The sequence below is a fragment of the Rosa rugosa genome, chromosome 2 (assembly GCF_958449725.1).
Source record: "Rosa rugosa chromosome 2, drRosRugo1.1, whole genome shotgun sequence".
NCBI classification, from domain to species: Eukaryota; Viridiplantae; Streptophyta; class Magnoliopsida; order Rosales; family Rosaceae; genus Rosa; species Rosa rugosa.
Genome location: NC_084821.1, coordinates 34,390,375 through 34,534,553, shown reverse-complemented (window position 1 = coordinate 34,534,553; position 144,179 = coordinate 34,390,375). Strand labels below are relative to the sequence as shown.

Here is a 144,179-nt window from a genome sequence, read left to right as displayed (position 1 = left end):
ATTGGAGGGCAAGGGCGGCGTTGGAAGCGAGGGAGTGAGCGTGGAAGTGAGGAAGGCGGCGTTGGAAGCGAGGGAGTGAGCCCGGAAGAAGGAAGAAGAAAGAGATAAAAACGAAGGAAAAAAAAATAACCGAAAAAATGAAGGAAAAAAAAATAACATAAAAAAAATTTATTAAAAAAAAAAAGAACCGAGGACATAATGGACATTTTGGTGTCAAAAATTGACGTCGTGTACTGATAGTGGGTCGAGTTTCAGATTTCGTGTACCGAAATGTTTGGTTTGGAACTTTATGTATAAGAATTATTAGTGGCCTTTACTTGGTGTACTGTTTGCGAAATTTTCCCTAATTCCCTATCAAATTTCATTGAAACCCACTTGATTAGCTATTATGTGCATTGGTGCTGAGTGAAGTGAAACAAGAACAGAAGGAAGAAAGAGAGAGAGTCCATGAATGATGTCATCTAGCATATTGAAACAGACTCATCAGTTCCCAGTATATTAGTCTGCATATACCCAATATTTCTAGCAACTTTTCTCTTGTTTAGTCTTAACCTGGGGACAGATTCGTAAAGAACAAAGGGGAGAGAGAGAGTGAGAGAGAGAGAGCTAGAGAGGCGTGAAGGAAGAGATGAATAGCGAGAGAAGAAAAAGAGAAGAAGACAAGTTAAAGCTTGTTTTAGACCGTTGGATTCATTATATCCACGTGTCATTGTCTAGTTAAAAGCTTAGGTAGCTCAGGTGATTAATTAAGTTGCTCAGGAGAGGATCCTCTCCCTTGTTTTAGATGTAGTAACTACTTCACGTACAACTTGTATTACTATTTTTTGAACTAATTTACGAATGTTACCACAATGTGTTATCATATAGGTAAACCATTATATTTTACTAAAACCACGTATGTCTTCATTGGTGTAATGAAGTTCTCCATTGCATAACTAAAGTAATATATTGTGTAATTTCCATCGTCAAAGTCGTAATTACTTTCAGTTGACATAATTTACTACAAACTACAACAATTGATGTAAAAACGATAATTTTTGTTCTAATTGTAGTAATTACTCCACCTACAACCTATGTACTAGTTTATGAACAATTTAACATGTGTGACAACCAATTTGTTGTCGGAGTGGTAAATCTTTATGTTTTTATCATTAATGAAATGATTACTTCAATGACCATGTATTTTACCACAATCCATGTCAATTGATGTAAAAACGGTATTTTTTGTTCTATTTGTAGTAATTACTCCACCTAAACTAATGTACTATTTTATGGACAATTTAACAAGTGTGACAACAAATTTGTTGTCAAAGTGGTAAATCTTTATGTTGTTATCATTAATGAAATGATCACTACAATGACTACACATTTTACCACAACCCCTGACAATTAATGTAGAAGTGCTAAATTTTTTCTGTTTGTAGTAATTACTTCAAAAACTACATCATTTACAAGATTATCAACCATTTTACAATTCCGACAACATTTGTGCTGTGAACATGATAAAATTAATATTATACCAAAAGATATGTAAGTACTCACCGCTTAGTTAGCTAAAGAAAAAGGAACGCGCCTCACGCGCGAGAAAGAAGAGGAAAGTGTGAGCTCGATCTCTCCCGGCCGAACGCCGGTGGTGCTCTTGCCGCTGCGTTCCGGTCCGGGAGAGGATGTTGGTTTGGGAGTTCAGTGGGGCTAAGGAGTTGAAGGGCGGTACAGGGTGGAAGGAGGCTGTTTCGATCTGGGTTCGGGTAGAGCTGGGTTCGATCTGGGTTTGGGGTTGGACGGGGGTCTGCAGGTGTGATTCCGTGTTGTTTCTGGGGCAGTTGGAGTGGCTCTGGGACACGGATGGCCGGCGGCGAACCGTGAAGGCTCTGCGGCAACTGGGGGCTGGGGGACGGTCGCTGAGATCTCGATCTGGTCTGCTCTGGATCGGGTTTCGGGCACCAATCGGGTTGAAGAAGGGCCTGCACAGTGTCGTGGTGATGCGGCGGTGCAGGGTTGCTGGGCGGCGGCGTCGTGCTACTTGGGGGCGGTCTGGTGCCGGCGGTTGCAGATCGATGCTTGCTTGGTGGGCTTCTGCTTTGGGCCTTTGGGAGAGATGGTGGATGGGCCGGGCTTCGGCTGTTTGGCTTTGCTGCTGTTTTTTATTTTATGCTTGTTTGTTTGTTCTTTTTTCAGTTGTTGCCTTGTTGGTAATAACCTCCAACCGTGTTCCGGTAGGAGGCAGTGGCCTGTGTGCCAGTCTTTGCACCTTGTGTGCCTACTTTGCTCTAGGTAGGCGGCGAGTTCCTTGCACTTGCAAATGGTCGCTGCCTCTTAGTAGCAGAGGGAATTTAAGTGTCACTGGATGTAGTGTCCGGTGGCATCATAATGGGAAAGCTGTGCATATGGTAGTTATGCTTTGCTGCAGTCGGGTTGCAGATCAAGTTATCTTTCCGTTGTGTCACCGCTGCGTTAATGCAGTTAAAGCAAATAGAGTCGCCAGTAGAGCGCTCTTTGCTAGTTGGTGCTTTGTTGAGTACAAGCATTTAGTAGAAAATCAGGATAGTATTTCAGGATGTTCTACTTATTGTAATCAGGGGTTTATGCTCAATGTCCCCCCTTGTATTCGACAGTTTCTTTAATTAAGGCTATCAAGGCTTGAGGGCTGCCGCACCGCCCTTTTCTCAAAAAAAAAAAAAAAGATATGTAAGTACTCAGTATTGTTAGGAGGTTCTCCATTTGATAATCAATGTTTTCCATTTGTAAAATGTTGTCCAACTATGATATTTACATCTTTGACCACTCAACTACAATAACCAAAATAAGTGTGATCATAAGTCGTAATTTTAGTTCTACTAGGTGTAAGTTATTATTTTGATAATATTTGTTATATGTTTCTGAACAATATTACATATCAAGATAGAATGTGTTGTTAATATGGTAAATTTTATTTTTAAAAATGACACATGTCAACATTTAAGTATGTAACCTGTTAACCAGTTCAATAGGTTTCCACTGCGTTAATTTATTAATATTAATAATAATAATAATAATATATAAAGGTATGATATACATCAAGGTACCCTAGACAACCTCTGTAGAGCTACATACCATCTTATCTGAAGTTAGCCTCTGATATTGATCGAAGTAACTGAGCAAGTTTTCATTAATCTTCAAGGTCGACTTAGCAAAACACCACGAAATGACCTGCATGTAACTTGTGTTTTTGTCTCTATAAATACAGTGTTGTTACATAAACTCTTTTCAATATCTAGTTTAATGTCAAAGCGTATACCAACTAAATAAACTATCTAGCATCCAGCTGGAAGAACTACTGCTCTATATGAATGGAATTACCTTACAGTTTTCATGCACTAAATAGATTCTTAAACCTTCTGGACAGTATTCCTTACCATGGCACCCGACTACTGTAAAAGAACATACAAAAGGAAAAACCTAATAGCCTATCCTTCTAGACATGGTTGCAGTACTTCTTGTACGTATGTCCACATTACATATGCTCTCCAACCATTGCCTTTATGGCTCGTCTTGTACGTGATGATATTCTTATACTCTTACAGCATAGAATTTCTCGCATATCCCTCCCAAGTGCTATAACATGTGAAGAGCTTTCATCCGATCCAAAAGGGAAAAGAGGAAAAATTAACAAAATAAAAATACGTACAGGGATGTTAAGAAGAAAAAAAAATGTCACCCTACAATTAATCAGAAAGCAAAAGAGGGTAGTCGATTCAATTCCTTGCTGATAGGACAGCGTATAGTCTGGATTGAGATATATAGAGTTTTGGAATTTGAAGCACAGCACCAGCATTTTCTTGTAATATTCTACGGATTGAATAGGTTCTGTAATATTTCATCGACTCTAGATATATAAAACAAAATCAGAAAATTAAGAAATTAAACTAAAAGATCTAGATGCCTGAACGCACACTTGTAAACCAGGCAACCAAGAAACACACCCAAGAATATACCAAGATTCTGCAAAGCAAAAGCTAGCTGGCCACCATCAATTTCAATACCCTAGCTCATTAAGATAGTGGTGTTGTGGTACAGTAGAGTGGTTTTAGAGGCAAAAAGGGCTTTGGACCACGCACAAAACCCTAGCTCAAGCCAAGAAACCTAGCGACGTGTCGCCATACCCATTTTGCCAAGTGGCGCAGTCTCATTGGCAAACTCGGCTTCCCAATCCTGAAATACAAATGGAAAGGAGGATCAAGAGGGAGAGGGAATTCTTCCAAACATATTCTAACATTTTGCCACTCTCTTTATTTTTCTTTCACTTTCTTTGCTTTGTTTTTGCTTTGCTTTGCTTTCAGCAGTAGTACTCTTTGTTTCTGTGCCACCAGATAGACCATCCAATGAGTGCAATAATTAATGGGAGGGGAAGATCTCTTCTGATGAAGAATATCAAATGTGGTGTGGGAATTGAAAGCTCCTTTGTTCATAAAGCAACACTTTGTTGCCCCGCGGGCGGGGGGGGGGAGGGCGAATATCTCCCTTTTTCCAATATTCAAACCTTTTTCCCCAATCACAGTCTCTTTATCTGGTAAAATAGAGCAATTATTTCTGGGAAAGTTTATCGTCGAGCCTAGAAAAAGTTTATATAAAATTTAAAAAGGGGAATAAATAGGACCAGAAGGAATGAAAGGTGGTACTATTTCTTCTGATTTGTGCTCTGCTGACGTCCTTTGATTGATCTCTCAAACTAAACCTTTGTTTATGAATATCAACTTTTTCTTGCAATTTGCGCATATATAGGCACGTACCAACTGACTTGATCGAGCTAGAGTACACTGCACTTTGCTTGCTTGCAACAAAGCTACCCAATTTACGTAGTCTACGGTTGGTTAGATATATATATTCAACAGTTTTGTAAGAAGGGTCCTTGGCCCAAAGGTTTGGTTCCACTCTCAACTTATCAACAATATTTTAGGGTTGAGGGTGGACATTTAATAACAATTTTTTATGTCACTGATAAGAAAAGAAAGAGAACCTAATTACTTAGTTTGTATGTTATATTGTCATCTGACAATTCATTGACTAAAGAAGTTTGTTGTTAACATTTGTTATTGTCACATATGCAATGTGTCAATGTTAAGAAGAAGAAGAAGAAGAAGAAGAAGAAAAAGGAATATGTGATCAACTATCCCAGCACAATGTAATCTAATCCTTGAAAGATCGAATAGGGAATTTCCTCTGATTTCTTTTTTGTTAGCAAACGCTGTAAAAACCCATCATAAATGAAAAGACTTAAAAGTGTATTGTTTCTTGGTACATCAATTACTAAACGGAGATGTCTTCATTCCATGTAAGATTTTGGCATATATCTCAATTTGATCAAAACTTAACAAATTACGCTAATCAACCATAACATTAATAGTACTTGAAGGATCTAAGCAATTAGTTCATAGATAATGGACAGTGTGGAATCCTAAAATTTTTTGGGTGAGATCCACTGAAAATGGCTAACTATATGACAGCAGATCGAGATTCCAAGTTTCCAACTTATTGAAAATGAAAGAAACTAGTTAACGACTAAAATCACATTTTAACATCAACTCATAGTTAGTAATATTCAGGACAAGAATTAAATGTCAAAAATACGCACGTGAATAATTCAGTAATTTTTAGTGAAAAATACTTTAAAAAATTCAGTCATAAATTTAAAAAATAAAAAATTATAAAACTCGATACTTATGTCTTTAAAAAGACATGTAATGAAAAATACAGATCAATAGATGTCATTACTAGTACTTATATGTAGTTAATATGACTTCTAAAACATAAAATTTGAAGAAAAAAATCAAGGTGAACCATAATTTTTTTTCAAAATATTACCATTTCGATTTACAAAACTTCAACAAGTGTAAATAATAATTTTTTAAATTTTTATGACTATTAATCGGGTAATCTTTAATTTTAAAATTCAAAATTAATCTTAAACATGTTTTTTATTAAGAACACTAAAATAATTTAAAAAATTTAAATATTTTATAATTTGATTTTTTTTTTCAATTGAAAAATTCAAAAAATAAGTATAATTCGGAATAACTTCAAAAAAAGGCGATTTTTTTTTTAATCTTTGAGAATAATTCAGAAAATGGTTTTTTTTTTATAAAAAAAATCATTAATTTATCAATTATTCACGAATTGACTAACTAGACATCAACCCAAACTATAAAGCATTTTGTTACCATATATTCCTTTCAAAAAAAAAAAACAGTAATATTAGTTAGATTTATTAATAGCCAATAATATTTAATGATGTAAGAGTATTGTCCATTATATGCACTGGTTCGTGTCAAAGCTAGAACAAGGGAGAATCAAGAAGAGAACCATATGCTCTAGCTTCACTAGCTACACCCCACTTACTACGTACCGATCTTTCTCCCGGAACGCTCGGTCTCCCTTTATATGACATTTGTTTATTACGTAAAGCACGAGTAGTCGCCTCATACCAAAAGTTTCTTCCACCATATTACGTGGCAAGTTCATATTGGTTTAATTTGCCTCTTATGCAGCTCGCCACTTGCATTTTCCCTTTTCTTTCATCCTCCAAAAAACAAATTATTCATTCGTAACGAATTTTCATTTACAATTTAAGAGATGTTTAAGGAGAACTGAATTGAGAGAGAATTGAGTCGTGTTTTCATTGATAATAGGGGCCTCTTTATATAGAGGATTACAAGGCATAAAATCAAAGTAGTACAAGGAAAGATAATCGTACAATTAATCGGATATCTATAAATATCTCCGAGAATATCTCTAATTCAAAACTCTATTACAACTAGGTCAAGTAACCTAGAGTTTGGGCCAGACACATATTCTGGATTTACTTGAACACTCCTCCTTGTGTCGCCCAAATGTGGTGCTCCTCTCGTTGCCTCATTAAAAACATTGTCGAGTAACAAAAACCATGTAGGACAAAAATAACCTCGGTCGAAGGGGACAAAGAGCACAACACACCTTTTATGTTTCGAGACCATACATGTAGGCATCTCCCCCTGATGTCTGCATCCCTCCCTGATGTCTGCATCCCCCCCTGATGACAACGATCATGGGAGTTCGGATAACTTCCGCAAACGATGCTACCAACATGTTTCTCGAAAGTGCAATTTAGGCAATGATTTAGTGAGCAAGTTTACCACACTGTCCTCAGATCGAACCTAGTTCACTTTGATCTTGAGGAGAGTCTATTGTTGCTGATTATGCTTGGTGTTGTCGCTTTTAATGTAGCCTTGCTTCACTTATTAAAGATAAGCAGCATTATCCTAAATGCTCGTAGGCTCATCTGTGGTAGACTTCAAACCACAATTGTTCGAACATGCGTAATTATGGATCCAATCCATAAACATTCACAAACTACTTCGTGAAGAGCAATAATCTCTGCATGGTTCAAAGATATAGCGACTAGGGTCTGTTCTGTAGACCTCCAAGATATCACGGTCTTTACCCATGGTGAACACTTAACCACTTTGGGAATGACCTTTGTATGCGTCAGAGAGATACCCAATATCAGCAAAACCTTCCAAAACACATGTCGTTTTGGGATGGGGATAGTGGACGCAGGCCAGTGTTGGTGGCGTTCCTGGTGTGTGATGGGTCCGAATCCATCATCTCTCTGTAGGGATAGAACAAGCCTATATCAATCGTACATCTCAAGTACCGAAAGATATCTTTTACACCAATCCAATGGTATCGCGCGTTGGCGCAAAGCTATATCTAGCTAACAAGTTCATTGCAAATGAGATGTCTGGTCTTGTGCATTGAGCTAAGTACAATAATGCGCCTATTGTACTTAAGTAAGGCACTTCTGCCTTTAGCACGTCTTCGTCGCCATCCTTTGGACGAAGAGGATCATTTTCAGGATCAAGACTATGGACGATCATGGGGGTGCTTGAAGGCTTGACCTTGTCAAAATGCCTAAGCATCTATCAACACGATGTTCAAATTCCAAATTGAGACATAATCGTGTTCTCCCAAAATCCTTCACCTCAAACTCGGATTTCAAGTGTTCAGCGGTTTCCCTTAACTCTTTAAGGGCTTCCAATGAAGATCATGTCCAACATGAACCGCGATAGAATCCAAAACTTGTTATGGAAACGCGCGAGCATATCCTTTCCATTTAGGCCAAATTTCTCTACGTTGGCATTCATTCATCAACGGAGTGTGGTTCGATATCACCGGACTCAACAAACTTATGCGCAACGAAATGCGTGACTACATCATCAATTATGATGGAGTTTCTATCCCACATCTTATGTACACTAGTGTAATTTTCAAAGAGCTCTATATTCTCAGGAATAGGTTCTGATGTTGAGGTGTCCCCCAACGGTAACCTTAATCCAGAAGATTCTCATGAGACTGATTTTGAGTGTCGATGATCAAAGGATTGGGTTGTGCCAAGGTATCCTTCGAACCCACGGGCCTCCCACGCATCCCAGCTGGGGCCATGGCCTATAACGCCAGAGTGCCACTTTCTTTGGCGTTGGCGCATGCCTACCTCCGTGTAGGGTGGCGCTACGTCCTCTCGTAGGGACGTCCTTCCTTGCAGGCATATTTGCAGCAGATGTGTGATCTCGTCACTTTAATAGGGATCGAGATGAGACATAGAGGGGACAGACCACGAGAATTCCTGTCGTTCCTGCTGAACATCTTGTGTTCTTATCTCCCCCTAACGACGGGAAGACTGTCTCATCAAAGTGACAATCTGCAAGACATGCGGTAAAAATATCGCCTAGCAAGGGCAATAAGTGGCGGACAATTGTTGGAGTCTCAAATCCAACTAAGTTGCCCATTCATCTGTAAGGACCTATCATAGTGCGCTGTGGCGGCGCAATTGGCACATAAATGGCTCACTCAAATGTGCGTAAGTACAAAATACTTGTACCCAGTCACTAGTTGTAATGCAGAGATACATTGAGTGGCGGTAAGTCGTAGACTAATTAGGATAGCTGCATGCGATATTGCATCACCCCAAGCGGATATAAGGAGATTGGTGAGCATTACTAATGTCTGGACTACCATCGTAGTCGCTTCCGCGAGACCATTTAGGTGTGTATATGGGAATATGATGTCCAACATCAATTCCATTGCTATAACTATCGAAAGTCTTCGATGTAAACTCTCTAGCATTGTTAAGTCCAATTAACTTAATAGAATGATCCGAGGAGTGAGCCTGTTGTCATATGATATGTGCTAAGAGTGTAGCATAAAGAGCATTACAAGTGGACAATGGCACAACATGTGACCAACGTGCTTGCTTGTCAACCAACATCATGAGATATTTAAACGTCCACAAGTTGGTTGAACTAGTCCACAGAATCCCCACGGACTCTATGTAAGAACAAAATTAGTATTTTCATATCCTTTGCATAGGATGGTCTCAGTCCTAATTTCCCTAAGGAACAGGCTTCGTAAACGAGCGAGAGGCTTTAGAAGCAACCAATCAGGATTTTGATTGGACCTGACCATCTGAAACGCTATTTGAAGCAAAGTTAGTGATTGCAGCATCACCTAGGGCACCATCACCATGGTGGACGCCATCCATGACGTCACGGATAGGGTGGTGGACGGCAGCGGTGCCAGAGGCAGCGGCGGCGGTCACACTTAGGTCCAGGAATCAAGTTTTGATTCATGCTTCATTTCGCTCGAGAGAAAGGATGTCCATGTGAAGTCTTTAGAAGACGGATCATCATATCATGACTAGGATAACCAATCCTGTCGTGACAAAGCCAATATGTGTCGAAATCCAAGAGATCTGCTCTTATAACTTTATTAGATTTAATAGCTCGAATAGTGACATATAGTCCACTAGAGAGACACATAAACTTCTCTAAGATGCGCCTTTGTTCGCAATCGTTAGAGGTATTGCAAAGGAACTCATTTCCGTTCTCTACATGCGGTTTCTCATGGAATCCGTTGGCTATTCATAGGTGCGATTTGCCCTAGGAGCGTAGAGAGTTTTTGTGATAATAATCAAGGCGTCATTTGGCAAGGGGAACTTGGGCTATTCCATGTCCTTGAATTAATACTGATGGCCCAGCCATCGTAGTTACAAAGTAATATGTTCATAATCAAAATGGAGTCATAATGAAAAGAACTTGAAATTTTATTCATAAGCCAACGGAGTACATCATTGTCTCTTAACCATTATGAGAATCTAATCCAAATGCTAGCTAATGCAAAACAAAGGTAGTCGTTTGACTTCTTTCGGTAACCCCAAAATAAATATGACCAGGTGAGTAGAGAGATGTCGGTGGAGCAAAGCTCGCTTAAGTACCACTTATCTCAAAACCTTCCTAGACATCATACTCATTTTGGATGAGCATATGTGAAGAAAAACTAAACCAATGGCATTTACTACAAAGTATATGGAAATTGCCTATTACATCTCTTGGAAAAATAAAGACTGAAACATAATTAGCGATCTATTGATCCCAGCTAGATTTGTAGTCTTCAACCATTCACTCTAGATCATCTTCTTGATCTTCTTGTTCCACATAGTGAGCTTCTCGTGCTTCATAATATGCTTTGTAGACGGTGACAATTTCTTCAAGAGGTCTACAAATGTTTGCCCAATGACCGGATACTCCACATCGAGAACATTCATCTCTTTGCTCAGACTCTATTGATTGAGGCGCTTTAAAAGCATCATTTAGATGGCTCTTAGTGTTGGTGGCGCCACCAACATGGCCAGAGGCGTTGCCTCCCTCTCTCTTTCCACATTGACCTCTTCGGTTCTGTATTCCCCTTTCCACATTGACCTCTTCGGTTCTGTATTCACCTATTTTGGCAGTTACCTTCCCAAGTAGAGCAATTATATGGACCGGGACGTCCAGAAGTATCCTTAAGATTAGGGTTTCACTCTTGGCGCCCTCTCTTAGGGGCGTGACTATAATTGGATTCCAGAATATGTTATGTTCCCACGGATCTCAAATTATAGTTCTTCACAAGGATGTTGTCATGCTTTTCAGCGACATTCATAGCTCCAATGAACTCATGAAACCTTGTAATCTGTCCTGCAGTAACATCGATGCGATATTTCTTAGCAACCATCAATGCAGAGACTGGGAAGGTAGATAGAGTCTTCTCAATCAACATCGCATCTGTGGTCTCTTTACCACAGAATTCCATTAAGGATTTAAGGCGAAGTGCTTCCGAGTTGTAGTCAAGAACTGATTTGAAATCACAGAAGCGGAGGCTATGCCATCTCACTTATAGGTCAGGAAGCAGGGAGTCACGGACGTTGCCAAATCTTTCTTCGAGTGAGACCCACAACCTTCTGGGGTCTTCTTCATTCATATACACATACTGGAGCGAATCATCCATATGACGAGTCATTAGGATGATGGCTTTCGCCTTATTTGCCTCTAAGGCTGCTCTATTTTGCTTCCAAAGCTTGAGCTTGCGCAACAATTAGCACGTCCTGGCTAGGCTCGAGAATCGTATCCAGGATTCCATCGGACTTGAGATGCTGGCGGACATCACGAACCCACCTATGATATCCAGAGCCAGTTGTTGCCAATGGAGCAAAGTCCAATTTGTTCAGGTTACTCATCCTGAAAGAGAACAAGAAAAAGGGTTAGTTTTGGAGCTGAAAAAGCTACCACGAAAACATATAAAATTTCTGAGCGTAATCGCTTCCAAGAAATTCAATTCCAAGAGGTATTGGATTAGATCGAAACAATGACGTAAGTGGTTGTTAATGTCTAAGATTTAGCGGTAGCTGAACCTTGGTCAACGCTAGTTCGAGGGGCGAACCGCTACTTGTGATATCCTTGTTGCCTCCGCTATCTGTCAAATGAAATACAAAGGGCATCAGAGGGAGACCGTGGTTGGCGGTCTTCTCTTCTCAGATGCCTAAGTCAGTCAATGTATTTGTGTTGACAGAATAACGTTAGGTAAGTAGTAAATGCGTAATTAGTGAGGAGAGAGGAGTGGACCTTTTATAGGTGGGGAAGAGACTGATTTTTTCCTTGTTTTCGATGTGGGACTGATATGTTTCAGTCCCCAACTTCTAATGCTTTAGCGAGGTGATCTAGGCGCGGCGCGAGGCGGCTCATCAGCGGTGATCTCAGGATGAACCGGAGCTCAGGTGATAGCCTGTTTGGCTGCGTTTCCGTAGGTCACACCCTCGATAGTTGCTGGTGCTGCTGGCGGCAGTATGAGCGTGGCTCATTGTAACTAATTATGCTTAGGCAAATGCTCATGTAAGTATAAGTCCCCCAAGTCCCCAGTCAAGGAGGGCAATCTTGGTTGGGGAGTTGCCTAGCGGTTTGAAACGTTACTTCTGCTAGTCTTGCGAAAGCATAATTAGCGTCAGTACATTGTCAACCATGGATTTGTTCTGATCAAACGCTTTATACCCTTTCGGGTGGGCCCCTGCTAGAACCTCCAGGGAGTCCCCCACTCCCTGGCTAAGATAGACCTCCGTTTGGCCGGTATATTGTTTGTTGAGGGGAGCTGCATTGAGCAGCGGGTGCTGGGTAGCAAGCCCAATCTTTGATACCCGAGTGACGGGGGTCAACGTGCCTGATCAGGGCCGTCAAAGACTGTGTTAACATGTCCCCTTACTTTTCCCGGAGGAACAGAGCTTGACTGCAACGCCGCGTTGCGGTCGTTGTCGTTTATGAGGCGTTCCCTCTAGAGAAGCCGGTGGCGGAAGTCTCTCCGCTGAGAGGTAGCGATAAGAAGCACCGCTAGCGCAGTGTGGCTTAGTGGGGACCTTCTCGCTTGTAAGATGACTGTGAGAAGTTCCGCAAGCGGTGTTTCACTTAGCAGAGACTATCTTGCTTGCAAGATGAAGGTGAGAAATTCCGCTAGCAGTGTTGCGTTTAGCGGAGCCTGTCTCGCTTGCAAGATGAAGGTGAGAAGTTCAGCTAACGGTGTTGACTTAGCGGAGACTGTCTCACTTGCAAGATGAAGGTGAGAGGTTCCGCTAGCGGTGTTACGCTTAGCGGAGACAGTCTTGCTTACCAGATGAAGGTGAGAAGTGCTGCTAGAGGTGTTGCGCTTAGCGGAGACTGTCTCGCTTGCAAGATGAAGGTGAGAAGTTCCGCTAGCGGTGTTTCGCTTAGCGGAGACTGTCTCGCTTGTAAGATGAAGGTGTGAAGTTCCGCTAGCGGTGTTGCGCTTAGCGGAGACTGTCTCGCTTGTCGATTGATATGCTTGCTTCTGTCAGTTGAATGGGGTAGACGTTTCGTCTGACAACGCCCTACGCGTGTTGGCTACTTATTGAGTTGGCGTGTGGGTGTACGTCTTCTCAGCACGCCCGTCGCTTCGCCATTAATGCGAGTAAATATCGTTTTTGTAACCGAGGCGACGCCTTGGTTAATCCGGATAGTGGGTGCGATCGTGGGGCACGTGTACGGTTCTCGTGCGATGTCATTTTTCAGCGGACGGCCAAGATCCGTCTGATGTTGACATAAAAGAGGGGGAACTTAGAGGGATTTAGTACTTTCTCTAAACTTCAAACCTGCGTCGTCTTCAAGCCTTGTTCTGTGAGAGTTTGGAGGAGTCGGTTTCTGCAAGTGAAGAGTGAGAGTGTTGACTTTGGAGGAGAGAGACCATCCCAGAGGCAGAGGCGAGCATTTGCAAGCACATACACTTCACGTAATTCAGGTTGGTGATTTGGCCTTCCTGTTTCACCGTTTGTTTGTTTGTTGTTTCTAGATACTTTTGTTTCTGAATGCATTCTTGCCTTTTGTGACAATGTGTTTGAAGGTCTAGAAAGGTTTGTGGGCTGGTGTTGGCGTTTTTGGCAGAGGGTTGAAGGTTGTGAGTTTGCTAGATGGTCGAATCTAGGTTTGGAGGGATATATGCTGTTTTTGTTTTGGTGTTTTCTGGGTTTTCTTTGAACTTATGTTTGTGGTGTTCTTGGATAGAATCTGACATAGATGTAGTTTAGATCCATTTGGAACTAACTGATTTGGGATTTAGGGTGTTTGTGAAGGCTAACGTCATAGAGATCTCGAGCAGTGAGGATTCCAAGTCTGACGTGTCGCTCAGCGGTTCAGATAGGTATTTATTGACTCGTTACGTCCGTCTGCCCCTGCAGGAACCTCACTGTCTGACCCGCTAGATATCGAACCGCTTCGTACCATATACCCGACAATGGCTGGAGATGCACACAACGGTGGGGGACGAGTGGAAACCGCTCTGTTGGCTGGGGAAGACATCGCCGCCAGCCAACGACGAGAAGAGCGGTTGGCCAGTCATGGTGCCGCCAGCGGTTCACACAGGGAGAGTGGTAATGTCGTCGACGATAGCGCTGTTGTGTCGACATGGAAGTTGTCAGATGGGACGCCGGTGGATGAAGCGGGCGGCTCGATGTCACAAGAGGCGATCAATAAGATGAAGCGAGTGTTTAAGCTTCCCGGGGTGGCGAAGCTAAGGTCATCGCTGAGGAACGAGCCAGCATCGTCTCTGCCGGCGAGGTATGCGGCTGTCCATGAGGCAGTGCTTCACTAGAGGGTTCGGTTCCCGCTGTTGCCGAACCTCCAAATACTTCTGTGCGAATTTGATCTCGCTTTTGGACAAATCTATCCCAACATGTGGAAGCTCCTAATGGAATTGAATGCATTTTGGAGGATGTCCGGCTATGAAGGTCCGACCGTGGCCGAGGTTCTGTACTTCTACGAGTTAGTGTACGTGAAGAGGAAGGGGTGCAGCAGCCAAGTGAACCTGAGCCTGCTTACTGGGGCACCGCGGTTAGTTGAGAATCCTTCGGACTCCATGTGCCCCTGGCGGGCAAACTACTGTGTCGTGACCGAGGGTTAGGTGTACAACGCGGCCTGAACAAAGAGGAGCCAACCCATAGGATTAAGTCCAAGTTTCAACCTATCCGAGGTTGCCGCTGATTGTTTGTTTGTTTGTTTTTTTTGTTTTTTTTTGTTTGCGTTGCTTCACTTCCGCTATATCCGAAACTAACAGTTCCCCCCCATCTTGGTGTGTGTAGCGGGGTTGGGTTTTGTGCTAACGCCGGAGGAGGAGTGCCGCGTGGCTAGGATAACCGGTTGCTGGAGAATCGTAACCTTCTCAACCTGCGGCTACTGGCTGGGTGGGAGTTGTTAGAGTCGCTGAACTTGACTCGGGTTCCAGGTAGTTACCGCTGAGCATACTTTGTTGTTTTTATACTTTGCTTATTTTTCTGCGTGTCGTTGTGGCCTTGTTGGTTTAACATGATGCTGGCTTTGTAGATCCCGTTCCTGGCAATAAATTGAGTAGAGCGGCCTTCGACAAAGCGATGGACAACGCCGGTCTTGACAACTACTTAGAGGGCATGTTCGTGGCGGCCCTGAAGGCGAAGAAGACCATTGTAGACCCCAAGACGAAGGAGGTCCACCCTTCCGAGCAAGAGGTTGTCTTGGAGATGCCTCACCACTTTCATCTCCCTCTCGAGGGGCAAACAGCTGTTCGTCCGATGGCTGCCCGAGTGGAGTACCCCGTGGTCGAGGCTCGGAGAGGCCTGCCGACACGCGCCGCGTGGTGCAAAAGGAAAAGGCCGCACCGCAGAAAGATTTTGGCGGTGGTGAGGCCGTTACCATAGCGGGCCTGGAGCTGGATACCTCCGTGAGACCAACTGCCGCTGATGCTGCCCCGGGCGCCGCCCTTCAGCGGAAAAGGCAGCAGAATGATGGCGAGGAGGGTGATGATAGGGCGGACCACATTCTGCTTGCCGTGCACTAGCAACAAAAGAAGGCGCGGAAGGATGGCAAGGTGGTCGTTGCCAATGCCGGCGGGGAGGTGCCATCTGGTGTTCTGGATTCTTTCGCCTCTTAGGCCGAATTCCTCACCAACAGCGAGCGGGAGCTGCTCTTCAGCATATGTGAGAGGTTGGGGTTCGGGGGCATGGACGGCACCGTGAGGGACACGCCACTCCAACAGTCGCCCTTCAGTTCGACCTTCGGCCACCTTACCGTTAGCCTTAATGAGTTGTTCTTGGCGGTCTCCAAGCCGTCTACCGGGCGAAGTGGACAGCCTGCGGTAGGAGCTGTAGGACGTGAAAAGGCGTCTCCGGGACTGTGAGCAGCAACTCTCCAAGGCGGAGGTCAACTTGGTGGATGCGCGAGGCAAGCTGGAGGTTGCAGTCGATCGGGACATGCAGCACAATGCCGAGGTGGTGAAGCTACAAGAAGAGATTGCCCGCATCTGTGAACAGTTGGAGGCCAAGGCGAAGAGGCTGGATATTGTATAGCAGGAGGTCGCCGCTCGATCAAAAGAGGTCAAGCGCTTGCAGCGTCTGGCCGAAGGCTGGGAGGCGGAGAAGGAGAACTTGGCTGCTGCGGCTGTTGAGGCTTTCAAGCAGTCGAAAGAGTATAAGGAGGAGCTGACGAAGGCCGGCATAGCTGGTGCTACCGCTAACTTCCAGAAGCTGGATGCCAAGGGGGTGATCAACTGGGAGAAGGCTGCCCAGATGCAAGCGAAGCAGAATCAGCCGCGGACCACTGAAGGTGGACTTGACTAGTCGCAGCCTGAAGGCGTGAGGTCTGGAAGCGATGAGTCCCTCCAGCGAACGGGAGAAGGATCTCAGTAGTCGCCAATGCCGACGGCCTCCGACGCCTCTCATGCTCGATTTATGGCAGCCAACACCCGCGACGATGGGACGATGATTATCCCCAGTCATACCGCCCCCGGAACCGACCAGACAAGTCACTCTGTGGCGTAGCCCGAGCAAGTGGGCGGTGATGGTGCTGCAGCCCCTAAAGGAGGATCGCAAGAGGCCTAGGTTTCCATTTTCGTATCGCCGCTAAGTCAACTTATGATTTGTAATAAACCAACGAGCTTTCAATGAAGTAATGTTATTTCTTACTTTGAATTTTTCTAAGTGTGGGATTGCCGCTGGCAAATACTTGTGTTGTTTGATTGTTAGTATACCGCTAGAGCCTGACTTACGCTTTTGTTTATCAATGAAACATTAAGGGAATTGAAATTGTTCTAAGTGCACGATGTAGCAGATGTGGTCCACTTAACGTTGTTGGCGTTGCCAGTTAACTGTTTGTGCTATGTAGAACAATGGTTTGAATAATTCCTCATTTCATTGATAGCTGAGAGATCAGCGTTTACAAAATAGGGAGAGTACCCGTGGGGTAGCTTCCCTTAGCTAAATATTGTACAAAAATTTAGCTAAATCAAGATGCTCGTGGGTCGTCGGTATAACTACATGTAATAATACCGGAGGTGTTCGGTATTCCAAGGGTGGGTTGTTGTGACACCATCCCTATTCGTTAAGTAGAAAGTGCTTAGGCTGACGACTTCTACAATTTGGTATGGTCCTTCCCAAGTGGGGCGGAGCTCGGTTGGCAATGGAATAACTTCCATCATTACCCAGTCCCTGAGTTGGAGGTTCCGGGCTTTGACTCTGGCATTGTTGAAACATGATACCCGCTGCTTGTTTTGCAAATTGGGCAAGTGGGCCCTGTGGCGTTTTTCCTCGAGGAGATCCTTGTCGAGGCTGATGCCTTCGTCGTTGGTCTCAGAGCAGTAGCCCTCGACCCTAGCTGTAGGTTGGGTGACCTCGATGGGCAGGACGGCTTCGGTTCCGAACATCATGCAAAACGGTGTTTCACCGTTGGCGGCCGTTGGGGTTGTCTTGATGGCCCAAAGAACTTCCGTAAGCTTTTCCGCCCATAAACCCTTGGCGTCATCGAGTTTCTTGATTATCTTGTTTGCCGCTTCAACCTGCCCATTGGTTTGGGGGTGCGCCACAGATGCAAAGCGCATCGTAGTGCCTAGATTAGCGATGAAAGATATGATCTCCTTGTTGTTGAATTGTGCTCCGTTGTCTGTGATGATGGTATGGGGGACGCCGTATCGGCAATAGATGTTCTTCCAGAACAAGTGGGTTACCTTGGCGGTAGTGATTGCCGTCAGCGGTTCCGCTTCTAACCATTTGCTGTTGTAATCGATGGCGACGATGATGTACTTGAACTAGCCCCTAGCGGTTGGTAACTTGCCAACTAGGTCGAGGCCCCAAGTGGAGTGAATCCATGGGCCAATGATTATCGAGAGAGGCTCTGCCGGGGCGTGAGGGAGGTCAGCGTATTGCTGACACTTGTGGCAGGACTTGGAGACTTCTCTGGCGTCGTCGCTGCGCGTGGGCCAAAAGTACCCTTACCGCATGGTGTGATTTGCCAGAGATCTGTCACCTGAGTGATTTCCACATTCTCCGGCATGTATCATTACTAGAACGACCTTTCCCTCTTCTAGGGTCAGGCATCGGAGGTTGGGATGGGTGAAACCCTGGCGGTAAAGCTTTCCATTCTGTATGTTATAGCGGGTTGCTCTCCGCTTAAGTTGCCTCGCTTCGACCTTGTCGATTGGCAGCTTTCCATTGCGCTTGTATTCGATTATTTCATCCACCCAGCAGGGATTTACCTCAATGTTGAATATTTCCGCTAGGGTTTTGGTGATGCTTAGCCTGTCAAGGCATTCCACCCTTGTGTCCGCCGGGCTCTGGTGTGGTTGGGGATTTGTGTGATGGTGTGGAATTTGAATTTCCTGAGGAGAGTTTTGACGTTTCCCAAGTACGCCGCTAACTGTTTGTCTTTTGCCTGGAAACTGTCATTGACTTGGTTGACAACTAGTTGGGAGTCGCTGAATATGTTGACATTGTCAGTGCCAGAGTTGATGGCGAGGAGCAAGCCTGCAATGAGTGCTTCATACTCCGCCATGTTGTTTGAGGCTGTGAAGTTGAATTTCAGTGCGTACTCCACGTTCAGTCCCCCTGGCCCCGTTAAGATAACTCCTACACCACAGGCTTTGGCATAGGCTGAGCCGTCCATATGGAGGTTCCATTTTGACTGCTGTGTGGGTGTTGGCTGCTCAGCGGTTGTCATGGCTGTGTTGCCTTCTTTTGTCCCTGAACTGGGTTCCTCCTTACGTTCAGTGAGCTCAGCGATGAAGTCTGCTACCCACTTGCTGAACTGGCCTTTCATAGCGGTTCGTGGTTTGTATTCGATGTCGAACTCGCTGAGCTCGATAGCCCACTTGCTGAGGGGTCCGGTGTGTTCGGGGTTTTACATTACCTGCTTCAGTGATTGATTCGTGAGGGCATGGATTGTATGGGCCTGGAAATATTGGCAGAGACGTCTAGCGGCGAAGATGAGTGCGAGAGCAAGCTATTCCAGGGGGGTGTCTCTGGTCTCAGCGCCGTTCATCCCTCTACCGGCATAGAATAGTGGGAGCTCGTCCTGTCCCTCTCTTCGTACTATGGCGCAACTTACCGCTGATGGGGATACCGCTAGATATATGTAGAGTATCTCACCTTGTACGGGAATGGAAAAAAGTGGGATTGCCGCTAAATATTCCTTCAAACTCTAGAATGCCGCCTCACAGTCCGGGGTCCAGTCAATTTCCTTCTTGTGGGTCCTCTTCATGGCTTTGACGAATGGGAGACACATGTCGGTGAGTTTGGAGATGAATCGAGAAAGGGCGGTTAGCTTGCCCTAAAGGCTTTGAACGTGCACCTTCCACACCGGAGATTTCATGTTGAGGATGGCTTGCACCTTGTCAAGGTTAGCCTCTATGCCTCGTTCGCTAACGATGTAGCCCAAAAATTTGCTAGCGGTGACACCGAAAAAACATTTCTCGAGGTTGAGGCGCATATAGTAGGCCAGGAGAATAGCGAATATGATGTCGAGGTTTGCCACGTGTCCGCTGGCCTTGATGCTCTTGACTAGCATGTCGTCCACGTAGACTTCTATTATTTTGCCAAGGTGTTCCGCGAACATGGCACTCATCAACCGCTGGTATGTTGCTCCGGCGTTCTTCAGTCCGAAAGGCATGACATTGTAGCAGTATAGGCCTTTGTCAGTTGTGAAGGAGGTGCATTCCTGGTCGCCGGGGTGCATCTTGATTTGGTTGTATCCGGAGAAAGCGTCCATCATACTGAGCAGCTCGTGTCCCGCTGTTGCGTCGACCAGCTGGTCAATGCGGGGTAGTGGGAAACTATCCTTGGGGCATGCCTTGTTAAGACCTTTGAAGTCCACACACATTCGCCACTTTTCTCTAGGCTTCTTCACCATGACCAAGTTGGAAATCCATTGGGGATAATTGACTTGGCAGATGAACCCAATGCCTTGTAGCTTTGCGACCTCTTCCCCTATTGTACGGTATCTTTCCTCGTCAAAGGCCCTTCACTTCTGTTTTATTAGATAGAAAGATGGTTTGATGCTTAACTTGTGCGTGATTATTTCAGGGGAGATGCCTGGCATGTCGGCATAGGACCATGGGAACACAGCGGCGTTGTCTCGTAGAAATTGTGTGAGTTCCGCTGCTATCTCGGGGGCGAGCTGAGCGCCGATGTGGACCGTCCGCTCATGGTGTTCGTCAGAGATGCTGATGACTTGTAAGGATGTTTCTGGGTTGACAGGTTCCTTTTTCACATACTTCTCTTCGCTGTCTCTAGGGTCTTCGATTGCATCCGTCAGCGGCACATGGTTTTCCACCGTTAGGATCTCATGGCGGCCTGTTGACCGTGCCACAATTGTTGAGTAGCATTCCCGCGCTAGCTGCTGGCTTCCTTTCACACAGCCCGTGCCGTTGGGTGTACGGAACTTCATGAGAAGCATATATCTGACAATGATGCACTTCATCTTGTTGAGTGTTGGTCGGCCGATGATGGCATTGTAGGAACTGAAGTAATCGACGACTATAAATTCTGTATGTACCTCTGCCGTGCATGGGCTAACGTCGATGGCCAGGCGCATGTAGTCAGAACCCAGTGGTTGTGTGACGTCACCGGAGAAGCTGAGCAACGGCTCTTGATCCTGAAGTAGCTTTCTGTTCCACTGGAGTTGGTTGTAGTAGCCATTGAAGATGACATTGACAGCGGATCCGCTGTCAACGAGGACCCTTCCCACTGACCATTTGTCGAGTATGGCATCGATCAGGAATGGATCGTCGCGGGGGAGATGTACTCCACATTCTTCCTCCTCAGAGAAGGTTATGGGTTCCCACCCAGACCTGGGTAGTTTAACGGACCTTTCATAGTGGATGTTGCAAACTTCTTTGGGGTGATTGGCGCATGCATAACGCTTTCTTTCCCTATGAGACATGTTGGTGATAGGAGCACCACCGTCGATGGTGTTGATGTGGCGCATGGGCTCGATATTGGCGACCACTAGCGGTGGCTGTCGCACCTTGAATTGTTCCAGCTTGCCATCACGATACAAAGTCTCGATCGCCGTTTTAATAGTGTTGCAACTGTTGGTGTTGTGACCGCTGTCCTCGTGGTATTTGCACCACTTGCCGGTGTTCCTCGGTTTGCGCACTCTTGGGTATTTTCTTGGTGGTGGTGGTGGGATTTGGTCCTTGCAATGATCGTATATCTCTTCATACTAGGCCGTGAGGACTGTGAACACTGCATACAGCTGGGATGATTCTGCCAGCTTGCTACGGTTATCCCCGTGGGATAAGCAGTTGCTCTTGTTGTGGTAATGCTGGTCCTTTTACCGCTTGCTTTGGTAGTTGTTTTGCTGCCACTCTCTCTTTTTGTCTGTCGGCGGTGTGGCAGGGGTTTTGTTAGTGGTGTCCTGCTGGTTGGAAGAATGCTGAGTGGACTTCGTTGGTGTTGGCGGAGGTGGTGGGGTTTCTCCATATGTGATGAACTCTGCCTACGCGTGGAGGACGGCCTCGCTCATGATGTGGTCATACGCGGCGTTTGGATAATTGTAATTGAGATGATAGAGATATGGTCCCTTTAGGAGTCCTTGTTTAAAGGCTGCCAATGACATTGTTTTATCCAGATCGTGACACCGAGATGCCGCTGCTTTCCACCTAGTGACAAATGCCTTCAACGTTTCCTCTGCGCCCTGCTTGACGCTGAACAATTGGCTTGGGTTGTGATGTCCGGCGGCCAACAGGATGAACCGTGACCGGAAAGCGTTTGATAGTGCATGGAATGAGTCGATGGATCCCGGTGGGCACTCGAAGAATCAGCTCATTGCCTCATTATCTAACGTCTCACTGAATAAGTGACCGAGGGTGGCATCATCGAATCCCTTGTTGTTAGTGACTTTCTTGAAGGTGTCCATATGGACGAAGGGTCCATCAGGCGGCTGTACTATGGCATCTTTGCCATTTTTGAATGTGCTAGCCTGACGACCTACAGGATCCTGGCGGTGAATGGTCCTGGTCTTGACTCGAAAAGCGGATTTTGAACAGGCGTTGGGGCGCCTGTCTCGGCCCGGATCAGTCTCTGCTCCAGTTGCTGCATCCTTTCCAAGATTAGGGCGGTTGCGTCTCCAGCGGGTCCTGCCTGGAGGTTCCGTTGAGCTAACTCCCACCTGGGGGCAGGCGGATTTCCCTCAGTTCTTGCCCTGGTTGCGGAGCGGTTGGTGCGCGGTTGTGATTCCGATTCTTGTTCCATCATCAATCGTGGTGGAGGTGGTGGACCCATTCCCAACAGCTCGAGTGGGTTCAGCGAGACTTGCAACTGTATGACTGGTGCGGGTATTAATCTTCCGCCACTGGGTCGACTACGTCTAGTACTCTGTGATTGCTCGCTCTGCGCTGGGTTAGCGTTTGCTTCCAGCGCCTTCTTCAGTTTGTCGAATTTTGACATCGGCGTGGCCACTTGCTTCTAGGCCTCGGCCTTTTCCCTGCGCTGCTGCTCACGCTCCCTGTTTTCCTTGTGAAGGTTCGCCAGTGCCAGCTCATACATAGCGGTGAGGTCCTGGCCTGGTGGGCGGCGACTGCTACCTGACCGAGCCTCTGCTGTAGTTTCAGTTTGTGGGATCTGGGGGGTGTCCTGGGGTTCCATGCTGGGATTGATCGGAGTGTTGAATAGTGTGCGGTTAACATTAGCCGCAGGGTTAACGTTAGTCGCGGGGTTGGTGGGTTGGGGGTGGACGGACTGGTCCGCTTGCTCTTCGGCGATTCCCCCATTACCGTTAGTCATGGTGATTGTTGTGGTGGGATGACCTTTTGCTCAAGGATTCCCACAGACGGCGCCAATGTTAATGTCTAAGATTCAGCGGTAGCTGAACCTTGGTCAACGCTGGTTCGAGGGGCGAACTGATACTTGTGATATCCTAGTTGCCTCCGCTATCTGTTAAATGAAATACAAAGGGCGTCAGAGGGAGACCGCGGTTGGCGGTCTTCTCTTCTTCGATGCCTAAGTCAGTCAATGTATCTGTGTTGACAGAATAATGTTAGGTAAGTAGTAAATGCGTAATTAATGAGGAGAGAGGAGTGGACCTTTTATAGATGGGGAAGAGACTGATCTCTTCCTTGTTTTCGATGTGGGACTGATATGTTTCAGTCCCCAGCTTCTGATGCTTCAGCTAGGTGATCTTAGCGCAACCCGTGGAGGCGCGTCAGCGGTGATCTCGGGATGAACCGGAGCTCAGGTGATAGCCTGTTTGGCTGTATTTTCGTAGGTCACACCCTCGATAGTTGTTGGTGCCGCTGGCGGCAGTATGAGAGTTGCTCATTGTAGCTAATTATGCTTAGGCAAATGCTCATGTAAGTACCGTGGTCGATCATAAATTCTCTACAAACTCTAAGTTTGGAGATCTCAACAAGCTCCAAGCTTGGAGTGAGCACGAACCCCCATATTTCGGCTTAATTAGGTCTCCCCTATGATGAAGAAAGGGGGGTAGAAGAAGGGAGGTTGCAAGTCCCGAGAAAAAGAAGAGAAAAACAATAAAATCTTCGAAAACGAGAACTAAATGAACCTTTAAAACATACCTTGAAAAGTATGTGGGGTCTGTGCTGATGTGGTTGTGGGGTCCGCTGCTGACGTGGCAGTGGGTCCCTTTGCTGACGTGTCGGTGCTGACGTGGTAGTGGGTCCCGGTGATGACGCGTCAGTGGGCTTCTGGGCTTGGGCTTCTGGGGTGCCTTCTTTTCCTTTTTTTTTTCTGCAGGCCGGTTCAGCAGCTTTTAGACCGGTTTTTAGAGTTCTGTTTCCGGTTCCTGGATCCTGGGATCGAGACACTGCTGGTGGCAAAATTTGGTAGCAATCGGAGGTCCGGAAGGTGGTGAACCAGTGCAGGGATCCCTTTTTTTCTTCTTGGAAGGCTGGTTCGATACTTTCGGTGGCCTGTTCGGTGATTTTCCAGCCGGTTCTGGTGGTTCCGCAGCCGGTTCTGGAATCCTGGGATTGAGGGCTTCAATATATGCAGCGGTGGTGGCTAAGGTTTGAAGGCTACGAATTTAGGGTTTTAGGGTTAGGGCTTTGTGCTGATAACGTGTTTAAGGAAAACTGAATTGGGAGAGAATTGAGTCGTGCTTTCGTTGATAATAGGGGCCTCTTTATATAGAGGATTACAAGGCATAGAATCAAAGTAGTACAAGGAAAAATATAATCGTACAATTAATCAGATATCTATGAATATCTCCGAGAATATCTCTAATTCAAAACCCTATTACAACTAGGTCAAGTAACCTAGAGTTTTGGCCAGACACATATTCTGGATTTACTTGAACAAGAGATAAATAAATTGTTCCAGCATCGATCAATTAAAGATATTAGGATGATGTGTTGTAATAACTTTATTACTTTAGTGTAAAAGTAAAATGGGAATTGGTCTACTCATTTCATATGATAGTCCCTTTATATTGGGAGAGAATTACAATGGAAATATCAATTACAATAATGACAGTAAATGCTGATTGAGCTGTAATCGCTAATTCCTTAATTCCCTCTTCATCAGTTATTTTGACGAAGGCACATAATGTGTTTTTCCTTTAACATTCCCCCTTGTGCCAAGTCAAAGACAAAATGGTGCATGAATCATTGAATTGTTGCCTCAATAAAAACATTGCCAAGTAAAAACAAAAACCATGTGGGAAAGAAAAAAAAAAGGGTCTTTCTAAATGTACCCAGCAAATTTCTATATAGACCTAGCAAGTTTTTTACACCCAGCAAAATGATAGAATTTCTAATTACACCCAGTAACTTTTCCAATAATACCCTTATTATTAATTAAACCTAGCAAAACTCACTCCCAGCAAATCTCACGCCCAAAACCTACACCCAGCAATCTCCTCCCTGAATTCGTTGTGGTCTGCACCCTTGACCCACTTTGATCTCCATCCATGATACTCTTTTGCTCTAAAACCTCTTAGCAGCTGGTTTATTTTTCTAAAATTTCCTAAATCTTTTCCCAAAAAGTTAGTTTCCTTTTGGTCAAAGAAAGACGGAGAATTACGTAAGTTATCTTTAAGAGCTTGGAATGTGGCTTAAATTTTAAGTTCATATCATATTTATGTTGGAAGATAATTGCAACCGATTTTACATGCGTCAATCTAATGGTAAGAATGTTGGAAGATAATTGCAACTGTAAGCATCTTTCTTGCTTGCAAAATACAATATACACGGCGCCCTCTAACTGATGTACTTGATGAGTTATCTGATACGGTTCACAAATCGGATGTTTGAACCAACAGCACCCAAATCTAAAATTTTTCTTGATATAAGTTTTGCTGGGTTAATTAAAAAGGGTATTATTGGGTGTACTTAGAACTTTAATAATTTTGCTGGGTGTAAAAAGTTTGCTGGGTGTATTTAGATATTTGCCGGGTACATTTAGAAAGACCTAAAAAAAACACCTTGGTCAAAGGAAAAGAGCACAACGCACCTATTACATTTGATGGTCACATGTGTGTGTTAGACTCCCCTTGATGTCCTGATCCTTACATTAGTCAAGGGAGCTTGGAAAGTCTTTGCAATCCTATGTTTTTCACATGTCTCTCAAATATGGCCTTAGGCAATGATTTGGTAAATAAATCTCTGCCACATTCTCCTCAGACCTTACTTGATTCACTTGAATCTTGAGGAGAGCCTGTTGTTGCTGATTGTAGAAAAACTTTGGCGATATGTGTTTTGTATTGTCACCCTTGATATAACCTAGCTTCATCTGTTCGATGTACGCTGCATTATCTTCATAAATGCAAGTAGGCTCTTCAGTGGTAGAACTCAAACCACTAGTCTCTCGAATATGTGTAATGATAGCTCTTAATCATATACACTCATGAACCGCCTCATATAGAGCAATGATCTCAGAGTGGTTCGAGGAGGTAGCCACAAGGGCTTGCTTGGTTGATCTCGAAGATATCGTCGTGTTGCCAATGGTAAATACATAACTAGTTTGGGAACGACCTTTGCGTCAGAGAGGTACCCAACATCAGCAAAACCAACCAAAACATTATTTGGGGTTTCGGTGTAGTGAGTGGCACTTTCGCCATCAACATTTCCTTTGAGGATTGCAATTCCATCTGCGGCGCCTCTTGTCTCTCTATAGGGAAAGAACAGTCCCAAGTCAATGGTTCCTTTTAGGTATCGGAAAATGTTCTTGATACCATTCTAGTGACACTGCGTTGGTGCTGAGCTAAATCTAGCTAACAAGTTCACTGAGAATGCAATGTCTGGTCAAGTGCATTGAGCTAAGTACAATAATGCTCCTATTGCACTTAGATAGGGAATTTCATCTCCCAACACCTCTTCTTCATCTTCCTTTGGACGAAATGGATCTTTCTTTGCATCCAAACTTCGACCGATCATGGGAGTACTAGCCGGATGCACTTTGTCCATGTTAAATCGCCTGAGCATCTTTTGGACATACCCAGACTGGTGGATTAGTTTCTCTAAGAGTATGAATATTGAGAGTTTTATGCTCTTTCATAAAAGTACATGAGTTTATGAGTTCTTAGGTTTTCAATACCTTATTTTATTAATGGTATTAGCTAGAGCTGTGTCCTTTGTGTTATGTATTTATAACAATCGGATCATGTGAGATCTCATGTATTGACTCTTTCCATTGTACTCTAGAGGGAATGGATCATTGTGTGTACTTTCACTCCTATTGTTTATCAATAAGACACTAGTGTCATCTTTCCTTTAAAAAAAAAAATGATAGTGAAATATAAATTATTAGGATGAGCGAATCGTCCATTTGTTTAACCTAGATGATTAAAAGATCTCCAATTTAATTAGTACTTTTGTTGAAATGCTCTTCTTCTTCTTTTTTTCTGGTGTCATGATCATCATCATATGTCATTCAGAATACTCAGGCCAAAACGGCACATTACATACGCTTCCACTGTTAGAGCGACATGTAAAGTAGAAAAGAAAAATAGTTGTATGTAGAATACTACCATCCATTTGACATCAAACCTCACTTATTTAAGCTAGCCTATTAACAATGAAAATCCCATAACAAATAGACAAAATAAAGAAAAAACTTATTAAAATTTTCTCCTTGCCCTTAATATTAGGGTCATGAGACTTTGTTGGATAGGTCAACTTCAATGGCTCCATAAACTTTGTTGAAATGCTGTTAGAATTATATTTTGAAGATTATAAATATAATGTGAGTATGTTGATCACAACCAGATAAAAATCCTAAAATTATGCACTCTATCTTCATTTATAATTTATCGGTCACTTTGACATACAATTCTGTGATTTGATAACTAAGAAATATATTTCTAGAAATTACGCATGTATTGATACAATATCTACTTAAATACTTTCTTTTATATATAAAAAAATATTCATAATGTAGCCTCATCTATTTATATTCTTTGAGGGTGGCATCGTATATAGCTAGGTATAAAAAGTTTGCTAGCTACTTGTGATAGTGTGGATGATTCTTTAGTGCTCGTATGAAAAGCCACTCACTTGTTTGTCTACTTTTAGTAAAGACACGTACTCACAGATCGTTGTCAATTTCCGTTAGCAACTTTGGTTTGCTATTTTCGGTTAATAAGTAATCTTCTTAATTAAATTTAAAATTGGCATTTCATAAAATGGGGGGTTGAACATTGAGAGTTTACGATCAATATGTAACAATGCTGGTTCTCATATCCTGTAAAAGGGAAGGTTCTTTAATTCCTTCATTACTTGTTTCGTCTTTTCTAAATTAAGTATCTAATTTTGCTTTTCTTTTTGTTTGTTTCTTTTTTGGGTTGGTCATGAAGTAATTAATTAAGTAGAGTCTTTAAAGCCTTAATTTTGTATAAATTCCCAGTCCTCAGACACTACTATGTTCTATACGGGAGTAAAATACTTTTGTCATACTATATTTATACTAAGCTCTCACCCTCCTTGACCCCCTTTAGGTTCAATTTTTGGGTGCTAATGTCTCATCATCTCTCCTACGATTTATGGTACTTCTTAGACTCATATTGAATGAATCTCTCTAAAATATTTTATCATGTCGCACAATTAAATGAACGATGTTTTCATTTTCTTTTTATGTGATGACTCAACAATAGTGTCACAAATTAATCACATTAATTATTCTTCGGACGTGCTCCTACAAGACTTCCATGCAAGATCCATATTTCTTCTCATGCATGCGGAACTGGAGGAATTGGAATGCGAATTGAATGATTTGAATCCCCCTTCTTCACACTCAGAGATCACAAGACCACCTAGTATTTGCGAACCAGAGGAGAATTAGATTCATAAAATCCTTTCATGAAGCCTTCTTTGGAGAGAGAAGACGTCCAACCGCATAGTGCTTGTTAATTGTAACTTCATCGGATAGTCCCAGAAAGGTTGTACAGCATACAGACATTACAACATGAAGTTTTTTGTTTTTTTTTGGTCTATCATTACAACATGAAGTTGATAAGAAATGTATAAGCCGTTAGTCTAGAAACCCTAGAAGAGAGAGGGGTCGAAGCCATTGTATGTCGTAATTATCATAAACTAATTAATTAGACATTTAATATGAAAAACAAAAAAAACAAAAAATTGATGAAATGCTTCTGAATATTTTAAAGCTTGAGCCAAGTGCGCTTAGCTCTTAATTCCATTGTTTTAAACTTTTAATAAGGTCTCTATTTTAATGAAAAGAGAGCAACTCTAATGAGAAAACCTAATGGAGATATAAGAAAACCTAATGAGAGTTGCAATTGTCAATTAGGAAGTTAATGATGCATCATAACGTACAATGCCTTTATTCCTACACACTAGCTAGGATTATATCTAATTCCAGAATCACAGCAGCTCATTGGCATGGTTTGTTTAATTTATGTGAAGGTATCAAATTAAGCAACTACGTACAAATTAAATGGCATGTATGTGCGCCATATACCCAATTAATATCATTCTAACGACCATTGACACAAACCGAATAGTTCATTGGGTTTGATGTGTCTAGGTCAAACACTAATGGGGATATATATAAGAAAACCTAATGAGAGTTGCAATTGTCAATTAGCAAATTAATGATGATTCACAACGGACAATGCCTTTATTCCTACACTAGGAGTAGATCATAGCATGACCTTTGGAACCCGTTTGATAACCAAAAAAAAAAATTAGAATCGTTTAATAGCTTTAAAGTGCGAATCGCAATAATCCCAGCTCAAGTCGTGGCTCCGGCCCCTTCTGCTAAGGTTAAGCGTTAATCGGTGAGTCCTAAATGAACAATAGTAAATCTATTCGGGATTGCCCTTGTTTGTCAAGTTTTGCTAACTCTCATCTATGCATACTCCGGGATCGGAGGGTCTTGTTTATTAGGTCGTATATTCAAGAACCTCGCACCTACTTCATAGAGTTTAAAGGGGAGAGGTGTAGTGGAGTCTTTGGAGGTTGTTGCTCCGAGTGCCACCAATAAATACATACGTTTTTGTCGAGCTAGAAGCATCGATTTTTTTTTCCAAATTTGGCATGACATGATTACGGATTGGAAGAGAATGCGGAGTTACTATACGAGCTCTTAATTATGCAAATTAAGCTACCCATTCTATTACTATTTTCTAGCGTACATTTTTGCATGATATACATACAACTTACTTTATCATCAACCTTAATTATACGATAATGTGAACACACACATTAGTTAAACTAAATGTAAAGATCAAACAACGGAAAGTAGAATTCCGATTCCATGAATTATCCTAATATATGTTGATGAGTCAATTCCGAATCGATCGACCCAGGTGAAGTGCGCTAAGTGTACGTTCGATTATAAAAATGACATTTTTTATGGTGAAACAAAAAGTTGTTGTTCGAAATACATATGCTCTGTAATTTATAAACCATAGTTTATTGTTAATGTATAAACCATAGTTTATTGTTAATGTTAATTAGTTTTTTATTAGCTCGTGAGCCGACCACGCAATTAAATAGGCAGTTGACTTCGTTGATTAGAAGATATCTTTAGTTATAGTAGTGGAGGTAATCCGTATGTAATTGACTGCAGAATTATGATTTTCAGTACATATATATAATACATATAGATATAATTAGTTGTTTGTGGAATATGAGAAACCAAAACCAAATATTTATTATCTAAAAAAAAACAAATTAAACCTAGCCGCAAGAGTTAGGGTGGTGAAGGCAAACTAGGGTTTCCTCTATTGCTTTATGAATCATTCTCATTTGTTATCATGGCGGAAGAGATGGTGGCTCGTCTTTCGATAGTATTGGCACTGACAGAGTAAGCAGTTGTCGAGTTCAGAACTTTGGGATCGGTGACAGTTGCAGATGAAGGCTTTTATCTGGTAGGAAAGATGATAACTCAGAAGCAGGTGGATGAGAGGGCCTTCCGGGGACAATGGTAGTGATCTGGGGACTAATGATCTCGACCTAGGATGATGGGAGGTTTCTGTTCAAGTTCAAGATGAATGAGAACTACACTGCACTAGTGTTTGAATGGGGGACCTTGGCATTACAGTGGAAGGATGTTAATTCTGGGGGAGTACGATGGGCTTCGTGACATTACCAGAGTTTTTTTACATTCACTTGAAACTTGGGTGGCTGTCAAAGGCTTCCCTCCACGTCTGCACACGGAGGAAACCATTATTTTGCTGGTGTTTCACCTGTATCAAGAGATGTTCGGTCCAGCTAAATCACAGGGTGTCTCAACCTGCCACTATCGCTATCAGTCTCGGTTATTTGTAAACAAACGATCAGAGAGAAGTCCGGGTGTGCCGGCTTTCAATGCTCCGATGCCTAAGTCAGTATTGTTATAAGATAATGATAATGGAAAGCGATAGTAAACAGTTACCTCTTTTGGTCGTTGGAAATGACCTTCATGTAATGGATTTGTAGGAGCTTGGTTTAGTTTCGTTCGGTGTGGGACGTTTGAGCTCCCGATACCGCCTCAAGGGGTATCAGGATCCTTGGCTGAGAGCTCTTTCATTACCTTGTGATGGTTAGATGAGCCTTGTGCTTCCGATACTTGTGCCTGGGAGGTATATGCATACCAACAGCTGGGATCTTTGATCGGTAAGTTGCTACAGGCGGATCCTTTCCCTTTGAATTGAGGATTGGCTGAGTAACAATTTAGGGCTTCGATCGATGTTTGGTGTCGATAATGGAGCAATTGGAGCTTTTGATTCAAGGAAGGCGTGAAGGTTCTAGTTCATCTTTATTATGAAAAGTTCAAGGGGCTTTGTAGGGCGTGTGAGTTATTTACGCATGGGGCAGAGGTATGTGACTAGTTCTTGGCACACCAGACGGCAAAACTTGTGGCGGCTGAGAGTTTGGTTTCAGTGCTGATGCCGACAATGATTAATACTGGGGTCGAGGCTAGAAATGGTGCGGCAAAGGCTGTAAGTTTAGTTGCAGTGCAGCCGACCAGGGTTTCATAGACACATGAGGCTAGGCTTTCAACCCCTAGCGCGATGGTGAGTCTGGCAATGGAACTTAGGGTTCCTGCATCAGCGTTGATGAGTTTACTCTTGGCTGTAGACCTGAATTCAATTCGAGGGTGGGAATTTGCAGTGGGCAATGCATTGCCCGTGGAGGTTGTGAAACTGGTGGTGGTGGTGGAGCATCCAGAGGAGGTGTTGCGTCTTCCGAGGGTTCGGAGAAAGGCCCAGGTTACCCTAACTAGGGTAGGGAAGAAATCTAAACTCTCTGGGGTGGCTGACTTTGCACCATTGAATGCTGAACTTTAATCTGCCTAACAAGTGTGGTGTGGTGTACATCTCATCCAAGAAAATGGGTCATCCAAAAGGAAGCAAGAATACTTCGAAGCTAGTCTCTGGGGTGCCTAACCCTAAGAAGAAGTAATTTCCAAAGAAAGGAGCAAACACGGTGATGGAGGAAGCAGAAGTAGAAGACGGGGGAACTTATGAGGCAATGGAGGGTGCAGTTGTTATGGAGTTTGTGGAAGATGATTGAGGAAACTTCTATGTTGAAGAATGATGGGGATGGTGCCACTCTGTTTCTTGAGATGGCACCAAGCTCAGGTTAGGCTTGAGGAATGTCGCCAGGGATCCCACAAAGCCTATGCTATTTTATTTTCTCGTATGTAGTGTAGGGTAGTTTATGGATGTGCTTAACTGTTTCCTCAAAAATGTTGAATTACTTAGGTAATGACTTTATCTAACAGCCCTGCATGAGCGGATAATTATGTGTACTTTTGCTTAACTATAATTGAGTTGACATTTTGATTACACGTATTTCTATGCGCGTAATTGCACTCTAAATACTAGAATTAAGCTAATCTTTAAGTCAATTATTATATAATTAATCTATTTTTATTTATTTGTAGGTAATAAGCGGAGTTGCGGAAATTGAGAGAAAATGACGCAATATGGGAGCAAAGTAGAATTTTTGACAAAATCAATGTCTTAATTAAGTAATTAAGTTTTGATTAATTACTTAATTAAAAGTGTTGCTTAATTGGTTAATTGTTTAATTGCTGGTCACTTGGTGCCTCAGTGCCTCAGTGGTCTGTTGGCTTTGCTTTAATTGAAAAGGCTAGCTACGAGGTCAACTAGCATCAACAGCTACAAGCCCTCACGTGACTTCCCTCACCAAACTATTTTCCCTTTTTCTAGCCGTAGGATTATCTCTTCTTTGAATCACAACCATCCATCCTTCATCCTCTTCTTTTGAGACCAGCCACATACACACACACACGCGCAGACCATTCCTTTTCTTGGGGAGAAGAAACAGCGCAGTGCACCACACCAAAAATAGGGGCAACCCTTTGGGCTGCTCTGTTCTCCCACCCTCTTCCTTCATTTTCCATTTTGTTTTAGTTTCACTTTAGGAAATTGAAGAATTACTCACCCAAAACTTCAAGGATTCATCAAAGGTTTCTCCTCTACAAGATTCAAGACTTGGGTAATTGTGGGAGTTATAATTCAAGGATAGTCATGTTAGTTTTCTAGCTAATTGTGGCTACCCTTGTTTTCTCCTACACTTCTCTTCTCTTTTGTATTTGAATTTTGTAATTTTGATGTCTATGATTATGAGTTGTGAGTAATTTCCTTGTTAGGGGTTAGGGTTGTGTGCCCTAACCCAAATTTTGTGTAAAAGATGTTTAATTTAATGTAATGATGCAATTTTCATATGATGGATGCTTATATCAATTATTGTTAGGTTGAAATGCATGTCTAAGAGCCTAGTCAACTCTAGGGTGTGTATTTTGAGCATGTCTAGGACGGAGTCAGAGGCTTGGCCCCCTCTAATTCCTAAGCTAGAAACCTTCAATTTCGTATTCGAGGGGTGATAAGCATGGTGATTTACATCCGTTGCGTGATTACTCGGGCGGGTCGCTTAGTAGTCTAATTCCTCAATTTCTAGGCCTCTTGATGTGAATTAGGGACCCTTGAACTGGCTCTAATTCATGTCAAGTGAGTTCCTACGACCCTTGAACTGGAGTAGGAATACCATGAAAGGGAATTTCGGTCCTTGAGCCTTGAACCGCTTTGGATACGATTACCGTCAAAGTAGGAGATTTGCATCTGCATTAGATTAGCTTCCGCCATATGAGATTTGGTGAAGGAACCTCCCTAACATCCGGCATTCTCATTTTGATTGTTTACATTTCATTTTTATTTTTATTGCTTTACATTTCATTACTTTTTGTTAAGTTAGAATCAACCCCCAGACATTAAACTCTTCCACTCATTTGTGCATATCCACCACTAAGCTCTTAATTTTGATTAGGCTTTGGTGAAAATCAAAACTGAGCATTACTAAGGCTTGGTGCCTTAGAGTAGAATTTTTGTTTATTTTGTTCTTCTTTTGCATGCTAAATGACTTTAGTTCCGACTACCCAAGGATTGTGAGTTAGCCACTAATCCCCGTTGCACGATAATTTTGGGCTTAATACTCCTCTATCTTGACATGATTCGTACGCTTGCGAGAGTTTATGATTCAAGTCACATTTCTCAAAAAAAAAAAAAAAAAAAAAAATATATATATATATATATATATATATATATATATATATATATATAGTCCGGCTACACTAAGGACGTCCTTACCTAGCCTTAGGTACGGATTTCCGGTTTTCACCCACTTTCCGATTACATTTTCACATCTTAACCGTTCAGTTTTTAGGTCCTAATGTATAGATCACCTCTGCAAAATTTCAGCCAATTTGGTGATCGTTAAGGCATCAAAAACTGCAATTTACCATTATAAATACGAACGGTTCCGGTTCGACAGATTCGGTCCGTTCGTATAAACTGCAGTTTTGGACGCCTTAACGATCACCAATTTGGCTGAAATTTTGCAGAGGTGATCTATACATTAGGACCTAAAAACTGAACGGTTAAGATGTGAAAATGTGATCGAAAAGTGGGTGAAAACACCAAATCCGTACCTAAACCTTAGGTAAGGACATCCTTACCTGAGAAAAATCCTATATATATATATATATATGCTTGTTTTGCTATTTATTAAAGCTAGTCTAACGATTGTCTTCACCTGCTCAGTAACGCAATAAAGAAATTATGCACAATCACTCTTGGATCTACATTCAACGTTGAAAAATAAAATAAATAAAACTTAAAATAATTGTTTCCACCATTGGATCTAAATTCAACGGTGACTGAGCATAATTTTCTTGCTCAGTAACTAAGCAAGTGAATATTACTGTAAAACCTAATTACTAGCAGTTATTCCATTCTATTCGTGGGTTAAAGAGTCGACCAAGTTTGAGTTTAATTTACTAATATATGTGGGGTTTGCACATAAGAGAGAACTATTGATTATTGATAAGAGATTTGTTTTTAAGACAAAATGTCAATATTCTAAAAATACGAAATTATAAATTAGGACTCATTCCACGAAGTTTCAAAATAAAGAACAAGTACTTCACCAGATCTGACTGATTATAGCTCAGTAAACAAGAAACAAATACATTTCTCGAGATACTATAGTAAAAGAATTTCAATATTATATACTTTCTTGCATTAGTTCAATATATTTTAGTTATATTTAAATTTATATTATTTATTAAATGAAGAAATAAATAGTTTAAACGTCTATATAAATTACATACCTTCTTATCTTATCTTATATATATACTAGTCTTGCCCACATATGCTATGCCTATGTGAAACAGATTTTTCGTTTTAAATTTTCTTTTTGTAATATTTATGTCTTGATAATTATTGAAGTTAGATAAATATGGGGAGTTATCTGCAGATGAAGGTAGTGGGAAGTTATCTGCATAATAGAGTAGTGGGAAGTTATCCACGTACAAAATGGGTTAGTGGGAACCTATTTTTTTCTTTTAAAAACTGATAATCAGTTTTTTATTATTTACTATAATACCCTTTAAATATTAGAAATTATTTAAAAATAATATATGGTATGGGGGTCTTCGTGTCTTTTCACGTCCACTTTGACTAACAAAGTGGGTTCTCTTAATAATAGTATATATATATATATATACAGATTTTATCCAGAGCGGAGCTCTGCTTTGAAATTAACGTGTGAAGTTCGAGTTTTGGGTCACTTTTCGGTCGCACATCCACATCTCGACCGTTCAGTTTTTAGGTACTAGTGTATAGATCATCTCTGCAAATTTTCAGCAAAATTGATGATCGTTAAGGTATCTAACTCGCTTAAACCAATGGACGGACGGAATCTGTCAACTTGAACCGTACTAGCTTTAAGGCAGTTATCAATGCCTTAACGATCATCATTTTGGCTGAAAATTTGCATCTATACACTAGTACCTAAAAACTGAACGGTCGAGATGTGGATATGCAATCGAAGAGTGACAAAAAACTCGAACTTCACACGTTAATTTTCAAAGCGGAGCTCCGCTCTGGATAGGATCTAATATATATATATATATATCTGTCAACCTGAACCGTACTAGCTTTAAAACAGTTATCAATGCCTTAACGATCATCAATTTGGCTGAAAATTTGCAGAGATTATTTATACAGTAGTACCTAAAAATTGAACGGTCGAGATGTGGATATGTGATCGAAAAGTGACCCAAAACTCGAACTTCACACGTTAATTTTCAAGCGGAGCTCCGCTCTGGATGAGATCTGTATATATATATATATATATATATATATATATATATATATATATATATATATATATATATATATACAGTCCAGTCCGGCTACGGTACGGATTTTCCGTTTTCCCCCACTTTTCGATCACATTTTCACATCTTAACCGTTCAGTTTTTAGGTCCTAATGTATAGATCATCTCTACAAAATTTCAGCCAATTTGGTGATCGTTAAGGCATCCAAAACTGCAAATTACAACAATGTACACGAACGGTTCCGGTTCGACAGATTCGGTTCGTTCGTATAAATAGCAGTATTGGATGCCTTAACGATCACCAAATTGGCTAAAATTTTGCAGAGATGATCTAGACATTAGGACCTAAAAACTAAACGGTTAAGATCAAAATATGTGATCGGAAAGTGGGTGAAAACCGGAAATCCGTACTTAAAATTTCAGTACGGACGTCCGCACCTGAGAAAAATCCTATATATATACATATATATATATATATATATATATATATATATATATATATATATGTATATATATATATAACTTTGCTCAGGTGCGGATATCCGCACCTAAGAAAAAAGGTACGGATTTCCAGTTTTGACCCACTTTTCAATCATATTTTCATATCTTAACCGTTCTGTTTTTAGGTCCTAATGTCTAGATCACCTCTGTAAAATTTCAGCCAAATTGGTGATCATTAAGGCATCAAAAACTGCAATTTACACGAACGAACCGAATCTGCCGAACCGGAACCGTTCGTGTACATTGTTGTAAATTGCAGTTTTGGATGCCTTAACGATCACCAATTTGGCTGAAATTTTGCAGAAGTGATCTATACATTAGGATCTAAAAACTGAACGGTTAAGATGTGAAAATATGATCGAAAAGTGGGTCAAAACCTAAAATCCGTACCTAAGAAAAACTGCGGACGTCCGCAGTGGAGAAGCGCTGTATATATATATATATATATATATATATATATATATATATATATATATATATATATATATATATATATATATATAATTAAGTCAATTCTTGAGAGAATATAGCTTAAGAGAAAAAAATGGCTCTCAAACTCTCACTCTCTCTGTGGGGGTTTCAATGGCTTGCAAACCCTAGCCGCCATGGCCTGGGACTCCATCACCGGCAGACGTCGGCACTAAGCAGACAATCATCATCTGCCCTTCGCTACCTTAGCACACTAATCCAATGTCTCTCTGCAACAAAGGATCCATCAATCTTCCCCTTCAATGCATCGCACCGTGCCGAACTCTAAGAGGATAACGAGGTCACTGTTGCCGGCCTCTCAAGGTGGCTATCGAGGAGGGAATCAGGTTGGATGCAACCACGGATGGGGCCTTTGATGGCTTCTGACAATCGCAGATCAGCGAAGTAAGGGTGGATCCGGATTTTCTTTTATACTGGATGGAAGCAGAGGAAGAGGATCCGATATGAGGGTATGGGTGGCATCATGCATCAAATTGGCCGTATGGCGGTGAGCAAAGCGCTCCGATATGCAGGATTGACGAAAAAAAGTTTAGTGTCAGGCTCTGTGGCTGCGGAAGCAGGGAGAGCTGTGGCTCATCGAATTCATGCAATGGTGGGTGATTTAGAATGGAAGCCGGCGAATAGATTGACTGTATTTGGAGCGGCAGCAATTGGCAGTCAGAAACCAATGGCGGACGCAGTCCTGGTGGCAGCAGAGATCGTGGTAGGCGAGGATGTGGGGCTGCCCTCTCCTGAGGGGGTGTCCAAAGAAATTGGGTGGCGCCATTCATGATGGAGGCCCAAACCGGTTTTGGTGCCTAACTCATTTTCGTACCTTAGCTGGTCTTGGACTATTCAGGGCCCTAGGGCTGCAGCAATTGGATTTTGGAATTGGACCGCTCCTGCAATGTGGACACCTATGAATGTTGTCGGGCCTTGCATGGGCTCCTTCTTGGACCAAACTAGTGAGTTATAACTCCATGGGTTTTCGCATTTGGGATCCAGGAGGATTGCCTCAGCTAATTGTCATATTGTTCTTTATGTTTTGGGGTGTGTCTATGTACTATGTTTATTCTCATAGTTTTATAGGCTCGCTCTTAATAAGTGTGCACTGGTTGTCTGATGAGTGGTGCTAGCATACCACGTCCTAAACTTGCCCTTGAGTTTGGCAAGCGAATGTATGTATCCGTGTCATTCTGACTTGAGATGAATGAATTACTTGGTTTAAAAAAAAAAAAAAAATTCTTGAGAGAATGGTTAAATTTTTGAACTACCATATATGCCCTCACATAATATAGATATTAATAAACAAATTATTTCTATATAGGATAAGATAGTCAATAGACTATATCATATTTGAAAAATTGCAATACCTCCCATGAAAAAAGAAGAAACTTCCCCAAAATGAGAAGAGAAATTGCTGTAACTTTTTAAATTGACATGTGCGGAACACATATTAAAGGGCTAGTAATGACTTAAAAGGACTGTTTTAAATTAACAAAAATAATAGAGAACTTTTTTTTTTTTTTTTGAAACCCAAGGGGGACGTCAATGCATTGAATGTAAATGTAGGTAACATTACAAAATGACTCACCGGATCTCCCGGCTACGACAGAATTGAGCCATGAATAGAAACCCTAAAGTAAAACCCTAGAGATTCTAACATAATGTTACCTTAGAGTGAAGCTCTAAGTAACCAGTGACCAGTAACCTGACGCTACCAGAGAATGCCCCGAACACAGTCAAAGGCATACTCCAATATATTGAGAGCCCAATACACTTAGTCCCCAATCCACTTGGATCCCAAATACGGGCCCAAAAGCGAGCGGGCCTAACCAACACAGCCCACCCCGAACCACCAGGCCCTAGAGCAGCCCATGACACCAGAAAGTCGGACCAAGCCCAAGCCCCTGAAGGAATACTCAGGGCACCCAGACCACCATCCCTACGCCGCCACACTAAGTCAGGCCACCGTCGGAGTACACCATCTCCATCACCCGCCGCGGCTTTCGTCCTCACCGGGTGATTGTCGCTTCCTAGAACTCGGAGCCACCACCAGCCCACGAAGATCGCCGATCTTGGAACCAATCGAGGAATACCATGAGGCCAGACAACCCAAAGCACTGCCGCCGCCATAGACCGGTGAGGACGAAAGCCACCACTTGCTAGAACCCGGATCCCATGTTTGGTTTGGGTCCACCAGACCACGGCGCCGTCCATCACCATCGCTGCGACAGAGACAAGCACCAGCACGGGCAAAACCCGAAAGGGGTAAATCCCGTCGCCAAGCCGACGAGATTATGGTGCAGCAACCAGAAGGTTGAAAAGGGGAGATCCACGAATCCACAGGGCTCGCCAGCCAGAGACCACGAACGCCAGCGTCGCAGGCTAAGGAAATCGGACGGCAAAACCCTAGGGTTAGCCGCCGCAGAGAGGAGAGAGCGAGAGCTCCCATCCGTTAATTTTATAAATACTTAATTCCACAACTTTACAAAAGAGACACATAAATATTGGTGCTTAAAATAATAGAGAAACTTCATCTCGCTCTCTATATTTAGGAGCGAGATAGCTAAAATTTAAAATAGAGAGACACTTAGGAGTCTGGTGCAAATGCTAAAATTGATAAAAAGCTAAACATGCTCTCCAAAATAGCTAAAGAGCCAAAATAGAGTCTGCTAAGTATGCTCGGACCTAAGAATATCTTAGGATTATTTTTACTACTCTCGGACCTCCCCCAACATTTCCTTAAAAAAAACTTGGCATCATTCATAACCAGCCAATAGCTAGGGAGATCAGGGCTTGAGCTTTTTCTTTTTTTTTTTGAGACAAAATTTATTGATTCCCCTTATTTGTTACTCAATACATGTACATGTGCAGAGAGTTGAGTAAGATAAGCAACTACATATACTGATCCGGCCAAGGTGATGCTGATTGAAAATACCTAGAAAGGGTTAGATATAGACCTCCAAAATAATGCATCATATAATTAGCTCTCAAATACGTGTGTACCTTCTGTATGCGATCCATAGCCAATCAAATTCTCCAATTCAAGTGTCATTTTCTTTTCACCTTATCTATCTACTCAAACATTTTGGTATATACGTATAATTAGTTAATTGATATTGGTATTTTCTATAAGAATATTAATTTTTTGGATATACTCTTGGAGCATCCACCACTCCACTCCAGCAATAATACAGCCACTTCTGTGGTGTCGTCTTGTTACTTTCTTTTCTCAATTTTAGTCGTTTTTGGTTTGTTTGTATATGCATCAGAAGATCGAATACGCACTCAATATCTTCCCTTACTATATAATTTAAGCAACAAAGGAAGAAGAAGAAATTTGTCCTTCCGAGTTCCAACCAAAGAAAAAAACATTGCTACAATTTTCTTAATTATTTGAGTTAGATCCTCTTCTGTACATAATTTAAATTTTGATTTCTTATGAATAAATTAATACCCTATATTCATCGTTTAGGCTTTTATATTCTCCAAACATACGTCATAATTCCAAAATTCAAAGTATTAATGAACTTGACATATTTGCCACTCCACTTTAACATTTCTACTCCACACACACACACACACACATATATATATATATATATATATATGGGTCAGGATCAAGGGACACATTCTTTGACACATTTTTTTACATTCTTTTTTAGCCTTTAGATCTCACTACATCCAATGGTTCTTATAGCTCCAATAAATGATGTGGCAATAATGTAAAAATATAAATATATAATCTTCCCTAAAATACAAAAATCAAGAATCATAAAAATAAATAAACATAAAACCACACAACCCCGATACCTACCAGCCCATCCTAAATTACAGAACAAGTGGATAATTATTAGGAGCTTTGTTCTTCTTATCAACCATGAAAATACCAGCGAGAAGAGAGAATTGCAGTTGTAATTAAGCTCAAGATTAGATTGGTGTTCTGAAAAAAGGAGATAAAATAATAGAGTTGAAGAGGTGAATAAATATGGCCATGGCATGGAGACGAGTAGATTGACCACCCTTTTTTCCTGGAATATAAGTCCTGCAAATTTAAGAGAAACAATAGGCTTCTTCTTCATCATCTTTTACTTCCTTTCTCTTTTTCCTCCGCTCCCATAATAACCAGATTGCTTCTGATGTTCAAAACCAATGCTCAATATCTGAGCCAAAGAGGTTGACTCCTCCATCTGTATCATCAATCAATGACTCTTCTTAACATTCCTCCCTGCTTCCTCTGAACTTGATCTCATCTAACCCAAAATTTTGTAAATATAGGGGGGAAGAGTTATTTTATTTTTTAGTCTTGTAATTTTAATAAAAAGAATTTATTTATATTTCAATTATCCCATCATTAATGGAGCTATGAGAATCATTTGATGTTATATATATATCATAACTAGCTAGGGTACTAAAAAGCACGATAAACGGGTGAAAAAATTTTATCGCTCAGTCAAATGCAACCACACTATATTGTCCCTCATAAATTTTTAAAAAGCCTGATATGCAGGGATTGGATATATGATGATCCGCCTACGAAAAATAGAAGGTGATGCATCGCTCATTCAAATGCAACCACACTATATTGTCCTCCATAAATTTTTAAAAAGCCTGATATGCAGGGATTGGATATATGATGATCCGCCTACGAAAAATGCAACCACACTATATTGTCCTCCATAAATCTAAAAAGCCTGATATGCGCATGTCCTCCATAAATTTCTAAAAAGCCTGATATGCAGGGATTGGATATATGATGATCCGCCTATGAAAAATGGAAGGTGATGGCACAAGGATATGAATATTAGGGTTTGAAGTCTAGGGTTTGGAAAGCTAGGAAGGCTAGGAGCACTTTTAGAGCTTGAAATTTGTTCAACTCTAAATAAACTTTTCTTAACATTTCTGTCCAGGTATATATATATATATATTTTTCATGCTACAAATCTCTCTGCTGAGTTTAATCAGTAGGGTTCTGTATTTTCTCTTTCTAACCAGAAATTAGGAAAGACATATTCTTTAATTTTATCTACTCATGCAGCTTAAGTAAGTCATTTAAGACCTCTCACATTTAGATAATGACAAACATTCCATTTGACCGAAAGGAACCACATTTTAAATATATATACACATATATATAGAAAGGTTATTATACTATACTGACCTACCTATGAATTTATATACTATATATTATATAGGTTGGGTGAAAGTTGACCACGTAGGGCTAGCTCAATTTTTAAAAGAAAATCCAGGGAAGCATTCTAAAACACAGCTGACTAGCTAGATCCAGAGTCCCGTAGATAAGCTTTGTAGGTTTGAGTGGTATTGCTTTATAGGCAGACAAGGCGCATCCATGGTTCATCTTTGCCTTCCTCGGTTTGTGGCAAAAGCATAAATCATATATCAATTCGTTCATTGATTTTTCTATGGCTACCTCCCTCTCACTCTCCTCCTGTTTTAATTCTCTCTCTCTCTCTCAGTATGTATTTTTTCTTGGTAGTATTATCCAGTACCTCAACATCACTAACTTTTTTAAGTATATGTGAGTATTGGCATCTTCTCTCCATCCATATATTATACATACAGACATATATATAAATTATCAATTATTCTTGCTGGTGCTACTGCTACGTATGCAAAAGGAGGTCCAAAAATCCAGTTGGCCGGGTGACGGCTTCAACTGTTTCCACATACAATTATTCTTTGTAATTATTCTAAATATTTATAAAGAAGAATTATGATGTGGGATTCTCTCCTTTTAATTTCTTTTCTTTGTGTGTGAGGTTTTTGGCCGCCCAATCATGTATGCCCTATCTGAAAGTGATTCCATTGCTTCTTCCTTAAGCCAATATTTTTGTTGCGCGCCTTGACTCTAATTGGTAATTTGGGTTTATAATGCATGGTAGCTAGCAATGCCTTTTTGGATTTTTGGCTCTGAGTGGGACTGCGGTGGGAGATCACTCAGAATTCTTGTCGTGATCGATCATGACCGCTCTTATTCTTAATTCTTACTTTTAAAAACGTTTGCATGTGTTCAACTTATTATGCATGCATAATGCATTTGTAGTAATTATTTATGATTTTGATCTAATACATATATGATATAATAAATCTAAAGTTTAACTTTCGATTCACATGCATTTAGGGCTCCTTACAGATCTGACGTGGTGTGGAATCAGAGTGCATATGGCCGGGGTAAACTTTTCAGAGAAAATATAATCTGTAAAGGAGATCTTGCACAGAAATTCAATAAGGGGAGATTGGACAACAAAAGGGCATCCAATCTGAAGATAGATTTCATCAGTCCATCATATATATATTGGCATTTCCAGGACTCGACTAGGGCACCCTTTTTATGGCTACGACAGCAGCAGCGGGGTGCATACCAGCTTTCTCGAATTCCTATAAATATGTAATACGTAATGTGCATGGATGACATGCCTCTGATTATAACTGATCAGTTGAGGATTAAGTTAATTGGTAATGGCCCATTATCGTTCCCCTACATCACACCCCACTGTCGGCATGTATTTGCAGCAAGCTAGGGCAAAAAAGGATCACAAGTTTTATGTTTTAGGAAAATGATTTGCGGCCTCAATCTTAGGTGTCATTCCTTGTCATCTGTATACATCACCTATTTGTCAAATCATTCCATGTAATTCTTGAGAAAAATATCATCTTATCCTTCCAAAAGTATTTTGGCTTCTTCTAAAAAGAAACAAAATTTGGCTTTCTTTCATTTTTTTTCTTTTCATTACACTCATCAACAATTTATTTTTCGTTAATCAAGAATAGAAAAAATTTCATGTAATTTAGTCAATAGACTTGCATGTACATTCGATTAATAGATTTGCAGAACACATGTATATGAATTCAACCTTTATTGGGTTCCTACAAATTTTGAAAATATAATGTGAAAAATGCTTATTCATATGATTGTATATATTCTTTTGTTCATTGTTTTCTCCTTATGTAGCTAGGGTTTAAACGTTAGATCTGAATTTATTATTTTTTGTTTGTTTTTCTCTTATATTTAGATGGACTAAATTCAGTTTGCCCCCTACAACTTTAGGGCAAACATTAGTTTGGTCCCTGACCTTTTTTTTTAATCATGATCGTCCTTGTACTTTTAATTTTCATCACTCTCGTTCAAATTTCAAAATTACCTCTAAAGATGACGTCAGAAGCTGAGCTGGCCCCGACATGAGGGCCCACTTTTCAGATTTTGAACCCCAAACAAGGGTAAAATTGTCATTTTCAATTTAATCTAATTTTTTTTTCTATTTTTTTTCTAATTTTTTTTCTTCCTTTCTTCTCTGTATTTTCTCTTTCTTCTGTTTCACTTATCCCAAGCCTAAAACCGAAGAGATGATCTCTCATTCCTCCTTCCTCTGCATTTGAACTCCTCCCTCACCGCCCTCTTACTCTCCTTCTTCGCCGGCTTCCTTGCCCTCGAAAATCCGGCCAGCACCTCCGATCATTCCGAGACCACCAGCCTCATACCAGAACCAGCCCGCGCCGCTGACGAGCCAAACTGGAAACGCTGTTGACATCGACCTCCTGAGTCGCCTGCATAAGCTCGCGTGCTTCACTGCTTCCAACCATATTTTGACCTCATCATCACTCACTCCGGCACGCTCCACGGCAACCGGACTCAGATCTGCAGCACACCTTTTCGCGTCCACACCGACTTCTGGCATTCAACTCAGAAGCGTCGACCGCCAAGCTAGATCCGCTCGTCGCTGCACCCCACCGAGATTGTCGTCGAGGAACAGAGCTTGACCAGGCCGCCAAGACTGACGGCGATGACCCAGAAAACTTCCGGCATTTTTCAGTTGGGCCATTGACCCAAACTGTGGCTTTCTCTCCTTGACGGCGGTGCGTGAGGTTGGGGTTTGGGGGAGAGAGGCGGAGATGACGGTTAGAGTTACTGAGAGCTTGAGGAAATCGAAATTGGGCTTCTTGGTTTATCGTTTTCTTCATTATTGGAACTGGTTGAGACGTGGAAGGAAATGGAGGAAGGGATTCTGGATTTGGGCGGGGTTTTGGGTTTGGGGGTAGGGATGAAGAATCGAAGATGAATAAGAGCCCAGAAGGCATTGGCATGCCATTAGAGGTTTGTATATTAAGAAAGCTCGATTCTGCTTCATTTGACAAGCGAAGATGTGGTTGATGGGCAGTGAGGGAGTGTGTGAGTTTTGAGATGAAGCTTCCGTTTTGAGCTTTGGTTTTGCTGAGCTCACTTCTCTGAGAAGTGTGGTGGCCTGAATCTCAGGCTTGACGGAGGACCGAGGAGGAAGATTGAGAAGTTGTTGGATCGATTTGGTTTTAGGTTTTGGATAAGTGAAGCAGAAGAGGGAGAAAATACATAGAAAAAAGAAATTAGTAATTAGATTAAATTCTAATAAAAGAAAAAAGAAATTAGATTAAATTAAAAATGACCATTTTACCCTTCTTTGGAGTTCAAAATCTGAAAAGTGGGCCCCCATGTCGGGGCCAGCTCAGCTTCTGACGTCATCTTTGGAGGTAATTTTGAAATTTGAACGAGAGTGATGAAAATTAAAAGTACAAGGACGAACATGATTAAAAAAAAGGTCAGGGACCAAACTGATGTTTGCCCTAAAGTTGGAGGGGGGCAAACTGAATTTAGTCCTATTTAGATTGTAGATGTTAATTAAATTTTTTTTTTTTAATAGGATTGGATATTATTAGAAATCAAAGCCATGAAAACAGGCCAGAGTCTAACAAGTACTTACACAAGAAACCTGGTACAAACACCAGATATCCTATCTAAGCCTATACTAAACTCATTAAAGTCTAAAGGGACGCTCGCTGGAGAGCAAGACTAGCTAAGCAACAATAACTCGCTTCCTAAGGAAAAATCAATCATCTAGCCTAATCTGCCAACACTCAATTGTGGTACAAACTAAATACTAGAAACATCTTAGAAAAGCTCATAGAGAAAATTCCTACTTTAAAAGACTTGCATCCAGATGTCTAGGCACCATAGAGATCTAGGAAAGCACCATCTCCTTCCCCTTAGGGATGGAGGTAGTACCATCTTCAGTCCCCTCAGTAGCTAACAACCTCGGCAACAGGTTGGTCTTCTTGCTCTCTGAAATCTGCTGACTCAAGTTGAGCTCTCGCCTAATGACCCAAGCCCAAACCCGAGCTAAGTAAATAGAAGCCCAATCACGCTGCAAGGCCATCGTCGCCGCCGCCTGCCACAGATCATCTGGCGGCTTGCCTTTCCACCACACCATCTCTCCTCGATCAGTGACTACCAAAACTAGGCAAATCGTCACTATCTTTCTTTGACAAGCCTTATAGGGACAAAACTCGATAGAATATCGGCTGGTACAGTCCGACCTCAACTCTACTGCAGCCCAACAACGTCGTCACCCCACTAAGATCAAAGGCAACCCTGACAGATATGCTTTGTCTCAATCGGAATCGTAATCGGTCAATGACAGTCCAGCCTCTCCCTCACCTTGTGTTGCCTCGACGCACGACAAAGATCCCAACAAAGCGAGAAGAAAACCAATAGAACTCTACTGCCAAATCGGAGAAATCCCGACACCCACCACCACTGCTCGATGATGATAGCCTAACACCCACAACGAGAAGCCGCGGTGTTGCTAGTTTAGACGGAGATCGGAGAAAACCCAAAGAGGGTTGTCTGCCGCCGCTCTAGGCGCTCTAGGGTTTCCCTGCTTGGTAACACTCTAATGTTCTTTTTGATATATCTATTGTCAAATGTAGATGTTAATTAATGGCTGCTAATTAACGTGGAATTTTTTCTTACCTCTTAATTTTGACATGAGTATTTCCCAAATTCGATTTATTAATGCTATTTTTTTTTTTTATGAAATTAATCAATATTTGGAAAGAAAAGTTAACGTCTATTTCTTGACACATAATTCAATATATTAATGCCATTTGGAAAGAAAAATTAAAGGAAAACATTTAATTAAATGAAGAAAAATATTGGTCAAAGAATCCGTAGATATATCTCTTAAATTAATACATAATTAATAGCTGATATTTTTTTCGTCACCTAATTAAATTAATTAATGTAATTGATTCACCCCCTAACATCTAAAAGGAAATGTAAAAGGGTAAATTTGGTGTTGCAATAGTATGATGTGACAAGATATATTATGTGGAGTTGAAAATAAAATTTGTATTTACTTACATGGCGTGACACCTAGGATTTGAGGCCACAAATCTTAGGCCTCATTGAGGCCCCATATCATTTACTTTGAATTTTTAACATTTCAACATACATAAACTTCCCTTTACTTCATTCTCAAAAAAAAAAACTTCCCTTTACTTGGAAATTTTTCAAAACGTTATGAATTACCAGTCTATCACTTATACATTTTTTAATTTGAAAGAGTATCTCCAAAAGTTTAAGCTATTTTTTAGCTAAATTATCTAAAAGTTAAAGCAATGTTAGCTAAACTTCAAAAAAAATAAAAATAAAAAAATAAAAAAGCTAAACATGGTGTATTTAGTTTTTTATTATTTTCTCTCTCCTTTCTAGCTAATTTAGCTAGAGATTATAGCAAAAGCCAAATTTGACTCTGCTCGAGTGCTAAAGTATCTCAAATTAGTAAAAAAAATTTGTTAAAATAGCTACACTTCTAGATGGGCACAGAAAACTCCAACGATAGCAATCCATAGAACACTTTTTTATTTATTTGAAGAATAGATAATTTCATTACTTATCGATGGCCAGAAGACACGTACATCAAATGTTGTCTTATATCAAAATCATATTTGGCACAAGCCGCCAAGCAAAATGACAGGTAACCCTCATTGCTAACAAAATGCGCTCACTTATTTGAGCCTAAAAACCAAAAGGACCCAAACCTTCAAAACCTAACTCTCCTTCATTGTAAAACTAGTCGCCTAGAGACCTCAATTGGTGCACAACTAGAGAAACCAAGAATTAAGCCGATAAAGACCAAGCCCAAATGATAGGCAAAGAACTAAGACAAAAAAAACTAGACCGAATAATGCACACAGGTGCATCGAACAGGGGAAAATCCACCTAGACAAAATTAGCTAAAAACTAAACTAAAGACTTGCAAGAAGCATAGCAAACGACCATGGCCCATGGCCCAAAATCATAACCCAACCCATCAAGGAGATCCACTGGCCCCAAACCAAGAGACCACCACCATAGATCTGCGGTGCAACCATCCAAGACTGCCGCCCCGCTCTGAAGACCGACGACGACTCCCTTCCACAACCATAAAACTCAGAAGACAAGGTCAATGAACCAGAAAAGGAAACACCGTGCCCATCCCTGATCAGAGACCGTTGCCTCTGTGCACGATGCAACTGCATCAATTCTAGCAGAAAGACGTCTCCACCCGCCCAGCCAACCGGCCACCAACACTCACCAATCAGCAAACAGAGTCCAGCCACCAGTCTCCTAGTCCTTCGACCTGTCGATCACCCACCACTGCACAAAACCAGATCAGAAATAGTAAGAAGCCCTCACCGTCCATCCGAAAGCCAGTCATGATCTCGTCCCACGCCCATCGAACCCGCTGCTCATCTCGCAAGGTAGATCGGTCCGTCCGACAACGACAGCTCGAAAGCGCTGCTAGGAGGAAACTAGGGTTGGTCGCTTGCGGCTCTTTGCTCTCGATTCTCTAGGATAAGTTTTTTTCGTATTCCTTGGACATCTGTTTCATTATGAAATCCATATAACATAAGCAGACCTTCTGTATTAAAAAATTTAATATAGTTCTATAGTAATGGTGGAGAAGTGGGAATACATCTCTCTAAAGTACATAGAGATATTTTCATTATTAAGAACTTATTAAGTTACTGTTTAAGGAAAACTGAATTGGGAGAGAATTGAGTTGTGCTTTCATTGATAATAGGGGCCTCTTTATATAGAGGATTACAAGACATAGAATCAGAGTTGTACAAGGAAAGATAATCGTACAATTAATCGGATATCTATGAATATCTCTAATTCAAACCCTATTACAACTAGGTCAAGTAACCTAGAGTTTGGGCCAGACACATATTCTGGATTTACTTGAACACTCCCCCTTGTGTCGCCCAAACGTGGTGCTCCTCTCGTTGTCTCATTAAAAACCTTGTCGAGTAACAAAAACCTTGTGGGACAAAAATAACCTCTGTCGAAGGGGAAAAAGAGCACAACACATCCTTCACGTTTAGAGACCATACATGTAGACATCTCCCCGAGATGTCTGCATCTCCCCCTGATGACAACGGTCATGGGAGTTCGGATAACTACCTCAAACGATGCTTCCAACATGTTTCTCGAAAGTGGAATTTAGGCAATGACTTAGTGAGCAAGTCTGCCACACTGTCCTCAGATTGAACCTAGTTCACTTTGATCTTGAGGAGAGACTATTGTTGCTGATTATGCTTGGTGTTGTCGCTTTTGATGTAGCCTTGCTTCATTTGTTCAAAACAAGCAGCATTATCCTATACGCTCGTAGGCTTATCTGTGGTAGACTTCAAACCACAATTGTTCGAACATGCGTAACTATGGGGATCAATCCATATACATTCACGAACCAATTCGTGAAGAGTAACAATCTCTGCATTGTTCGAAGATATAGCGACTAGGGTCTATTCTGTAGACCTCCAAGATATCACGGTCTTACCCATGGTGAACACTTAAGCAGTTTGGGAATGACTTTTGTGTGGGTCAAAGAGATACCCAACATTAGCAAGACCTTCCAAAACACATGTCGTTTTGGGATGGGGATAAAGGACGCAGGCCAGTGTTGGCGGCGTTCCTGGTATGTGATGGGTCCGAATCCATCATCTCTCTGTAGGGATAGAACAAGCCCATATCAATCGTACATCTCAAGTACCGAAAGATATCTTATACACCAATCCAATGGCGTCGCATTGGCGCAGAGCTATAACTAGCTAACAAGTTCACTGCAAATGAGATGTCCAGTCTTGTGCATTGAGCTAAGTACAATAATGCGCCTATTGTACTTAAGTAAGGCACTTCTGCCTCTAGCACATCTTCGTTATCATCCTTCGGACGAAGATGATCCTTTTCAGGATCAAGACTATAGACGATCATGGGGGTGCTTGAAGGCTTGACCTTGTCAAAATGCCTAAGCATCTATCAACACGATGCTCAAGTTCCAAACCGAGACATAATGGTGTTCTCCCAAAATCCTTCATCTCAAACTCGGATTTCAAGTGTTCAGCGGTTTCCCTTAACTCTTTAAGGGCTTCCAGTAAAGATCATGTCCAACATGAACCCCAATAGAATCCGAAACTTGTTATGGAAACGAGCGGGCATATCCCTTCCCAATCAAGTAATCACTTTAGTGAGCGTTTCAATCTTATTGTAAATGCACTCCGTGGTCTACAACCACTTGACTTGGGTAAATGAAGTTCACCATAAACCTTCATGTATATTCTGTATCTAGATCCCCATAGAGATACATAGTGACCACATTCATAAGCTGCATGATCAGTTATTCGGAAACTACTAAACTGACAGGGTAGTAGAGTGCAGTGACATCTATTACGAGAGAATATGTTTCATCGTAGTCAATTCCAGGGCGTTTTATGATAAGCCTTGCGTCATAAGGCAAGATTGCCATCTCTTTTTCTCATCACGCTTTCTAACGAAGACCCATTTGTCAATAGGTTTTATGTCAGGAGGTGTTGGCATCACTGGCTCAAAAACCTTCCTCTTCGTTAGAGAATCCAACTTAACCTGGATCACATCTTTCCATTAAGGCCAAATTTCTCTACGTTGGTATTTATTCATCAACGGAGCATGGTTCGATATCATCGGACTCAACAAACTCATGCGCAACAAAATGCGCAACTACATCATCAATTATGATGGAGTTTCTATCCCACGTCTCATGTACACTAGTGTAATTTTCATAGAGCTCTATATTCTCAGGAATAGGTTTTGACATTGAGGCGTCCCCCAACGATAACCATAATCTAGAAGATTCTCATGAGACGGATTTTGAGTGTCGATGATCCAAGGATTGGTTTGTGCCAAAGTATCCTTCGAACCCACGGGCCTCCCATGCATCCTAGCTGGGGTCATGGCCCATAACGCCAGAGTGCCACTCTCTTTGGCGTTGGCGCCATGCCTACCTCCGTGTAGGGTGGTGCTACGTTCTCTCGTAGGGACGTCCTTCCTTGCAAGCATTTTTGCAGCAGATGTGTGATCTCGTCACTTTAACAGGGATCGAGATGAGACATAGTGGGGACAGGCCACGACAATTTATGTCGTTCCTGCTGAACATCCGTGTTCTTATCTCCCCCTAACGACGGGAAGACTGTCTCATCAAAGTGACAACCCACAAATCTAGCGGTGAGGAGATCGGCTTGTAAGGGCATTAAATGGCGGACGATTGTTGGAGTCTCAAATCCAACGTAGTTGCCCATTCGTCTGTAAGGACCCATCATAGAGCGTTGTGGCGGCGCAATTGGCACATAAATTGCACACTCAAATATGCGTAAGTACGATACTTGTATCCCAGTCACTAGCTGTAACGCAGAGATAGATTGAGTGGCGATGGGTCGTAGACAAATTAGCATAGCTGCATGCGATATTGCATCACCCCAAGCAGATATAAGGAGATTGGTTCGCATTACCAATGTCCTGACTACCATCGTAGTCGTTTCTACGAGACCATTTGGGTGTGTACATGGGAATATGATGTCCAATATCAGTCCCAGTGATATGCAATAACCATCGAAAGTCTTCGATATAAACTCTCTAGCAATGTCAAATCCAATTGACTGAATATGATGATCTGGGGAGTGAGCCCATTGTCATATGATATGTGCTAGGAGTGTAGTATTATGTGCTAAGAGTGTAGTATACGTAGCATTACAAGTGGACAATGGTACAACACGTGACCATCGTGTTTACTTGTCAACCAACATCATGAGATATTTAAACGTCCGCAGGTTGGTTGAATCAGTCCACAAAATCCCCATGGATTCTATTAGGGGTGGGCGTCCGGACCCGAAAGACCGAGGAACCGACCCGAACCGAGGAAAAAAGCCCGATTCGGTTCGGTTTTAGAATTGAAATTTTCGGTTCGGTCTAAAGCCCGACCCGAATTCATGTAATCGGTTCGGTCTCGGGTTTCATATTTTCAGGGCCCGAAAGCCCGAACCGACCCGACTGTAGCAGTTGCCACATGTCAGTCCATGATTGGGTGTTATAATAATAAATTAAATATTAAAAAAAAAAAAACCCTAAATTGTTCGATACCATCTGTTTGCTTGTCGACCTCAGCCTCCCTCTCTTTGCTTGTCGACCTCAGCCTCCCTCTCTCAGTCTAAGCCCCAAATTTCAGAAATTGATAAACCCAGATCTGATAGGCCTTCACTGAAATCTGAAATCTCCCTTTCACTCTCTCAGTCTCTCCTCCCTCACCCTTCAATTTCTGCTTAAATCGAAACAAAACACGATCCGTGCACTGGAGAAGACGGGGCTCTACGTCGGAGCTTGAAGGTGGTGGAGTTGGGTTCTCCGGGGCGGTGAGGCAGCGGCGAGCCCCGAGACCGGTTTCCCAGCTTCAAGCTCTCAACTTTACCCAGGTACACCATTTCCCTCATCGCTGTAATTTCAGACATTATCTTATCGGAGACGCCAGATCCGCATGGCAGCGACGGCTTCGGCGCCGCCGTGGAGCCCGGAAGACGACCTCCTCCTCAAGAACGCCATCGAGGTATTCATCTTCTGCAATTTTCCGATTGAGTTGGTTATCATTTGGATGCAATTTGCGTTTGTGTTTTTGAATATTAGTGGATTTTGATTTAGTGTTCAAATTTGCTTTTGTGCTTGTGAACTTGAAACGATTGCAGGGAGGTGCTTCTCTGGAAGCGCTTGCCAGAGGAGCGGTCAGATTCTCCCGCAAATTCACGGTGGGAGATTTGTGTCGTTTTTCAGCTCAAGATCATGTACATGCCTAGTCCAAGCGGCAACTTCAGTCCACGTTTTGTATTCTGGACTCTTGAGTTTGTTTGTAAACTGTAAACTGTGGCTAAACTTGATTATTGCAAATTGATTACAGTTATGTTAATGAGTTTATTTCACAGCATTATAATTTGATATGCTTTCCAGTCTTCCAGGTACCAAAACTGGCAAAACAGGCAGAACTGGCATTTTGGGCCCGAAAAAGCCCGAAAACCGAACCGGCCCGAATGGGTTCGGTTTCTGTCGGTTTTCAGTTTACAAAAAGCCCGAACCGGCCCGAACCGACAGTTTCGGGTTCGGTCTCGGTCTCACTGATTTTCGGGCCCGAACCGACCCGAGCCCAGCCCTAGATTCTATTTAAGAACAGAATGAGTATTTTCATATCCTGTGCATAGGACGGTCTCAGTCCTAATTTCTCTAAGGAACAGGCTTTGTAAACGAGCGAGAGGATTTAGAAGCAACCAATGACGATTTTGGTTGGGCCTGAGTGTCTGAAACGCTATTTGAAGCAAAGTTGGTGATTGCAGCATCACCTAGGGCACCATCACAATGATGGACGCTATCCATGGCGTCATGGATAGGGACTGTGCCAGCCCTAGGCTGGTGGTGAACGGCGGCGGTGCCAGAGGTAGCAGCAGTGGTCACACTTAGTCCAGGAATCAACTTTTGATTCATGCTTCGTTTCGCTCAAAAGAATAGATGTCCATGTGAAGTCTTTAGTAGACGGATCATCATGACTAGGATGACCTATCCTGTCGTGACAAAGCCAATATGTGTCTAAATCCAAGAGATAACTTTATTGGATTCAATAGCTCGAATAGTGACATATAGTTCACTAGAGAGACACATAAACTTCTCTAAGATGCGCCTTTGTTCGCAATCATTAGAGTTATTGCAAAGGAACTCATTTCTGTTCTATACATGCGTTTTAGCATGGAATCCGTTGGCTATTCATAGGTGCGATTTGCCCTAGGAGCGTAGAGATTTTCTGTGACAGCAATCAAGGTACCATTTGGCAAGGAGAACTTGGGCTATTCCATGTCCTTGAATTAATACTGATGACCCAGCCATCGTAGTCACAAAGTAATATGCTCATAATCAAAATGGAGTCATAATGAAAAGAACTCGAAATTTTATTCATAAGCAAATGGAGTACATCATTGTCTCTTAACCATTAGGAGAATCTAATCCAAATGCTAGCTAATGCAAAACAAAGGTAGTCGTTTGACTTCTTTCGGTAACTCCAAAATAAATATGACCAAGTGAGTAGAGAGATGTCGGTGGAGCAAAGCTCGCTTAAGTACCACTTATCTCAAAACCTTCCTAGACATCATACTCATTTTGGATGAGCATATGTGAAGAAAAACTAAACCAATGACATTTACTACAAAGTATATGGCAATTACCTATGACATCTCTTGGAAAAATAAACACTTAAACAGAATTGGCGATCTATTGATTCCAGCCAGATTTGTAGTCTTCAACCCTTCACTCTAGATCATCTTCTTGATCTTCTTGGTCCACATAGTGAGTTTTTCTTGCTTCACAATATGCTTTGTAGACGGTGACAATTTCTTCATCAGCTCTACAAATGTGTGCCCAATGACCGGATACTCCACATCGAGAACATACATCTCTTTGCTCAAACTCCATTGATTGAGGCGCTTTGAAAGCGTCATTTAGATAAAGCGTCATTTAGATGGCTCTTAGTGTTGGTGGCGCCACCAACATGGCCAGAGGCGTTGCCTCCCTCTCTCTTTCCACGTTGACCTCTTTGGTTCCGTGTTCGCCTATTTTGGCGGTTACCTTCCCAAGTAGAGCGATTATATGGACCAGAACGTCCAGAAGTATCCCTAAGATTAGGGTTTCGCTTTTGGCGCCCTCTCTTAGGGGCGCGACTATAATTGGATTTCGGAATATGCTTTGTTTCCACGGATCTCGAATTATAGTTCTTCACAAGGCTATTGTCATGCTTTTCAGCGACATTCATAGCTCCAATAAGCTCATGAAACCTTGTGATCCGTCCTGCAGTAACATCGATTCGATAGTTCTTAGCAACCATCAATGCAGAGACGGGGAAGGTAGAGAGAGTCTTCTCAATGAACATTGCATCTGTGATCTCTTTACCACAGAATTCCATTAAGGATTTAACGCGAAGTGATTCCGAGTTGTAGTCAAGAACTGACTTGAAATCACAGAAGCGGAGGCTATGCCATCTCACTTCTAGGTCAGGAAGCAGGGAGTCACGGACGTTGCCAAATCTTTCCTCGAGTGAGACCCACAACCTTCTGGGGTCTTCTTCATTCATATACTCATACTGGAGCGAATCATCCATATGACGAGTCATTAGGATGATGGCTTTTGCCTTATTTGCCTCTAAGGCTGCTCTATTTTGCTTCCAAAGCTTGAGCTTGCTCAACAATTAGCACGTCCTGGCTAGGCTCGAGAATCGTATCTAGGATTCCATCGGCCTTGAGTTGCTGGCGGACATCACGAACCCATCTGTGATATCTAGAGCCAGTTGTTCCCAATGGAGCAAAGTCAAATTTGTTCAGGTTACTCATCCTGAAAGAGAACAAGAAAAAGGGTTAGTTTTAGAGCGGAAAAAGCTACCACAAAAACATATAAAATTTCTGAGCGTAATCGCTTCCAAGAAATTCAATTCCAAGAGGTGTTGGATTAGATCGAAACAATGACGTAAGTGGTCGATCATAAATTCTCTTCAAACTCTAAGTTTGGAGATCTCAACAAGCTCCAAGCTTGGAGTGAGCACGAACCCCCACAGTTTGGCTTAATTAGGTCTCCCCTATGATGAAGAAAGGGGGGTAGAAGAAGAGAGTTTGCAAGTCCCTGAGAAAAAGAAGAGAAATTGAATAAAAACTAAAAAAACGGAAACTTTTAGTAAAAAATACCTTGAAATAGGTCGCCGGAAAATTTGACCGGAAAAAGTCGCCGGAAAAGTGCCCGGAAAATTCGCCGACGGTGACCTATCGCCGGGGTCGCTGACGTGGCAGTCGGACGCTGACGTGGTGCTGATGTGGCGGAGCTGTTGCTGACGCGGCGACGCTAACTGGATGCTGACGTGGATAGGCTTCTTGGCTTGGTGGGCTTCTCTTCTGCTCTGGGCTTGGGCTTCTCTTCTGCTTCTGGGCCGCATCAGCCCCTTTTTTTTCTTATGGGCCACACACGCAAGTGGGCCGCTGGGCCTTGGGCTGCCTTCTCCTTTCCCTTTTTTTTCTTCTCTTTTCTGCCAGTTTTCCTGCAGTAGGGTTTAGCTGCCGGTTCAGTATCTTCTAGACCGGTTTTTGGGCTATTTCTTCTGGTTCCTGAATCGTTGGTTTGGGTAGCTTCTGCTGACAAAATTTGGTAGAAATTGGAGGTCCGGAAGGTGGTGAATCAGTGGAGTATTTGCTGCGGGTGATTTAGAGATTCCGGTGGCCGGTTTGATAAGTTTTTGGGCGGTTCTGGATTCCTGGGGTCGAGGGCTTCAAGTTGTGTGGCGGAGGCAGAAAAGTTATCAAGGTTTTGTATTCGGATTTAGGGTTTTAGCTATTATGTTTTAGGGTTAGGACGTCGTGCTGATAACGTGTTTAAGGAAAACTGAATTGGGAGATAATTGAGTTGTGCTTTCATTGATAATAGGGACCTTTTTATATAGAGGATTACAAGACATAGAATCAGAGTTGTAAAAGGAAAGATAATCGTATAATTAATCGGATATCTATGAATATCTCCGAGAATATCTCTAATTCAAACTCTATTATAACTAGGTCAAGTAACCTAGAGTTTGGGCTAGACACATATTCTGGATTTACTTAAACAGTTACATATATATCATGAGAATGCTTATATTCTTATTCTAAAAGTACTTGCAAAATTACTCTAAAATCGTAATGCACCCAACTGGAGGAAAAAAAAAATCAAAATTAATTTCAAAACCAAAATCAAATCGTTTTCCATTTGTCTAAAAAAAAAAAAAAAATTGAAGATCATCCTCTTTAATTCCCAACTGTTAATTTTTTTTTTTCTTTAACCCCTGGCCTTTTCTTAAAAGTGAAATAACCATAGGGGAAAAAGAAAGAAAGGGTCGAATTTATGGTGGCCTAGGCGGGTCCCAATGCACACGGTTCCAAATCCCTTTTGGCTCCCTACAAATACCCACATTCCCCTCCCATCTTTGCCATCAGCCACACCACAAAACCCATAAACATCATCCCCTACTTTTCAGTATTATTCATCATATATCGATCTCTCTGCATCTCAATCACACCCCTTCAGTGGTCTATAGCTACTTCTTAGCAGGCCTCTGTTGGGTGCTACCTCTTTGCTTAATTCTCCTCACATCCATCAGGTAATTATTCATATTTTATTTTCTTATAAATTGTATACAGTCAAATCACATGCCCGCAAGTACCAACATACTTCACATCTACGAATTAGTTTTTCTGATCGTTGTTTTTGGTTTTATATATTTTGCAGCATATACTCTCTGAGTTTAAGATGCCGGGTTGTCTAAGCAAGAGTTTACACTCTTCTTCTCATTTCATGAAGAACATGGAGCAAGAAGCCAAAGTCACTGAGAAGCAGGGGATCGTCACCATTCTCGGCTCCGACTGCGAAAGAAACAAAGCAGCTTCTCTGCGACGAACACTGTCGGCCGACATGTCGTCCAAGAAATGGCTTGCTCAACAAGGTTTCTTCTCTCCCATGAAAAAGATTGCATCATCTAAAGAGCTCTCCATGTCCATAGCGGACAGCAACTCATCTTCCTCCTCCGATGAGGACGAGGATCATTTCCGAAACAGGAAGGCTCAGCAACAGAAGATGTTCCATATATGGACCCCCATCGATCAAGATGATCAGATTAAGAAGAAGGAGGAGGAGATGGCCGAGGGAAAATTTGATATCTGGAGCTCACTGGTGAATCAAAAGGATGGAGCAGAAAACGAAGCAAACAAGATTCCAGAAGCACCTTATGTTCATCCTCTTGTGAAGAAACAATCGAGCTCTTTGAAAGGAAAGAGTCTTGAAGTGTGCACTGAAAGCCTCGGATCCGAGACTGGTTCTGAAGGCTTTGGATCATACCCTTCTTCAGAAACCGGAGACATAGACGTGGTTATTAAAGAGGAAGAACAAGTGGCAGAGATTGAACAACCGCAGCAACAACAAGAAGATCAAGAGAAACAAGTGAATACACAAGCAGTTTCGCATGTGGAAGAGTTCCGAGTTGTCAAGTACAACTCTGCTGCTGCTAAGAAATCGGCTGCGGTGGTGGTTCGATCATTTCCTCCTCCTATTCCATCTTTATCGGGTTCTGATGGAGCGTCTCTTCGCATTAAGACTCACCGGGACAACGGGCGAGTAGTCCTTGAAGCCGTGTCGATGCCTTCTCCCAATAACTTCCGTGCTCAACGCCAAGACGGCCGCCTTGTCCTTACTTTTGTGAGTGCTACTCCGAGCTCTTTTGAGGAGTACTCAGAGAATGAAGAAGTGGTTGCTGAAGAGCAGAAAGAGGAATTAGAGTACGAGGAGAAATTTGTCAACTTTGCGGAAAGCGAGACTGAGGACGAGGATGACGAGGAAGATGAGGATAGAGAGAAAGAGGAGGAAGTTGAGGTTGAGAGAGTAGTAGGAAAAGAAAGTGGAATCAAGGAAATAGAAATTGGGATGGAGGAAGCACCAAAAATGTTGACAAGTAGGGTGACAACTGTTCATAGGCTAGCACTAATGATGAAAAAGCCAATTGGATTGGCTAATAGGAGTCAAGGGTGGGCTGCTAACAAGTTTAATCAAGTAGTTAAGTATGGAGGGGATGAGGAGGAGGAAACAATGAAGCCAACCCCACTAGCACAATCACTTCCACCACGGCCCGGCCGCGTGGCTCGGTTGATACCTAAGTCACAGGCCGCAGCGACAGCAACACCCGCCGCCGCAGCTTCTTTGAATGCTTACGAGTACTATTGGCGCACCAAGCCCACAGCAGCACTCAACCCACTTTCCCAAGCAGCTTCCCCGCCCATGAAGAGCAAGGACCAAATGGCAAATCAGCAGCAACAATTGCTGGTTTTGAGAGGCAACAAAGGGGATCACATGGTTCCTTTGTCAAATGGTTGCAAAGAGCCTAGAAGGTCTCTTCTATTCTGGGAGCCATACTGCATTGCCACTTCTTGATCATCATTATCCACATCCTCTCAGTATCGACCCTTTGAAGGGTTGATCCAAATCCATTGTTACTTGCTACGTACCCATTATTAATTTACTCTATCGGTCCTCTCTAGCTCATAAGGTTTGTGTAGTCAATTAATAAAAGAAAAGGAAGGTCGAGACAACTTTGATTTAGAGGATCAAACAATGATAACAGAGCAAGATAGCAGCAGACATTTCAAGTAGTATGTGCGTGTCATATATGATATGATTTATAATATAAATTCCCTCTGTTGTAGTATCTACAACAAAATCATAGCGTCATCTTTAACTTTGGTGTATTGTCTTGTATGTCTATGATATAATTATTATATTCTTTTAAAACCTAGCCAATGGGATTCCACTAAGGGTCGTGTCTGGCCTAATTGATGTTTATGTAGGGAACATCATGATCCACTACGCTACTACTTTGGTTGGCATTGTGTTTATGAGTCCCACGGTTTTCTTTTTCAGACCTTTTATTCACTGTTTTTTGGAGAGTACTTGTGTTCTGGGCCGGGTTCAAGCTCCATCCATCGAGCCAAGAATGCAAGGATGCTAACTGATATAGAAGCAAAATTAACCCTTCCTCAGCTTTACTTTTATCCAAGGAATGAAATGGGTTCTTCCATCTCCCAACCTCTAGTGAAGAACTACTTCATTTTAATAGAGAAATTTTGAAAAATGACCATTTTTGGGTCTTCAAAAATAATAAAGGGCTGGGCGCGGTCCCAGACCGGCACTAGATTTGCAGGGACCGGGACCGGCTATCTTTCTTCGGGCCGGGCTTGCAATTTCAGAGAACGGGGATCGGGCTAAACCCGGACCGGGACAAACGGGCCGGTTTTTTCGGGCTTACGGGCTTTTTTGCCCACCCCTCTCGCCGACAACCATATCTCCAAGCACCGGAGCTTAGCCACCTGAATATCAATCCCTCATTCCAGAACCATCGAACCAAAACATCAATCAAAGACCATCCCGCTCCACCATCTCTCGACCTCCTCCACCCGCTCAAACACCCGATCCGTTTCCTTCGCTTCCCGGAAAAACGCCAACCAAATTCTGTTACAGGAATCCTCACCAAGCACGAGACTGTGAATGAGCAGAAAGAAGAAGAATCGGGAAAGCCTAGTTTCAATTTCAATGGAATTTAAATCAGAATAATTGAATTGGTGATGTTCTGATGAAATTGGAAAATAGAAAGCTAAAGAGGATCAGAGGGAAGGGAAAGAGGAACTGAGGTTACTGAGGAAGAAGAAAGAAAAGGGTTCTTTACTTCTTTTAGAAGAGATGAGAGGCTGGGTCCCCAGAGGATTAGAGGGAAGGGAAAGAGGAACTGAGCTTACTGAGGAAGAAGAAAGAAAAGGGTTCTTTACTTCTTTTAGAAGAGATGAGAGGCTGGGTCCCCTGGGATTGGAAACTGAGGAACTAGCCGAACTAAAGGAAGAGGAAGATGAGGAAGAAGAAAAAGAAAAAGAAGTACTCGGGCCCATAGAGGGGAATAAGTTATAGATAATTGATATTTTAATGACACATAATAAAAAAAACATATACATCTATGATATTTTACTAAAGTATTCGGGCCCAACGGGCTTTAATATATTTTAAAGTCCAGAACCGGGACCGGCCCAAAATTTATATATATGGGCCTGGGCCCATAAAAACTTACAATTTTTTTAAAAAAACCCGGACCGGACCGGTTGAGCCGGGTCGGTTCGGGTTTACGGGCTTTTTTGCCCACCCCTATTCAAAATGATTTATAACCTTGTTTTCTAATTTAGTTGAAAGATAACCATATGATAGTATAGAATGTCTTTATTACCCTTAATGAACCACTCACTTCTCTACCCTCTACCTCTTCCTTTTCTTTTCTATCGTTCCTGTTTCTATTTTACCACGACAACCAATTTCTCTTATAGTCAAAACCTAAACACTATCTTACTGATTTGAAACACAATCAAAAGTTCAAAACTGTTGTGTGTTCAAGGTATGTACATCAATAATCTCTTTGTTTTTCTTTTCAAGAATTGGATTATAATTTCGTGGTCAAATAAAGGTCCAACGCTTGCTATTTTAATTATGTTCTTGAAGATTTAGGGTTTAATTTAGGGTCCTTCAAGAGTTCTAGGATTGAGTATTCCTCTCGAATCCAATATACACGTTTAGCTATAACTACTTGAGTCCAATATTCTACGTTTGTATTCCTATATGTTTAAGAGTCTTAATAATTGATGGTTGCGGTCTTAGAGGAAGAAGCTAATCATGATTGTGGATTGCCAACATAAAGATATATTAAAATTGTAATCGGAGGATGCTAGACTTGTTACTTATTGATCATGTTATCTAGGTTTCCTATTACTAGTCTAGTTATGCTTTCTAGTTTACTACTTTTCATTATATTCTCTTTGAAGATCATGATCTTACGAGTTTTGTCCTCGTAATTTGATTTATATTCCTAGTAATTTGATTTTATGAGAATTGATTTCTATGGACTCATGCTTACTTGTAGTTTGATCTTCTAATTTATGCAATCACTGAAGAGACAATGGTCAGAGTACAGCTATTAGTTTTAACTTTCACACTTGGATGAAAGTTTATGTACCAAATCCTCTATTTACATTGTTACATGCTGCATCTCGTTCTGCATAAAAATCTATGCAGACATTGCTGATTAAGTCAAATAGGACGTGCAACTATCTGAACTGATATTGATGATCTCCCTCCTCGTTGAGGATATTTGATTTAACAAATATATGCATTGGTGTTCCAGAATATATATTTAGTGACATACTTGCCTGGTTAATAATCGTTGCCTTCACGCTTCCTTGTGTTTCTGTGTTGAACAAAAGTTTAAGGAGTCTAGCCTAGAAGATTTATGTCTCCCTATATTCTGCTTGTTTAATAGCCTCCACTTCGTATAGTTTAAGTCTACACTTCATATAGCCTTGTTGTTGTTATTTTTATAATTTTATTTTGTCTGATGCCTTGCTTCTGTTTATTCCATAAAGCATCATTGATATATATTTGTATTAACGCTAGACTACTATCATGGTCACTTTCTTTCTTTTTTCTTTTCTTTCAGATAATGAATCGGTTCATGGTTGTTCTTTATTACGGTGGGAAATGGGTGAACTCCCAATATACAAGTGATCAATCGAAATCAATGTTAGTCTCAAACAATGTTACCTACCAAGAGCTTGTGATGGAATTATATCATCGGATTGGTATTAGTCCAAATCAATATGGAATGAAATTGCATTATCAATATAAGAACAGCTTAGGGGTGTGCGACACAATAGAGATAGTTGACAACGAAGATGTAGCTAGTTGGGTGTGTGACAGCCTCTCAGTGCAACCTAACAAGATTCCATTATACATTACTCTGGAACGTAGCTTATCAAGATCTGTAAGTGGAAGTAATCAAGGCATGAATAGTTTGATGGAATGCGATCTTCCTATTAATGTTGTGTTTTAAATTACAACACTTTAATTCTATGTACTTAAGTTTCAGCGCTGTAATTTTTTCTATATGCTGCATTTTACTTCTTCACTAAGCTTGACATTAAGAAGTCATTTAGTCTCTGGAACCTTGTACATTGCTACTGTTGGTTTTTATTCTTTCTTTCTTTTTTTGGCTATTCAAACAAAGTATGAAAATGATATTCCCCTTTTCAATTAAAGCAAAGCAGAGCAATTGTATTCCACAGGTCAAAGCAAAAATATAGCAGATTGGTTTGTGCAGGTCAATAATATTGGCAGCTAGCCGAGAACACCTTCCTAATATTTGTTTGGCTCCAATTTTGTTGCAGCTGGTCAACAGTCTCTTTTCTTGCGCAGACGTGCCAGCACCGTTCGGGTGCGGTCGTCGGGGGTGTCCCTTGACCTGACTTCTTTCAAGCAATTGTGGACGAGGAGAGCACCAACCTCGTCATGGGGATTCTTTCTACCTCGTGGTGAGGACTTTGCTGAAGTTTCTTCTTGTTAACACAATCGATACTCAATATTGCAGATTGAGCAGAGCGAGAACCACTGGGAAGTGAGGAGAACTTGCTAAAGCGTGACTTTAGCTTGGCTGGGTTGCTAGGGCGTTACCCTTGCTTGGCTGGTTCTGTAACCGTTGTGGTCGCGGCACTACCGTCGGCTCCCGAGGAGACTAGGACCGAAGCACGTTGACAGAGGGTTTGGTGGCACTGAAAGTCGGCTTCTGAGAAGACTAGGACTAGGAGTGTGATCACCGGTAAGAGAAAGAGAAGGAGAGGAGTTGCTCTTAGAGAGGTTTGCTCTAGAGAGAACTTAGATCATCTTAGAGATGTTGTTGTTGTATATGAATGTGTGTGTTAGAATGAGAGGAGAATGTGTTTATATAGGGAAGAAAAAGAAGAGTGAAATGATGAGTGGAAGAAAAATAATGAAAGTAGATCTAAGTTCACTTGTAAAATATGGAAAAGATAGAGAAAAGATGAAATGAAAGCAAAGCATGAAGGTGCAGCAACATGGAAGTGGTGATGATCTATTAAAGAGATTGTAGAAGAAAAATATATCCAAGGAAAAAGAGAAAAGCATCTAGCTTTCTTCATGTGGGTAGGAAACATGAACATGTGAATATTGAGCTGGTTTTAGGTCAGTTTCTGCCCCTTTATTTCTTCAATTATTTCTCCAACAAGACTTCATTATATGCCTTCGACTTATTCATATGAAATGTTCCACTATGAGTGTAGATCATCCTGACAAATTTTCAGATTTTTATTCCATGTGGTTGGGCCGAAAATGCTGCTGGACCTCTTACAGGTCCAGTTTTCCAGTTTTGCTTCTGTAGAAAATTGGGCTGATTGTTTGAAGGCCTTCCACTCAAAAAAAGCTCTTGCACTCTTGATAAGAAATGATCCTTGGGCTGTCTAGAATAGATCTGGAAAGTTTCAGCACATTTCGATTTCATTTGGTTAGTCTGCCACCCCTCCTTCCTTGTCTAGCTCGGTTTTTCCTAGCCGAAGTAGGAAAATATGCTAAAGTTGACTTGTCATACTTCCATAGTAGGCTTTATTTAGCCTCTAAATATATATTTCGAGCTTGTCGACAATATATAGCTTGAGCCACTGATATTGGCTCAATTTCTCCAAGACGTGCCTTGTCAGGCCAAAATGTTCATTTTGGGTCCAAACAATATTAGTGCCAGATGTACCATAAGTGATCTCCTTGATCGGGATATTGACACCATGGTGATACTCATTGGCCATGCACTTCTTTTGAGTTTGACTACCCTCTTGTGTTGGTGATTGGTGCCGAAGTATTGTCGATCTTCTCTGTACACATGGTGGTTGTTTGGACCCAAAATGAACATTTTGGCCTGACAAGGCATGTGTTGGAGAAATTGAGCCAATGTCAGTGGCTCAAGCTATATATTGTCGACAAGCTCGAAATATATATTTAGAGGCTAAATAAAACCTACTATGGAAGCATGGAAGCATGAAAAGTTAACTTTAGCACATTTTCCTACTTCGGCTAGGAGAAACCGAGCTAAACAAGGAAGGAGGGGCGGCAGACTAACCAAATGAAATCTGAATGAGCTAAAACTTTCCAGATTAATTCTAGAAAGCCCAAGGATCATTTCTTATGAAGAGTGCCAGAGCTATATTTGAGTGGAAGGCCTTCAAACAATCAGTCCAATTTTCTACAGAAGCAAAACTGGAAAACTGGACCTGTAAGAGGTCCAGCAGCATTTCCAGCCCAACCGTATGGAATAAAGCTCTGAAAATTTGTCAGGATGATCTACACTCATAGTGGAACATTTTTTATGAAGAAGTCGAAGGCTCATTCTGAAGGGTTGTTGGAGAAATAATTGAAGGAATAAAGGGGCAGAAACTGACCTAAAACCAGCTCAATATTCACATGTTCATGTTTCCTACCCACATGAAGAAAGATAGATGCTTTTCTTTTTTTCCTTGGATATATTTTTCTACTACAATCTCTTTAATAGATCATCATCACTTCCATGTTTTTGCACCTTCATGCCTTGCTTTCATTTCATCATTTCTCTATCTTTTCCATATTTTACAAATCACTTTCATACTCCACTTTCATTATTTTTCTTCCACTCATCATTTCACTCTTCTTTTTCTTCCCTATATAAACACCTTCTCCTCTCATTCTAACACACACATTCACATTCAACAACAACATCTCTAAGATGATCTAAGTTCTCTCTAGAGCAACCTCTCTAAGAGCAACTCCTCTCCTTCTCTTCCTCTTACCGGTGATCACACTCCTAGTCCTAGTCTTCTCAGAAGCCGACTTTCAGTGCCACCAAACCCTCTGTCAACGTGCTTCGGTCCTAGTCTCCTCGGGAGCCGACGGTAGTGCCGCGACCACAACGGTTACAGAACCAGTCAAGCAAGGGTAATGCCCTAGCAACCCAGCCAAGCTAAAGTCACGCTTTAGCAAGATCTCAATACTTCCCAGTGATTTCGCTCTACTCAATCTGCAATATTGAGTATCGACTTGTGAACAAGAAGAAACTTCAGCAAAGTCCTCACCACGAGGCACAAAGAATCCCACGACGAGGTTGGTGCTCTCCTCGTCTACAATCGCTTGATAGAAGTCAGGTCAAGGGACACCCCCGACGACCGCACCCGAACGGTGCTGGCACGCCCGCGCAAGAAAAGAGACTGTTGACCAGCTGCAACAAAATTGGAGCCAAACAGTGGTGTGCATATGAATAGAGTTTTGAGTGGCAATGGGATAATTATTAGTTGCTAAACTGTGTTTTCAATGAGAAATGCTTAATGCTCGGGAAATGCTAAATCAAATGACTGATATGTAAATTGAAGAGGAGAAAAATTTCAGAGTTTAAAAGTTCAAAATCCTCTGCCCACTGAATGAGAAAAGATTTCTTAAAAATTTTCAAGTTTTTGTTCCAGGGATTTAATAAGGGTTTAGATGACTTTTTACCTTCTCAAATGGTCATTTTTCAACTAAATTAGAAAACAAGGTTATAAATCATTTAGAAGACCCAAAAAGGGTCATTTATCAAAATTTCTCATTTTAATAAGGGTCCTTGACCCATAGCACCAAAATAGGATAAAGTTAGTCCACTTACACCACCAAGAGATTTTTATTCCCACTAACCCAATTTAACAGCTAAATGACGATTTTGGGCTCCAAAAAATTAAAAATTACAAATACTCTCTCTCTCTTTGCCGGAGACATCTTCTTCTCTCTCTCTCTCTCTCTCTCTCTGGTATTTGCCGGAGGCTCCGGTGGTGTACAAGGTCGTGTCTGACCCAGGAATCGTCGACAATCTGCCAGTCGTACGTCTATGGCCGGTGCAAACCGCCGACGTTGATAGGTATGCATATGCCACCGGAAATTGGCGTTGTATTGATGCCCAGATCTAGTCAAAATTGCAAGTTTGACTAGCAACAATTACTATTTATCAAAAAGAAGAGTATAGCTGCATTGGACGTTTCTCATCTTTCTTTTTCTTTCTATCTTTCTAATCATACATCAGGTGTATATATGACAAAAGGACAAGTTGAAATGGATGTATTATTTAATTAATAAGAGTCCATGGTATGTCCAGTTAGTTCTCCTTCAACTGTGTTCACATATCAATTATTATTACCGTCTGCTGGCTAGTGTTTCCAGAATCCTAAAGATACAAGGTTTGACAGGATGGCACAGTTTTGAGTCCAGGGGAAATATGGGTATCAAAACTAAAATTAGCAAACTTAAAATTGACACGCTAAAAACTAGCGCACAATTTAACCCTGCAAAATGTAGTTGGCAATATAGAATAAGTAGGGATCGTTCTAGCCGGGGATTGAGGGTACACCTGTAATTGCAAAAACAAGTGAATAATTAATAAAAAGTAAAAAGTATTATTTACAAAAATAAAACAAAGAATGAAGATATATACAAGTTAACGCAAATAAGAGGGGTTTAGGATTATTAAATCAAAAATTAAAATAAAATAAAGAAAACGTAAAAACATATATACAAGGGTGGAACGCAAGGAACAAAGATCAAAACCACAATCATATGCATGAAATCCAATCACAATTCCTATAGTTGATTTTCTATGTCATGAGAAAGAAGTTGACCATGTGAAACGTTAGTAAGCAAACGATTTCCCATATTTTACTTTCCTTGAATAATTAATCTAAGTGAAAGCACATAAATCAATCCTATTGAACATGCAATCATAGTCTAGAAAGCTAGCTAATCAACAACACATTCAATGCATGAAGAACAAAGAAAGGATGTCAACCAAAGTGCACAACCTAGTATGAGAAAGTTCAACTATTTGCAATCCTCCTTAATTAATTTCGACTTTTGTCCAAAGCCTTTACTACTTATGATTTAGGTTCACAAAACTATTAGGTGAATCGTTTACCTAAATCTAGCCCCAATTACATGCATATATCCTAAATTGGCCACCAAAGAACATAAACATGCAAAAGTTTTCTGTAATCGAAAATCAATCAAGCAATCTCACATAAGCAACATAGAAATCAACATATAGAAATCACAACTTTATTTCCAAACATATAAACGGGCTTTAAACTTTGCCCTTAACGTCATGTTAACTAGAATTTATAACTCTACGAATCAAACAAAGGAAAACAAAAGAAAGTATGAAATACACCGTGAAAGATGGATGACAAGCCTTAAGACGAAGAACTTGAAGATCCTTGAAAGCAAGCAATCTTCTAGGGATGACACAAGGGTGGATGGCGGCTAGGATCTTGATGTATTGCATGACTTCTTCTCCTCCTTGGTTGAGACGCAGAGCTTCTGAAGACTAGAGAATGGAGAGAATTTTTGGTGTGTAGAATATGGGAGAAGTGGTGTGTTTTGTGGTGTCAATGATGGTCCTATTTATAGGAGGATGGCAACTTAGTCTCCAAGTCTTCATGAATCTTCTATTAATTTCCAAGGAATTATCTGCTCATGCCACACAGCTTCAACCAATCAAATAATTCCACTCAGCTCTGCTATGTCATCCAACCAATCAGAAATCTTCAAATTATCACCTTGATTCTAGGGAGATTATTTTTTCATTAATTACATGATTATTTTCTGATTTATCTCCTCAATTTTGGCCAAGGATGGAGTGTGGACATCAAGGAATGTATCTGGACCTGTTTTCAACCTTTCTGCTTGTTTTGCTCCCTTGAAATTCTACATGATAACTTCAAATTTCAAAAACGTCACTTTCCAGAATCCCTTGAATATCTCACGGCAAAAACACTTATTTCACTTAGAATTCCTTCCTTTTGCATCCAAGCAACCCTAGTATACTTAGGTCTCTTTATTTGCCGCAATATCCCAAGTTTTCTAGAATATTCTTGAGCTATCTTGAAGCCACATGGTCTCCTAATGCTCTCAGGTTTCCTAGCCTCATCAAGATTCCTACTTTGACTGGGATTCCTAGTCGGACCAGGAATACTCAATTTCTTCATTTCAGCTCATTTCTGCATCCCTTGTCATTTTCTCCGATGTACCTACAAAATAAAAATTAAATTAAAAATGATTAAGTAAAGGAAATAACTAAGCAAAATATGGGGAGTTAAATATTAAAACGTCACATTAAAATGCTCCTATCAGAAATTTTGATTATTATTAGTCTTAGATGCAAACAAAGATAAAAGGCAAACCTCAGCTTTTGTTCTTTTTTTTTTCTTTTTTTTTCCGATGACAAACCCCAGCTTTTGGTTGAATACTGTTTTGGACATTTTGGACTACTGACAAAGAGAAAATGACAGCATAAGCCCAGAAGAAAAGAAAAAAGAAAAAAAAAAATCAATGGGCAATAAAGGTCTATTGGAGGGCAATAGACGTTTTGAATTGATATAATCTCTTCGTTTTTTTCTTTTATCAAAGTTTTATTTGTCTAATTTTAGGAAGATTAGTTTCCATTTCAGTAATCGAAACGTCTATTGTAGGGCATAGACGTCTATTGCCCTTCTATTGGGGGGCAATAGACTATTGGGGCCAATAGACGTCTGTTGGGGGGCAATAGACCTCTATTGCCCCTCTATTGGGGGACAATAGACCTCTATTTAGGGCAATAGATGTTTTTAGAAATTTTCGATGGGTAGCGGTCGGTGACCGGATTCCGGCGAAAGTTAGCCGGATTCCGGCGCTTGGTGACCAGATTCCGGCGATTGGTGACCGGTGACCGGCTCCGGCGAAGTCTCATATGGTTTCTCTCTCTTCCATTCTCTCTCTCTCTCTAAATAACAAAGGGTGAGGGTAAAATGATATTAAAAAAAATTAAAAAACAATCTTTCATTTGGGAATACCTCCTTAGAGTGTTTTAGGTAAGAGGGAATTAAAAAAACTTAATGGGGTAAGTGGGAAAAAAATCCCTAGAAATGGGGTAAATGGACAAAAACCCTTTTAATTTTTTTTTGAATCAAGGATACTTCATTGATAGGGGGTTACCCCAATTGATTACAATCAAAATTAAGTAGCTCCAGAATGAAGTCTGGAGGTTGTACAAACCATGCAGAAGCATTATTGGCATCATAGGCTGAGCTAGCTAAACAATGAGCTACTCTATTACAGGTTCTTGGAGTATGTTGTACTAGGATGTCAGGCCTCTGATATAGTACTTGACGAATATCATCAAGAGGACCTTCATCATTTACAAGTGTAAATTGTGTATCTGCAATACTGGAGACAGCTTCCAAACAATCAGTTTCAATGATTATATTTCGAACCTGCATTGCTACCAACATTTTCAGGCCTTCCTTGATGGCATAGAGTTCTACTTGTCGTGCAGAAGCTACCTCATGAACAGGAGCCGCAAATGCAGCCTTAATCTGCCTGCATCATCTCGCAGCACACCTCCCATACCTCCATGAGCAATATTTGGAAGGAAGCTGCCATCAACATTTAGCTTCCATGTTCCCTGAGCTGCAGGTTTCCAAGTTTTTCTCTACTTTGGGTGGGAGGCTTGAGCAGCGTGTTGTGCTTTACCGAAGTCATCCAACCAAGCAAATGAGCTAAGGACTAAAGCATCCGCGGATTGCTTTGTGTTGTTCCACAACATGTTGTTTCTATTCTTCTACAAAGCCCATAAAATCATCAAGAGTTTAGCAAACAACTCCTTCTTCAAATGCACCGCAAATGCACCGCATGATCGAGCATCCACTCTTTAAAATCCATATGAGGAAGCATGCTTATTCCCAAGTTAAAAGGGGGTGCATTTAAGATAGCAGCTGCAGTGGGGCACTTACAGAAGATATGAAAAGTGTCTTCACATGAATTGGGACACAGTAAGCACTTGAGGTCACCTTCATACCCTTTGGTACGGAGTCTAGTGACAGGACCCACCCCGGATTTCACCTTGAAATCCAAAGTGGCCCTGCGGGGCTCACCTTAGAAGAAATTCTACCAAAAATTTGGCGGAACTTCCTCTAAAAGTGGACTACCCAAAACCTGTAGAAAGACATTTACACTTCTAAAATAATCCACCCTTAGTCTTCTGGAGCCACCCTGCTCCCTAAATCACAACATCTCCCATTTCACAAAACAATTCTGAACTTAAGAATATTAATCTCATGGGTTATCAGAGCAATCTAATGCACAGGCGTACAAGAAGATAGAATACAAGATAATGGTCCGATACTTTTATAATGCGGAAGCTATGACAGCTATGCCTCAACCCCATGTACGCTCGACCTCAAGCTAAACTGGCCTGTAAACTGGGCATTTGAAACCGAAGGGCCTAGGGGAAAAACATTTGAAAATCGTTAGAGTGAGTGGACGAAAAATAAGTAATTTTGAATGAACAAGTGAAACTTAATGCTTTCCCAAGTTATTCTCTAAAACCTCGCATGCAGTAAAATTTTAGAAACACTCTTAATCATCATCTTTATTGAAATCTCAATTATGTAATCTCGATCATCTCGAAACCTCTTTAAAATCTCAAATCCCTCAAATACATAATGATATTTCAACATCTCGTTAAATTACTCATATCTCAAAATGGACGATGACTAAAGGGGACTGCCGATTAGTCATGTCATGCCACCTGGAGGGGACTGCCGACCAGTGACGCATCGGAGGGGACTGCCGATCGGATGAGGAGGTAATGGTTAGAGGGGACTGCCGACTAACCATAGGTAGCTAGAGGGGACTGCCGACTAACTACCTCATGCCATCTGGAGGGGACTGCCGACCAGATGACGCATCGGAGGGGACTGCTGACCGGAATATTCTGGAGGGGACTGCCGACCAGAATATTGTTTGGAGGGGACTGCCGACCAGACTTACCTGGAGGGGACTGCCGACCAGGTAATGCATGCATGCGCTAACTTATTTACCTCCTCAATAAACTGGAATCAACCTCTTTCAAATCATTGCTTCCGGAAAGAAACTCGATATTACTTCAATAAATCATCAATAATTCACCGAAAGCATAACTTAAGAATATCTCAATAACTCAAAGTCAAAGCTCAATATCTCAATAAATCCTCGAAAGCATAAACCCTCGGTAAATCAATAAATGCTTTCGGAAAGAATCTCAATATAACTTCAAAGGTGATAAGTGCGGAGCTCAAAACTCAAGAAATCTCGATAATTCCATCGTGCTCTAATATTTGATAAATCATTCGTATTCGTATATCATCATATAAATCGATAATCGAAATCAATAATTCTCATAGTATTTTCTTAATCAATCACTTCCCGAAATCATTTCCCAACTCAATAATCCATTAATAAATAGCTTGAAAATCTACTGAAAGCCCTCGGGAAGGAAATTCACTAATCTCGTAATTCATAAATAAATCTCAATATATCAAAGCTCATAAAACCATAAAAATCAATAATTCAAATTATAAATTAAATCTCAATTGAAAAATACTAATATACTGCATGCACAATTAATTTAAAATAAATGTCCACTCACAGTACTATTTAGGAGACCACGCTACCGGTTCCCTACGTTGAGCAGTAGCTCGGCACGTCGCCCTGTACACAATTATAATTCATGAATAACAATCCGCACATTAAATACGATTCCCACATCAAATCCTCATAAACCAACATTTCTATTCCTTCTCTGATTTAACCAAAACTTCATCATTAACACCAATTCTTTAACTCAAAGTTTCTAGGGCAGAATTGATAGGAATCTGACGGTGGAATTCTCGTAAATCAATAACCAAACTATTGAACTTCGGAAATTCTGATTAATACCAAAACTCTTCCGATTCCCACCAAACTCATATCTATAAATTAGTAACAACAAGTACTATCCAACAGACCAAAACAACTCCCCAGGAACGGCCGGACGCGCCTTCCTGCGCCTGGGCCCCACGCGCCGCCGGTCAACCACCATATCTGGCTACCAAATTTTACCAGCATCATCAACTCAACATTCTAAGCATCTTTCATAACAATGGCCAAGCTCAATTTCAAGTCTAGATACTCGAATTTACCTCAAATTCATGTGGAGGTTCTCGTCGTCGATTCGCCGTAATCATGCAAAATTGAGGTTACCCACTGGCATGGGTCGAACCACGAAGACGAGGACTCCATGCTTGGGTGGTGGAACGGCCGGAAATTGCCCGAAAAACATGAAATCGCCGGAGACCCGAAATGCCCCCGCAGTCACCGCCTTGCTGCACCTCCTACGGCCCAAATCGCGCCACCAAAATACCACAGACGTGATGAGGAGGAAGATAGGGTTCCATAGCCGCCGGCCTTGTCCAAATCCGTTGCCGGACGAGGGAGAAACCGCCGGCCAAAGCTGACGGGGTCGGGGAGAGAGAAACGAAGAGGAGAGAGAGAGTGGTAGAACTGATCTACCACAGTAACTTCCCATATATATAGGAAATTACCATGAATAGTAACTTTACCTTTTCGCTTATAACTTTCGCATACGAGCTCCGATTTTTACGTACTACATATGCACGCACTCGGTTTAATGTCATCTACAACTTTCATGAAGAAAATTTCCTCAAATTTTGACCCGAACAAAAATCAACTTTTAGGGCCCCCTAAAAGGTCGTAACAGAGCCGAAAATAAAAATAACTCTCGTTTACCGTCCGAAAGACTAGTAAACTGGTAAATTTGGGTTCGGGACGTTACATCTAGCTCTCGTAGGAAGCAAATTGGAGCAAGCCCTCCAAACATGAGTAATTAAGAAATTGGACAAAAACCCTTTTAATAAATTTGAAATTCACAAGTAAATTATCCTCTGTGTCAGTCTACTATTCTCATGAGTAATTAAGAACCATGTAACTGGTACTACACCTAAGGAACGCGCATGTCGTCTGCAAGAGAGAATTTGTTCCATCCGGCGGCGCGTCCTAGGGACGTGGTCATTGGACGGGCCACTATGGGCTTTACTGGCCTGATTTCTTCCCTATGGTGTCGAGGAGGTGACGGTGGTGGTCGAGTTTTAGCCATTTCTGAGACTGAACCACTCGATCTTGATCTGATCTGAGATTGAGTGTGTTCGACGGTGGGATAGGCAGCATGGCTTGGCAAGGGGTGGCTGGGGACAGGCGGTTCAGAGGGAAGGGATGGAGGATTAGCGTCGTTGTCGATCTGTGTTTCTGCATTTTGGCCGTTTGGTTTCAAATCGGTCAGCGATCTGTCTTTTGTGGTGGCTGGGATCTGGACGGAGATCGGGACAAGGCGGAGGCACGATGACGGCGGCAAGGTAGCGGCAGCGGCGCTGATAGGTCTGTGGTGGCGCTGGATTGGGCTGGACTTGTGCTTGTTCCTTGCTGGGCCTAGTGGTTATTGAGCCTGGGCTTGGGCTCTGTTTCCAAATTTAGTTTACTTTATGTTTTATCTTTATTTATTTATAGTTAAATGCTGTTTTATGCCGGCAATAAGTTTCTATCATTTTTTGGTAGGGCGATGTGGGCTTGGTCCCGGTATGCACACTCAGTGTGCCTTGTCTGGCCTAGCAAGGCGGCGAGCCGTTTACTTAATTAAATGGACGCAACCTCCTAGTGGCAGGATGAAATGGAGTGTCGCCGGATTTGTTTCCGTGAGGCAACATAGTAGGAAAGCTGTGCTATTTGTAATTATGCTTCTTCTTCATAGAGTTATCTTTCCGTTATGTCACCGCTTTGTTAAAGCAAATAGAGTGTCATTTCGTGCACTCTTTGCTAACTGGTGCATGTTAGAATACATCGATTTTGTGAAGACTCCTGGTATTATTTCGGGATGTTCTTTTGATGCTTATTGTAATCTGGGGTTCAGGCTCTATGTTCCCCCCATGTATTCTACAGTTTCATTAATCAAGGCTTGAGGGCCGCCGCACCAGCCCCCTTTCAAAAAAAAAATTAAAAAAAAATTTGAAATTCACATGGGAGTAGCCAAGTAGGTTACCGGCCTTAATGAAGCTGCAATTTTTTAATCTTCACTATACTCTACTCCCTTTGTACTTGAGTGGCGAGGCATTGTTATGTAGTGTTATGTGTATGGTTTACTTAATATGTTACTAGTCTATGTTAAATGTAGTCTCCTTTTTTCTCTTAAAAAAATCATAGATAAATGTTATTTTGTATCTGAATTTGTGGTTTCTAACTTGAAAAATATAATTAAAAATATGAGAAAATGTCTATTTATCTAAATTTGAGTTACACTAACTTACCCAAAACATCTTATAAAATTACCCACTTACTCAATAAATTACTTTTTTTTTTTGCTCTAATACCTAATTAAGTTTATTTTTTATTTTTATTGTTTTTTGTTTTTTTTAGGACAATTTTGCCCTCTCTCTTTGTCACTCTGAGAGAGAGAAGTCATCCGGAGACCTCGTCGGACTACGGTCACCGATCGCCGGCAACCAGACTTCTCTGAAAACCACGTCGGAGGTCTCCAAAGAAGTAGTCAGATATCTCATAGGTCATCGGAGAGGTTACAGGAGACTTTTATTAGGCCCCAATAAATTTTTATTGTCCCCCAGTAAAAATTTATTGGGTTTTTGTTGGGGGTAATAAAAGTCTCAGGCTACCTCTCCGGTGACCTATAAAATCTTCAACAATCTCTTTAGGGACCTCCTGCAACCTCCGGCGACCGGTTTTATTGGGGGGGGGGGGGGGGGGATAGTAAAAGTCTCCGGTGACCTATAAGATCTCCGATCACCTATTTGGGGGACCTCAAGCAACCTCCGACGATCGGTGATTGGAGTCCAGTGCCCAGTGACCAAAGTCCCACTTCCGGTTTTATTGCCCCTCAATAATTCTCATTAAACTTTTATTGCCTCCCAATAAAACTCAATAAATTTTTATTGGGTTTTATTGGGGGGTAATAAAAGTCTCCAGCGACCTCTCCGGTGACCTATAAGATCTCTGATGACCTCTTTGAGAACTTCCGGCAACCTCCAGCGATAGTGATCAAAGTCTGATGACCGGTGATCAGAGTCCGACAACCAGTGACCGTCAATTGGTTTTATTGCCCCCCAATAAAAATTTATTGGGTTTTATTGTGGGGTAATAAAAGTCTCTGGCGACCTCTCCGATGACCTATTTAGGGACCTCCGACGACCGGTGATCGGAATCCAACAGCCAGTGACCGAATTCTGGCAAAGTAAAAGATCGGTCTAATTTTACATAAATAGAACCGCATTCTATTGTAACCTCATTGGGAGACCCCAAAAAAAAAACACCTCATCAGACTATTCACAAACCAGATGATAACATCAATGCTATTGACTAACCTAGTTGGTTAGAAAATATTTGAACGTTTCAATGCAATTAGGTTGATCCGTTTATCCCGATCAAACTAAATGCATCGAACTTCTGTCAAACCCTAATGAACAACAAGAAATATGATAATTGCTCTAATTTATCTACAATGAGGTAATAACTTCGGCTAAAGACAATGAGGTACAGTATCCAAGATCATCACAAGATTCGTCGACTCTAATAACTTTGGCCAAAGACTTTTAGATATAGATCATTAAAAGGATCTTGTAATATCCGTACAAATGCTTGTATTTGTAAGCTTCGAGGTCTGGTTAAATATTACAATCTAGGACTCTCAGACTCTCGGATTGTAACTTCTTCACAATCTCGTCTTACAACTTAAGATACACCTTGCACTCACCTTAGTCGATTGAACCTCCCTGAGGTCTCCATTAGGTCGTGCATTCAAACGACGGATGTTTTTACTTGCCTTTGTAGTTGATGACTTGCAAAAAATACTCAATCTCGTCTGTCCACGTTAATTAGTTGATGACTTACTTGCCTAACATATTGCAACTGCGTTATGACATCTGCAGCCACTAATCATACATTCAAGAGGATTACCCCCGCTTATGCTATATTATGCAGAGTCGGTAGCTAAAAGTAAGTAATTAGAGGCCACTCTTCCATTTAATATGTTTGCCTTTCTATGACTCTCAGGGCTCGCATTCCCAAAAGCATCGTATCCTTCTTCATCCTACAACATCCCGAGACCCCTCTACTTCTAATTATCATGTGAAGTGGTAGTGGCCTTCTAAGAAACTCTGGTTGGCTTTGTATGAGGATCTTCCCAAACTCAAGGCAGTGAATGCATCGGTCGTGCTCATGAGCAAGCCTATCAGGTCTCTAGGTTTCAAAAGCAAGCATCCTATACCACCCAAAGAAGAGAAGAAAAATAAGGTACCATTGCGAATTACCTACCAAGTAACACCTACTTCTCCTGAACCTATAGGGAAAGGAAATTGTCTTTCTAGTTTTGGTGCATGTTACAGAACCCAACATGGAAGCTACGACCGCTCATATTAATGCATTATTTCTTGGGCAGTATCAGAGAGCAAATCGCCAAAGACGTCCGCGATTCAAGTCATCTTTATCAGTTGAAATATGCAACTATTCTTCTCCTGACCCTATTGGGAAAGGAATGGTCTTTCTAGTTTTGGTGCATGTTCCAGAGCCTAACATGGAAGCTATGACAGCTCATCAATTCATTATTTCTTGGGCAGTTTCAGAGAGCAAATCACAAATGGAGATAGCGATTGAAGTCAATCTTTGTAGCCTATAGACTTAATAGTAACTTGCGCAAGATAAAAGGTTATCGATCGAAATATGTATCTATTCTTGCCAATATCTGCGTACCTACAGACATGGATAAAGGAATCCATGGAGAACAATTAATCCATCTCTGGAACTGGAAGGAGTGGCCGATTGTGGTTGATGAAAGAAGAGAATAATTCATGAAGAGCAAATTCCATCTGTCTACACTGACATGGACAAAGGCCACCCCTTTTTACTGAGGGTGTTCAAAAAATTGGAGGAAAAAAATAAAAATAAAATAAAATCCACCAGTGGAACCTGTTAGCTCGTGTCACTTGCTAACATTTCATAGAAGCACAGAAGCAGAAGATAAGAACAAAAACTTCACATATTTCATGTGTCGGACAAAAAGATGACTTATCTTCACACACTGTTACATTGTACAAAGCAAAGATGAAATATTACACAAAGCAACACCTTACCACCTCTATGATACATGGACGCTCACAAAGATTCTAAACATTTTATATATCTCACCATCACAAATACAACCCACCCCAACTCGTGTTCTCTTGAAAACTAATATGCCTAAAAACGAGGAATAAAAATTATATAAATTAATCAGAAGAATACTCGGCACTACCAATCCATAGGAAGAACCAAGACTGATTTCTACCTGCCTGTGGCTCAATTTACAAATGGTGGGTGGACCCGAACTGCAACTTTTAGTAGTACATTATACAGAAGTAAAACCTAGCGCCGACAACAGTGCTTCTTCAACTTGTATCTTCTCATCATTGCATGGCCTAACCAATTGTGTAGCAAAAACCAAGGCTTCAAAAAGCCTTCAAACATGTAATCTGGAAAAAAGATCACATGTTTGGAACTTCTTGTATGTGGCATTATACTCTATACAGCACTGGAAATCCCATGTGGAAGAACGAGGCCAAAATGAATATGACGAAGCAATTCAGAATAATCAAACTATATCCAAGCAAGGGATCCCCGGTCATTTGCTACTTGTGGACGGCCTCTAGTTGGTGTTGGAGGTCTGTTAGCATTCAGTTCCTGCTCTCATAACAAACCAATAAGAGAAAAGAGATTAATACAAAGATAGCAAACAGAAGTCGGGGGGACCCAAACAAGTCAACAGTAATAGCACCTGCATCCACGTATCTTCAATATGTCGTTCGGGCGATGTTTCTGGTGAAGAAATTGCTGGTGGTAAGGGATGAATGAGTTTCGGGACCACCACAAGATCTCTACCTAAAACGAGGATTGCCCCTGCATTATTTGCTGTACCTGTTGAAAGTGGTCAGAGCCAAACATGAGATGCTAAATTGTTTTAGGACCTCAAAGCGGCAGAAATAGTCAACAAGGTGAGCAACTACATACCACAGTAATTGGTAGCAGAGAAAAGTGTAATCAAATGTCCCTGGGCAAATCGTTCAAAGCCATCCATTACACATTCATGAGCGCGTACAATCAACTGAAGATCATTATTGTTGCAGAACTCCATGACACGATCAGGCTACAATATCAAACTCTATTAGATGACGTAGAACACAAATGGATCTACGATACATATTCAAAAATTTAGCTTTTCAGGTACTTCAGAACATAATAACTCTATGAAGATTAATATAGTGAGAAAGCTGAATGGATCTGATGCAACATGAATTGCATGATCATCATTGACTACGTCAATCTAGACTGTCAAACACTAGAGCAATTCCTAAACAAATGTATAAGGAACAACAATTCCATTACTTTAACAGGTAATCGTTATTTTGTGTCCAGGAACCCTAGGTCTGTTCCTTGGAGCACGGTTCTCAAAAACCAAGAGAATAAATTGACTATTCCAGTGTTTGGAAACTTTTGGAATGAAAATGCATTCTCAAATTAACAATAACCTGACACTGAAATTGTCAGGTTTTTGCATTTCCAAAGGAAAAGTGGTCTTTGCTTTCTGTTAATTTGAAAAAGGAAAACCTGACTACAAAGGATTGTTGTCATAATATGAAAAAGGAAAGCAGAAAGCGATTGAACATTGCTCACCCCAAAAGTAACCAATCCAGGACCCCTAGCATTTGGTCGCAATCCTTCCACACTATCATTTTCTGTTGGGTCAGACCTAAGGAGAATCACAAGAAAGCATTATTGATCAACTAAGAGTCTAAGACACACACACACACACAAACACACATGTATACATATACCAACATCCACTGACCATAATAAATCCATAAGAACGATCGAGCCTGCTTCCATTGTAATAGGACGCTGGAGATTCTCAATCTGTTCAACATGATTTATTGACCGACCAATACCACCATGCATACAAATGATTTTCTTCTCAATTAGAGCAGCTAGAGGAAGCCAATTGAACAAACGGTTTATTCGATGCCATGCCCATATTCCATCTCTCTCACCCTGTTTATAAGGTCATCAAGTTAGTAAGCATCAGAGATTAATATAAAAATGTAACAGATATCATACAAATGTAATATAGTACCATTCGCTCAATGCATTCGATCCGAAAGCCAAAAAGAGCATTAATATCTGCAGCTTCATGATTACCCCTAATTAAGTGTACATTTTGGGAATATTCAACCTGAAATATTAATATTAGTGTAAATCTTGAGCAGGAGATAAGAATTGAAGATAAAACTGATATAGAATAACAACCGGGCCAAATTGTACCTTCAAAGCAAGCAGAAGAGAAATGGTTTCCAAGCTATGTTGGCCTCGGTCAACATAGTCTCCTAGGAAGAGATAGTCGATATATCTGATGTCCACATAAAATAGAACCTTTGTCAGAAATATGGCGTTTGATACTGTAGACTCGTGAGCAGATAACACAGAGGGCAGAATCACATAATGCCCAGAAAGCACCAATAATATTAATATAATAAATGTCTATAATCTATGAGCTAAAAAGGTAAATACCTTTGCATGTGAATGGTGAACTACAAACATAAAGAATATAACATGTAAGTAAACAAGGCCGACCATACAAGATGGATCCAAAGTGATTTGCATAGAACCTAGACAATCAACCTTCTGTAGCAAATGCAATACAGTTCTGATCAGATTTATAACCAAAGGCCCGTCTCCTAAATTCCAATTTCATCCTACTAGAAATGCATGCATGTGTTGTTGCCAATGGGTCTATTATACTCTATTTAGGTTTAGTTAGAGATTCAATTTCCTAGTCTTAGAAACTTTCTAACTAAGGCTCACTTTGTGGTAGGTATCAGAAGTTCATAACACATAAATATAGAACGAAGATGTTTGGTGTCGTTATTTATTTAGGGGTTAATTTCATTTTACCTCCCTAACCTTCACAACTTAAATCCGTTGTGGCCCTACACTTTTAGGGTGTAAAGGTCAGGAAGGTAAAAAGGACATCAGGATCTTCATTTTAATATGATGCCCAATAATCTTTAAGCCTATTTATCTTAAGGTTGTTTCCGGAATCTTTTTCTTGGCGGTCCTGACAGTAAAAAAAGGGTCATGTGTGTGGACCAGTAAAAAAGGTCCGCAAAGAAAAAATCCTATAGTTTTTTAGAAGAGAACTCATTGCAGCTCAGTAACATTAGCAAAAGTTACTGACACCAGTGAGTGCCGGTCAGTAGCATTTGTAAATGTCTAATCCTTTTCTATAAGCAGAACCCTAAACTTTCACACTAGTATTCTTTTGTAAATTGCTCTCTCCAATATTCCTTTGGTATGTGCAGTCAAAAAGACATGTTATACTTGATAAATTAACAATGCAGAGGGAAGAAGGAAGTAGGTCGCCTGTTTGGTTATTATGGCTGTAGAAACAACCGTCTTGGCAATATACAGAAACAATATTTGTATGCAAACTAATAAATTAAGATTCCATATTACGAACAGCACCAGTTTTATTCAAATGTTTATTGTAAAGCTAGTCACTAGCATTTCCCAACTTGCTAATTATAGAATAAACATTCAGATAATAGTACGAGTGAGGTAGATTGTTATACTATTATGGTAAATATTAAAGAATTTAATGCGAAGTCGCAAGCATATATGCCATAGCAGATGTAGTGCAGGTTAAATTAAGAACCTATGTGCAAGAAAATATTAGATATTCAAACCATTACTACATTTCTTGAATCATAAACATAAAGACACTTACGCAATATCCCCAGCAGTTGAAGGTGAACCATACTCATCAAAAAGGCGCATGAGATCGCCAAATTGCCCGTGTAAATCACCAAATATCTTGATAGGAGCCCTAAGTTGTAAGACACTTGGTTCACTAGAGAATATCCGTTCAGCACTATCACAAAGATCTGCTATTTCGTTGCAATCCAAGAAAAATTGCCTGCGAACAGGAGGCTTCCATCCACGTGGCTTTAAAAGATGTGCTATTACCTGGTAATAAAAGAGAAAACTCATTAATAATGTGACCCCCAAGTTGATATGTAGACATCACATGTAGGATGAAATAATCAACTGAAAACTAGGGCTGGGAGCACTACATTGGTGAATAATAGGTGATAGGATTATAATGTTCTCTAGATAAGAAATCGGAGAACATGCATGTTTATATAGCGTAATTCACGGTTGAACTATGTCAGGAGAATGGATACTCTCTTAATCCTTTACAAGCAAAAACATAGTGAAAAGAGTCTTAGCTAGTACAGGATGATAGGTATTTCAAGCTCAGAAATGATTGGTTTTTTATAAGCTTTGCTGGAAGCAACTAGTTACTTCCTGAAATGCCTCTTTATTTTAGTATGGTCTAGTCTGTCCAATACCTCCTTCCTTCCCGCCAACATACGCTACTAGGAGAGTAAGCAAGCTATACCTTGCTTACTACCGCATGATAATGCTTACTTGCTAGAAAAGTGCCTTTTTGCATTCACACATATACAATACATTTAAGCTCCAAAGTCCAAACGTGGTTTTTCTTATATCGAGGGAAAACATACGTAAATGTTTATATTTTCTAACATAAAATAGCATTATCTGAATTAGATTTATCATTTATAACAGTTGAATGTGTTCATTCAATTTATCACGTCTGAAAAATCAGAAAGGAACCTGTACCTTTTTGGGCACACTATTAATGGACATCTGCCGATCTAATAACTTCCTTGCTGCAGTTGCACTCTCCGGGGTCCCATAGCTAACCCGCCTGCCTTCATTTTCAAACTGATCTATTGAAAGCTGCCTCACCATGCCGCCCAAAGCTCCCCCAGTCTCTGCAGCTACAACAACCTGAGAAAGCGTAAACATCACATCAATGACGGATCCAAATACATCTAAAGCTCGTGGCTCGAATAGAGACAGCTTATAATAGTGAGCAATCAAAATCATATACTAACAGCTCTATGATGCAGTCGCACTCCAGCTGACGGAATATTATTTGACCCAGCATTTTCAGGCTTGATCAAGGTAGATATTTGCTTCCCGCTCGGGGTAGCCTCTGAGCCACGATCTCTATCAGGTAACTCTACTTCTCCATTAACTTGTCGTGCCTTGGCAGCAGCCAAAGTAGCACTGATTGCCTCAGCTTCTGCTGCTGATGCTTCAACTAAATACTCTACACCTTTGCTGAGTCTCCTACAGAATAATCAACATCCAGTATATATTTATAAGACCAAGAAGTACCACTGACTGACTTCAAAGCTACAGCAAAATTTACAAAGAAAAGTAACTAACCTGGATCCCTGGAGCAAGGCATTTTCAGTGCTTATATCAGTATACATGTCTCCATTTACAGGTGGGGCAACTGGATTTCCCAGCACAACAGCACCATCAGGTGCTGCTTCAGGCATTATCTGCCTCGTTCTTTCATCAATGAATCCATATCTTCCAGGCAAACGGCCTGGTGGTAAATTAGACTGAGCAGCTGCAGCTGCAGCATGCGAGGCTGCAGTTGTTGTTTCTGCAGCAGCCAGATCTTCCGCAACCAGTAGGTCATCAAGCAACACCCCTACCACATAAAAACAACAATGAATATGCTTTTTCTTTACAGGAAACAGAATTCACTAAAATAAAAAAGAATACAGAAGACTAATAAGGAATTCACTAAACTTAGAAAGGTACAGCCGGCAACAAACAAGAAACAAAAAGAACCAAACTAGAAGCTGTAAGATAGACGAGAACAAAAGTTCTCAAACTTGAAGAAATTAAAACAAAAAAGTGGAGAACTAGCCCTAAGCTCCAAAGAAACTGAAGCCCACAAATCATCCAGCTCCTCTCCACTCAAATCCTCAAAAATTCTTCTGTTTCTTTCCAGCTAAATCACCCAAAAGATAGCCATCACAACATATCTAAATGAACAGAACACCATTCCCCTCTTCCGCCCACCAAAAGATTCTGCCTTACTTAGCCTTTCAGATTGAAGTAGAGAGAGGAAATTGAGCAAGAGAAGGTTGTCCATCGAATGTCTAGAAGAAATTTACAAGTAAATTTCCCTGAAGATTCCAGCAACCACCTTCACCTATGGTCTGCATGAGACCATCACCACACTATCTAATTGAGATTATAGAGACATGAGTTTCTTGACTTCATAATCATTCAAATTCCTCCGCTACCCAGTGATTTTTTTTTTTTTTTTCAAAGGGGTTTGGAACCCAGCCAAGCTGGGAGGCTCATCCCCACGCCTGACTTATTGTATTAGAATTAACATTATGCATCGAGGGGGACGTAAAGCCTTGACCGTGTGCATGATTACATGAATCCTCAGAGTACATCCCGAATAATAATAGGACACTCATCTAACCAAACATCATTCAAATGATTACATGAATCCTCGCTACCCAGTGAATATGCTTGAATGTTATCAACAGTAAAATTTCATTAGCTAACTCCATAATGAGAAAAAGCTTGAACAAAAACCACCAAATAACAGCTTATAAATACATCCATTAACCACTAAATAGCCACACCTAGACTACCCTAAATATGCCCATTTCTTCCTAGTTGACTCCTCCCCTTAGACACATTCCACGCAGAAATAATTAGAGAACTAATGAACCAATCAATAAGAACTTGGCTGAAATTCGAGATATTTGTATGTTGCATCCAGAAAAAAATTACTTATGGGTAATCTTAAGTTATTAACCTCAAGAAACAAAAGCATTAATGATGCAAAACCTCAGTGGGGCTAGTCATCCATCATCGTCTTATTAGCATTGAGTGAAACTATGTTCATGCCAATAGCATCCAATGCATTTTATGATTTACAAATATTTACTACGTTGATAAATACAAGTCTAAAAGTAGGGGAACTGAAAAACAGCTAGATGAATTGTTGATTATATCTTACCACCACGTAGACCACCGTATATAAATATCAGGTCACCAACTGCGGCAGCTGCATGCCTGCAACGCCGTGTCAATTCAACTGCAGCATCTCCACCAGCTGCATCAGCGCTGTATCTACCTGTCCTTGGACTTGTGACAACAGATTTTGTATCGCACCAAACCCCGGCTGCAGTATCCAACACTGTAGACAATAGAAATATGAGAATTCGTAAGGTCACATGTGATGGAGAATCTGTTGAAAACAAAGGAAACTTTTCACCAGAAAACAACAGCAGAACTTAAAGAAAGCTACATGTATCTGTTTCTCATAGAAGCTTAGTTACTTTCCCAAAATTTTATACCCCCTGCTACCACTCTTTTAACTTTCAAAAATTATGATAAGTTAAAACTATAATCAAGTACCTGCAACACTTGATGAATCTTCAACCATGCGCCCACCACCAAGGGCCCCTCCGGAAACATGCAAGCGTGCATTAACAAAAACCTAGCATCATAATATGAACACAATTATTTTAGAAATGAAAGTTTCAATAGGAAAGCACTTGGTGTGGAAATGCAATAAGTGGATGCCAAAACCTACTGCTGCATGTTGATATCTGGGAGAAGGGGAGACACCAGGAGCAATTGCCCATTCCCAACGGCCATCCCTATGTTTGGCAAGGCCATATGCACTTGCCAATGGCTGCAAGAAAAAAAACAAGAAACAGTTTGAGCCTAATTCACAGTGCAGAGATGTTACTAATAGAAGAAACAGCTTGCTTCGTAAAATTGGAAAACAAAGGGGAAACAAAACCACATTTAAAAATACGACCTACGTAAGGGAAACAAATAGCTATGTTATACATTTCAAAAATTTCAAACCCATGCTATCTATTCCTACACACCAGATTAAGACTTTTTATTAACTTTTTACTTTTGGTTAAAACTCAAGAATTTTATCACATCTAAACTACCGTGACCAATATGTAAAGTGTGACCAAATCAACCACTAAGACAACACAATAAACCTATTTGACTCACCACACTGTTTGCATCCCTCCCTCCACAGAGGAGGAGAAGACCATCCGACCTTGCACTTGCAGTTGCATACCTGGTCATATACAAAGAGTAAATGAGCTAGTTGACTACACAATATCTTAAAAAGATACAAGCATGTTACTCAAGCCACCATCTTCAGTGTGTAACAAGTCATAATGGATGTGAGTTAACAGATAACTTGATGATAGAATATTTTCTTTTATACGAACAAAATATTTTACTATACCCAGATAAATAAGAAAACCTCAAGATCAATTCTCTCACAATTCCAGTTCTAAATAGCAACTAGAACCATATACTTGTGAAATGTATAACAATAGATTAACAGGCATCTGTTAACAGTTGTCAATATTGTAGTTAATTTGTACATCAACTTAAGCATGACATAGGTATTCAAGCTAAACTTTTTTCTGGTCAAAAATGTCCTTGCTAATACTAAAAAAGAGAAAAGGGCCATGCTTCCAGTTCAGGTTTCAAACATATGGGAAAGGACGTGTTTTTTACTTTTGTTCATCATGAAACAAAATATTAATCCCACGCAGACGATAGTAGGCATTTTCAAAGACAGCAATACAAAAAATGTGAAGCAGACTAAACTCCCCCAACCAAAAATCCACTTTTAGTTAGCTGATGTTACCAATTACATACCCAGATCCTCGATCTCTTTATGACTTTCCAGAGGCACATGTATGTATTGGTTAACATATTACATTCAGTGGTTCGGTTAGTCTTTGATACGTAGCTTTTATGAAACATCCTAACCTTCTTCCTACTAAAAATTTGAAATTATGTACCGTCACATTTCTATTCGAATAGTTCCTATTATAGAAACCATAACATGTATTAGCCATATTCATATATCTGAAGCTTGCTTTATATTTTTTACAAGAAACATAGTTTATTAAAATAAAGATGAAGATTACTATACATGGGACAAAGAATTCTCAAATTTCTAAGAAACTGCAACAAACATCTAAAACAGAATTAAAATCACATTTAAAACAATAAGATGTTTCCTTTGTTGTACAGTACTTTCACTGGTTCCTTACTTTTATATAAGAAAAGGTAAATTTAGTTTGATGAATCTCCTTACATATCACCTATAATATATTTCTGCCTATGGTCTAAGGTCTCCTATTCCTCTCTTTACAGCATCATCTCAAGTTGTAAAACCAATAGTTACTCTTATAGTAGCTTGAGTTGTAAATTATGCAACAAGGCTAGCAAGTTAAACTGCATAACTTCAAGAGTATAAAATTTTATCTCAAACTCTTTATCAATTACAAAGTGATGCCAGAATTTATATCAGGAATTCAAAGAAGCATCGACCGGCATATGACTTCAATTCTGATCATGGAGATAAGTCTATGAAGGTAATAAACCACGCCTTCTGAGAAGAAACCTAACTACCCACCCTCCCCCAACTCCCTTCTTGAAGGTTTCACCAAATTACTTTATCCTCTAATCCTACCAAGAAAGGGAACACATTCTTGCCAAAATGTCAAAACAGTTTTAAAACATGGTGCTCACAACATATGCACACACCCCAATGAAATATTTTTTAGATAAATGATTGTCTGTGAGCACATAAAGCAAACGACAAAATGGTAATGACTTTAAGCAGGAATTCAATATCAAAACTTGTTTTAATGTATAAATATTCATTTAGAAAGACTAATATGCTAAGAAGCACTGATACGGATACGGGTACACGGATACGGTACGGTGCGATACGAGGAAACGAGAAATCTTAAATGTTTTAGGATACGGGTACGGGAAGGATACGCCGAATAAATATATTTTTAAATTATTTATATATAATTATTAAAAAGACCATTGCATTGCTACCATCCTTCACACGTTTTCATCTATGGGAGCTGCACTAGAAGAGTTACTAGGACTAGAAGTAAGTAACTATGTGTCAAACCTTCTATGCGCACAGTAACTGGGAGTCCCTATTACACCTAAGGTCAACTTCAATTCACCAAACCAAGGCACCTGTCCACATGAGCTCAAGAAGCTGCCACATAAACCCTCATTTACAGATTATAAAACCTCAGTTTCCCAATCCAGAAGCCACATTACCAAAAGAGATTGCTGTAAACTGCCGAGATAGTAATAGATGGTGGGTCATCCTCAACAACAGGGTCTGGTTCAGGAGAGGAATTCAAAAGATACCCAACCTAGAATCATATACCCAATCAAAAATACCATACCCAACCTACGAAATTGAATTCAGAAGAGAAGGAGAAGGAGAATACCTCTCTGTTTGGGTGGGCGAAGTAGAAGAGAAGGAGAAAAACTGATCGAAAACGTCTGGAGAATCATGAGAGTTTGTGTTTATCCTTTTTATTTTATTTTCTTTTTCTATTTGTAGGGTTAGAAAGTCAATTATACCCCGCATACCCAATTTATTTACAAAAAAAACGTATCCGAATCAGATACGGTGCGTATCCATACCGTATCCAAACTTGGGTTCGTCAGATACACGTATCCAGATGTATCCAACGGGTATCGCACCCGTATCCCGTATCGGTACAGGATACGCTCTCAATTTCGCGTATCCGTGCTTTGTAGCTAATATGTGATTTTCTTCTATGAAAATCACATATGAATTTGATGGTCATAAATGTATTCAGGGAGGGGAGACACACACCCACACACGGGGAGAGAGAGAGAGAGAGAGACTTACATGCATGGTGGTGGACCCTCCCCCTCTGGTTCCAACTTACGCCATTCATATGGCTTGGCAGCTGTGTCCAGCGCCCACACATCAGCTAAAGGCCGTTTACCTGGACAGCACAAACCAATTTCCCTTGTCTTAAATATCAATTGAGAATCTAAGCATATGAATACCTTTTCCTTCTAATATACACAGAAAAGATAGAAAGATAGACCCTGAAGGGACTCACCATCATTCCCACCAATTGCCATGAGATATCTTTGCCCCACCAATGCCATCACATGTCCGTAGCGTGGCCCTGGTCCAGGGCCTTGAACAACAACCCTATAGGAAAATTAGCTCCATTTCGATAAATAAATCATTCAATAAATTCTAACAAAAGAGAAAGCAAATCATTCAAAAGTTTAACCTGTGCCATCGAGGCCGTTGCTGAGTGAGGTCAAGAACATGTAGATCTTCAGCAGACAAACCAGCAGGACCAATTCCTCCCTGTATTGATATCAATAATTCCAGTCAGAATGTAATTATGTTTCTAAGAATATGTTAACACAGATTTGACCAACGAAACATAACCAATGAGATAAAACGCATTGAGCTAACCTGAATAACAACCATAGTTCCTACAGCAGTTGCTACATGTGCTGCCCTTGGTGTTGGTGGTTCTCCAAAGGGAGTGATCCTGAAAAGAATAACATTGTGAGCACTAAATTAAACAGAAAGAATACTAAGGACAAAAAAATAGCCACAGGCTGAAAAGATAACTAATCAGTTCTTAGGATTACCTAGACCATTTATTTGTTAGGATGTCATAACAGTGCACATCAGCTGTGGCACCAGCTAGTCCTGAAATCAAGTAAATCACAATGGTCATAAACTTTTGGGACTGAAATAAAAACTGCAAAACACCAGAAACAATATTCCTTCCTCTTTTGAGCTCTTATTACAAGCATGAGCAAATCATATATGAATTGGGATAACAATCATGTTTTGGACCACAGAATAGAGCAGAAAAAGTAAACAACTTGATACGGTTATAGGTCCTAATCACAACCGGCACCTAATGCTACCTAATCAATATATGCTAAAAACAGTATGTAAACAATGGAAGTTCATAAAGTTCGCATTTAAGGGTAAAAAAAAAAAAAAAAACAAACAAACAGTCTGACATCTATATGAGCATCAAAAGTTCTCACACAACATGAACAAAAATTGGGAATCTCAACATCATAAATTTAAAATAAGAGCCACTCCATACATCCCTCTTGATCATGCTTTAATTATAGAGAACTAAGAGCGAGGTCTTCAGCATCCAAAACAGTAAAGAAGTACATGCACATTGGTTTCTATAACAAAAATACTGAACCACTAAAATCACCAGGAGTAGAGCAGGTCACCACTACTTAGATGCGTGAATCCATGATACAGTTTAAAATTCTTTGCAACGTATTCAGATTAGCAAAAAAAAAAAACTGCTTTAAATCACCAGAGGCTCAAAAACTGCCAATAGCTGATGTGGCAGTTAAATTGCAAGTACAGATTTGTTTCCTGAATTGAAAGAAAGCAAAAGTATGGTTTTTGTCGCATCAATAATGTGAGAGCAAACAAGTAAATCTAATCAGTCTGCGATCAAAGAGGCTTAACATCAAGTAACTACAACTTCGAATCTGTCACACAGTTCATTCGAATCACAACATAAACACAGAAATCAAGAGTAGGTTCAATCCATCCATAAATCACTTACTCCACTAGAGAATCAATAAAACCTACTAGCCAGCTCCCAGTTAGTGTATCCTTACTAGAAAGATATGGAAGTCATTAAAAGAGAGAACAACATACTTATTCCGGCACTTCCAGCTGAAGATGGAGTCCCTGAAGCCGCAGAATTGCCCTCAAGGGCGGTGGCACCGCCGAACAATATCAGCCTGGGGCCAATGTATCCAGGACTGCCCTCCTCGCCAACAGCGGCGACCGCAGTCAACGTATGGCCACACCTCGGGCCTGGCCCGTCCTCCTTCTTCTCTAAAATTGCATTGACCACCGTGTAGGTCGGGGCATGCCGCGGCCCGGCCACCGGAGTCTGCTGCTGCTGCTGCTGCGACTGCGGCGACGCCGGCGACTGAGGCTGTTGCGTCGCCGGGGACGCCGGGGACTGAGGCTGTTCTCCTCCTAGCTGCTCTCCCTCCACTGCTGCTGCCGCCGTGCTCTGGTTCTGCACAGCCGGATCGTGATCGGCCTCCGGCGCCATCGAGGAGTCCACATCCATTTCTCTAAACCTTGATTGGTGCCCTAGCTTCAAGATCGGAACGAATTCGCATTCCTAATCAACATTTCGATTCCCAATCTCACCTGGCACACGAATCCGGATACTCGTAATCGGAAACCCTAGCTCATATCCTCCTCGCTTTTTCCTTCAAAATCCAAATCCGTCAAATTCAAATTCAAAGCAAATGGTCCGCCGAGAAAAAATATCTAGGTTTTCTCTTTTGGTCTCCGGAGAAATGAAGAAGAAGAAAGAAGAAGAATAAGCTGGTTTTTTGGAGGAATAGAAAACGGGAACGGGGACAATCTCAAAGCCCCCAACAAACGCAAAAACACATCAAACTTTCTCTCTCCACCAATCGCTGCCTTTCTCTCTCTAACATTAAAATAAATATTTATCTCTGTCCATGTTCAAGTTTCTCTCTCTAGATTGTTTCTCACTTTCACTTCTCTGAGCGTAGTAGCTTATTACGGTAATGTCTTTTATTCCGTGCTCTCTATTTTTTCTCTCTCCGGGTATTTTAATAGTTTTTAATTTAATTTAATTGAAGTGCGGCGGCTATGCGGATATATAGTGGTTAGTTATTACCGTAATTAACCGGTAAGCAGTGTGTACGGCGCCGCCTGATGGGGGTGGCGACGGCGGATGATGATGACTGGGCTACCGGATTAACCGGGAATGGGTTCAACTATTAACGGTGATCACCGGTTCCTATTTCTGAGGAGTTTTTGCCTTTTTCTCATCATATGGGGGGACATAGAGATAGCTACGCGTATGGAGGCGGTGGTCCTCACGCCCTCTCAGCTCAATCTGGTCTACTCAGTATTTAAGAGGTCAAATATATGTGATTTTGAAAATTCTATCCAGAGAAAAAAAAAACACAAACACGAGAGTGAGACTAAGAAAACCAAGACTTTGACAGTTTTCTTTTTTCTTTTTTTTGGCTGAAAAACAAACATAAATTAAAAGAAAAAACTTCGACGAACACCCCCTTCCAGCTGATCCATGTGGAACGCTGGGGACACCGATAGGAGCAAGCAGAAAAACCAAACAAAGGGATTATTAGAAGTATGCGCAGCCGAAGCTAAACGATCTGCCACAAAATTAGCCTCTCGATATACATGCCGAAAGATTATTGATTGAAACTGGAGAGTGAAAACCTTGATATCTCGGAGTAATGTTGTAATTCTCCAAGGAGTCTGGCATCTTCCTTGAATATAGTTCATCAATAATTTGGAGTCGCCTTCGACAACAATATTCAAATGATTATGGAGAAGAGCAGTATAAAGGCCATCCCGTAACGTCGTTGCCTCTACAACAAGAATTGATGCATTCCCAAGTTGTCTATTTGCTGCAAAAAGAGGGTTACCATTCTCATTGCGAATAACAAATCCAATAGTAGCGAAACCATTTCTCACAGAGCCGTCAAAGTTTAATTTAACCTGATTAGTATTAGAAGGCTGCCACTTGATATGATAGAATTTGAAAATCTTTGGGTGAGTTAACCGGGGGATTAGTCTTCAGATAGTTAGAACTGAGTAAATAAGGTTGAAAAACACACGAAGCAAGAGATATGTAGAGATTCTGAAAGATTAACTTATTTCTGCCATGCCAAATCGCCCATGTAGTATAGAAAATGGAAGCAAGATTATCAGTCGAGTAAGAAGAACTAATATGATCAATCCAATCCAAGAAAGATCGATTCCAAGACAAAAGGTTAGAAGTAGGAGCGGAAGACCAAACTTGAATAGCAAAAGAATAACGCATAAAAAGATGGTCAATGGATTCTGAAGCTGGAGAACAAAACGAACAAAGTGGGGAAATATTATGGTTATAAACAGAAATTTTATCGCGAGTTTTAAGTGTATTTCTAAGTAAAGTCAAGAAAAAAATTTCACCTTAAGGGCTATATTTAGCTTCCACATTTTTGATAGAAGAGAAGATTTGGAATGGTTCGAAACATGCTGAGTTTGAAGCCAAGAAGCATACTTTATGGAAAATTCCCCAAATGACGAAGGTCCCCAAACAAAAGAATCTGGTGCAAGATGAACTGGGATAGGGATTGCTATAATCTATTGAACAATATCTTGAGGTAAAATACTCTGAAGAGCAGGAATGTCCCAATTATTATTGGTGATAAAGTGTGCAACTGTAAGATTCCAGTCTAAATGAGATCGTTGGTATTCCGGCAACAAGAGAAACAGCGGAAAAGGAAAAACCCAATTAAAAGACCAAAATAATATATTTTGACCATCCTCCACAATCTATCTAATGCCCTGCAACAGTAAATCCCTAGCATCAAGAATATCTCTCCAAGCCAAAGAATTTGAGGCTTTTTTCTGAACCGTAAACAAATGACTATGCTTCAAGTTAGGGAAGGAACCAGGAATTAAAATTGGGGTGGGCGAAATTTACCTTATGGTGCCAAGATTTTTTTTTTTTTTTTGAAAAATTTGGCAGAGTCTTCCTTGTATTGATGGAATATCGCAACTACATTTAACACGTCTAAACAATTGCTCAACTCTCAACAGTCAACTTTTTAAACAAATTTGCCACTATTTTGGGCAATTGGGAGTCAATAAAATAAATTCAATATCTTTCCCTATGCATCAATAAAACAAACCCAATATTTTTGACTTCTTGCTAACAATTACAACAAGAAAAATGAAGTATTGAAAAAAAATCTTGAAATCACCAATTTATAACCTAAATTCCAATCCTAATGTCACAAAAAATTTCTATTAGAACAAAAATTAAACTCTAATATCTAGGGATTGCTAAATCAATAAGGTTATTGGGGTGCTTTGGTGCTCCTCGTGGAGTTGCAGAGTTCATGACAATAAAGAGAAGAGAGCGACTGAGGTTTAGAGCAGAAATTGACTGAGCAGAGAGAAGTTCACTACTGAGAGATGAGAAAAATGGATGCTGTTCGTTGATTTTTCATTTGATGATATATATACAACTTCTTTTTTTAGGGGTGTTGCTGATAATGTGTGTGTGTACATATTAATTTTTTTTTAAAATCAAAAAGTTGGGGTGGGCTAAGCTCTATGTATGTGTGTGTGTGTGTATACATATTAATTTTTTTTTTAATCAAAATGTTGGGGTGGGTTGCAGCACAGCTTAGCCCACCCTTGTGCTGCAACCCACCCCTGATTCTGTGCCTGCTTCAAGTACTTTTGAGTGACTAACTGAACCCACCAATTATGAAGTTGAGTAAGAATTTTCCAACCCAATTTGGCTAGAGCAGCTTTATTAAAATGTTCAAGTAATCTGACTCCCAAGCCACCCTTGAATTTAGGCAAACACACTTGATTCCAATCAACATTACCATGTGACTTGCCCCAGAAAAACTGCCTAAACTCTCTATTGACTCTATCCCGACAGGGTAAGAGGACAGTTAAAACAAGAAAAAGTACTTACATGTCAAGTATCCATCGTATAAGGCAAACAAAAAGTCTGCTGCAAAACCAAACGTATACCCAGATAGTACGTGGAAATCGACAAGAAAACGGCACATAATACAATTACAGGGAAGATAAGAACATAGAAGAAGAAGGTGGAAGAAAACCGGGAAAAACCTCTGTACAACTGACGACCCTAACCTCTAATTTAGGTAACAACCAAAGGATTAAAGGTACTAGGAGCCAGATTAGGTGTAAAAGTATAAGAAAACAAACATTGACTTCCATTTAATGACCCAAGCAATCCAAAAGACGGGGTACATGGTGATGATCGGGTGGCTTAGTTCTTGGAACATGGTTGGAGAGGATAGAGGGTATAGAAGTTTCACTTGAGTAACTTGCTTCTTATTTCTTCTTGATTTTTTTTCAAGTCTTTGACAGTTGATTACTGAAGGACCATAAATTTTCTAACCTCTAATGTAAGAAAGTCGAGTCTAGCATTATACGGGTAATATGGGATCAATTTGTTTTCAAAATAAATCTAGGAGAGTACAATTCAGGTTTCAAAAAAAATTTAAATCGAGAAAAAGATTTGTATATAAACTCAAAGTCCAAGATTCACTACAACGTTAAGTACCACCCTACTAGGCTTGGATCCAACAATTGCCTTTCTTACAAATCTATCCATGAGACAATCGCAAAAGAGCCTGAAGTTTTGAAGCACCAAAACATCATCATGTTGCGAAAATAGAGGAGACTTGGATTTTTGCGACTTATTAAGGCACCAAACGTGGTGAGGTGGAAAGCAAAGAGTCTGAAAGAGTTAAATTTAAAGTTGTTCCAAGTAAATATCCGGACCACTAAAATTGTCTACACAATTTTTAGATGAAATTATCTACATAATAACTGTACATATCTGACAATAACAATTGGTGATTATGTTCCTAGGGTTTTATCTAGTTGTATGCTGCAGCACTATATTAGTCTTCGGCGTAGTTGGAATTGTCGGAGGATTTTTTTTTCTTATCGATCTTCCAAATGTTCCTGTGTTATGAGACTGAAATATATGGAAGCTCTTACAGTTCGTGTAACTCGGCAAGTTGCTTGAGGCAAAAGATTTTACATCATTTACTTTTTAGACTAATTTTATGTTTTTGGTTCAAGCTCTCCGCTTCATCGTTGCACATACGTCCCATGTTGTACATGTGCATAAGGACATATCAGATACCCTTACGCATCTTCCTGGTCCTTTGTTTCATGATGCTCGCCGTAGTGGTGTTACTCACAGTTTAACTCGCTTCACGTTGTCTTCTTCGTACAACTTGTCATCAGGCATCCTAGCATGAACACAACATGCAAGAAAGAAAAGAGAATGTCTCAACAGATCGAGTTTGTTTCTTTTCTAAAGAAAATTCCTTAAAGACATTGTGGATAGGGAGCAGCTGACTAATTAGATTTAGTCCTTACGCGATGCCTGGTTCATGCATTGACAGATATAGAATATCAGATCAATGCAGTCATAGAATATCAATAATACGATGTGAGATTGAATTTTACATTTCAATTTCCTAATTTTTATAACAAAACATGTCAGGTACGGGTAAAACCATACTGTCATCTCATTGAACCACATTGCATTTCATAAGCCTTTCTAACATTTAAAGTTGCTAATGTTCAAAATATGCCTGATAGCCTTGCAAAAAGAAGGAAAAAATAAATAAACTCATATATTCAAATTTGAAAGTCCAATCGATTCCTCAACAATAGTTTCTGTATCAGTAGTGTTCTCAGGAACCATGTCAGTACAATAATCACATGATACAATAGGAGGGGTCAAGTGCAAGCAGTGGTCGATTCTCTTCTCCAACCAAGCCAGTCTCCTCTCAAAGCTCAACACCCCAATGTGCATACACCGAGTTTCGACTTGGGCAACTCTAGAGCAAGCACGAAGCAGTATGTAGTAGTCAGCATGTGCAACGTAAGTGTAGGCACCTTCATCCTGCTTCCTCACATAGTGAAGGTAATCAAATCTTTTGAGGTTCACCCTTGGTGGAATATAACAGAACCTCTTCTCCTCCATGTCTAATTTCATTCTATTAATGGCTTCATCTTTGAAAGTCTCAGCTAACTCTTGGTCATTCACTTCTGAGTTCTGACCAAAATGAGCACCATTTTGGCCCCTCTTACGGTCATCTGCGAGAGAAGTTTCGTCATCGGAGGATGGCGTCCTAAGCTTCTTTTCTCTAGATGGACTACTACTAGTGCATTCTTCATTATACCTCGGTCTTTTCTGGTCATCAGTTCTACCACAATGCAATACTTGTTCCACTGCTGTATCAGAATCCTGTAACCAACAAAATGTGTTAAATGATATTAATATGTTGTACTGCTACTAGGTACGCGTCCTATATATATACGTAATATCATATGTTGTTAATATTGAAGAAGAATATCTGACCCTCCTCACCATCTTCAGTTTCCCTTCAAAATTACAAACAAATGAAAACTTTCCATTTAGTTTGGCGATTCTATCAAAGCTAGTTGCACAGTTTGCAGCATCTTTGCAAATTCAGCCTTGTTAATTGTGCTGAACAGAGACATTTATTCTGTTTTACTATGCTAATTACATGGTACCGAAGCTCTTTTATGAAGAAATTTTAACAGAATGTAAATTAAAAGCATGCATAAAGAATTATTTTAAGCTGAATAAACCAAAAATTTATCTAATCAATCGGAGCCTATGTTTCGATAAGAAAATATCAAAACTCCAAGCAAGCTACATATTACCTTTCCACTTTGATAGAAGTTCCATAAAGATTCAATTAACTTTTCTTCCTTGGCATCCTTACGCGATGGTTCTGATCTAGCAAAGACTGTATCCTTGCAGAACTGGAGATATGTTGGCAAGTCCTTGCAATATTCTGTCAAGACAAGTGAATTTAAAACTTCATGATTAAGTAGGGGAAGATAGAAAGTATATGTACTATTGATATATAAACATCACGAAAATCTGCCACAAATTGCATCATCATTTTCAACAATAAACCACTCCAACATATTTACCATAGTCATCAGCAATTTCATTATATCTTGCTTCAAGATTGGCCAAAAGTTCTGCAGTATCCAACTTAGAGTTATGTGCACGCGATAAGTTTCTAACAAAGTTTGTATCCGAATCATCTTTACTGTGAGGCAGAGCATCTGAATCCTTATCAGCATCATCCTTCATTTCGCAACTGGATCTGGGGTCCTCATCTCCACAATTGTTAGAAGTGGAAGATGAAGCATGACGACTGGACAAACTTCTTTCCCATTCTCCAAAACCATGAATATTATAAAGAATTCTCACAGCTACAATCAGTATTGACATCACACAAACACGAGTTGGAAGCCTCAACTCATTTGTAGATAACCATAACTCTGGAGGCATTGACCACTCATATATGCGGCACGCATGAGGGAGAATCTTTTCGACTGGAAGAGATAACTTATCTAGAAAGCGGGAAGCGATAGCATAGAAATTGACCGGAGGTAAGTCCAAGCCTATGGACCCAGCAACAGATGCTGCTAGTGATTCTAGCTTCTGCACTGGAACTGATTCAGAAGGCCTAAACATCAAGCTTGAACTTATTGGGCAGGCACGTGAAGGCTGTCCAAACTGTTTCAGATCATTTTCAATTTGAAGAAAAGCAGCAAAATATGGGAGCTTACCTTCTCGGGACCATTTTACCATGTCGGTTGGCAGTACTGCTTCCCTGGCAAGATGACAAGCCAGAAAAGAAACAGCTAGAGTATAAGATAGTGGTATAATCTTCTTCAAGGACCTAAACCACGCCTTCACTGCTTGAGGGTCATACTTTGCATGATGTTGTGCATGGCTTCTAGAAAGCATCTTCAATTTTTCAGGTGGTTCTCCTGAAATAAAAGTCAATAATCATAAAAATCTGACAGTAACTATACAAAGGGAACTCTGCCTCAAGCATGAATGAGATCTAAATTTATCTAAGTTTAAACAAAAAACTAAAGCAGACTAAGAACTCTTTATCATACTAGCACTGACATTGAGCCTTAAAATGAGAATTAACTAATTGTTTTCTTTCTTGGCCAATCAGAATTAACTGATCCTAGAATTCATATTTGGGCACAACAATTAAGCTCTTGTTTAAGTGAACTGAGTATTACTTAAAGAATCAAGCTCCAAAACAAGAAAAATGAAGTCAAGTAACATAATTAGCTTAGTTCTTGAAGAAAAACCTTGTTGGCGGATCTCAGACTCATTGAAGTCAAAGATCTGGTCAGCACAATCATCATTGAAAACCTGAGTCCCAGCCAAGAAGCGGAGCCAAATGGTCCCAGCCAAACCACATATCAAGGGATTTACCTTTAACTCCGTGACCAAAGACTCACATTGGAGCTCAATCATCCGTTGCAATCCCATCACATACCTAAGCCTAATCCATCCGTAATAGTCCTCATTCTTTGTCCCATCAAATGAAAAATCCTCGAGCCCTACAGGATCCTGATCTTTTGTTTTGGCTTGGCTTTGACTAAACAGCTGATAATGAGGTGACAAGTCGTCTAAGGGTTCAGAGAGGGGCTCTGGTTTGACAACAGAGCTGTTAATGCGACGGGTGTGACGAGCAGAGTAGAGGCCTCCAAATGGGTTGCCAGTCTGGTCGAGGAAGTCCTCATCCGCCACGCCGGTGTCCATGAAGTCCTCGGCTTGTGAGTTGCACTGGGTGCAATAGAAGAAGCCATCATCGCCATCTTCCAGCCCCACATTGCCGCAATTCTGGCAACGCCATGTATCTGGGTTCCCCATTGCTGTTGGAGATGATTTTTTGATAGTGGAACTGTTTAGCTGATTGCAGAAAAGAGTTGATGCTACGGGCGGAGGCAATACAAGGCCTTATCTTGAATTTGGGGAAGAAATTTTTTTTTAATATATGTACCAGTATTAATTAAGCAAACAAGGACTAAAGTTAAATTTTCAATAATGAAAAAAAAAACCCAAATCAAACACATACCTATTGAAAGCTTCCTCTCAAACTCGATCAAAATTCTAGCAGCAACCTCTTCCGAAACAAACCCAAACCTTGCTCCGAAAGTCGACCAAAATCTTGGACCTCTCTTCTTCTTCTTCCCACCCCGATGATCTGCAATCAAAATCTGAAATACTACATTAAATCTTCAATTATACTTGGATAACGATTTGTTGAATTAAACTGACCAAATACATGACACAGGAATCTATTCTAACAAAAGCTGTATCTAAATGAGCAGATTTGTGTTGATGCTTCCTCTCCAAGATCTGCCACTAAAGCAGATATTCAAGGAATCTGACAAATTAGATCACTGGTGATTATCCAAAATAACATTCAATCTGACCTATTTGTACATTGATGATGCAGCAATGGTTGGATATTATTCTAAACATATTATATATTTATAGAGAGGAACTAAAATAGTAGAAGTTGTTAATGATGCTTTGATGACTACGAATCTTTGTTTTCAAGGAATGTATTAATTCTCCGCATGACTATAGTTTACTGTTCCTTCGCCTGTTGCTACCTATCTGTTCACCAGATATCACATATCATAGCAAGTCAAGTCATGACCCATGAGTTCCAACAACGAAACATGCAAAAACAAACCCCTGCTTAATTAGTGCTCCAACATCTAATACCAGAGTTCCAAATATGTCAATACATTCAAATAATCAATCAAAACCTCTGAATTATTATTAGAACGACAACATTACGTACATTTCTCGATCACCGAACAAATACTTATTAGCAAATGATGAAACAGCTAGCTAGCTAAGCAAACGCTAGCACATATCGAACGCAAAGTTTTAAAATGTAGACACTGAAAAAAGACCCAATTTTCACAAAACCCAAATCAAACACATACCTCTTCTTCTATTGAAAGCTTTCTCGCAAACTTGATCAAAATTCTAGCAGCAATCTTTCCTCTTCTTTTTCCTACCCCAATGGTCTACAATCAAAATCAGACATCTTACATCAAATCGATATCAGACATCTTACATCAAACTCCGAAATTTCATATTAAATATGGCACATAAACTTTGTAAACCATAAATTCACTCACTGTAGTTGAGATCATGCCATTCCTTCAGTCTAAAGACAATAAAGGCAGGCAAATATAACCTTGAAATTACACATTTATACTAAAAGATGATGAACTGGTTTTAATGATACTTCATCTCAAATTACAAATTGGAGGTCAAAGTACTCACAGAAGCAAGCTGCAAAGTTGAGCAATGTATATTGTTCCCGTGTTTCAACACCTACATAAAAATCATAATAAAATCAGGAATAACTAAAAAGAGATGTTCCTGCCTTCTCTCTTTTTTGGTTGTAAGATGTTTACTACTTCTAGAGCAAGTGGATTTTGTACATGATTCTGTACCTGAATGAACTGGCTCCAAAAATTAGAAACCAAAGCAGTACGGTTAACTACTGTTCCTGTTTGTTGAAATCCCTAGCAGATGCAAACACTGTTATATTACTACAATCAAAACAGAAAACCGATGAGCATCTTTTTGATAGTACAAAGAATTAACAAATTTAAAATGGTTATTTGATTAAGTTTTATTAAGGTGCTTTCAACATTAAGCTTTCATTTGTATGATAATATAAGAAGAAGAATGTTTGTACCTATGAAGCTTTCTCAGAAAAGAGGAAACCAAACACAGATGAGAGAAAACTGAGAAAGACCTATTTAGCACGAAATATCTTAGAACATCCATCAGAATTAAAATTCAATTGCAGAAATAACCTGTACTAAAGCTTAAAACTGTCTTCTTTATGGAATCAAGCCCAATTGCATACATCTAAACAAAAACACATTCCCGGCCATTTTTATTAGGAAAACCAGAATTCCAGAATGGGATGTAGTAGCAAACTATCACAATTACATAGAATCCAATATACACGTAAAGATTTAAATTACGCATAAACCTGAAGAACAATAATATAGCATTTGATTGTTATGCTTACTACAGTCCGCCACTTGGTTGGACTTGCAGATTATTGATTAAAGGGAAATGAGAAGCTTATTGTCTATGAACATTCATCCCAAGGAATTCCTAGCATACAGACATATAAAACTTGTGTTTGATGACAAACTCTGTAACCTGGACGAATAACAATAGTCACCATTTGTGTGCACATTGATAACGGTTTTGGTTTGTGGTTTTTTGTCATCTATTTGCTTTCTTTCTAGTTTTTATCTAATGAAAAAAGCAGAACGAAGAACATGAAGAAGAGCAGAAGAAGAACAAATTGGAAAGCTTTAGCATCCAAAATCCCAGTGGTTGGCATGTTCTTAGAATATCATTCTACGGTGTTCAGATGCATAAAAAAGAAATATAAAACTTGTGTTTGATGACAAACTCTCTAACCTGGGAAAATAACAATAGTCACCATTTGTGTGCAGATTGATAAAGGTTTTGGATAATGGATTATGTATACCTCTATTTTTCTCTGCAAACAATATGTTATGTATCTAGCCAGCTAACAATTTTGTTTAGTAACCTTCCTATAATTACAGATCACAGATGGTAAAAAAGTGTTCTTTCAATCACAAATAGTTCCTCACAATTGAAGAAAACTGAAATGGGGAAAGAAGTACACCAAAACATCAAATGAAATCAAATGTGCAAGAACTACAAAAGGCACAGAATAATAACCAAAGATAAACATCGCCAAAAATTTAAGTGTGGTAGAGAGACAGGTAAGTATGAGCAGAGTATCAATTTCAATATCACAGAAAGCAGACCATGGAATTTACAAAACCAAACACAAGAACTTCAAATAAATTTCTTTTCCATTCCTCTATTACATATCATCGAAATTAAATCAAAACCCATAATGAAGATTTCATTTTTCCTGTTCCTTCACTTAGCCACTAACCAAACAGAGCTCCACACACAATCAAATCCCTCAAAACAGATTGAAGATAAAGCCGCAGCAAATGAAAAGAATCCGAAAAATCAAAACCCAATAATAATGATAGCGATAGTGATTTGAATCAAAATAAGCGATCGATGGTAGGGTTTTTCGAAGGCTACCTTGTCTGCTCGACTCTCTCTGAAACGGGTTTTGATTGGAAATAGCAGAAGAAAAGATGGGCAGTGAGTACTGGGCTGAAAGCTATCCCCCAAACTCGATCAAAATTTTCGAATCCACCTCTCCGGAAACAAACCTAAACCCTCCCCCAAAGTCCACCACAATCTTGAATCTCTCCTCTTCTCCTTCCCACCCCAGCAACCTACGATGACATCAAATCAACAATTCAAAATCCCAAATCTGGCAAATAAACTTTGAAAACCAAAGCATCATTTGACTGTTGATATGAACAGTGCTTAAGAACAGTATAGGAGCTTTAGTATATAGGTAATTTACCTGAGCAAGTAGTCCTTGCTCTCATATTATGTATAGTTGCCTTTGAATATTAATTCCATGTTTTCTAGCTTAGGCAGCAAAGCGCAATTCACAAAACCTCACTTGATTCTCCAATTGACTACATCCTAAATCGCACAAAAGCCACAAGAAATTCAAACCAGCAGCCAAAAAAAAAAAATCACAATAATGATGATGGAGGAGGAAAGAGTAAAAAGCGAAACCTTGAAAAACGAATGGGTCGAATTCGAAGATGCATAGCCTTGCATTCAATCCCTTCAATTCTCACGCTGCTCTATCAATCAATCGAATTGCAGCGGATGGCTGGGTTTTCCAACACAGATTACTACAAGTAAGGGGATGAATGGGGTGGTTTAGAAGGCGCCAGGGGTACTAAAACTGAAAAGTACAATTTATGAGTACAATCTAAATTGCTGGGAAGGCGCCAGCCGTTTTGAGACAAATGGTTCATGGAGAGATCCAATACCTCCACATCCTTGAGGTAAGATAACTGGTCTGGAATATTACCTGAGAGGTTGTTGTTGCTAAGATTTGGCACTTTGAGGAGCTGCAATTGGCCAATTTCAATAGGTATATTCTCATGTAGGTTATTGTTTTGGCAAAAAATCACAAATAGTCACTGAGTTATGACTATTCGACACTTAACTCACTGTATTTTCAATAATATATAACTCACTCACTTTTACATGCGTCTTTCACTTAACTCATTGCCGTTAATTCTATCATTAGAAGTCGCTAAAATTAAGTGTATATTTGTCAAAACGCTTAAAATACATTTTTAAGTTAATTTCAATTTTTTTTTAGTTTCTGAAATTTCTAATAAAAAAGAATTTTATTTTAATTTAAATATAATTTGAAAATAAATATTTTTCATCTTTTTTCTAAGTTAGAAATGTATTTTTTTAGTGTTTAGACAAATATACCCCCAATTTTAATGGCTTTTAACAATAGAATTAACAACAGTGTCATGATATGCGCGCCGTAAAAGAGTATCATTTATGGCGTTTTTTTTTTGTGCGCCGTAAAAGACTTCACTTTTTGGTCATTTACGGCGTGCTTCTCGTGTGTGCCGTAAATTACAAATTATATTTACGACATGTTTTTTTGTGCGCTGTAAAAGACTTCACTTTTTTGTCATTTACGACGTGCTTCTCATGTGCGCCGTAAATGAAAAAAATCTTTTACAGCATGCTTCATATACGCGCGCCGCAAAAGACTATGAATAAAATTTTGAGAGCCCGCTAATATTTTCGGCCAACAATTAAACTTCCCTATATATGCAGGATGAGAAGCACGCCGACTAAACTTCCCTATATTTTCGGCGTGCTTCCCAACAATTAAATTTTGGCACGGAAAGTAAATTACACTGTCTGTGGTCTCACCTGTTAATGTTCACATACGACTTGGAGAAAGATATAACAATGTATTAGTTGTCCATGCAGATGCCAGATTAAAGATATTTCCATGAACAGATGCAGGATATTAACTGATTTGCAGAAAGATTGAGGATATTAATGGAGTTCTAGTTTTTGTAATGTGTTTTAAGTTAGTTTGTTACGTAAGAGGATTCAGGAGTAGTTTTGTCTACTTAATAAAGATTGAACCTTGATGGGTGCTGAGCTGTTGAATTAAATTCGTAGGTTGCAGGAATTTTCTGACTTAAAATTGTATAGCAAAAGAACAGAAAGCATAGATGACAGTAGGCAATCCCATCCTTAAGAAGCTTAGACAAAGCTCTTATCAGTTGGTGCATAATTAGCCTTCTATATAGAAGCCTTATATTATAGTTTCCAAGACATTTTCAAGCAACCATGTGGCATATCTTTTTGGTTGATAATAATACATAAACCAAAATGCTACTGTGTGATAAATTTTTTTAATATTTTTTATTATTTTCAGACTGACACCAAAAAGATATCTGCTGTCTCGATATTCTTCAAGACAATGCCATACAGATTGGATGAAACCACTGGTTACATTGACTATGATCAGGTACAGTGCTTACCCTTTCTCCTTTCTCTAACTTCTTTATTCTAAGGATTGGAAAGTCAGACTTTGTATCATCATGGCATGCTTCTCCATCTGACTTGCTTTCATTCAATAGGATGTGAGAGGTTGTTGTCTGGTTTATTGTTATGCAGATTATATTAATAAAATATGTATATAATGATGTAGATGCCGGTAATAATCGACAGTATTAATTGTCATGACTTGTTAATCTTTGGAATATTACTAGAACCAGGAACATAATCTTTATTTAGCCTTGGCCTTTGGACAAACTTGAATTTGTCTTGTTTTTTCTGTGTTTTTTTGGGTACATGTTTGCCTAAATATTTGGCTTTCAAGTCCCTGCTTTTGTAAGGAATCACCACCATGTGACAGTAATGTAATATATCGAAACTATTTCTTTGCATGGATAAGTGCCCTGCTTTTTGCCAAGAGCTACTTCCACTCTTTTACTTTCCTTCAAATCTTAATCTTTGTTTGTTGAGGGCTGACCTATGCCACCAAAATATATCTGCAGTTGGAGAAAAGTGCCACACTATTCAGACCCAAATTAATAGTTGCTTGTGCCAGTGCTTATGCACACTTGTACGACTATGCACGCATACGCAAGGTAATCTTTCGCTTGAGGTTCGCCATTGTGGCAATGATCATGAAACACCTATAATACTCCATCCTTAAGTGAGATATTTTTCTTGTGTTGTTGTCAGGTCTGTGATAAGCAGAAAGCTATTTTGTTAGCTGATATGGCACACATCAGTGGATTGGTTGCGGCAGGTGTTATTCCATCTCCTTTTGAGTATGCAGATATTGTTACAACCACAACTCATAAGTCACTTCGTGGCCCTCGTGGGGCTATGATCTTCTTCAGGAAGGGGGTCATAGCCCCACGAGGCCACAACTCCAGAGTTCAAAGCTTACCAAGAGCAAGTTCTCAGTAATTCCGCAAAATTTGCAGAGGTCTGTGATCATCACCTTTCCAACACATTTATGCTAATTAGCAATACTTTTCGTTTAGTTGGTTCTAATTAAGCTCTCATGAGTATTTTTGCCATCTAAAATGCACACAATACTTTCCATTATTGTTTTGAAAGTATATGTCTCACTAGTTTTCTCTTATAGCTTTATGCCCTCTGAACATGCAGAGCTTGCTAGAGAAGGGCTATGATCTTGTCTCTGGTGGAACTGACAACCATTTAGTGTTGGTAAATTTGAGGGACAAGGTAAAAGGAGATTCTTCCTTCCTATTATTGTTTGTTCTTCGTTTTCTTTTCTGCATCAGGGAGATTTATTTGGACCAAGTATATTCTTTCTGCTTGTTAGACAAAATCCTAGGGCCTTGGGAATGATTATGCCATGGTTACTTAAAGATAATATTACTGGACTGAACAACTCCAAAAGAGAGTGTATTGAACAACTCCATGATTAACACTGGCTGTCAATATCAATTTATAGGTATGTCTTGAGTTTAACTGTATTACTGTTCTGCTACAGTTCTAGGTATGTCTTGAGTCATTGGTTACCAGATTTTCACCATAGGGGAAGCTTGTTCTAGGAAGTGAAACCATCAAGATGATGAAGATAATTTTCCTGGACGGATTTTCAAAAGATATTCCAAAAGTGGGAGTTCAAGGTGGTTGGCAACATCCTCCTCTCGACTTGCTATATATATTCAACATGAAAAAGGGCAATGCCCATCCCTCATGGACTTCTGCGTACCGAAAATACATGAGTAATTGTTTTTCTGAATTTTTCTTAGGATAGAGTGATAGACTAAGATTTGTATATCTTCGCTCATGCCAATTGCTTCTTTAAAGTCATTACCGATGAACTTGGAAGTGGGTCATGACCGATGAATACGTATTCCTTGTTGGAAATGCTAAAGTCATATATGGATAGAGGTTATTGCAGTTCAGTTCGGAACAGTGATCACTTATATAATATGCTCTCCAGATAATCCTTGTCATGTATGTGGCTCTTATAGGATATGCGTATCCAATAAAAACAATGAGACAAGATGCGGATCTATCTCTCTGTTTTTTATTATGACCTTCCAATTTCTTGTTTAATGATTTCTACACATTTTCTTATTATCACTCTTTTTTGTTTGCTTTCTTTCTTCTCAGCGTGCAAGTGCCAAGGAACTGCTAAAGCACTGCTTTATTAGGACTGCTAGGAAGAGTCCAAGACTTCTTGAGAGAATAAGGTGCCATATATTGCTGTATGGATTAAAGTAGTTGTGAAGGTTTCTTTTTGTTTCTATGGATTTTTCTTTGCTTGTAAGCAAATTTTATAAGATTGTATCCAAAAAAATTTGCATGATGTACAATAATTATAAAAATGAAGTTTATTTACTAACAAAAATATAGAAACATGAAATAATATATAAATTGTGGATTTTTGGTTTAATATTTTTAAATTTTTATTTTTATTTTTTCATCCCTCATTTACGGCGTGCATGGTATGTGTGCCGTAAATGTACCCCTCTTTTACGGTGATAGGAGCATTTTAATGCGACGTTTTAACTGCATTTCCTTACATTTCTTGCGCCGTTTCCTTAGTAAAACTCTGTTTAGGAAAGTTTCCATTCTTTGATTGGGAAAGTTCCTATTTGTAGAAAGTTTCCATTTTTCTTAGTTTCTATTTTCCATTTTTAGAAAGTTTCTATTCTTGTAGTTTTCATTTCTCATTTCTGGCAAGTTTCTATTTTTCATTTTTAGTAACTTTCTATTTTTCATTTTTTAGTAAGTTTCTATTTTTCAAATTAGGAAAGTTTCTATTTCTCATACTAGTTTCTATTTTCAGGACCTCCGAGCTAAAAAGTGGAAATGAACGCACGAATGGAAAGAGGAGTCTGCGAACATCAAGACGAACAAATATGAGAGATAACGGTTCACACAATTGAGCAGAAATGACGAAACAAGCTTTCCTAGTGCAACCAGGAAACCCTGCGAACTGGAGGAGAGCTTACCAATGAAGTTTCCAACGCAACTATGAAAAGAAATGAAAGAAATGAAGTGTTTTGCGTTGGAAAATATGAAGGCTTGAAGATGAAGCAACGTGGCCCAAGAACTCTCAAGAATGAAGTGGATTTTCGGCAAAATGGATCATGGCCCATCAAGGCCCAAGGGATTAGGGTTTGTGACGCATGGAATAAACCCTAGGGGAGTTTTGCCGTCCAAAATGAAGAGAGAAACAAGGAAGTGGCGTCCAAAAATCAGAAATTAAAAGGGAGATTTTCTAGGGCTATTTTTATGGAAATACATCAAGAGATAAACCCTAGAATATCTTTTGCCGTCCAAGCCAAGAGGAAAAGGAGGAAGTTGCCGTGATATTCATGAAGAAACCCTAGAGAATTCGGCAAAGAGAGATTCTAGGGGAGAGTTTTAAGGAAAGCCAAAGTGTGGAGACCAAGAAACGGCCAAAAAGGAGTCTAGATACATTCCTACATTCCCTAAAGAGTTTTGGCCGAATTTAAAAGCAGAAAATCAGAAATTATCTCAAGAATTTCGGCCAAGATTATTTAGAGAATTAAAGGAGAATTTTGTGATTGGTTGGAACACCTCATAGGGCTGACTTGGCAAGATTCTATTGGAGGAAATTATGTGGAGTTAGCACATTGTTGCCGTGAGGATTCTTAGGGTTTACACGGCCTTGGAGACCAAGTTGCCGTCCCCTATATATTCTCTACTCTTCTCAACGCAAAAGGTTCCTCTCCCCATACAATTTACACTTTGAGAAAAATTCAGAAAACTCTCTAGCCTAGCCGTGCTCTTCTCCATCCTCTAGGGCAACCACGAAGTGCAAAGCAAGGCCAAGGAAGAAGAAGACAAGCCGTGAACACCATCCATCCTCCACCTTGAAGATTCCTTTCGAAATTCAAGAGACCACATCACCTTTTCGTTCATCACCATCTCCATCTCTTGGTGTAATTCGATTCTCCCTTGTAACTTTGTTTTGTATTTTCGTTGGTTATGCCCTAGTTGACACATATGTTTGAACAAGTTTTGGTTTCTGAAATTTTATGATTAATTGTTAATTTTCAGATTCATATTTTGCGATTTATGGTTGCTTATGTGTGAGTGTTTGATTAAATTTGCATGATAGAAATCTTTTGTATGTTAATCTTAAAGGGTTCGAAACTTTTAGGGTTTTTATATAATTGGTGCTACGAATTTAAGAACATGAATCAACTTTTTGGTTTTGTGTTCTTGAATCAATAAGTAGTAAAGGTTTTGTACAAAAACCGAATTTAATCAAAGAAGATTGCAATTAGGTGGACTTTTTCATACTAAGTTGCACATTTGAATTGATAGCCTTTCTAGATGCTTAATGCGTTAGACATGTATGATTGACTAGCTTTCTAGGGCTTGAATGCATGTTTGATAGGATTAGTCTATGTGCTTTCACTTAGATTAATTAGCATTGAAAGTAAAATATGGGAAATTGTTTGCTTTGAACGTTTCACATGATCAATTCCTCTTGCATGACTATGATGAACAATGATGAACTTGAATCAATTTTAATCATGAGTTTCGACTTTGATCTTTGTTCTCACATCCCATTTATAATTTTATGTTTTTGCATTTTAATCGTTTTATTAACTTAGTTTATTTTCGAAAAACCAAAAACCAAAATCCCCTTTTGAAATCGTAAATAGTGTATATGTGTGTGAATATTATACTTTGTTTTAATTTTAATTGTTTATTTGTTTGATAATGACAGGTGTACCCTCAATCCCCGGAATAGAACGATCCCTATTTATTCTATGCTACTAATGACATTTCAGGGTTAAATTATGCGCTTGCTTTTAGCGTATCATACGGCACACTTTTGACTTATTTACGACGCACATTGTAACTCATTTACGGCGTGCATGGTATGTGTGCTGTAAATGTACCCCTCTTTTACGGCACACTTTTGACTCATTTACGACGCACATTGTGACACATTGTAAATGTACCTCTCTTTTACGTAAATAACGATTGTCTTTTACGACATGTCCATTTACGGCCTACATTTGTGGGCTGTAAAATGTCATTTATGGCGCACATTGTGGGCCGTAAATGACTTTTTTTTCTGGTAGTGAGTGAAAGACAGATGTAAAAGTGAGTGAGTTAAGTGATATTGTTGAAAATACAGTGAGTTAAGTGTCGAATGGATTATAATTTAGTGACCATTTGTGATATTTTCCCTATTGTTTTCTAGGAATATAAATGGGGTATAAAATATATAATTGTACTGTAAAGGTGTTGCATCAACACTAGGATGGTGGTAGATAGGCAGTTCAATAGAAGTACGATCTACTTGAGCTGCAGTTTGTTTAGATACTAACATAGGTAGTGTGCACAATTCCTTTGGAAATTCTCCAGAAAGTTGGTTGAATTGCATGTTTATAGAATGCAGCCTTGGAAGAGTCCCCAGCCAACTTGCAATTGAGCTAATGATTCTGTTGTGATTCAGATCCAAGACCTGTAACTTTTTGAGCTTCGATAGCCATGAAAGAATTTTACCACCAAGGTTACATGAACTCAAATCTAAAACTCGAAGATTTTGAAATCCATTAAAATCCACCATTTCAACATCATTCGGCAGTTCCTCACCTAGAAAACTAGATGCCAAGGAAAGCACTACGTGATGTTTGCAATCCATCAGTATCTTCATTGCCCTTGTCACATTGGTCAAACGTTTGTTCCAACCAAGTGAGAGGAAGGACAAGTATTTCAAGGACAGAATTTCAGGGTGTATTTGAACCTCTAGATTATTATAGCTCAGACGAATTGCTTTCAAGGACTTGCATGAGTATAGGCTTCTTGGCAAGATACCAGAGAAGTTATTTTTCTGTATTTCAAGTTTACTAAGTTGACCAAGCCTAAAGAAATTAAGCATGAAAATATGGCCTTCCAAGTTGTTGGATCCCATACGAAGTTCTACAAGGTTCGTGCAATTCATCAAAGATAGGGGAAATGAACCTTCAAGATAATTGAAATCTAAGAATATGTGTTTTAACTGAGCGCTTCCCAATATGGAGAGGGAGGACGCTAGTAAATTTGTTATAGTAGAGGTCAAGGATTGTGAGGTTAGTCAGGTTGACAATTTCATCATTAATGGCTCCAGATAATGAATTCCGAGCTAGTGAAATGTCTTCAAGTGCGGTAGCATTATACATTTCTTCTTGAAGTAATCTTGAGAGGTAATTGTAACCAGCTCGAAAAATTGTAGTTTGGAACACTTCTCGAGTCCATGAGGAACACTACCATTGAAATTATTGAAGGAAAAATCCAATTGAAATTATTGAAGGAAAAATCCAATCGTCGTAACAAGGAAAAAAAACGAAGACAAATAGAGGATGGGATTGAACAAGAAAAGGTGTTGTTGCTGACATTGAAACTAGTCAAATTCCAAGCTTGTTGGAAGAATGGTGATGAAATTGAAAGAAAAATATTTGAGGTAGAATAATATTCTCATTGATACTAGAAGATTATATACAAACTAGGTTCTTGTACAACAAGTAAATCCCTACAAGTTAGGGATACAAGGAATATTACAAATAATCTCCTAATTAAAAATACACATAATTACAATATTAATTACAGAATCTTCTTAACACTCCCCCTCAAGTTGGAGAGTGAATATCAAGCACTCACAACTTGCATAACAAGGCTTTGAACTTGTCTTTGCCCAATGCCTTTGTGAATATATCTGCTAACTGTTGTAAAGAACCAACGTATCTGGTGCTGACTGAACCATTCAATATCTTGTCTCGAATAAAATGACAATCCATTTCAATATGACGTGTTCTCTCATGAAAAACTGGGTTTGCGGCTATGTGTAGAGCTGCTTGATTATCACAATGCAAAATAGCAGGTCTAGAAATAGGCATATGCAAATCAGCAAACAAATATTGTAGCCAAGTGAGTTCACAACATGTACCAGCCATTGCTCTATACTCGGCCTCGGCACTAGACAATGAGACCGTCTTTTGTCTTTTGGTACGCCATGAGATCAAAGAATCTCCTAAGAAAACACAATAGCCAGTAGTAGGCCGACGAGTAATTGGACAACCCGCCCAATCTGAATCACAAAAAAGCCCTCAAATTCAAATTGCTATTGGAACTTAAAAGCAAACCTTGGCCAGGAGAGGATTTCAAATATCTGACAACTCGAAGTGCAGCAGCCATATGAGGTTGACGCGGCTCATGCATGAATCTACTAAGAACATGAACAGAATAGGTAATGTCGGGTCTTGTGATTGTAAGATATATAAGCGGTCCAACCAAACGTCTATATGCAGCCGGATCCTTAAGTAGCTCACCTTTATTTGATAATTTGGCTTCTTCCATGGGAAAATCAATTGGCTTTACACCCAAAAATCCAGTGTCCTTGATAATTTCTAAAGCATACTTGCGTTGAGATATATAAATGCCCTTTTTTTGAACGAGCAATCTCAAGTCCAAGGAAGTATTTAAGTTCACCCAAATCTTTGATGCGAAAGCGGGTGTGAAGAAATTGTTTGAGAGCTTTAATGGAGTCAAGGTTGTTCCCAGTAATGAGGATGTCATCAACATAAATTAATAATACTGTGAGGGAATTACCAACCTTTTGAACAAAAAGAGAATAGTCAGCCTTTGATTGAGTGAATCCGGCAGCAAGAATTGCTTCTGTAAACTTGGCAAACCATTGACGAGAGGCTTGCTTCAAACCATATAAGGACTTGTTAAGGCGACACACATAATTCTCCCCCTGTCGCCGTAGACCTGGAGGAGGAGACATGTACAGCTCTTCTTGCAAATCACCATTAAGAAAAGCATTATTAACGTCAAGCTGGTGAAGAGACCAACCTTGACAAGCAGCAATGGCAAGGAGACAGCAGACATTAATCATCTTTGCTGTGGGTGAAAAAGTATCATGATAATCAATCCCAACAGCTTGAGTGAAGCCCTTGGCAACAAGGCGAGCTTTATACCTCTCAATAGAATCATCAGCATTATATTTAATTTGATAGACCCATCTGCAAGCAATAGGACGTTTGCCAGGAGGAAGTGGGACGAGTGTCCAAGTGTTGTTGGCAGTGAGAGCGGCAAGTTCATCGTCCATTGCTTGCTGCCATTTAGGATCAAAGGCTGCATCTGCATAAGAAGAGGGCTCCTCAGCCCTGCTGATGGAAGCAACATAAGAAAGATGGGACGGTGAGTACCGTTGATAAGAGATGAAATTACAAAGCGGGTAACGCGTACCTGGTGGAGGACTTGGCGGAGGAGATGATAAATGGTGTGGTGGCAGAATCACCTGCGAGCAGACATAATCACGGAGACGAGTGTTAGGCGCACGGGAACGTTGGGATCGGCGGAGCGCGGGTTCAGATAAGGGTTCAGGTGTGGGTTCAGGAGCGGGGTCAAGCACCGGGTCAGGCTCAGGTATAGGCGCTTCAGGCGCCGGTTCAGTCATTGAATCGGGCGCGTGTGCGACAGAAAACGGTGGAGAGTGAGACGTAGGTACATCAGAGGAAGATGATGGTTGCAAATCTGGGACTGGGTTAGGTAACACGGGATCAGAAGAAGAAAAAGGAGATTGAGTTTGGGGAGGAAAATGAAAGGTATCTTCAAGAAAAAGAACATCCCTATTGGTAAAAATTTTCTTTGTTTCTAGATTGTAGAGCTTATAAGCTTTTTGGCCCATTGGATACCCAAGAAAAATGCATTTTTGAGCTCGTGGAGCAAATTTTGAAGCTGGGTGAACAGAAGTAGCAAAAGCAACACATCCAAAAACATGCATTCGAGAATAGTCAGGAGGCTTATGATAAAGAACTTCAAATGGGGTTTTCTTATTCAATAAAAGTGTAGGAAGTCGATTAATTGTGTAGGCAGCGGTAAGAACACATTCCCCCCAAAAATCAATTGGCAAGTGAGATTGGAAGCGGAGGGCCCTAGCAGTTTCTAGAAGATGTCTATGTTTGCGTTCAACAACACCATTTTGTTGGGGTGTGTAAACGCAAGAATGTTGAAAAATAACCCCTTGTTCAAGAAAAAAATCTTGTAAAGAAAGAAATTCTGCCCCGTTATCAGTACGTATTTGTTGAACATGAGTCTGAAATTGAGTTTTGACATAAGCAAAAAATTTTCGAAGCAAAGGTCGTGTTTCACTCTTATGGCCCATTAAGAAAACCCATGTAAGACGAGAAAAATCATCCACAATAGTTAATAAATAATGAGCGCCATTGAGTGAAGGGGTTTTATGTCATCCCCAAATATCACAATGTATAAGAGAAAAACATCGAGAAGTTGATATTGAACTAGAAGGAAAAGGTTGGCGAGTTTGTTTAGCCAAAGGACAAATTTCACACTTACTGTTGGAATTGAAATGAAAATGAAGCGACTCATTGGCTATATATTGTAAACAGGCAGGAGAAGGATGCCCCACACGGCGATGCCAAAGGTCGGAAGAGATGGTAAGGTGAGAAGCAAAAGGGTGTTTGGATGGGGAGATGGAAGCTAGAGCCACAAGATAATAAAGGTCTCCTCGTCGCTTACCCACACCAATTATCGTCCTCGAAGCCAAGTCCTGCAAAATACACCAAGATGGAAAAAAAGTTACCGAGCAATGTAAGTCATCTATAGTTCTTCCAATAGAAAAAAGATTGACATCAAATGAAGGCACACACAGAACATCTCGAAAAAAAGCATCATTGATTTTAATTGACCTATTCATGGAAATATGAGCCTTGGCACCACTAGGCAAAGAAACTGGTGGCAGTGAAGTATTCTTCTGACTACTTGCGAACAACTTTGGTGAGTTAATAATATGATTGGTCGCTCCACTATCGATAATCCACTTATTAGGGGGAACTGGTGACAAAGCAAACTTGGAAGCACAAGCCATGAGAAGATGATGAAAAAGATAACGCAGCAAGTGGTGCGGCGCAAATAAAATGAGAGCTAGGGTTTTTAGGCCTGCTCTGATACCATGAAAGAAAAATATTTGAGGTAGAATAATATTCTCATTGATACTAGAAGATTATATACAAACTAGGTTCTTGTACAACAAGTAAATCCCTATAAGTTAGGGATACAAGGAATATTACAAATAATCTCCTAATTAAAAATAATCTCCTAATTAAAAATACACATAATTACAATATTAATTACAGAATATTCTTAACAGAAATTGCACCATGGAAGTCATTGCTGGAAAAATCCACCATCCGGATATTACTGGATAGGGGAGAAAATGGCAACTCTCCAAAGAGAATCGAATAGTGTGAGAGAAGATCGAGTTCAAATCTAGGATTTCGTGATCATTCAAGGACAAGAATAGTTCAGTTTGATCTAGAGAACCTGAAAGGGAATTGTGTGAGAGAGTGAGTGAGATGTGTGAGATTTGCAAGTGAGGATGAGGGAAAAATACCTCCTTTCAGTTTGAGCCCTTTGGAGGGTAACTGCAATTGGGTGACCCAACCATCTCGATTACAAGTAATGCCTTCCCAATATCAACAATTACTAGAAGTCCAATTAAGGAAGGAGAAGACAGAGTGAGGGCAAACGACAAGAGAGAAGTGTGCTCAGTTTGGCTGCATGCATGAATATGATCAGATGCAATGGAAGAGAACAACATTAGCTTGAGAATGAAGCCTTGTGCCACTGGGTGATTTGGTTGTACTGTCATGTTCTTCGAGGCTGAGCCATGCTTATATGTTTGTGGTAGGTTTAGGTTGTCAATTTTTGCATATATACAGATTGGAGCGCAGATTTGAAATTACAAGATGATCCAGCTTACCATAACAAATGTCAATGAAAGTATACAATATTAATGGAAGGAAATAAAACACGGCAGCATATATTAAGATGGAAAATAATAAGATGCAACGGATAGAAGGATAAGCGCTGCTCCGGGTAACATTTCTGCAAAATAGGAGTACGGTGTTCATAAAACTAGCCGTTAGTAGAAGATCACAAAGTAGAAAAAGATGATGACACGAAGTCTTAATTAATAATGCCAAGATCTTCTAAATTAGCAGCTAAAGTATATATTTAGCATAAACGGAGTAATCACACATTCCAATGTCTAGCTAGCTCATAAATTTTTAGATGATTCGTATGTTTTTAGATGCCTGCAAAAACTTCAAAGCTAGCTAGTCGATCTTCTCAATGAATTAGGTTTACAAATAAGAATGAACTAAACCTTTTAGATAATCACTTTGTCTTTGTTTTTTTTAAAATAAATTTGGGGGATTGGATTTGTCCTCTCTCATTAAAAAACATAATGAACTATGCCTTCTTAATTTAGATGGACCACTGTAAGTGATAGAATGAATATATAATTATCCACATGTAATTATCACGTAAAATTCACGGCAATTGCTTAACTAAATAGATTAAGATGGCAGTCAGAGAAGAAGAAGAAGAATAGTAAGATGACCTAATAATATATTAACATGTGTTCCCAAAGCAAAAAAAAGAAAGAGTAAAACTAGAATTTGACTTGAATAGAAGTACCATACACCAACGTCTTTTTGTTTTTTTTGGCCAAAACCGGCCAGTACATGCAACTACGGGAAATTCTACGGTACCTGTATGTATGTGTGTTTCTGTGTGAGAATACGGAACGAGAACTAAGTATGAGGCAAGGTAGAGAGAGAGAGACAAACATGTATAGTGGTTCACCTTGCCCTTGAGGCAAGGCTACGTCCACTTAGATATTTTACTATGAGTGAGGTCAAGTGACCTTTATAGTGATACAAGTGTGGGGATCATGGATCCCATCCCCATCTAAGAAGGGGAGGACTTCCCTTTATAGCTAAAGGAAGTCCCATTCTATTCTACATTTCCAATGTGAGACATAATACACATATTTGCTTCTCTTGAAGCCTCTTGGAGATCATAGGAGGGTGGCCTCCCTACGAGGTACCGGCCGACCTCCACCATAGCGAGGTAGCTCGGGTGTCGGACTACCGGATGCATGTCGTAGGCGGGACTAACCATATCGCGGGGCCCACCTAAGAGGTCGTTGCTTATGCTTGGCGGTATGTGGTATAAGTGATATCAACAAGTCCCCGAGTAAGAGGCGCTTCTTGGTTGGGGAATTTAAATATGATGCTGCCAAGTATGAGTGACGACCCTGTTGAACGCCATACCCATACTAGTCCCCCAACTCCGTAAGCAAGAAGGGACTTTACGGGTAGGTTGGTGCCACGGGGCCCTCATCACGCTAGTACCTGCAAATAAGATAAGAGTGTACAAAAAGCATATTGATTGCGCTAGGGCAATCTAAGTGACATTTGAGTCAAATGCATCAAGGTGCATAAATGTTTATATGAGATGCATGTTACACATTGTGTGTATGCACGTATTATGTAATGTTGACATACGACGCATAAGTCGAAAATGTATGTGGTTGTGATAGCATACAAAGTGCATATGATGCAAAGATGTGTGATGAACACGATGACACAATGATATGTACATGATATATGTGTTAGGATTGGGAGTGCTATTACTCGCCGAGTCCCCCAAGTCACGTAGTTAGTAAAACGGGAATTCAGACTTAGATTATGTTCGACGATGCCGGTGAGGCTAAGAATGAAGCTCTGGTATTGAAGTGACTACTTGTCATACTAGCGAGACTATGGCAAGACCATGATAGTCCCTCGAGTATGAGTGTGTAAGAATTGCGCTTGCTCATATTGAGCGAGTGATAGGTTGTGTGAGTTCTGTCCTATGGTCTTATTTAATGGGATGTAAAAGAAATTTAATTGGTGCGAGCAACAATAGGCGAAAAATTTCAATATTTTCATTAATAGACCGTAGCACGAAAAGTATGAGCGTGGAGCTCAATGATAGTTCCGGTCGGGAACTACCTCCACTTGTGATAAGTGGTATGAATAAGTCCCCCAAGTGTAGAGAACGCTCGAGAGGTGATCGAGATGACTCAAAAGCAAGGGATTAGACCTTGGCTTACCCCTTGGGGGTACCTCGCTCGGGGTAAGGATTATAATGCAAGGGACTGGACCTTGGCTTATGTAAGGGAGCTACCCTTTAGTGATCCTGTTAGGATACCTCGCTCGAGTAGAGGATTTATGAGGGCCTGTAGGCCTCTTGTACCCGGTAGAGTAGATAGGCTTCGAACCTCTTGTACCCGTTGAGGTGAATGAGGGTTTGAGCCTCGTGTACCCGGTGGGTGGATGAGGGCTTAAGCCTCATTAACCCAATGGGGTTGAATGAGGGCCGGTAGGCCTCCTTTACCCGGTGGCGTGGCCTCGAGTAGAATGATGGCTTTAGCCTCCTAACCCCGTTGGGGTAGAATGATGACTTTAGCATCGTGCCCTAGTGGGATCACATGAGGGCTTGAGCCTCCTTGACCTGTTGGGATCGAATGAGGGCCTGTAGGCCTCCTTTACCCGGTGGCGTGGCCCCTGGTAAAATGATGGCTTTAGCCTCGTAACCCCGTTGGGGTGTCCGGTGGCTTTGGCCTCCGGTACCCGGTGGCGTGGCCCTGGGTAGAATGACGACTTTAGCCTCGCCTGATAGGAGGAGATTTATGCAAGCATTTGACCTTGACTTACCCTGAAAGGGTACCGTGCTCGGGGCGAGGATTTATGAGATGCATGTTGCATTTATTTAGTGAGTTTCACATGTATATATGTAGCAATTTAATTGGATTGCAATTAAATTAACGTTTGACATTAATACATAAGCATAATAGATATGATATCGAAATTATCAAATATCGTAGCCATGCTTAGATTATAGAAATCGTTATTTGAAGCATGTGAACCATTGCATTAGCTCAAATTGAAAGAGCGTAAAAAGAAGTTATTGTGACTTATCTTATGCCGATTTGGAGTAGATTGAAATTGGAATCAACATATAAGTACCAAATTATGTTGGAGTTTGTCCAAGCATGACGCTTCATTCAATCGATGAGTGGTCGTCAATAAATTGCTTGAGCTTGCTCATATAAGAAGATGCCCTATTGGGTGAGTATACCTCCTCAAAAATAAGTGAGAGGTTAGCAACTTGTTCTTGTATGTGTAATAAAACATACGATTAACAATATGTAGAGCCTGATATTAACGCTTAATTGTAGACATGAATGTTTAGAGTAGGCAAATGACTAACAAATGAGCTAGTTTGTGTGTGAAACAGCTATTTGATAATTAATGTGGCATGAATTTCAGCTATAGTAGATCATATATATTTATCATAAGACATGTACCAATGGGCTATATATGTGTGCTGACTGAGACACAGATAAGTCAACTGCAATTTTCATTCGATGTAGAATTGGACGTGGCCATCAGGTAACTCCTTATCAATAATCAATAATCAATATATTTGTGTGAGGTGTCAAGTTGAGAGCTAATGCATGCAACAAGAGTCAATGGAGTGGATGTGCGTTGCTTAAATCATGGACATGGATCATATATGTGCATGCATATATATATGTACGTGTATACATAAAAGTTTGTGAAGTTGTTTGATAAAGAACTTATACATATAATCATGGCCACGTGCAGCATGGAAATGTAAAGCACATGTATAGTTTGATTGCGCAATATATAAGATGAGCTGGGGTACTAAAACTTAGCTCATTGTCTTTTGACTCTTTTCGCACACGTTTGAGAGCATGCAGCAAGGTTGTTGCTGCTGCACAGACGGCCAGTCTGGTTGGGAAGCCTGAGAGAGCAGAGGTAATCGCCAAGGCCATGGTAGCTAGATAGCTTTGAGCTTTTGTGAGAGGCTTCAAGGATGGGTGGTCCTTCTAATGAAAGTTGCTGCCGAGACTAGCTGATGAAGCTACTGTTGAGGGTCACTGATAGGGCGGGTGTCCAAACAGATTTCCTGGGTGTCCAGTGCAGATCATCTCCTTTTTTTTTCTTTTTTTTTTGAACGGTGCTTGACCGAACTGAATATTGGCTTTGACCCGGGAAGGCCCAGAGAGTACCGGAGACTGCACAATTGTCACCGAGATCATCCCTTTTTTTTTTTTTTTTTTCTCGAAAGACTTGGGAGTAATTCTCTAATCAAACTTGAGGTGGGTGTTCCCGGTGAGAGATCAAGTTGATGCCCGTGGTGGGTGAAGTGTTGGTGAGAGGTACCGAGATGTCGGCCTGAGAAGAGTACCGGTCGGAATGAGCCTCCACTGATTCGAAGCCGGAATTGCACTTTTAAAGTGGTGGACCGAGGTCAGCGGTACCAAGCGGGTGTCCAAAGCAAATTTCCTTGTGCCGGTACCTATCTCGGGGTTGGGTAGCTGGTACCAATGGTAGTTGACACTGCTGGTACCGGAGAGGGCAGGGGGTACCGGAGATGGCAGGGGTACCGGTAAGGGCTGTTGGTACCATGAGGCAGACGAGAATAATTATACCGTACGGGTACCAAAGGCTGGAGGTAGTCACCGGGAGATTGTGGTGTTGGTCACCGGACGAAGTATTGTGTCTCAGGGATCTGAAGGTATCACCGCGAGACGGATGGGTGATGCCGGTGAGGAGTCAAACCCAGTAGGTGTAAGTAGAAGTGAGGGTCTCCGGGGTGGGTTGACGTACGGGACTATATGCAGCTGACCTTGATTCTTTGATTGGTAGTGGAGTGTTGCATGGCTCAAAATGGAAAATCATGCTCAAAATGGAAAATCAAGCTTCTAACCAATATGGTTATGACAGTCGATAAGAGTCATGCATATGTGATAAATTGCATGAATCATACTTTGATGTTTGAACTTGATATAATAATATCATGCTTTGACATCAACTCGTTCCCGGTGAAAAGAATCACATGCATACTCGTACAAACATAATTTGGACGTGGCATCCATGTTGTAGGGGCTACGAGTATGTGCACCACGTGGTGGTTTATTCACATGCAGTGTGGCATCCATGTTATAGCCTTTAAGTTTAAGATATGCACTTGAACACCAATATATGTTTATTGAAAACAGATTGATGCGTACAGTAGTACAGAGTAGGCAATAATTGCAGAGAGATATGATTGCAGGTAAATTTGAGAAATGGTAAAGAGTGCGAAGACTTAGCTTCGCTTGACGTATACTGCCGGGAACAATGCACAAGGGTAAGAGTGAGGTTGCGCCATAGTACCCGGATGGTTTGTCAGGTTACCGGTAAGAGTGAGGCTTGGGAGTGGGGTTTAGGGTACTTGCACGTACCCGCTGACTCACGTACCCGCTGGCTGGTACTTGCACATACCCAAACTCCTAGGGACCCTCCTTCTAGCGCCAATGTTTCTGTGTGAGAATACGGAACGGGAACTAAGTATGAGGCAAGGTAGAGAGAGAGAGAGAGACAAGCATGTATAGTGGTTCACCTTGCCTCAAGCTACGTCCACTTAGATATTTTACTATGAGTGAGGTCAAGTGACCTTTATAGTGATACAAGTGTGGAGATCATGGATCCCATCCCCATCTAAGAAGGGGAGGACTTCCCTTTATAGCTAAAGGAAGTCCCATTCTATTCTACATTTCCGATGTGGGACATAATACACATATTTGCTTCTCTTGAAGCCTCTTGGAGATCATGGGAGGGTGGCCTCCCTACGAGGTACCAGCCGACCTCCACCATAGCGAGGTAGCTCGGGTGTCGGACTACCGGATGCATGTCGTAGGCGGGACTAACCATGTCGCGGGGCCCACCTAAGAGGTCGTTGCTTATGCTTGGCGGTATGTGGTATAAGTGATATCAACAATGTGATACACTCATTTACAGATCTGACAACAATTTTGTTGTCATTGTGGTAAATAGAGTTATTTTTTGGTAATTTTAGTTCTATTATAGGTAATTACTCCACCTACGATATTTTTACAAGTTTATGAACAAATTGTTGTCGATGTAGTAACTTGGTTCAATTATATGTAAATGTGTAAAACAAATGTGATAACTTTGTTGTTAATGTAGTAAATTTGGTTCAACTAAATTGTAATTTTGGTTCAATTAGATGTAAATGAGTGTATGATAAACATTCAAGTACTCTAGACAACCCCTGCAACTACTATCTAAGAACAGAATATTATGAGAACAAACACTATGCCTTACATAATTAAGTAAAAATAGAAATACACTGAAATTACTAGAAGAGTTTAAGTAAAGTACAATCTTCTTGCCTCATAAGAATTCTTTCCGACCGCTTCTCATGCGAACTGTCCCCAATCTCATTCAGCATTTGAGCCTATCTTGTACATTATTCAGGAAATTGAAATATGCATCTCCCCAGGTCTTGATAAGCAGTAATGAACCACAAAATCCCACTAACCCTATAGTGAAGCCAAGCACAACGGAAATATGCAACCCTAGAATTTGATTCCCGTCATTCTTATCATCATCATCTGAATCAGAATCAGTACCATTGAATGATTGACACAAATTTAGAAGTGGGGAACCACAAAGCTTCGGATTCCCCTCAAATGCTGAGACATTCAAGCCTAGGAGCTGAGTGCCTTTTGGTATTTCTCCTTCCAAATTATTATATGAGACATTAAAAGATGACAAGAAATTAAGACTCGTCATTGAAGGTGGGATTTCTCCAGACAAATGATTCACTGAAAGATCCAATGTCTCCAAGTGTGTGAGATTAGATATTTGGTCTGGAATGTTGCCCGACACCTGGTTGGCGCTGAGATCCAATATATGGAGAAGTTGCAAATATCCGATCTCAGTAGGTATATTGCCACTGATGCTATTGTTGTTTAAGAATATCGATGGTGGATAGTAAGACAAAGAATTGAACTGTAAAATGCTTGCATCAGGCACGCCTTGGGAAACGAAGAATGGCAATTCAAGATAGCCATGATCTACTTGAGCTGCAGTTTGTTCAGATACCAACATTGGCAGTGTGCAAAGTTCTTTTGGAATTTCACCTGAGATTAGGTTGGACCGCAAGTTTATCGAAAAGAGCATAGGCAAAGTCCCCAACCAAGTAGGAATTGAGCCTGTGATTCTATTAAGACCCATATCCAAGATCTCTAGCTTCTTGAGCTTAGAAATCCATATAGGTATTTGACCGGCGAGACCACAACCATGCAAAGCCAAAATCCTAAGATTTTGGAATCCATCAAAGTCAGCCATGTGATCACCATCTGGCATTTCTTCACCTATAAAAGTATTTGAAAGGATGAGTACCTTGAGATTTCTACAACCCTTCAATACATTCATAGCGCCTGTGATATTGGTCAGTCTGTTCCCAGAAAGTGAGAGGAAGGATAAGTATTTCAGGCTGACAATCTCGGGTTGTATTTGTCCCTCTAGGTTGTTCACGCTTAATCGAATTGCTCTAAGGGACTTGCATGAGTAAAGGCTTATTGGCAAGATACCAGTAAAACGATTACTCATAAAGTCAAGTTTACGAAGTTGACCAAGTCTGGAGAAATTAAAAGTTGAGATATCTCCTTTCAAAAGGTTGAATCCTAGATTCAGTTCCATAAGGTTTGTGCAATTCAGCAAAGATGGTGGCAAGGAACCTTCTAGATTATTTGAATGAAGGAGCAAGACTTTCAATTTGGAGAGCTTCCCAATATCTATTGGAAGCATGCCACTGAAATGATTGAAGTAGAGGTCAAGGATTGTGAGGTTAGTGAGGTTAACAATTCTGTTACTAATGCCTCCATAAAAAGAATTAGCAGGGATTGCAATTTCTTCCAGTGCGGTAGCATCATAGATATCTTCTGGAAGTGATCCTGAGAGGTTATTGTAACCAGCACGAAAAACTTTCAGTTTGGAACAGTTTCCTAGTCCGCGAGAGAGAGTGCCTCCAAATTTATTGTAGGAAAAATCCAACAGCTTAATCAATGAAGAAGACTGGACACAAATAGGGGACGGGATATAACCTAAGAAACTGTTGTTCATGACATAGAAACGAGTCAAATTCTTTGCCTGTTGGAAGAAGGAGGATGGAATTGCACCATGGAAGCGATTGCTAGACAAATCCACTATCCGAATATTATTGGATGATGATAGAGAACCTGGTAGCTCTCCAGAGAGAAGGTTAAAACTCAAATCAAGTACCTCAAGACGACCCAAGGACAAGAAAAATCCAGCTTGATCTAAAGAACCAGAAAGTGAATTGTGAGATAGATTGAGGTGGGTCAGATGTGTGAGATTTCCTAGTGATGATGAGGGAAAATTACCTCCTTTGAGTCTGAGGCCTTTGGAAGATAAGTGCAAATGGGTTACTCGACCAGCCACATCACAAGTAATGCCTTCCCATTGGCAACAATCCATGCGTGTCCAATTTAAGGAAGGAGAAGACAGAGTGAGGGCAAAAGACAAGAGAGAGGTACTTTCACTTGAGCCACATGCATGAATATATGTAGATAAAATGGAGCCAAGTAGAATAAGAAGGAAGTATTGAGCTATTGGGTGATAAGGCAGCGCTGCTAGCATATTTCTTCGTTTCTGATACATGTTAGATAGGTTTAATTTAGATTGCTCACCTAGTGCTTGTTTATATATGAAGAGTCATGCATATAATGAAATATGATACTTCAATACAACCACTAAAGTAATACTAAGTGAGAAAATAGGAAACTTCCAGGCCCACAAATCACAAATTAGAAAGACCCTTCAGTACGTGGTGGGCAAGATCTCCGCTATTTGAATTGGCTTTGGGAGAAGGCGGGGCCTCCATTGAATTGCCTTCCCATTGAATTGACTTTGTATTAAATTTTTCATCTACACCAAAGTCATTCCGACAATGAAGCGCGTTTCATGCATGCATGTAGACTTCTCAATTACATTTTGGGGTTGTTGAATATGATTCTGAAATTTTGCGGAGAGTAAAGTTCATCATCAATACAAACGTTGTCGTATCAGCAATTGAATTAAGTTCAAGTTGGCGTGCTGTGTTTGTTGATTATTTTTCGAAATGTCAATTTCTCTTATGAGTCGTGAGTTGTGGCTCGTTAAGATGTTGATTATTTGTAAACCTAATGTCGTAGAGATTATGAGTTTGAACATATAAGTATATGAGAATGGGTGGGGTGGGATAATTGTAAGAAAATAAAATAAAACCTCTTAAGTTGATTATGTAAGTCAATTTTTAGGGGAAAAAAAAATTGTTCTAAAAAAAAAAAAATGAAAAATTTTATTCGCACATTGCTATATATTGGATACACACCTCAAATATTTTTGTTTGTATTTTGTACGCATAAGTCTCTATTTTTCCCCATGATGATACACGGGTTCACCATTTCCATTATTAATCAATCACTAAAAAATCAACACAAGAACATTTGGAAAGTCTAACTAAAACTTATAAATTGCAGTTTTAAGAGGAAGGGAATAGAATTCAACTATAGCTGATGGAAGCATGAAAACAAAACTTAGAGATTAGTTCTTTCTTAGCAAACTTCACCCTTTCATTACTTATTGTCGCATAGGAAATGAAAAAAAAAAACAAATTAAGTAAGGGTTTTTTTTTTTTTTTTTGGGGGATTAGAATCAACTATTAGACGAAAAAGCCAAATTGAATCAATCACTGATCAATAGTTCAATATCAATAGCAGCATGCAAGCTTTCGTTCATAGCAACATACAAGCTTTCGTTCATAGCAGCATGCAAGCTTTCTTTCGTACCTAACGCCAAATCAAAAAACCTATTGATGAACTAATAAACACAGGTCTCTGCACAAAAGACTAAAAAAAAAAAAAGAACCAATAAACCCAGTTCATGAGTACTACTTTGTGTCAGTTAATTAATTCGAGATACTCAAACAAGTTCCAACCACTTTAATTGATATTGAGAGTTACCAAACGAGTATTTCAGAATTTATATTTGCAGTAAAAAATTCGGGTGATGGAGTTTGCAGTTGTTTCTAGCAAAAAAAAAAATGTCAAGGAGAAGAGAAGATCTAAATTCCTAATTATGTTTTTGTTTTGCTAGTAGAAATGTTCTTTTTGGTCATTTCATTCATTCATAAAACTTAGGGGGGTGTATTCAATTCAGATTTTAAAAGACTTTGTTTGAGTTTTTATAATCCATGGATTTACTTAATCCACGGATTGTTTAAATTCTATATGGACTCTGATTGATTCTAATGGATTGATTTACTAGTATTTGTTTAGATTTTACAAATCCTTATGATGTTTTTGGTAGGTTAATTTTTTTTTCTTCTTCTTCTTCAATTAAGCAATGGATGTATGGATCTAACTATAATGCTATATCAATGAGAAGAAAGTATGGCAATCTACCATTCTTTATGTTGTGTATAATGATATATGAACAATAAGAGAAAACTAACCAGCCAAAATGTTACACAAAAAATAAAGTAGTAAACTAATGACATAATTTATTTCATATCTAATTTACAAAAGAATCATGTGTGTATGTATCATCTTAATAATACCATTGAAAGTGAGCTTCATTAGCTAAAAGGATTAAGGCTTCTAGAGCTATAGTGATAAAAATAAAATAAAAAATTATTAGATGAGAGCAGAGGCAGAGGAAGATAGTGGGAAAATAGGTCTAAGACAAAATGGATGAGTGTCACCTATTGAGACATGCTTTTTATTTATTTTATTTTTTGGGTGAAGAGGTTCTTCATTTTTTGAGTGAGAAAGAATCCATCAAAATCTTTTGGGAAGTGGTTGGATTGTTTTTGAGTTTTGATATATATAAAAAGCACTATAAAATCCTCCAAAATCTAGCATTTAATGAAATCCTTAAAAATCCGTATACTTTTGAATATCAGCAGATTTGAATGGATAATTTTAAATCTTAATTGAATACATCAAGATTTTAAAGGACTGTTTAAAATCTCAGTTGAATACCCACAGACTTTTAAAATACAAAAAAATCTTGTAGACTCTTAATTGAATACACCCCCTAATTTTGAGTGTGAAAATAAAGGATATATCAAGTATTTAGACATGTGGAGATAAAATTACACTTTTCTTTTTCTGTTCCTCAGTTTCTGAGGACATTATGGAGATTAAATTTTTCCAAAAATGGTGAGAGATTGGTATGTGTATATAGAAAAGAGAGCTGTGTAAATATAATTATCCAAAAAGAAATTTTTAAAATTTTTTTTATTTAATTTCTAGACTTGTGGCCTAGTATTATTTGGTCTAGTAGTATTAGTTTTTCCTTTATAAATAGGAGACTGTGAGTTTGACCCATGGAAAATTAGTTGTTGTATTTCTTAATTGTTGATATAATGAAAAAAATTATAGAATTGAGTTGTAGGTTTAACTTAGATTGCTCACCTAGTGCTTGTTTATATATGAAGCGGAGTCGCAAAGTCATACAATGAAGTATGATACTTTGATCAATACAACCACTTCAATAATATGAACTGAGAAAATAGGGAACTTCCAAACCCACAAATCATAAATTAGCTAGACCCTTCAATACGTGGTGGGAAAGATCTCCGCTAATTGAATTGCCTTTGGGAGGGGGCGGGGGTCCTCTATTGGAAAAAATGACCTTGTATTAAATTTTCCATTGATGCCAAAGTCATTGAGACAATAAAGTGCGTATTCATGCATGCATGCATATAGACCTCTCAATTACATTTTGGGGTCGTTGAGTAAGATCACGTTTGGCTGAAATTTCACGGAGAGTAAAGTTTATCATCAATGCAAACATTGTCGTATCAGCTAAGTCCAAGTTGGCATGCTGTGTTTGTTGATGATTTCTTGAAATGTCAATTTCTCTTAAAATGCTTGTGAGTCGTGAGTTGTGACTTGTTAAGATGTTGATTATTTGTAAACCTAATGTCGTAGAGATTATGAGTTTGAACGTACAAATATATGAGAATGGGTGGGGCGGGATAAAATTAAGAAAATAAAATAAAATGTCTTATGGCGATTATGTGTCAATTTTTTACAAAAAAAAAAAATGTTCTAAGAAACAAAATTTCTAAAAAAAATAAAAAAACTATTTAATTTCTAGACATGTGGCTTAGTACCATTTGGTTTAGTGGTATTAGATTTTCTTTTATAAATAGGAGGTCATGAGTTTGATTCACAGAAAACCAGTTGTTGTATTCTAGATTGCTCACCTAGTGGTTGTTTATATAAGTACATGGGGAAAAGATCTCCACTAATTGAATTGGCTTTGGGAGGGGGCGAGGCCTCCATTGGAGGAAATGACCATGTATTAAATTTTTAATTGACACCAAAGTCATTGAGACAATGAAGCGCGTATTCATGCATGCATGTAGACTTTTCAATTACATTTTGGGGTCGTTGGGTGTACATACTAGGGAAGTCTCAACTAAGTTTGGCACTATCGGCTGGGCCCCATCGGTACTCCCATGTACTATGCCATGGGCCGGGTTCACGACCCACCATGGCGGGGCTCATTTGGGATGCCACCCCGGGCACCCAGGGCCCTGGGCAAGGCGAGCACAGCCCAACTATGTACACAACAGGAGGACTGATATGGCATCAGAAGAACAACTAGTGTCCCACATCGAAGATGGGGGAGACTCCCTTCATATGCTCGAGTATAAAGGCATTAGCACAACCACCTTTTACGGGTAATAACTCCTTTTGTCCACTATTTACTTGATACGCATCTATATTAGTTTCTCATTCAGGCATCGGAGAGGCGTAAACCGTCCGGTACGGTTTACCCCTCTAAGCGTGTGTTATTGATACAGGATTTAGGAGTTGGATCGGTACCCCAGACGGTATAGCATTCTGTGTGAGGTACCCGGAGAAAGCCACCAGAAACATTGACGCGCCAGATAGGGGCCTGATCATGACTGAGCCGGAAGGAACGGCAGGAGAGGGTAGAAGTGTCGCCCGGGCACTGATATTCTCTCCGGGTACTTCATCAGCAGAGGCGCCAGGTGTTGAAGAAATTCATGGTCTCGGATCCTTGGACCCGCATGTCCCGGACCAAGTGTCTCCGGTATCGGAATTGGAATCCATGCGGGCCGAGATAGCAGCCTTCAGGGAACAATCCAGGATCGATCGGGAACAACAGAGTACCGATAGGGAAACGAACCGCCTTACGCAACAGAAGATGCAGGATCTGGAAGATGAAAATACAGCGCTGGCCCGAGCACTGGACCGGAGGCACCAGCACAACGAGGCGCTCACCCAGGCCCTGGCTAGAGCATCCCAACCAGCAACAGGAGTGAACGCTGCCCAGCGGGTAATCCAAGTACCGGTAGACTTATTCCCGGAAAGCTTGAGGCATCTACCACCACCACCGTTACCACAGCCAGTACCGAATATCCCCCCGGTAACCGACGCAAACACGACATTACTTGTGCAAATGAGTAACTCTTTGCATGCTCTGCAGGCAAGGGTGCAGGCCACAGAAAACAGGGACACCTGGAGGGCCATGGCCACCTACGAGGACCGCCCGGGTCCTTTCACCCAACAGGTTAGAGGAGCCATTCGAGCGGATATGTCGAAGCCACTGAAGATTGACTACACGGGGGTTGGAGACCCCTACCAGCATCTACAGGCCTTCCGCTCGCAAACAAGCGCCAAGGGATATACGGATGAGGTGTGTTGTAATATGTTCCAGGAAACCTTGTCAGGGGAAGCTTTGAGTTGGTTCTACGAACTGCCGGTCGGTTCTGTAGGGAATTTCAAGGAGTTAGATGATAAGTTTGTAGCTCGATTCATCTTACGCACCGATGGGATACACACACCAAAGGGCCTGTTAAAGGTCCAGCAGGGAGAGAATGAAACTTTGAAGTCTTTTGTAAATCAGTGGCAGGCGGCTACCGCCAAGTGCCGGGACCTTAATAAGGAACTGGCCGAGCTGTCTTTCAGGAGAGGCTTAAGGCGCGGAGAATTTCTCTATGGGATTAACCATAATCCTCCAGCCAACTACGACGAGCTGATGGCCACTGCCATCAGACACGCCCAGGCCGAATTCGAAACCTACGGGGACACCCCCAGACCAGAGCTAAGGGTGCCAACCCCGGCCTCAACTGTCAGGGATGAGCCACGAAAGAGGGAGTGGGCCCATAGTCATGACAGGTCACCCCATACCTCGAGCAAAAGAAGCAAAGAGTCCTCGTCCAGGACTAACAGTTATGGGACCACTCACCATCAGCGGGAGCCAGGGGTACAACAGGCACCGCGAACACCACCACCCCCCCGGTATGAGGTGTTCACAATCCTTAACGCTTCATACGAGACTATTTGGAACGAAAGTAAGGATGAGATACCGGGCCCACCCCCAAGGAAGTTCCCGAAGAGTAAACTTACCCAGCAAGATACCGGAAAGTTCTGCACTTATCATGAAGATGCCGGACACAATACCAATCTCTGCGTTGCTTTAAAAAATACTATCGAGTCCCTTATCCAGAAGGGCAAGCTTCAACGGTACCTGCCTGCTAAGGAGTTAGGAGCGGTGGACGTGTATGGCCAAATCTTCACGATCCACGGTGGGGGCCCGAAAGAATTACATCCCCAGAGGAAGAGGCGAAATTCTAGTTTTGGTCATCCGGAAGTTTTCAACTTCCACAAGGCCCCGCGGCAAGACAGTGGTACCGGATGGACATCGGTGACATTCCTGCAGGAGGAGGAAGCCGATCTGAAAATGCCCCATGATGATCCCTTCTTAATCATGCTCCAAATGGACCATTATATAATGTCCCGGGTGCTCGTGGACACCGGGGCCTCAGTTAGCGTATTATTTCGCGATGCGTACAAAGCTTTGAACAGAGGGAGAGCCAAGCTGTCGCAGGATAATGAGCCCCTTATTAGCTTTTCTGGGGATATCGTCCAACCACTCGGATCAGATTACCTATCGATCACGGTAGGCGAAAGTCCAAATTGTTCAACCATCAAAACAGAGTTCATCGTGGTGGACTGCGTCTCATCCTATAATGCTATCCTGGGCCGACCGGCACTTTGGCGTCTGAAAACCTTCATTGCAGGTCACATGCTGATGATGAAAGTGCCAACCCCGGTCGGCATTGCTACGATCCGGGGTGACCAGGCCGCAGCAAGGAAGTGCTATTCTTTGACCGTATCTCGCGGTAGGGGAAAGTTTGAGATGTTGCCCGTGGCTACTAACCCTCTGATGGACAGGTACGAGGATCCTAGGGATGATACCGATTCAGACGAAGAACGGCCCGGTGCCGTAGAGGACATTGAGGAGGTAGTGTTATCAGAGCAGTTCCCGGACAGGACTGTTAAGATAGGTACTAAGCTGTCTCCGGTTATCAGGGAAAGGTTGATCTCGTTCCTCCGCTTAAACTCATCTGCATTCGCCTGGTCATATGAGGACATGCCCGGTATACCAATGGAGATAGCCACACACAATCTTAGTATTGTCCCTTATTCTGCACCGGTAAGACAAAAGAGGAGGGCCTTCACACACGATAAGTACCGGGCTATCCAGGCTGAAGTAAAGAAGTTGATGGCCATCAACTTTGTCAGGGAAGTCACGTATCCCCGGTGGTTAGCCAACGTGGTCATGGTGCCAAAGAAATCTCAGGGATCATGGTGCATGTGTGTGGACTACACAAACCTCAACCGGGCATGCCCCAAGGATAGCTTCCCGCTCCCGCGAATTGACCAACTAATCGACTCCACTGCTGGGTACCGGTTACTCAGTTTCATGGATGCGTTCAGTGGGTACAACCAAATTCGAATGAACCTGGCAGACGAGGAGCACACTGCCTTTACCACAGACAAGGGTCTCTATTGTTACCAGGTCATGCCTTTCGGATTAAAGAACGCAGGTGCCACTTATCAGCGACTTGTCAACTCTATGTTTGAGGAGGTTATCGGTACTATCATGGAAGTTTACGTGGACGATATGCTGGTAAAAAGTTTAACTCCGGAGGACCACGTAACCAACTTGTCAATCGTCTTCACCATCATATTACGCAATGGTATGCGGCTTAACCCGCAGAAGTGCATCTTCGGGGTCGAGGTAGGAAAGTTTCTCGGGTACATCATTAGCCACAGGGGGATCGAAGCCAACCCGGAGAAGGTGCAGGCTATATTAGACATGGTATCCCCAACCTACCGGAACGAGGTCCAATCTCTTACAGGCAAGGTGGCCGCCCTGTCAAGGTTCATCTCCAGGCTGACGGACAAGTGTACTCCTTTCTTCAAACTGCTAAAAACCCAGCACGTCGAGGTAATAGCCTGGACAGCTGAGCACGAGACTGCTTTTATTGGCTTGAAGGCGTACTTATCAGCGGTACCTCTACTTTACAAACCTGTTCCAGGAGAAATGCTCTACATATATCTGGCGGCATCTTCAACGGCTGTAAGCTCAGCTCTGATTAGGAAGGACTCCGATTGCGAGTACCCGGTGTACTATGCTGGAAAGGGGTACACTGGTGCAGAATCCAGGTACCCGGACATTGAAAAAATAGCACTGGCCCTCCTGGTATCGGCCCGAAAGCTTAGGCATTACTTCCAAGCACATTCAATCACCGTTTTCACTAATCACCCGCTGAGGCAGGTTTTGCAGAAACCGGAGACATCGGGCAGGTTAATTAAATGGGCCATCGAGCTGGGAGAGTTCGATATCAAGTACCAACCCCGGACAGCTATTAAGGGCCAGGCAGCGGCAGATTTTATTTCTGAGGCGATTCCCTCCCATAACCCGTCCCTGGAATCACCTGAACCACTTGCCCCGGATCCGCCTCCACCAGCCACTTGGCGATTATATGTTGATGGCGCATCCAACAAGAAAACAAGTGGAGCCGGTATCCTGCTAATTAGCCCGGACGATCAAGTCTACGAGTACGCCCTCAAATTTGCCTTCAAGGCATCCAACAACACCGCAGAGTACGAGGCACTCATAGCAGGTCTGCAGATCGCCCGGGAACTAGGGGTGCAGCACCTTAGTATTTTCAGTGATTCCCAGTTAGTCGTAAACCAGGTCAGCGGTAACTTCGAGGCAAAGGAACCCCACATGTCCTCTTACCAGGCTCTGGCTCGGGCATTAGTGCAGAGATTTACCTCCTACATTTTTACCCAAATACCGAGGGCAGAAAACGACAAGGCAGACGCCCTTGCTAAGCTTGCATCAACTTCCCCAAGTCCTACCTATGGAGCCACTAAAGTCGAAATACTCGAGAGACCTAGCACTTCTAAAACTGTGTCAGAAATATTCGCTGTGGATCACACAGCTTCGTGGATGGACCCAATTTTGAAATATATGGTTGACGGCCTGGCACCGGATGATAAGGTCGAGGCCAGAAGACTGCAGTTAAGGTCAGCTCGATACACGATCATGAATGGCAAGTTATACCGGAGAGGCCACTGCTTCCCCAGTCTGAGGTGTGTAACGCCGGAGGAGGGTCACAAAATAATGAAGGACATACATGCTGGCGTATGCGGTAACCATGCCGGAGCCCGGTCTCTCGCACATAAGACCCTAAGGGCAGGATATTTCTGGCCAACCATGTCGGCCCTAGCCCAAACAATATCCAATTCTTGCCACAAGTGCCAAATGTATGCAAATATCCCAAGGGCACCGCCCATAGCCCTCTCCATCCTCCTGGCACCGTGGCCGTTCTGTCAGTGGGGTTTGGACTTGATTAGTAAACTCCCCACAGCAGTAGGACAATTCAAATACTCCATCGTCGCTGTGGACTATCAAACAAAGTGGGTTGAAGCAGAACCTCTTGTCGCCATCACCACGGAAAAGGTAAAACATTTCCTGTGGAGGAATATCTATTGCAGGTTTGGAGTCCCGGATACCATAATCACGGACAATGGTACCCAGTTTGACAATGATGAATTGAGGGCTTATACAGAAAACCTTGGCACCAAGATCCTCTATGCTTCCCCGGCTCACCCCCAGACCAACGGTCAGGTCGAAGCTGTCAACAAGATCATCAAGAAAATACTGAAGAAGAAGCTCGACGAGGCCAAGGTTCTTTGGGCTGCTAAACTCCCGGAGGTGTTGTGGGCTATCCGGACCACGGCAACAGAGGCCACCGGAGAGACCCCTTTCTGTATGGCTTTCGGATCAGAAGCGGTACTCCCTATTGAAACACAAATCCAGAGTCCCCGGATCGAATACTTCGATGCGGGTACCAACTCAGAAGGCCTACAGCTCGATGCTGATTTACTCGAGGAACGAAGGGATGTGGCACATATGCATAACTTGGCTAACAAGCGGAGGATAGCCCGCTATTACGACGCCAAGGTAGAATCCCGGACACTGAAGTTAGGGGACTGGGTCATGAAGCAGGTCTACCCAGAGCCCCGGGGACTGGATCCATCCTGGACTGGCCCTTACGAGATCATTGAAGAAGCAGGCCCCGCAACCTTTTACATCCGGGATACGAACGGGGTTGTTTCCAGGCATCCATGGAATACCCAGCGCCTGCGGTACTATTACAAGTAGCTCCGGGAGCATCTTGTCCTAGCTTTTGCTTTTTGACCATACAGCTATGGCAAGCTACCCATCGGGTACTCATTCTGTATTTAACCACCATGTGGTATTTGAATGGAAAAATGAATTATTCAGACCATTTCTAGCATTTTTTTTTACCTACCCCGGACATTCCCGGACATAGCTATTGTCAGTTACTCTATTCCGGTAATAAGTGATGCAAGTAAATGCTTAAGGTACAAAATCCTAGAAATTTTAATTCCTTTCCAATTCCCATTCAAATTCAAAAAATTTTAATCCACAAAAGCCTGGACTACCAAGCACAGGAATTACGCCATTGTTCAAGGCAAGGATAACTTCTACTAAAAAAAAACATATACAAAAAAAAAAGGGGAATCCAAGTACTACTGCTCCCCACCGGTACTCTGGGATCCACCGGCACCAGACCTGGCTGCCGCCTCGTCTTTCTTCTTCTTCTCAAGAAGGCCCCGCCTGAATTTGGCCTCGTCCAAGTACCCGGCCGCCACCCATTCCTTGAACTTCATGATCACAGCTTTGTCTTGGGCAGCAGCCAGCATGGCAATAAGCTCTTCGGAGGCCTTGTACTCCTCTACGGCCTCGTGCTTCTCCGCGGGAAGACGCTCCTCCAGGTAGTCTGCTTTCTCCTTCCAGGATGTGGCAGACTCCGCAGCCTCTTTTTCGGAGTCCCGGGCACTTTTCACCTCCTCCCGGGCCTCAGAGATTTCAGATTCAAGCTCCGCGATTCGCTGCTTGGCCGCGCCCATCTCGGCAACCAGGGGAGTCAAAGACTCAATCTTCTTCTTCAAGGAGTCCCGCTCCTTCTCCAGCCTGGCCTTCTCGCCATGAAGATACTTCACCTGCCCGGAGAGACTGCTCACCTCCTCCTTCAGTTGAGTATCTTCCTCGCTGGCATCCACCGCGTACACATTGAAGAGTGCCTGCAAGCGCACCGATTAAAATGTATATATTGTATAGAAAGCTACAAGAGTAAAGCAAAACCATACCCGCATCATGGATTCCCAGGCAAGACGGCGATTCTCTTTGGGAGTATTGTCTTTGGCCCGCACCCGGTCGAGATCAATGTCCTTCAGGTCACTAAGCATGGCCCGCACGAACTTCTCATCAGCAACCCCGTACTCACTCAGCAGCTGCTTGATGGGCTTCTTGGGGATTACCGGAAGGGCAGAAGACAACAGGGCAAGCGAAGGCGACGACTCAGGTACCGGGTGATCCTTCTTCTGTCTCTTAGCACCGGATCCCTTAACTTCCCGGCCGGTATACGTCACCTCATGCTTCTCGCTTCGGTGCCGGTGCTTGTGAGATCTCTTCTTCTCACCAGGAAGCAAGGCCTCATCACTCCCGGTGGAGCGGGAAGAAATAGATACGGAGGCCGGTGCTTTTTCCTTTCCGGTATCAGCAATGGTAATGACGTCAGCAACCGACGGCTGCACGACTTGGGTCACGGGAGCTTCAGGATCAGGTTCCCCATACCCCGCATCAGTAAGCTCCAGTAGGGTCTCTTCAACGGACCGACCCGTAGTTTTCGTCCCTAGGTCGACTTCAATATGAAGGGCGTCTTCTCCCTGCCCCATCAGCATATCCATCAGCTGATTATCATCCATCTTGTCCTCCTCTTTGCCTTTCCGGGGTTTCCTCTTCGGTGCTTTCACTGCAATCAGTTCGAAGTTAGTCAAGGAAAAAGGACAGGGTGACATGCAAAAAAAAAAAAACAAAAAAAAAACCTTTCAGCCTCACCGGGAAGCCATCCTAGTCCTAGCCTATAAAGTATAGAGTGCCGGATGAATCTATAGGAGCTCCTCTCCTTCTCATTCCAAACGGCATATACCCGGGCTATCCTCTTCCTTTCTACCTCAGACAAACTGTAGGCCTGGTCCCCGATGGCTTGGAAGGTACCGGTTATTTTTGATTTGCCACCGACCCCCAGCTAGAAATACTTTATTCCTCCACCTTTTGCTCATCGAGGAAGGCATATCGGTAACTAGTGGTTCGTAGTCCCTAGCGACAAATGTCACCGTACCCGCACAGGACAACTTCCTCGAGTACAGGACCCTGTGCACCGCGCGGAATTCATTTACGGAAGGCCACCCTTGTTGGCACAAGTCCCACATGGCCAACATACTGTATATTTGGCGAATAGCATTCGGGGTCAACTGCCCCGGTGACAGGTTCAGCATCCGCAGCAGATACTGTAGGCACCGGGGCAGAGGTAGCGATAACCCTTGGTGGAACTGGTTCTCGTGCAGCGCTACCCACCCCGGGGCAGGATTTGCGGTCATCTCTCCATCCTTGAGAGGCCTAAGCTCTACTGTATTCGGTATTCCCCACTTCAGTCGCATGGTGATGATCTCCTTCATCGTCATACTTCTCCCGGGTTCGTCGCATACGGTCCCGTCCGCAAGTGTATACCTAGGCTTCGGTATGCCCTCGGGAATTGCCACCGTGACTACCGGGGCCTCCGCCGACCCTCCCTCGCTCTCACCCTCGTCGGACTCCTCACTGCTCTCCGAGAACACCCCAGTCGAGGATCCGGTATTCTCTGCTAATTGACTTACTTGCGCTAAGTACCGATCGATGTCCACTTCAGCTTGCCTGGCAGAGGACTGGTACGACGATCCCGCATCCCCACCCTTGGTTTCTGATTCCATCCTAACTACGGTACCGGGGACCTCAAAACTCGATATATCTGGAATCAGAAGCACAAGGGTTAGCCTAGCCAGATCTAAGACCATGTTGGAGCGCGGATCACTCCCCACTTCAAACAAAAAACCCAGAAAAAACCCAGAAAAAACCAAGAAAAAAACCCAGAAATTCAAGCAAAGTCCATAAACACCCAATCGGCCGTAGCAATTCCTACCCACTTTCACATATTGCTTATTCTGAGTAACCCAGAAACGCAAACAAAAAACCCAGGAAAAACGCAAAAAAAAAAACATCTCAAACGGAAACACACAAGAAAAAACCAAAAACCAAACCACATTCTCTTACCTCTTTTCCTGCAGTCGCTAATCCGGCCAAGGCCTTCTCTGTGATCGCACCTCAGGGCTTTCGTCTTCACTCCTCACAGCAACAGAAGCACACAGAGAGAAGGTAAAATGCAAAACTCGCAAATTCTCAGAATTTTGGAAAAAGTGAGAAGGGAAACAGTCTGTTTCCCTCTTAAATTCAATCTCCAAAGCATCAGGGCCGTTGAAGACGAAAAGCCCTAAATCGCAGGATCACTACACGTGTCCCACGTCTCGAAAACCGTCAGTTGAGGGGACGGGCATTTATTGCAGTCAGTCTGCCCCACGTGGCTGACATGCACCGCCTACCCCACTGGGTACCACGAGGCTCACATCCTCTACCCCATCGGGTATCAGAGTTAAGTTCTCTCTACCCCATCGGGTATCAGAGCCAAGTCCTCTCTCCACCCAATTGGGTACCGGAGGCTCACATCCTCTACCCCATCGGGTATCAGAGCCAAGTCCTCTCTCTACCCCATCGGGTACCAGAGCCAAGTCCTCTCTACCCCATTGGGTACCGGAGGCTCACATCCTCTACCCCATCGGGTATCAGAGCCAAGTCCTCTCTCTACCCCATCGGGTACCAGAGCCAAGTCCTCTCTACCCCATTGGGTACCGGAGGCTCACATCCTCTACCCCATCGGGTATCAGAGTCAAGTCCTCTCTACCCCATTGGGTACCGGAGGCTCACATTCTCTACCCCATCGGGTATCAGAGTCAAGTCCTCTCTCTACCCCATCGGGTACCAGAACCAAGTCCTCTCTACCCCATTGGGTACCGGAGGCTCAACCCTCACCCTATCGCAGCGTGTAGATTAGCTACCTACAGCGTAACCCGCTCAAGATATCCCTTGAACGGGAACTTGGGGGACTCCCTATAGGCACACTAGTGCCAAACTTCCGAGACAATAATAAGTCCCCACCCAAGAAACATCTTGAACGGGAACTTGGGGGACTTGTACATACTAGGGAAGTCTCAACTAAGTTTGGCACTATCGGCTGGGCCCCATCGGTACTCCCATGTACTATGCCATGGGCCGGGTTCACGACCCACCATGGCGGGGCTCATTTTGGATGCCACCCCGGGCACCTAGGGCCCTGGGCAAGGCGAGCACAGCCCAACTATGTACACAACAGGAGGACTGATATGGCATCAGAAGAACAACTAGTGTCCCACATCGAAGATGGGGGAGACTCCCTTCATATGCTCGAGTATAAAGGCATTAGCACAACCACCTTTTACGGGTAATAACTCCTTTTGTCCACTATTTACTTGATACGCATCTATATTAGTTTCTCATTTAGGCATCGGAGAGGCGTAAACCGTCCGGTACGGTTTACCCCTCTAAGCGTGTGTTATTGATACAGGATTTAGGAGTTGGATCGGTACCCCAGACGGTATAGCATTCTGTGTGAGGTACCCGGAGAAAGCCACCAGAAACATTGGGTAAGATCATGTTTGACTGAAATTTCACGGACAGTAAAGTTTATCATCAATGTAAACATTGCCGTATCAGCGGTTGAATTAAGTCCAAGGTGGCTCGTTAAGATGTTAATTATTTGTAAACCTAATGTCGTAGAGATTAAGAGTTTGAACATATAAATATATGAGAATGGGTGGGGTGGGATAATTATAAGAAAATAAAATAAAATCCCTTAAGTTGATTATGTAAACCAATTTTTAAGGGAAAAAAAAATTGTTCTGAAAAAAAAAATGAGAAATTTTATTTGCACATTGCTATATGTTGGATACACACCCCCAATATTTTTGTTTGTATTTTGTACGCATGACTGATACAAATTTACGCAAGCGTACGGATCATTGTCAAGATAGGGAAATATTATGCCCAAAGTTATCGTACCACGGGGATTAGTGGCTAACCCACAATCTTTGGGCAATCGAAAATAAAGACACTCAGCAAACAAAAGAAAAAGAAAAAGAAAATAAATAAAAAGTGCTACTCTAAGGTTTGCTGCCTTAGCAATGCTCGACTTTGGTTTGCACCGAACCTAATCAAAGCTTCAGTCTAGTGATGACTATTTACAATGAAGTAGAAAGTGTCACCGAAAATGTAATTTGCATTTCTTATAAACTAAAGTGCAAGAAGTTAAATGAAAACTTTAATTAACAACTAAATTAAATATAGAAAAGAAAATTAAGAAATGAATATAAATAGGGGATTGGTAGCTAGGGATGAATCATAACCCTAATTTAATGCTCTAGATGCTAATTTAATTTACATGCAATTAATTAAAGATGGCAGAAGTCATACCCAAGGCTTTTCAAGGCTCGAGGGCCGAAATTCTCTTTTCCGATATTCCTACTCCTGTTCAAGGACCGTAGAAACTTACTTGGCATGAATTAGACCTAGTTCAAGGGTCACTAATTCACATAAAAAGGCCTAGAGATCAAGGAATTAGGCAACCAAGTTCACCATAACCGCGTTCAAGCTAATCATGTAGTGAACAATTGTGATACCCTGAGAATTTGTTATTAATGTTCGAGTGATTCTGAAATTTATTAGGATGGTTGTTTGTACAATTTGTTGTTCCGAGAGTGAAGTGAAAGTGTTTCGGACGAATAATTAGTCGAAACGTTTTATTTTCTAGAGGTCAAGGGTTTACTTTTTATTTGTTGAGTTTCTCAAAAAACTTTCTTCATGAAAGTCGTAGAGCGTGTTGATACGAGTTCGTAGACATACGACACACGAAAATTGGAGATCGTATGAAGAAGTAATGGTCAGCATAAGTTTTTACTATTTGGGAAAATTCCCTAAAAATAGAAAGTTTCCAAAAAAGGAAATCAGTTTTCCATTTTTAGCAAGTTTCCAAAATTTTTCGGAAACCATTTTCTCTCTCTCAAACCCTCGACCTGACCCAAACCCGGAAACCTGACCCGACTGGAACTCCGTCCAGTGGCGCCACCAGCCCAGAAGTGATTTATGCTCCTTCCCCTTCCTCTCTCTGTCACTCTCCGGCGTCAATTTATACCGGAAATGGTGAATCGAAGGCCGACAGCTTGCCGACGGTTGACCCGGTAGGAACTCCCACCTCCTGCGACGGCTGGGCACTATTTTGCTTTGGTTTTGAAGCTCCTTTCTTCCTCTTTCGATCCTTGATAGTCTTGTAGCTTGATTCAAAGTGGGTTGATCGAAATCGCGTGTGGAAACTAAACCAAACTTTCGGCGGAGATCTAGGCTAATTTGGCCCTAACTGTAGGTATAAAAGTTGTTTCCCTTGGCTTGAACTTCATTCTGGCGGTGTTGGTGCTGCTGGCAGCAGTATGAGCGTGGCTCATTATAGCTAATTATGCTAAGATAAGTGCTTATGTAAGTACACGAAACACGGACTACAACCAAAGGCAACGTCAATCGAGACAAAACCTCATCGAACACTACCTAGGGCCTCCAAAACACATCTAGGATCAAACTGCCCAAACTAGAGGACAATCTAACTGTCGAATCCTCACGGATAGAAAACCGAACGAACCGAAACCAAAATTACCCAACTCAACCAAAAAGTCGAGCAAACACAAAAGTAAACATACCCACATGTTCGTATCGACGAATGGAGGATGATGGAACAAAGACTGCTCCTAAGAAAGCTGCCACGTGCCGCCAAAACCGGCTACACGTCAGCCTCACGCGCTGTCGGGCCGACTTCAAAACCAAGAAAATCAGCTCCACCCAACTTCAAGATCTCAGCACGACGAACAACTTTCATAACTGGCACCAAGACCAGTTCGGCCTAGATCGAGCTAGAACAAGCCCGAAAAATCTTCTCCATTGAACTTCAATCCGTGATTTCTCACTCCACACTTCGAATCCAGTTGCAAGGCCACCATGGATCAAACGTGGATGAAGAGAGCTTCAAAACGTGACCAATTTCACTTTCAGCAGCCGCCGGAGTCGGAAATTCCAACCGGGTCCGTCAGCGCCACCACCGCAGCCATTCGATCTCTGTCTGAGGTGCTTTTCGGGGGAAGCCACTGCCAGGGGTAGGAAAAGGATGACCGACGAGTCAGTCTGGGCCGGGGCAGCCACCATAGGTCGCTGGAAAAGTGAAATGGATCCGGGTCGGGTCAGAACCTTTGTGCGCGGATCGGGGTTGCCTCTGAGAGAGGCTTCAGGAAAAATCCAACCATTTGACCCCTCGAAAATACAACGTTTCGAGTAATTATTCGTCCGAAACAATTTCGCTCCACCCTCGAACCACGAAATCCTACTAACGAACACTTTATTAATTCCAGTAAATTTCAATAAATTAATAATGAATTTCCTGGATATTACATTGAAACTATGAAAACCTAACACACTTCAAACTATCGAAATAAGGCTCAACCCCCATATCAATACGCTCGCAACAACGAGTGGAAGATAACATAGCCCGAAGCAGCCCCAAAAGAAGGCAACGGGCTGCGCCAGGATCACCTCGCTGAAGCATCATAAACTGGAAACTGAAGCACATTAGTCCCACATCGAAAACAAGGAAGAGATCAGTCTCTCCCTCACCTATAAAAGATCCACTCCTCTCTCCTCATTTACTACGCATTTATTACTCACCTAACGTTACCTTGTCAACATAAATACATTGACTAACTTAGACATCAGAGTAGAGAAGACTGGCAACCGCGGTCTCCCCTCTGACGCCTTTTGTATTTCAATTGACAGGTGGCGTTAGCGCTACAACTCGATCAGTAGAGAAGACTAGCGTTAACAAGATTTAGCTACCGCTGAATCTTAGACATTAACATTGGTGCTGTCTGTAGGAAGATTTTAAACAAAAGGTCATCCCACCATAATCCACCATGACTAACGGTAGCAGGGAAATTGCTGACGAGCAAGCGGATCAGTCCGCCAACCCCCAAACCACCAACCTTGCAGTTGGCGTTAACGGTGCGCTGTTCAGCACTCCGGCTAACGCCAGCACTAAACCCCAAGACACCCCTCTAGTTCCACACACCCAGTCAGGGGTGAAAAATCCGCCCAGCAGTAGCCGCAAGGACAAGACCTTGCCGCTAAACTAGAATTAGCACTAGCGGATCTTCACAAGGCAAATAGAGAATGAGAGCAAGAAATTAAGAAGAGAAAAGGCGGAAGCCCAGAAACAAGTGGCCAAACTGCTGTCAAAGTTTAACGACCTAAAGAAGGCGCTAGCGGAGAACACCATCCCGGTGCGGATTGAGAACTCACAAAGTGCGAGAGTCAGTCTACACACTGGAATAAGGATAAGGTCAATGCCAGTAATACAGATGGGCGTCCTGCTGAACCCAGCAGAGCTAGCAGGATTAGGCCTATGTCCTCAGCCACAGCTAGTGCTGGAGTAGGAGGCAGAGTTACAACTGCGCGCCAACCTTAGCGCGAGACTCACATGAACAATGGAAAGTCTGGCAGCCCCCAGGCAACACCTAAACCAGGTCCCACAGAATTCACAAGCAAGGCCCGCCGTCTATGCTACCTCCCTGATCCAGCAAAAAATGCAGCAGTTAGAAAAGAGGTTACTCATGGCGGAGGCAAGCGTCCCAGCGCCAATCCAAAACCCACTTTTCGCAATAAGGCCAGGTCCGTTCACCGCCCGAATCTTGCGGGCCATTAGGTCAGCATATGCAAAAACACGAAAAATTGCTCAATCAAGACCCTTTCGTCCACATGGACATGTTCAAGAAGGTAACTAATAACCAGGGGTTTGACGACGCCACCCTATATCACCTATTCAGCGAGACGCTGGATAGCGAGGCAATGAGTTGGTTCTTTAAGTGCCCACGCGGATCTATTGATTCGTTCTCCACGTTGTCAAACACTTTCTTATCGCGGTTCATCCTCTTAGCAGCAGGATACCACAATACCAGCCAGCTATTCAATGTCAAACAGTGCGTTGACGAATTATTAAAGACATTCGTCATAAGATGGAGGGCCTCTACATCTCAATGCCGCGACCTTGACAAGACAATGCCGCTGGCAGCCTTCAAACAATGGCACTTAAAGGGACCATTCCTTTACCATCTCAATAACAATTGCCCAAACGCGGCATATGACCACGTCATGGGCGAGGTGGTCCTCCATGCACATGCAGAGTACAATACATAAGGTGAGACGCTGTCGCCACCACAAATCCCTGCCAAAACAACTTAGCCTTGTTCCTCTCGACAGGAAACCGCCAACAAATCATCCGCTACACCCTTGAATGACAAGAAAAGAGAATGGCAGCAGGGAAACTATCAGGATAACCGGCAGAAAGATCAACACTACCACAACAAGGGTAATCAGTCTTTCCATAAAGACAACCGCAACAACAAGCAGGCGCCATCTTCCCAACGGTATGTAGTATTCACAGTTCTCACCGCCTCCTATGAAGAGATATAAGACCAGTGCAAAGACCAAATCCCACCGCCATCCCCAAGAAAGTTCCCAAGGGTGGGAAAGACAAGAAACACAGGGAAGTGGTGCAAATACCAGAAAGACAACGGTCACAACACCAGCAATTGCAACGCCCTTAAAAAGTCTATTGAGACACTCTACCGCTGCGGCAAACTGGAGCAATTCAAGGTCTGCCAACCAGCACCAATGGTCGCCAACATTGAGCCAACTCACCGTATCAACACAATTGATGGCGGCACCCCATTAGCAACATGTCACACAAGGCAAGAAAGCGTTATGCACGCGCTAATCACCCAAAGGAAATCTTCAATATCCAATACGAGAGATCCACCAAAACGCGCAGATTCGGCTCGGAGCCCATAACCTTCTGTGAAGAGGAAGAACGAGGTGTCCAACTCCCTCACAATAATCCATTCTTGATCGATGCAATACTCGATAAATGGTCAGTGGAAAGGGAGCTAGTGGATAGCGGATCTGCAATTAACATCATCTTCAACGGCTATTACAACCAACCAGAGTGCAACATAAAACTCTTCCAAGATCATGAACCTTTGCTCAGATTTTCTGGCGATGTCACACAACCGCTAGGGTCAAATTGCATGCGTCTGTCAATTAGAACCAGCCCCTTACACAGCGGAGATACACACTGAATTCATCGTTGTCGACTGTTTTAGCTCTTACAACTCCATCATCGGGCGCCAAGCCCTCAATAAGCTGAAATGCATCATCGCCGAATACATGCTGCTCATGAAGTTTCCCACTCCTAGAGGAACTGGTTGCGTAAGGGGAAGCCAATAAATCGCGCGGGAATGTTACTCAACGAGTGTGACACGAACAATGCACCGCCACAAGATCTTGACAGTAGAGAGCCAGCCATCTCTAACGGACAAGATCGATGACCCCAGAGATGAAGAGAAATATATCAAGAAGGAACCCGTCAAAACCCGGAAACATCTTTGCGGATCGTTGGCATCTCTGACGAGCATCCACAGCGAACAGTG

At 41.2% G+C, this 144,179-nt stretch overlaps 5 protein-coding genes across 15 annotated transcripts; 2 read left to right on the top strand and 3 right to left on the bottom strand.

Moving 5' to 3' along the window:
• The first annotated feature begins 57,362 nt into the window (after nt 1-57,362).
• On the top strand, nt 57,363-59,705 carry LOC133732292 (protein FAF-like, chloroplastic). Its single transcript, XM_062159815.1, has 2 exons — nt 57,363-57,528; nt 57,657-59,705. Exon 2 carries the CDS (start codon nt 57,678-57,680, stop codon nt 59,346-59,348), a length of 1,671 nt encoding a protein of 556 aa, XP_062015799.1. The 5' UTR covers nt 57,363-57,528; nt 57,657-57,677; the 3' UTR covers nt 59,349-59,705.
• Nucleotides 59,706-77,703: 17,998 nt separating this feature from the next.
• Nucleotides 77,704-91,062, bottom strand: LOC133732291 (serine/threonine-protein phosphatase BSL3). The gene is made up of 21 exons (XM_062159814.1): nt 90,199-91,062; nt 89,145-89,205; nt 88,963-89,041; nt 88,772-88,851; nt 88,592-88,686; nt 88,372-88,471; nt 85,662-85,731; nt 85,222-85,323; nt 85,044-85,125; nt 84,643-84,822; nt 83,031-83,304; nt 82,694-82,931; nt 82,416-82,586; nt 81,499-81,737; nt 80,037-80,121; nt 79,849-79,947; nt 79,567-79,766; nt 79,392-79,467; nt 78,729-78,864; nt 78,496-78,635; nt 77,704-78,401 (listed from the first exon to the last, which is right to left on the bottom strand). The coding sequence occupies exons 1-21, from the start codon at nt 90,623-90,625 to the stop codon at nt 78,318-78,320; spliced, it is 3,018 nt and encodes a 1,005-aa protein (XP_062015798.1). The 5' UTR covers nt 90,626-91,062; the 3' UTR covers nt 77,704-78,317.
• Nucleotides 91,063-95,737: 4,675 nt separating this feature from the next.
• LOC133732289 (TATA box-binding protein-associated factor RNA polymerase I subunit B-like) lies at nt 95,738-102,956 on the bottom strand. Of its 10 annotated transcripts, XM_062159810.1 has the most exons (12): nt 102,677-102,956; nt 102,456-102,580; nt 102,122-102,321; nt 100,459-100,557; nt 100,286-100,336; nt 99,940-100,023; nt 99,054-99,195; nt 98,281-98,939; nt 97,738-97,941; nt 97,090-97,620; nt 96,814-96,947; nt 95,738-96,370 (listed from the first exon to the last, which is right to left on the bottom strand). In XM_062159810.1, exons 8-12 carry the CDS (start codon nt 98,846-98,848, stop codon nt 95,750-95,752), a joined length of 2,058 nt encoding a protein of 685 aa, XP_062015794.1. In that variant the 5' UTR covers nt 98,849-98,939; nt 99,054-99,195; nt 99,940-100,023; nt 100,286-100,336; nt 100,459-100,557; nt 102,122-102,321; nt 102,456-102,580; nt 102,677-102,956; the 3' UTR covers nt 95,738-95,749. The 10 variants fall into 10 exon arrangements, with proteins under 10 accessions (XP_062015794.1, XP_062015787.1, XP_062015789.1 ...); XM_062159803.1 differs by having other exon boundaries at nt 97,090-97,941; nt 102,677-102,954; XM_062159805.1 differs by having other exon boundaries at nt 97,090-97,941; nt 98,281-98,934; nt 102,677-102,954.
• Nucleotides 101,706-105,989, top strand: LOC133730669 (serine hydroxymethyltransferase, mitochondrial-like). Its single transcript, XM_062158219.1, has 5 exons — nt 101,706-101,784; nt 104,233-104,465; nt 104,998-105,090; nt 105,188-105,437; nt 105,623-105,989. Exons 1-4 carry the CDS (start codon nt 101,706-101,708, stop codon nt 105,416-105,418), a joined length of 636 nt encoding a protein of 211 aa, XP_062014203.1. The 3' UTR covers nt 105,419-105,437; nt 105,623-105,989.
• Nucleotides 105,990-121,472: 15,483 nt separating this feature from the next.
• On the bottom strand, nt 121,473-123,893 carry LOC133733076 (receptor-like protein 2). 2 transcript variants are annotated; one of them, XM_062160686.1, is made up of 2 exons: nt 123,606-123,893; nt 121,473-123,521 (listed from the first exon to the last, which is right to left on the bottom strand). In XM_062160686.1, the coding sequence occupies exons 1-2, from the start codon at nt 123,880-123,882 to the stop codon at nt 121,639-121,641; spliced, it is 2,160 nt and encodes a 719-aa protein (XP_062016670.1). In that variant the 5' UTR covers nt 123,883-123,893; the 3' UTR covers nt 121,473-121,638. The 2 variants fall into 2 exon arrangements, with proteins under 2 accessions (XP_062016670.1, XP_062016669.1); XM_062160685.1 differs by having other exon boundaries at nt 121,473-123,893.
• Nucleotides 123,894-144,179: the final 20,286 nt, after the last annotated feature.

Coding starts and splice junctions, on each gene's coding strand:
- LOC133733076 (XM_062160685.1), bottom strand. CDS start 123,882: ATGTATCAGAAACGAAGAAATATGCTAGCAGCGCTGCCTTATCACCCA.
- LOC133732292 (XM_062159815.1), top strand. CDS start 57,678: ATGCCGGGTTGTCTAAGCAAGAGTTTACACTCTTCTTCTCATTTCATG.
- LOC133732291 (XM_062159814.1), bottom strand. CDS start 90,625: ATGGATGTGGACTCCTCGATGGCGCCGGAGGCCGATCACGATCCGGCT. Junction 89,042..89,144: donor CTAACAAATAAATGGTCTAG/GTAATCCTAAGA, acceptor TATTCTTTTCAG/GATCACTCCCTTTGGAGAAC. Junction 84,823..85,043: donor AGATTCATCAAGTGTTGCAG/GTACTTGATTAT, acceptor TATTGTCTACAG/TGTTGGATACTGCAGCCGGG.
- LOC133730669 (XM_062158219.1), top strand. CDS start 101,706: ATGTGCAAGAACTACAAAAGGCACAGAATAATAACCAAAGATAAACAT. Junction 104,466..104,997: donor GTTACATTGACTATGATCAG/GTACAGTGCTTA, acceptor ATATATCTGCAG/TTGGAGAAAAGTGCCACACT. Junction 105,091..105,187: donor ACTATGCACGCATACGCAAG/GTAATCTTTCGC, acceptor TGTTGTTGTCAG/GTCTGTGATAAGCAGAAAGC.
- LOC133732289 (XM_062159803.1), bottom strand. CDS start 98,848: ATGGGGAACCCAGATACATGGCGTTGCCAGAATTGCGGCAATGTGGGG. Junction 96,948..97,089: donor TGAAATTGCTGATGACTATG/GTAAATATGTTG, acceptor TTGTCTTGACAG/AATATTGCAAGGACTTGCCA. Junction 96,371..96,813: donor ACTTCTATCAAAGTGGAAAG/GTAATATGTAGC, acceptor TGTTGGTTACAG/GATTCTGATACAGCAGTGGA.